Source organism: Pinus tabuliformis, chromosome 6 (assembly GCF_031772625.1).
Source record: "Pinus tabuliformis cultivar Carrire ecotype Pingquan chromosome 6, CPIR1, whole genome shotgun sequence".
In the NCBI taxonomy this organism is placed as follows: domain Eukaryota; kingdom Viridiplantae; phylum Streptophyta; class Pinopsida; order Pinales; family Pinaceae; genus Pinus; species Pinus tabuliformis.
This window is the reverse complement of record NC_142292.1, coordinates 373,637,019-373,781,197: the sequence shown is the minus strand read 5'-3', so window position 1 is coordinate 373,781,197 and position 144,179 is coordinate 373,637,019. Positions and strand designations below refer to the sequence as shown.

General features: G+C 37.7%; 1 protein-coding gene across 1 annotated transcript; it reads left to right on the top strand.

Annotated features, from left to right (window-relative positions):
* Positions 1-40,893: 40,893 nt before the first annotated feature.
* On the top strand, positions 40,894-108,651 carry LOC149258852 (uncharacterized). The gene is made up of 4 exons (XM_089373557.1): positions 40,894-43,474; positions 43,767-43,848; positions 47,121-47,189; positions 108,529-108,651. Exon 1 carries the CDS (start codon positions 41,032-41,034, stop codon positions 42,745-42,747), a length of 1,716 nt encoding a protein of 571 aa, XP_089229683.1. The 5' UTR covers positions 40,894-41,031; the 3' UTR covers positions 42,748-43,474; positions 43,767-43,848; positions 47,121-47,189; positions 108,529-108,651.
* Positions 108,652-144,179: the final 35,528 nt, after the last annotated feature.

The following is a 144,179-nucleotide window of genomic DNA, read 5'->3' as shown; positions in this document are numbered from 1 at the left end:
GAGGTGTGCCAAGATTTCTAGGGTTAGCATAGGTTTGAAATTGCAGAAAAAATTGCTCTAGCAAAGCCGAAAAGTTAGAAGAGTTGCTTTGCTACCCTTGGAGACTTTGTCTTGTAGAGAAGAAGGATGATTTGCAGGTTGACTTGGTTGTTGACATTAGTCTTGGTCACAGTTTCGGACTTGGAAGTCTTATTTGAATTGATTCTATAAGAAGAAAATTTCTTTTTGGATTTTCTCCTTAGAGGGGTTTTGCCTTGGCTTAGAGCCTATATCCGGTGTTTAGATTTGTATGGTTTGATCTTTATTGTTTTGGCAATTATATTGATGATAAGAACATAATAATAATAAAAGGAAGAATTAAGACAATCACAAAGAATTGTCAAGAAAGGAAAATTCAAAGCAAAATTTACTCATGCTGTCCTAATTGGTTTTCCAACATGGTATCAGAGCTAAGGTCAAAGTCTATGGTAGCTTGAAGATCACTATCACTCCAAGGAAGTAAAGCAATAGACATCATTTATACTTGTTTTTAAAGGCCGAATGTACTAGAAGTAGAGCCGTGCAAGAAAAAGGCAATTCTGGGCTACCACTGTGCATATTTAAGTGATATAAAACTCTTGAATCAAGACTACAGTGTTGGGCTAGTAGACTGAAGGTTCTAAAGTAATGGAAGAGGTCGTATAGACAATTAAACTCGTCTTTGATATAGATCCAAAAGGCATAACCAAAAGCATATACTAGGCCAAAGTGTTGTACACCTCTATGCAAGAAGACGGAAGGTTTTGAAAAGGCCAAGAAGCACACTTCAGGGAGCCATATCATAATTTTAGGAGGTCTGAAAGGCACAATGAGAGACTCATTCTAGTCCAAGGGTTTTGTGCATCCTTATAAGAAAGTCCAAATGTCAAAATAGGTAATAGTGCACTAGGTGAAGCTCTATTTGCAAGAAAATTAGAACATCTCGAAGATAGGTAAGGAACACAACTTCTAAAAAGCATCTTAGGCCTTTGTGTGTGATCATTTTAGTGGTTTCAAAAAACCCCTAACTAGAGGGCAAAGATCCCAAAGTGATAGCACGAGTTCGAAACACATGAAATAGCTATCAAACCTATTGTTGAAAACAACGAAATAAGGAGAATCCCTTGAGAACTCATCCAAGGATTGCTTGAAGCCTATAAAAAACAAAGTTTGAAAACATTGTAGCTATAATATACAATATAACCTTACCAAAATTCAAGAGAAGCATAAGTTAGTCACTTTAAGAAGAGCATTTTGACTTGGCATTTCTCTTGAAGGCAATATTGATAATAGGGGAAGTGACAATGCCTTGGATTGTGAGATCATGATTTTAAGAGACATCTACTCAAAAGCTTGCTGTCTTAAAGAAGGCTTTGTAGCAACTTCCAAGCGATCATAAAAATTCAAGGGTACGTGAGGTATGTATAATTGTTTTATGCATGGATGAATAAAGGGTCTGTATAATTACCAGAGAAAGTAATGACATGTAATGCATTAGGGTTTTGTTGCATGTTTTAAATCTAGGGTTTGTACACTTCTCATTGCTTTTGGTATCTAGGGATTGTAAACCCTATATGGGTCTTGGATTAGAAAACCCTAGTTAAGTGATAAACCCTAACCCTAATTGGTTTGTTCCCTCATAGAAGCCTTAACACATGATATCTAGGGTTTGTAAGAAGAATCTAGGGTATATGGTAAACCTTAGTGAGGGTTGAATTGGATAAGCCCTTGATATGACATCAAAACCCTATAATTGATATTTCTAAGGGAAAGATCAAGGAATTTAGGGTTTATGTTTAAGAACGCTAGGAGTATACCCTCTAAGTAAACCATGGAAACCCTAGATCAACAAAAATGATATCATGCTCTTTCTCTTGTGTATTTTTGCTTCGTTGTACTTGATTAAAATTGCAGGCACATAAAGAAAGCAAGATAAGGAGGATAAAAGAACAAATCAAGGCAACACTCGTGCTTGTTGAGTACTTGAAATAATGAGGGAATTGTAAGGAACTTGAAGGAAAATAATGCTAACAAGTTCATTGATGATTGTATGAAAAACAAAAAAAATAAGTCTAAACTCTCTTAAGATTGCATGATATAAATATGACAATGTTTCTCAACATCAAGTATAATCTCCAGAAAAAAGAAATGAAGTTAACAATGACAACTCTAATGAAGAAATTATAGCTTGGTAATCAAGCTTCATCCATGGGAACTCTGATTAAAATCAATAAATAAATACATCAAAGATGTGTAGATCAATACAAGATCTAGAAGGAGTGATTGCTGTTCACAAAAGGTAAATGAAGTCAAAAGATTATGGCTAGATTCAGAGGGAGCAGTTCAACTCTCAAGTTTTAAAGTTAGTAGTTAGAATTGCACATGCGGGTGTATTGATACAAGAAGTTTTAGTATCTTTGTTAGAAGTAATCATATGCAATAATATTATGGCATCATAAGGATCACAAGTATCCTCTACCAGAATGGAATTACAACATGAAGTCTCAGAAGAACAATCCAAAAGGAAGTAGAAGACTGTTTAAGGTATGTTTTCTATATTATGTCTATGTGATTATTCAAAAATATTTATGTAGAGTATCTATGAGGTTTTTGAAGCTATTTGGTAGATATTGAGAATGGTTTGCCAGTATTTAGGGTTTCCAAACCTTAGATGGAAGTAAACCGTAGAATCAAAGACCCTAACCTGAATTGATTGTTATCTCTATAAATCCCTAGTTCTTGGGATATGACATATAGGGTTTTATATTTGAATGTTTCTTTGCTAAGTATCTCGAAACCGTAATAGAGTTTTGAGTAGGGTCTTAGGGTATGTGCTAAACCCTACCTAAGGTTGGGATGATGGATCTTAGGACCCTAGGACAAAATGTTTCTGTTGTAAGGAGAAACTCTAGACTAAAAAAATTGACATCATGCTTGGTTGTGTTGAGAATTGAGGTACATTCATAATGAGCATGATGAAAAGAGGGAGTTTTAAAGGAATCTTGATGATATTGGTCAACATCTGTTGTAAGATTCTTGAAGAAAGGGAGAAAAGACAACTTCTATGGAAGATATAAATCCCTCTTGGATCATATAATTGAAGCTTGCTGACTAGAAAATGATGATTGATATATGCAGGCTGAAAAATATTTAGATCAATGTGACCTCCGAAGAGGCAAGCAACAATAGAGGGCATCGTATTGACTTGGAAATTATTGAACCGATATTAATAGAACATGATTTTGCTACTTGAAAGGACATATTGCTAGGATGCAAATGACAAAATAATTGAGTGGATGACATTATCATTGAAGAACATGTGGCAGTGAGCATGTGGTATAAGAGGTAGTGGGACTTAGGATAGCCAAAAGCTATTAGAAAGAAGGATCTTTAGTGAAACTCTATATTGATACCTTGGCAGATAGCCTAGATGATGCCTAGATATTTGTTAGGGTTGGTACCTTGGTAGGAAGCCTAGATGGTACCTTGATCCATGTTGGTATCTTGGTAGGTATCCTAGATGATACCTAAATGTTCGTTGGGTTGGTACCTTGGCAGGTAGCTTAGATGGTACCTAAATGTTCGTTGGGTTGGTGTCTTGGCAAGTAGCCTAGATGGCACTTGGATCCCCGTTGAGTTGGTATCTTGGCAAATGACACCTAGATCCTCGTCGAGTTGGTGTCTTGGCAGGGAGCCTAGATGACCCCTGGATCCCTGTTGAGTTGGTGTATTGGCACGTAGCTTAGATGACATGTGGATTCTTTTTGGGTTGGAACCTTGGCATATAGGCTAAATGGTACCTAGATTCGTTGATGGGTTGGTACCTTGATAGTAAACTTAGATGGTATCTAGATCTCTGGAATAGTTAATGTTCAAAATAGCCTAGATGGTACCTAGATCAACATGTCTTTTGATTGGTGTATTAATTGACACTCTTCTTATGAGAACTTTTCAAAGTGAGCACTATCCTTGTACCGACTAGACAATTAATATTACCTTTCTAGTTAAGGGGAGTGTTGAATAATGTAACTAGTTTCGGTCTCCACAAATTGTCATTTGACACATGGCATGATGTAACTCTTATGTATATATTAAATAAAGTAAAACATGTAAAGTTAAAAAAGGAAATTGATTTATGTAAAGCATGGGTTTCATGCTCAAGTCATTTGTCATTAGTTCAAGTATCTAATGAGTCCTCCTAGGGTTTACATGAGTCAAACTGTCCTTGTCATTATGTAAAAATCCCATGTGGGTATTTATATCAAAAAAATAAAAAATATTTTTGTAATTTGAAATGTCTAGAAGACTCCCAAGACCAAGTCATCCCGCGCAACATAAGTCGGCCTGAATACGGTTAATAGAGCCTCTTGGAAGGCTATATAAAGGAGGAACTTCGACCTCCTTGGATACACACTCAAGCACACTTCATTGGATTCAGTCTGTAATTGACAATAGGTATGCGAAGTTCCTTAAAGGCTAGAAGAAGCCTAGCAAAGAAGGAATCAAGCCCTAATCTATTTGAATTCCTGAAATATCTCTTCTACAACTCACACATATGAGGTATGAAAATATTTCTAGGGTTACCTCAGGTCTAAAAGTGAAGGTGTTACATATTTCTCTATCAAGGACGAAAGGTTAGAAGAGTTGCTTTGCTGCCCTTGGAGACTTTGTCTTGCAGAGAATAAGGATGATTTGCTGGCTGACTTGGTTCTTGATGGTTTCCGAGTCTCAATTTTGGTCTTAGAAGTTTTATTTGAATTGATTCAATAAGAAGAAAAGTTCTTTATGGGTATTCCCATTAGAGGGGTTTTTCCCTTGCTTGGAGCCTATATCTGGTGTTCAAATTTGTATGGTTGTGATCTATATTGTTTCGGAAATTGTCTTGATGATAAGAACATAATAATAATAAAAGGAAGAATTAATAAAATCACAGAAAAAGGGAAATTCAAAGAAAAAGTTACTCTCATGCTACCCTAATCAATTTTCCAATAGGTTTTTGTCCTTTGGACATTTTACACATCCTAGACAATCGTAACATTAACCTTTCCTTTTTCTTGGTCAATGATTGACATAGGAACATTTGTTCTCTCTTATTGTTTCTTGCCTTTTAATTTAGTCCGTTATTTTTCATTGGGCATGGAGAGATTCTCCACTAAGGCTGATTTGACTTTCAATGTTTGAAGTCTCAAAAGGTCCTGCTTCCCTTGCTCTTTCACATTGTTCCAAAGGGTCGCCTTGTATGGATTGACCAATAAATCATCTCTATTTGATGTGATCTTCATAAAATATTTTCCTTCTTTGGAGGTCACTTTATTTGGAGGGTTTAATGATTCAATCAAATGGTGATGATCCTTTGCCCCTTGCCATTACATTGGGATTTTGAGAATCCATCAAAATATTTCTAGGTGCCTAATGCTATTTTATAGCTATTATCTAAATGAGATGAAGTCACTATGGGAAAAACTTAAATTTAGTTTGGAAGCTACTTGCTCATTGTTCATTCTTTTGTTCCATATAACATAAACTATTTTAACTATATTTCTTCATGGGGACTTTTTGGAGTCCTTTTCCAAACATAGTGGGGTAAAAATAGTAATATGTCTATTATTAATTTAAGGGAAGTAGGTAAAGCTTTGCAATATATTTGTGATGGAAACCATGGATTCATGTCATCAAATCCTTAAACCTACTAGGGTAAGTTGCAAAGTCTAACCCATATTTTCATAGAAGACATGGAATTAAAGGGGTAGTTAATGGTAGGGTGTCTTGGTTTATGCACAAGCTGTTAGAAAATTATATATTAAGGAGCAACGGAACACATAAAATATTGCAGAAATATAAACACAGAAAACGCACAAAACAAGAGAGACACAGATATATGTGGTTCACCCAGTTTGGGCTACGTCCACCCCGAACAGCCAGTCCTTCCTTTCTATTATCCAGCAAAATGAAGAGACACAACCTACAACAAACCCGCTTTAATATCCTCTGTTTTCTCTCACAGTCTCACCTCTCTATTTCTCGCTCACAGAATACACATCTATGTCTCAGCCTCCAATACAATAACCTCATACAAAGAGAGGGGTTGCCTTCTAGGGCAAAAAACCCTAAACTAAACATAAGTTCTACCGTCAAATCATCTGCCTAATGAACGGCCTAGATTGACTAGAAATTACTATACTTTTACAAGGCAATTTTACATTTATTTTTGGCTTCGGGGGCGCTGCCCCCGAGCCCCTACCCCCCAGCACCCCCCCGCGTGGAGGGGTGTACAAAACTTCCTGGGGTATACATCCGGCTGAAACAAAGACCTCTGAACAATCATGCTCCACACACAACACAAGCCCTCACATTCCAAAAGCCATGGACCAAACTGAATGATGCATTCTCTCTTAATAATGCACAAAACCTTGAGTAGGGGGACGGATATAAGTTCCTCTTTGAGAATGGCTTTCCAAGATCATGTGATCCATCATTGTGTTAATATAGGGCATTAGGCTAGAGTCCATTGAAACAACACATTTGATCATGTTTTAAATAAAAGTCTTCATTTTTCTACAAGCACAAGTCCAAGAAAAATAATATGGGTTGAATCCACTCTCTTGATTAAGAGGCTTTCCTTGGGTTTTGAGGAAACACAATCTTCTTGAAGTGCCTTTGATGATTTATTGGCATTATCACTATTTGGAAGGTGACCACTAGGAAAACCATCTCATCAATATATTGCATAAAAAAGAACCCTTGCAAAACCCAAATTGTTCAATAGGGTGGCGTTATATTGAAGCATCCTTAAAAAATTTGTGATGAATGTTTAGGGTTGGATCAACATTGGTGAAGCTTGCATCCCATGAACCCTAGATTCCATCCAAAATCAAAGTCAAAATCATGTCTACCACTTAGAGGACAAAAGATGGATATCCACACAAAGGAATCTTTAACAATGTGGATTAGCATTAGCGTAATAAAATAACAAGACCAACTAGCTAATCCAAATTGATTCTTACATAAAGAAAACTTGAAAATATCCCTAAAATCAATCACTTCCTCAAGGCCAAATTTGTTAGTAGTCATGGTGTTCATGAATAAGAACTTCTTAAATATGCATTATGTCTTTCTTTTGAAACCCTAGCTCCAATCTAATCCGCAACAATGTGAAATTCCTTGAAGATTTTCAAATAGCCAAGGTTCAATAATCATATTTCCTTCATCACAATGTGAATTTCCTTTAAGATTTTTAAATAGCCAAGGATCAACAATCATATTTCCTTCGGTGTTATGCACTTGGCTAAAATTTGTAATACTTCATGCGCATTTTAGGAAAGATTTTCTATTACATTAAATTATTTTCTACTTGAAGTACTTATTCTATAACACATGTAATGCTTTTAATCTAATAATTTTTTTCCAAAGTTTTAAATATTTTTATAATAAAAGAAAAGAATAAACATATACATATGGTTTTAAACCTTATTACAAAACCAAAGGCTTTGTTTTTTCAAAGTAGTAAAAAAGCTTATTAATTTACAACATATATAGTTTTATCTAAATATTTAGTGTACTATTTCAAAAATTCAATATCAATAAGGAACCTAAATTTGTCAGTTTGTTTTTAGTCCAAATGGTCCTTTTGGGGAAGGTTCTTTGAAAAGACATCATCATCCATTATTGATGGTGTAGTATTCAAATTTAGTGCTCCTTGGAAGAACTCTTGTTCCTTTTCATTGATGCAAATTTAATCATATAAGTTCTCTAGGAATGCCTTCAGGGAGTTAGGGCACCATTGGATTTCCCTTCTCGTTGAATCATCGATATTAGAAAGTCATTGTAGTCTTGGTTTTTATCACGTTCAATTGTATTTAGTATTCATTTCGAAATCTATAAACTCCCTATGAATCTCTTAGTTGAATTTGATTTCCATTATGAATATTTCCCTTGGGTATACAATCTATAGGGTTAGTCCAACTTGAGATTTTCTTCTTTAATTGCTACATTTGGCCCCCATTTTTACACTATGCTCATAACGTTCTTGAATCCATGGATTTAGATAAGCATGCTACCCCTTGATACCTTGACTCTGTATATTTTCCAATTTTGGGATCTTTTTGTTACCTTGAATTGCAAGGCTTTTGATGTATGGATGTAACCTTATCATTATCATTTGAACTCATAATAGATAATAGTTGAAGCAAAACAAAATGTTCCCTTAGAAACAAAGATGTCACTTTGTAAAAGGTAGAGACACTATGATCACTTCAACTATATTTGGGAATAGGGGCTAAATATAGAGCAATAAGTTGTATTAGGGGTCTTTTTGTCTCTTCATCAAAGGCGTTTTGATTGCTCCATGATGTCACAAAGATAGAAAAATTACAAAAACTTAATCAATTGATTTACAATCTACCATCCACGAGATATCTTTCTTTGTCAACCAATCAACTACCTTATTATTAAACCTTCTAACATGAATATGTTTAATACTAGTTAAGTTTTTTTATTGTAGGCTTTAACCTTATAAAATTAATTATTGAAAACAAATTCTTAATAAAACAGAAAATATGCAATGGAAAACATACACATAAACACACAAATTTTATCCTTGAACCCAAAATTTAGAAAACCAACAAGATTTTTTCAATATATTTTCTTTTGTGTAGTGTTACAACATAACACATATATACCCCACGACATTCATGAATTTCCAATCCATTTACCTTGGATTATAATACAATCGTAGTTCTTTAACTTAAACTACAAAACCATGGGAAAAACCACCTTGCGCCAGAAAATCGATTTTAGCAAATTGTCTGTCTAACGCTGCCCAAAACTTTTTGGGGGCACTACTCTCGAACTCTCGTAGAAGGGGGGTTTCACCCTTTGCGTCCCCGAACAAGGGGGGTTGTTCCCCACATCTCCCCCAACCCCCCAATGACCCCCCATTGCACATCATGTATTACACAACATGAGGATAGTCGTGTAAAAAATATAATACATAGCCAACATTCTACCACTTGTTTTCTTTGCATATAGGGGTTCGTAGGAGTACATGATAATCAATCTCGGGAAATAATGCTAATTGTTTCTCTACACCAAAATAACTTCTCATTATTCACGTATTTTGTTAATGAATCTACAACATTATTCAAAGTGTCCAATTTTTCCAATAGTGACCCTCTTGTCTTTAATTATATCTCTCACAAAGTGACACTAAACATCAATATGCTTTGTCTTTAAATGATACATTGGGTTCTTTTCTCAGAAGATTTCACTCTAAGTGACATAATCTGTCCTTACAACTTGTTGTACCAAATCCCATATCTGAATACAGTCTCCATAGCCATACTTCTTCCTTTCTTACATGAGTGGTTTCCATTTATTCAACTTATATAGTTGAGAGTACTATTACATATTGTATTTTGGTCATCCAATTGATTTATCCTTCAAATAGGTTAAACACATACCCAGTTGGATATATTTTGTGATCGAGATTTCCAACCCATTATGCATCAACACAACCATGTATGTCTGACAATATATCCAATTTGGTCTTCCTTGGTAGCACAATCCATAACCATTAGTGCTAGGAAATACCTGAAAACTTTCTTTATTGATGTCCAATGCTCCTTCCCTAGTTTTGACAAATACCTGCTCAATGCTCCCACTACATGTGTAATGTTCAGTCTAGTACAAACCATTGCATAAAGAAAGCTTCCAACCACACCAACATATGGAACACAACACATGTCCTCTTCCTCATATCTCAAGAAACAATCTTCTGGAATTCTTACTTTAAAATGGTGGGGAGAGAGGACCAAGAGGAGGTTTTTTATCAACAAATGATTATTGCATTATTTATTATCCAACCTATAGGCTATTTGTTTCTGTATCTTTGAATGTGGGAGGTAATGGTGGTTGATATTTTAGGGATAATTTGCTCAATGCACACAATATAACCTTCCAATCTCCAGCTTTTGGCAATCTGCAATGAAGACAATCCATGGAGTAGTTTGGTGATCAAGGATATGACAAGATGAGAGTCTCCTTAAATAATAATCTTGGAGAAGCTAAGAGAGTGAGCTATCTTGAGACCCATTTCAGACGAAAATAATTTTACTACATTATTGTTGTTGTGTCCAAGATATTTTCAGTATACGTAAAGGATAACTCATTGGTCTAAGTGGAAAACACCTCCAAATCTTGTCAGACTGAGGATGCCTTTAGATTCCCCGTCAAAATTAAGATTTATGAAATCTGAAGGATGGCATGACCAATGAGCTAGAAAAGAGGATGTAGGAAGGAGTAGTGAAAGTGAATGTATGCCATAAGTAGATGGTATTTGAAGGTATTTAAACGTTTGAGCCTCTGAATCCTTCACTTCCTAGTTATTTTCAATCCAATTAGACATGAGGAAATTTCTTTAAGGTTGAGTAGGATTGTGTTATATAGAGATAAGCATGGTTCCTAAGAATTGAGAAACATATGACAATTGTACTCTTTCTAGAGAATATAGAGAACAAATCCTGGAACAAAGTTCCAAGCTTCTTTTAGAATGGGGCTATGGAAAGTGGAAGGATTCCATTTAGAGATTGGATCAATTTCATTGGATCTTATTTTCATAGGTTTTCTGAATATATTATAAGACATGTACCATAATTATATGTCCATAAAAAATGAATTAAAGAGATGCTCCATGGATTCTTCACTTTTTTGGTATAGGAAGCAAAGAAAAGGGCACACATATCCCCTAGATGGTAGTTTATTCTATGTCATTGTTTTCTTGTGGGAAAGTAGCCATATGAAGTGTGCAATATTGGGTCATAATTTCTTATGCTTGATCTTGGAACATGTTCGCTGATCCTGTTTGTGATTACGCATGGCCTATATGTGGTAATCTTATTTTATGGTGAAGAAGCCCTATGCATTAAAGTCTATTAGGTTCTTCAAAGAATGATATTTGGTGGTTGAGGAATATTTCCTCTAATTTGCATTGACCTAGTGCAAGGATGGAGAAGTTCCAGATTGAAGGGCATTTCCACTTGCATTGATTTGTTTATGTCGGGATACCCTCCCAATACTATGCAACTTGTGTTTTTCCTTCATTACATTAGGTAATAAATGTCTTGCATATCATCCTATCATGATAGATTTGGAAATTGGAGCCATGAGTCATCCTAGAATCTTGTTTTTTTGCCATCTTTGACCTCCCAAAAACAATTTTTTTGTACCAAGTGTTCCCCTTATAGGCTAGGTTCCAAATAGATGAGCCTACTTGAAAGTGCTTAGCTCGAATGTGACATTGGCCATATGGAATGTGATTATTATATTTTCTAGATCATATTCTCTTCCATAAATCCTATCCTACTTGTAGCCCTCTCCACCATAGTTTGGCTCCTAGTATTGTATTTAAAGTTTCTAGATCATGAAACCCCAACCCTCCACTACTTTTAGGTAAGCATATTTTCTCCCATGAAACCAATGCCCATTTTTTTTCTATTTTTCACTCCTTCCCATAGGAAGAATATTTGGATAACTATTATTTGATGGAGAACACTCTTAGGAGTTGTTAAAGCTAAAGTTACATATATTAGTAGAGTCTGCAAAACAGATTTGAGAAAAACCATTCTACCCACTATATTTGGTGATTTGAAAGTCTTACTTCCCAGTTTATTGGAAAGTTTCTGAATCAATTTCGAACATATTTTTGCTCTCAAAGAGTTATGTGCTAGAGGTGGTCCTAGATATGTAGAAGGTAAGTTACATTTCTTAAAGCCTAGAAGTCAAGTGAGGTGTCCTTAGATGTGTTTAAAAAATAATTTTTTGATTTATGAGAATTGAGATCCATACATAAAGTTTCCATAAATTCCTTAAATACCTTATGAAAATCAAAATCCTCTCAAATAGTGGGAACCACCATGAGCATTGTGTTATCTAGAAACTACTGATGTGAGGTTTTATTCATTGAATTGGATAGGCATATACCCCTTATAACCCACTTTTCTACTGCTTGTTTTAGTTCTCATCCAATTCCTTCAATGAATAAGATGAAAATGAAGGGTGATAGAGGATCACCCTATCGAATCACTTTGAAATGATTGAAGGCTAAGGAAGGGGGTCCATTAATAGGGACCAAGAAGAAGGATATGGAGATTATAGAGAGAACCCAATTGGTATAATCTTATAAAAAATTAAGGGCTTGAAGAATGCGAGATATATAGGACCATCTTAGTTTGTAGAAGGCTTTGGAGATATCTAAATTGATATGAATGTATACTTTTTTTGAGTGATGGAGTGAGTGAACTAATTCCTGGGATACTACTATTCCATCTAGAATATTCGTACCTTCTCTATTTGTTCTTCAGAGATGAGAGAAGGGAGAATGGGCTTTCACATATTTGCAATGAATTTCTATATAATTTTGTATATGGTGTTACATAGGGCAATAGGGAAAAATCCAATAGGATCCCTACATTTGCCTTTTCTCGACTCCGTCATTATGAACTCAGTGTTATTAAGTTGTGTCATCATTTGTTTTTATATGGGAATGGAATAACTTGTAGGAAAAACTCAGTCCTATTTATGTCTTTTGATTTTAGTAGCGATTAGATCTAGTTGGATATTCACTTGGGTTGATGAAGGCTCTTCAAAAGATGTTTGTACTATGGTTTCAAATATATTTTAGGTATGGATCACCAAATACATTTGTTTGGAAGCTTGAACTTTTGTATGCTTCCACTTTGATGACCAAGGTGAAGCCCTCAAGATCTTCAAGGGGATTCAAGATTTGAAGGGTCACTAGATTGGATAATGGGAAATATTTGAATATACAGCCATATTAATGCAATGCTTATAATGGAAGGGAATGGGTTAATAGTCCAACAACTATTTCCAAAGCTCGTCCTTGTAATATGGATCGATGGAAGCTGGGAGGGGCTATGAGATGTTCATGTACATATAAATATGGGCATAGGAGATATATCTCCCTTGTTTTGTGACCTTCAAATCTTTTATGTAATGGCCTAAGGTATTTCAAATACATTCTAGAGTTTCTTCTTTCTAGAATTATTGTTATAAGGAGTATATACGTATTCAAGCCAAAGTAGTTGTGAAACTTTCCTTTTCGAGGCAAAATTGTTTGATCTAGAATCTAAGATATGACCTAGCCGAATTGAAGAAATATTATCCTCCATCAAATACCTGAGCATGATCCTCTAGGTTGGTGAATATCACCATAAAAGGTACCTTGGAACTTGGCTCCAAGTCTATCTGGCCCTTTGGTTTCCATTTATTCTAAATCCAAGTGATGATATATATCTCAGTGTCATGCTAATCTAGGGCATAGATTAAGACATGATATTTAAATCAATCTAGGTTCTCATAAACTTAGAAAAATAATACAAAGAGTAGGGAATTATGCTAGATTTGTTGTCACATCTAAGACTAAGTACTAAAGTTAGCTAATGGAGGTCAAGATCTAGAGTTCTAATTTAGAAAAGTTAAAGGACTATGTTAAGAAAGCATGAAACAAAACTTAATCTAATCACACTTCTTGGAAAATAAAGCGCACATACTTGAAATCCATTGGATGATTGGGCATACACTAAGGTCCCAAATCACAGGTCAACTCATAGTCTTCTACACAATCATGTGTAGTATATTTGTAAGTTTTCACACTCAAATCAAATGCTAGTAAATGACAGGAATTGGAAATAATGCTCAAGAGGTTCAATTTGATGGTTTGGTAATGAAATAGGGAATTTTCTATTGGTGAGAGAAAACAAACATGCCTTATTCTCTTATTTAATCCAATGAAATCAACTTAACACTAGATGAGAAGTCAAGAATGCACGAGGGCCTTTTCCAATTGTGAGAAAGAAAGTAAGCGATCACTCCTAGTCTTATACTCAACTTATCAGTTAGTGTATGCTTAAGTTATTGAAAATCTAGGAAAGTGGGAATCTAATATACGAAAGCATGGAAGTATATAGTTGATTTCCCATTTCATCGCCTTTTTCACCTTTCCAAACCTCTATTTTTGACCATTTCACCTCATTTTGTCAATTGTTAATTACCTTTTTTTGTGTTTCTCCATGAATATGATACAATGGATCCAAGAATTATTAAGTAGTTTATTGTCATCACTTTCCTTTTTTTTAAACATATTATAGAGGATTATGTTTGATTTTATTGATGATGGTTCTACCTAGTTCCTTTAGCTCCTATGCAAGTATGCTAACCAACCTTCAAGGTTGAAAAATATACGTAACCCCAAGGAAAATTCTTGAACACAGGTTTTGTTCCTATCATCGATGACATGGTTCTATGTTGTTCACATTACACCCAAGTCGATTCTAGAAACCTCCAGGTCATGACCAACAATTCGAACAACTTGTGACCAAAATAATTGAGTCATCAATTTCGGGTGTGATTTTTGGGAAAGGGAGCATAATTTGGAAAATATAAAGCATGGATTTTTATTGAGGACATCCCCCATTAGACTAATAATGAAAATTCCCTCCAAAAAAGTGCACGGATTGGGAGATATCCATGGTTTTGTCAAAGGATAATTTATGGTTGTGACCGTTGACTAGCTACACCCCAAACTGAGAAACCAATTAGCCAAATGCACTAGATCAAGGTTTTCTCAAATGTTTCCATGTAAAATATACCCTATGGAATCATATCTTCAATCAATGATACATAAAAGATAATATTTTGTAAACTAATCACGATTTGGCAAACCATATTTTGGGAAATTAGTTTCAATTCGCCCATGATATTTCTTGTATAGATATATGAGTAAAAAGCAGGTTTGGGAGGTTGTAGAAGGAAAGGTTTTGTCACCATTTCATGGCTATGGGATGATCCCATGTTGTGACCATAGGGGACCAAGCTCTTCTATCATTTACTAATGTAAACTATGGAGTTTTTAATATCAAATGTTGATGTTCAAGTTTCCTTATTTTTTGTATTAAATTTTGTTGTGATTTAGATTTTTCTAGGAAGGAAAAGTTGTTGCTTTGCCTGAACCCACCAACTAAATGCATTTCCCCTATACATTTTTTATTTAATGATTGTTTGTGTTTTGGATTTAGTAGAATAACACTTAGTTTCAGTAGATTATTTTTATAAGTCATAGATCACAAGGTTAAATAGTTCATATATGCATTACTTCTACATGGATACTCTATTATTATTCAAGATCACTAGAATAACATTGATTATATACTTGCAGTGTGGATTCATAGTAGCTTTAAAATCTTGTCTTAGATCTAACTTTGTAGATTTGTATGATAATTTGTCCCTTGCTTTACAATGAATGAATATATAGTTTGGTGAATTAAGAGAACATTATTTTTGTGGAAGGATGTCAATCACAAATTGAGATATTTTATTGTAATGTATTATGGTTACCACTGCATGGTTACTCTATTTGATTCCTATCAGAATAATACATACAACCTTGTAACATTTATGATTATTTGTGCCTCCATACCTTAATGCAAAATATTTATTGTTTTCTATTTTCTATGTGACTCATGGACCTCAGAGATAAATGATCGCTATGTCCACAAAATATTTGTACCAGGTAGATCCACTCAAAGGGATCACTTCTTACTGGCTCAACGGTAGAGCCTTACCTAGAGGGTCTCGAGAGAATTGAATATGTGACCTCTCAATATCATAGGTTCTTTAATGATGGGGACATGACCAATTGAGCTGAACCTTGAGGATTGTAGAAGAGTTATTGTTATGAAAAGATCATGAATAATTTGTGCACACTAGACCATCATATATACTTGTTGTAGATGTACATTTAATTAACATAGATTGTGTGATATTTACAAGATCTAAGTTTGGTAAGGTTTAAGACCTGAACTTAAAATGACATTAATGCCTGTTTCCTTACTTTATTAAGGAGTGATTTATGTACAATGATTTTTGACTAATAATTTTTCGGACTAATAAGTGCTTTCATGTTTGAAACGAGGTTTGATTTTTCTATTATAGGCTTCAAACTTGATTTTAATTATCCTAAAGAAAATCACAAAATGAGTGCTTAGTAATTGTTTAGGTTTAATCATGTTTTCCTTTTACCTATGTGATTGTAACACTACCTAGCTAATAATAGTTGTTTGTTATGCATAGGTTTCCTTTAATGTAGTGTGATTGGGAACCTAGAATAAGTTCTTGAGTCCTTTATTCACCTAAATACTTAAGGGTACGAAAGGTCAATTAGCCTAGGAGCATTTGGCCCTAGGTGAGCACTAGGAACTCAATGGTCCCTTAGATATGATTTCCTGATTGATTTGTGTGAACCTTCCACTAAAGGTATTTTGATCGTTGTAGTTTAGGAGTTGACTCTTTGACGAAAACCTAGGGTGACACAAGTTCGTGATGTTTTTCACAATTAAGTCCTTATAGTAGGAGATCGCTATTGTCTCCATCTCTACACATATAGTGTAATGTCTCTAATTATATGACTATAGATTAACAAGTAAATGTTGAGTAATTCTCCAAATGCACACATCAAAAGGAGTATTCAAGCCATGGGTTCTAAGGATGGTTTAATTACAAAAAAATAACCCTCCCATACTAAACCAGGTCAAGACGAAGGGATATATACTAAGTCTCGTTAGAAATCATGCTCAATGGTTGTGATGAAGGTCGTTCCAATATGCATCTTCTCTGATATATATTGAAGCATGCTATATGGAAAAACCAAGTGTTGTAGACGTTCATTCAAAGGTGTTAAATCCGTTTAGAAGGGAAAGAAAAGGACACAACGAGTGTTTTGAGCCGATACAATGGCTATATTCATGTTTATATGTGATAATGTATTGAAAAGGCATGGCTTATATATGTGTTATAGCGGCTACAACCACCCTCCAAAATTTTGGCCTACATCCAATTTTGGAGCCTCCTTTAAGAGCTTTACTTGATGACTGCATGCACTCAGGTTCATTCCGTGAGCTTGTGTAAGTCCCCGCACCAACCTTTCTTGATCATTCCACCCAAGATTTTGCATGTTGATATCACTGTCATGCTTGCGAACGAGTTCTGGTCATACTCAAGGTCTTCGCTTTGTGTGTACATGTTGTGTTCGTTTTGTAAACATTAGTTGCACTCACACATAGAGTCACATACATTGTTGTGCAAGCATTGTAACGGTCAACCAACGATCAATCACAAGTGTCGCGCTTGTCACTCACACCGTTGGTCAGTCAGGTTGAGCATGTGTGTCTGGATGGTTTGATTCGTCTCGTCATCTAGTCATGTAAGTGTAAGTTTTCAAGATTACGTATGCATATTTCACTCATTCACACACTTAGTCACCTTGCTGAAGTTCTGACGACCAGATTCCCCTCTGATAGCTGGACCATCACCTCGCCATCGACTCAATCGACTGCCACCTAGAATAGCGCAGAAGCACCAAGCAAGCCATTTCAAGCTACGCTGCCTACAAGCAAATCAATCAACCTTCATGTTGGTCAACTAGGAGAGTTTGACTTGACAACCACCCCGAGACTGACTCCTCTCAAAAATTGCACAGAGGTTGCAAACCTTGCTCGCTCTGCTCATTGAGAAAACTCTGCAAACAGGCTGGATAAACACTAAGTACCTATCCCTGTCTCCCTCAGAAATTGCGCAATATTTCTAGTCAGTCGATCGGTTACTCACTCAAAAAACTTTGTAGTTTTCATGAGTAATGCCTTTGCTGCCCAGTAGTCCGCTCAGCTCAGAAACTACGCAGAGGTGATCAACAAGCTAGCCTACCAGGATCAACGTAGTTTTTCCCGCCAACATCTCCTGGTAGTCGACTGCCAGTTCCCTCCAGGAATTCTGTAGTTTTTGCTGCCAAGCTCCAGTAGTTGACTACTTGTTCCCTCCAGGAACTACATAATTTTTGCTACCAATCTCCCGGCAGCTGACTGCCGGTTCCCCTTAGGAATTGAACAGTTTTCGCTGCCAGTTCCCTCTAAGAATTTTCTAGTTTTGGCTGCCAAGCTCCCACCGCCTGATACTTCCAGAAATTGCGCAGATTTTGCCTGCCCAGCCTTCCCGCAGCCTAGACTGTTCCTCACAAAAACTGTGCAGTTTTGTCCTCCAACTGAGCCAAACCCTGCGGACAGTCATTGTCGACCCAGATTTCCCATATCCATCACCCAATGACTGCTGCAGAGTTTTCATCAGCAGTTCTCGGAGCCTCCATCCCACCTCACAACCTTGTCTCCTCTCCCGATCACATGCATCTAAAATGATCATGCATCATGGTAGAATAGGAGGTTTATGGATTTGATGTCGTCTCATCATGAGTAACTACAAATATAGGTACACAAACAAACATGGCATGGTGACGAATGGGATGAACAAAGGGAGAACATGTAGAAGGACATGTTCACCAACGGACGAACAAACGATGCATGCAAAGAGATGTGCTCACGAACAAATGATCATGAAAAGATGTGTTCATAGAAAGACGGACGAGAAAACATGCAAGATGTGTTCATGGATGGACAAATGGATGAACATGCACCTTTCTTGAAAGGACGAACCTATCAAGCTTACCAACATATAATCAAGGAGCAATGTGTGAATGCAACATCAAGCAGACCAACAACCATCGAAGACTCCGTGCACTTTAACATTCAGAGGTGAAGCTGTGACACACCATGAGGACATCTATCACCCAACAACACTGCAACTTGACATGCACACCAACAACAACACAAATGTACCAGCACTATCATGTCGAGTCTTGTCATGAGTCATGTTGTCCACATCTCTATTGTGAGCCATACTTTCAATCAATGTAATGTAACGTGGAATTCCAAGAGACCCACTTATTATTTGAAGAATCATGTAAAGTCAAAAAGTCATGGAATTCAAACAGTCATGAGGGTAGTCGAATAACCATAAGGGTCAGTTTCACCCTTGGCTATAATACCCCCTCATTTATACATGAAAAAGGGCTTTTCACCTCAACTCCTCCCACATACCCTTGAGAGCCTGTAATATTTTCTTTGAGGAGTAAGTAGTGGCTCCAATGCCCTACCCATGGGATTAGTGATGTATGGTGTAACGATGTGTCTTGGAACTTTCACTTAATTCAAAATCTTGCTAACAGGCCATCACGTTTTCACGCATGTATTGTAACTGTTGTAAGACTAATCTTGAACACTTGTAATGCATGTTTCTTTAACTTGTGTTTAACACTTGAACTCATTCACTTAGTGTAATACATATCTATTAATGAAAATGTGCTGTATATGCTGTTAACACTTTCCTACCTGTGTTGGTTACCTCCTCGAACATCAGACAGACCTTTCACATAGAAAATGCTATAACAATCGTTGCACTCACACAGACTCATCCACTGATTGTTGTGCATGTTATCTTCCCTTGTGTGTTGTGATTGCCGCATCCGTGTGGATTGTTCTTCCAGAAGTTGTTCACGTCCTGTTGTGTTGTGTGTTCCTAACAAAGTTGGGGCTTCCTCACAAGCGACTTGGGACTCACTCCCACCCTCTCCCTCTACAGTGAAATAACCATTGACACAAGTGACACTAGCAATCACCAAGCACACAAACCTCACTTCTCAAAGACAAAGCAGACCACTCTCCTGTGCTGACAAGCAAGAGTTGAGGAAAATATTTAAGATAATAGCAACCGGGCCATCATACTGGATGGGACTCGCACACCAAACGGTGTGAGCTCTAGTTGGGAATTCATACTAGGGTGATCCCCTGAATGTTGGAGGGTCCAGCACCATCAACATTTCTGGCACTAGAAGGAGGAAAACCAATTGTATATGGATGAATGTCCTCTCACACTCACTCATCAACCATCTGTTCAAGGTAGTGACTTGCACTCCCTCTCACCCATGCACGAATCTGTAGTTGGTTACTTCTCACCTCCTAGGAATGAACACGAAAATCCATATCATCAAATTCACTCCATCTGTCCCATCACTTGCCAGTTCGCGAAAGCAGTCGGATTGATCCTAGGCATACAACATCTTCCATACGCATCAAGGAATCCAAAATCCACTCCCACAGGGGTTGTTGTATCATCAGTGGAAGAAGCAGTTATTTCCACCCTTGAAGGTCTAGTAGAATCTATTGAAGACGAAGAGGAACCTTCGGTATTTCGACAAGGGGAACGAGACACTCTTGTGATATTGGGATCAGACTCTGGTACAGGAGGTGGAGGTGGAAATGAACCAACGGAATCAGAGCTGAAACTATCATATTTTGAAAGCGAGGAGGAGGATGAAGAAGAAGAAGAGCTGGTTGACCAAAATTCGGAATGGATGAATCAAGGACCATTGGCTCTCCCGGTTGATTTGCACAATATGTCAAAGAGAGCGAAGAGAATGAACATCAAGTTCAACCCTGGTAGCACGGTGAAGGCAAAAGACCATTTGGATAACTTCTACATGCAACTTCAAACCCTTGAGGTACAACATGACGACGTAGCATGTAGATTGTTTCCATGTACCTTGGATGGTCACACAGCTACATGGTATCACAACCTTCAACCGAACTCCATACAGAACTGGGGTGCATTCAAATGAATGTTCCTTGAAAAGCTTGTTGATGAAAAGACCCTAGCTATGTTACTGAAGGAATTGGGAAGCCTGAAGATGGAGGGGAAATAAAAGGTAAAATATTTCAATCAGGGGTTTACACGCATATTGAATAAATTTGCAGTGAACGCCAAATATCATGGCTCCATCACTGCTGATTCCTACACATTCGCACTACAGAGCAGCATTCCATATTTCATCAAGCGAGTTGTGAAACTAACACTCTTGGAAAATTGCAAAGAGGCTATTGCTGTTGAGAAAGACCTGCATGTGATTGGAGTCACCAAGAATGATGAACCAACAAAGGACTCCAAAGACGTGAGAAAGAAGTCACAAGCAATGGCGAGAAAGGGTAGAGATAAGGAAGAAAATGATATTGAAACCCTCACTCGCCTCGTCAAGAACTTGACAACAGAAGTGTCCAAGCTTAAACAATAGAAAACGGACACATCTGCAAGTAACCATCTACCTAGACAAAGACAAGGAAACATCTCCTCAGGGAACAATTAGTTCGCTCCAAAAACTGCACAGAGCTCTGTGTTCCATCTCTAACAATGCACAGATCCTGAGTTATGTTCATTCCTCGAAGAGCATCACCCCGAGAACTTTTGTTTGGATTGGAACCGAGTCGCAAAATCGGTATGCAGTCATACATTCGACGCAGAAAACAGTATGCAGGAGCAGCCAAAAGACACTGATAATGACCAAGGTATTGCACCTGATGAAGCATCAAGTTATGGGCATGTGGTGAACGCATATCAGTGCTCACAAGCAATGCTGAAGAAAAACACCGAGAAGCAGCCCCAAAAGAAAAATGACCGTTACAATCTTAGGATTAAAGGGGTTCCCCCTACACTTGGGGAAGTACAAGAAAAGATGAGATTGTTGTTGAGGAAGGTTGATCCACCAGCCACCTCAAATCAGAAAACACAAAACAAATCCAGGAAGACAACAATGAACAAGAGTACATCCATGATAAACAAACTGTAGAACACTCTGTTGGACAACATGAACATCAGTTCTACCCGAGACACCTCGGTGAGTCTACCACCTGTGGACTACAACATTGTAGATGACATGAATAAACTCAAGCAAACATCAGTTTGTTCGAGTTAGCTAATATCCAAAGTTAGTGATACATCCTATTGTGTGCATTGGAATAGATAGCGGACAACCCAACCTCTACCAGCAAGGGAGCAAGAACACCTCCTGGATCAATTTCCGCTATGATCAACACACTCTAGATGGAAGAAACGAAAGAAGGTTTCCCTCCATTCCTACTTTCATTTGAAGTTTTCAACTGTAATGTTCACAACTGCTTGGTTGATTCCAATGCGGTAGCTAATGTCATGCCGCTCTCCATTGCTAAAAAGTTCAATGCACAGTGGAGCGAGACATCCGTATGAATCATCCAACTTGATCAGAAATCGGTACCAGCCATTGGTGAACTTCAAGACATGATCATCCGACTATCTCATGAGGGTCAATTCCACCAATGCATCAACATTGTTGTTGTGGACATACTGGAAGCATATGGTCTATTACTCAACAGAGACTGGTCCAGCAAGCTGAACGGATATTTTGCTACAGATTGGTCACACATGTGGCTTTCGTACAAGGGAAAATGCAACCAAATTTAGGTGTTATCTAAGAGGTACATGAAGCATAATGTCACTCCCCTTAATGGCGAGAATGAACCGTTGGCCTTTGCAGAACTCATGTTTGGCAACTACCTCCTGGAAATAGCGTTATGGTTTTATCCTACACGGTCAGCTCCAACCCCACGAGACACGCAGTTGGGACTTCTTCCTTGCCCAACTAATGGTTATGAAACATGTACAGTAGCAGTCGCATTAGAAACAATAGTGGTAGTAGTACTAGCACATCAAACGGTTCGTGTACAAACAATTTGTGGACCATGTACTTTGATGGATCAAAGGCACATGATAGCTCAGGAGCTGGGTGTGTCTTCATCGACCCATACAACAGAAAGCATATGGTTTCAAGTCTCTTGGAGTTCAAGTGCATGAACAATATTGTTGAGTATGAAGCACTCGTGTTGGGCTTGCAGAATGCCATCAGCCTCAACGTGGTTGCACTCAAAGTGGTAGGTGATACATAGATAGTGGTACGACAGGTACGTAATACCATTCACTATTTTTCACCTCATCTCAAAAGTTACCAGCAAGAGGTATGGTGACTAATATCAAACTTCCAAGCATCTAACAGAATTTTTGTACCACGTACGCGTAATGCAGCTGCCAATGCTCTAGCAAATGCAACTTCATGAATTTCACTGATTAGGGATAGATTTACTATTGAAATTTTGTACAAACCATATATCCTGGATAACATAACTAATTTATATGTTTTTAATGATGATCAATAGATACTGCATTTCATGGCCAACACTGACGTCTTCAAAGATGCAGTGATAGATGATGACGAGCATGAGCGCTCTCTGCAAGCAGAAGCTGGTAACAAGAAAGGCCACCTTATCACAAAAGGTGTGGCAACATTGGAATATATTTATGACTTGCAAGAATGTTTTCAGGGGCAGAGGAACAACAAGAACCATAGTTCCACCATGATGCACGAACTGATCAACTTGAGAACAAAATAAGATCCAAAGTTCATGAATCTTGGTACATGTTGCACACAACAAGAGCGACAAGCCTTTGTCAACTTGTTCAAACAATACTGAGATGTGTTTGCGTGGAAGTATGATGATTTGAAAATCTATGACATGGGGATCATCCAAGACATCATTCGGATCAAAGAAGGGGTCAAGTCATATCAGCAGAAGCTGCGAAAAGTACATTTGTCACTTGAACCCCTCATACAGAAAGAGCTTACTAAGTTGTTAGATGCACAGATCATATACAAATTTTGTCATTCCACGTGGGTTTCAAACCTTGTTCCTGTACACAATAAGTCGGAGGAAATTGACTTGTTTGTTGATTTTCGGAAAGTGAACCACACCTCGGACAAAGACAACTACCCCGTGTTGTCTATGGACCACATTCTACAAATGGTATATGGGGAAAAAATGTTTTCTCTTCTCGACGGTTTTTTAGGATATAATCAAGTTCTGGTAGCAGAACCTAACAAACTTAAGACTACCTTCCGTACCAAGTGGGGTATGTTCGCTTATAAACGAATGTCGTTTGTTCTTGTAAATGCAGGCGCAACCTTTCAGCACGCCATGGACATCACTTTTCGTGGACTCATCAGAAAAAGCACAGTGGTATACCTCGACGACGTGACTGTGTTCTCAAGAAGAGGAGAAGACGACATACGCTATCTAAAGAAAATCTTTGAGCAATGCCAGAGATACGACATTTCCTTGAACCCAAAAAAGATCATATTTGCAGTGTCTTAGGGGAACCTTCTCGGACACATTGTTGCCAAAATCGGGATCAAGGTGGATCCGGAACAGGTTCAGACTATTACTTAGATCCCTCACCCAACTAACAAGAAAGCTATATAGTCCTTCTTGGGAAAGATAAACTTCCTCTGGAAGTTCATCTCGGATTGTGCGCAAATAGTCAAGCCCATGTAGGACAAGATCAAGAAAGATGCAGTCTACAGCTAGGGAAAGAAGGAAAAGTATGCATTAACCTGGATCAAGCAGGCTATTGCATAAATGCTTGCACTCTACATCCTAGACTTCAAGAAGGATTTCCTGCTATACACCTTCGCCTCTGATAATTTTCTCGCTTCATTACACACTTAGAAGGACGAGATGAATGATGAACACCCAATATCCTTCATGAGCACAAGCATACAAGGACCAGAACTCAACTACCCTGTCGTTGACAAGCAAGCATATGCAGTTTACGAGGTGTTGAAATACTTGAGGCCCTACTTGCTGAAGAACCACTGCATAGTCTTCGTCCCTCATCTAGCAACCCGCACATTGCTTGTACAACAAGAATTGGGTGAACGACATGCGAACTTGATGACAGGCTTGCAAGAGTATGATCTTGAAATCAAGCCAGTTCACACGATCAAAGGACATGGGCTCTGCAGACTTGCAGCTAAAGTAGTACATGCACCGGAGATTGAAGAAGAGCTCGCTGGCTAGGAGCAGGAAATTGAGATATATGATATAAGATGAGAAACACCCACTAAAGATGAAACCTCTTGGTACACATATGTGCGCTAGTACCTTGAGCATGAAATCGTACCCTCTCACTTTTCCATCAGACAGAAGAGGGCATTGTGCCTCAAAGCCTTAGCATATCAGTTGGTGCATGAAGTGCTTTACAGGAAGCACAGTAACAAATTTTTTCTCAGGTGCCTGGAGGCACATGAATAAGAGAAGGTACTACAATATCTGCATGACAGACTCGCCGGGGGTCACTTTTCAGGAAACACCACTGCGTAGAAAGTTATGCGAGTTGGTTTCTACTGGCCCACATTATTCAAGGATGCACATGCTTATGCCCACAAGTGCCCAGTCTATCAACAATGCACCAGTAGGAAACGAAGATCAGTAGCCCCACTGCACCCTGTTGTAGTGACCAAACCATTCCAACAGTGGGGCTTGGACATCATTGGGGAAAGCTTCCCACATTCGTCAAAGCAACACAACTACATTCTAACAGCAAGTGATTACTTCATGTGGTGGACAGAAGCAGTTCCACTCAAACAAGTGAATGACCAGGAGGTCATTAGATTCCTCCAACAGAACATCATCTCATGCTTCAGCATTCTGGTATCACTTATTTTTTATAATTTAACATACTTTTTGTCTTTGGAGCTCTATGATTTTGCATTACATAACGGTATTGTGTTGAACCACTCATCTAACTATTACCTAGAAGGAAACAGTCTAGCAGAATCCACGAATAAAAACCTCACCCGCATAATAAAAAATATTGTTTTCTCTTAGAAGGGCAATTGGTACACTGACCCAACAAATGCATTATGGGATGACCGTGTAACACCCAAACCCTCTTTGAATACCTCACCATACTTCATGGTCTATGGTAAAGAATCCATCCTTCACCCAATATCTACTTGCCTGCACTTCAACTTTCTCAAGAATCCTAAGGCAAGGCTTTCTAGCTATTCCAGCATAGGATGGATGCTCTCCATAAGCTTCAGAAAGAAAGGATGAAATCAAAAGAAAAATTCACACTCCACCAGAACTGTATCAAGAGATGGTTCGATAATAAGTCTGCAGGGAAAGCTAAATTCGGTGTTGGTGACTTGGTTTTGAAATGGGATAAGTTTGATGAAGACAAAGGCAAACATATGACGTTCCAGTCCCCGTGGATTGGTCCGTACACAGTCCGTGAGAATCTTGGCCCACACACGTACCGTCTGTAATCACTTGATGGGAGAATTTACAACCTTCCTGTCAACGACCAAGATCTCAAGCACTACTTTCAGTTGGTCGGCCACACCCCATATCATGTACATAGTCTTCTTGTTGCTTATTGTTTTCATTTTGTTTTCCTTGCTTACTATCTTTTTTTTTATTTGGTTTGTTCTTCTTATTATTTTTGTTTACCTTTGTTTTGTTTGCTTGATACCTTACTATTTTTGTTTCCGGAAATGAGTTCTTCCAACTACTACGTTCTGGATTTTAAATGAGTATGTGGATGAGATATGAAGAGACTTGTGACACTTCAGCACTTGGCCAGTCTTGTGTTTGTCTTCTCTGTGCTTGGTTATAACCTTCGGCTGATGAAGTCTTGACGAAAAATATGAGCTGTCTGCAAGTGAAGTTTTGGTCCAACCATGAACTTGTATCCTGTTAGGATATTCCGACACATACGAAATAGTTAAGTACAACTTGGTCTAGTATAGAGTTAGGTAAAGTGTGTTTCTTTACCTTGTACATTTTGTAACTTACAATCCGACGATCACGATATGTAGTGATCCGACGGTTCATTCTCTCCTCGGTATTACCGACACTTGATCCGTGGCTTGACACCCGATTGGTCCATGATTTCTATTTAAAGCGCATGGAGGGTCATTTGTAGTGTAATCCGTCTATGAGAGAAGCATATGTAAATTTTCATTCTTTTATTAATGAATTGCCTAAAGTGGCCGCGTTGGCTCAGGCCGTGGACTGTTTCCCTCTTTGAGGGTTTTAACCACGTCAAAATACTGGTGTATTGATCTGCGATCTAGTTGTGAGCGGTGTCCTTTGGTGTTCTGTCTGAGGAACTTACCCTGTAAATTCCTACATGGTATCAGAGCTATTTGAGGGCCGCGTCCGTTGGTGATCCAAATCTGAAGCCAGTAGAACTGCATCCGACTGCCGTTTTCTAGATCTACTGTTTCTGACTGCTTTCGGGCCGAGAGGACTGCTCTGTGGTGTTGGGAGCATCTGTTCCAGTGAGGAACCCCTTTCGTTTCACGCGAAAAGGTTTCTGGTAGCCCTAGCTGCGTCATTTTTAAGATCTGGAGGTATACAATGTTTATTTGCAGTTTACAGTTATTTTCTCTCTGTTTATTTCGGTTTCGGTTTATTTAGCTTTTTTTTATTACTGGATCTATACCTTTCATTTCTGCGTATGCTCTTTGCCCTGCGATTCTGTGCGATCTGGGCAAATCAGAAACAGAAAGGAAGGATTTTTCTCATGCGTATGCTCTTTTCCGCTGCGCCTTAGTGTGATCTCGGAAAATCAGAAACATTGAGGAAAATATTTAGTTTCCGGCTAAAGCTAACTTTGAGCCGCAAGGTCCATTTTTGAAAATATTTAGTTTTTCGGCTAAAGCTAACTTTGAGCCGCAAGGTTCATTTTTTTTTTGTATGTCCGTGTTGGGTTTTTGTTTTGTAGGGAAAAAGAGCCTTCTCAAAGCAAACACGCAACCCAAAGCATCAACAACCCCCCCCCCCCCCCCCCCCCCCCCCCCCTCCCCTCTCTCTCTCTCTCTCTCTCTCAAATTTTTTGTATAGCTCAATTGGTTCAAAGCTATTTTAAGAGAGTAGAGGTCTTGGGTTCAAATCTCCTTTTTGTGAGGGCGGATTTTTCATTTCCGCACATTCCCACACTTCGTCGGCATCTTCAACAACTTTTTTTCAAAAAGCCATAACTTCTTCATCCGGAAGCCGTTTTCAGAGCCGTTTTTTTAAAACCAGCCTAATTTTTCGAGATCTATCCATTGGAACACTTAGTTTCAACATCTTTAGCTTCAGTTTCCGTTGAAATGGAAAGTCAATACCAAGTTACCCTTGACAGCACCAACTACTTCCAATGGTTGTCCTACATTGAGGATTTACTTAGAAGTAAAGGTTTCTACAGAATAGCCTCAGGCCAAGAAAAGAAACCGAAGGATGAAGATAAGGCTGCTAAATGGGAAAATAAGCAAGATCAAGCACGTGGATTGATAGGGATGTCTATTTCTCCAGATCTTAGATTCCATATTGCAGAACTTGATACTCCTGATGAAGCAATGAAACAAATCAATAAAGTTTTTGGGATTAAAAATGAACTTAGAGCCCATCAACTTGAAAATGAGTTGCTTACATTGGACCCAAATAATTTTTCTTGCATTGAAGATTTCTTGTCCAAGTTCAAGACCCTTAGATATCTCTTGGAAGGTGTTAAGGTTAAGAAACAAGATAGTAACCTTATCTATTCCATTCTTACTAAGTTGGGACCAGCCTACTCTGTGTTTGTTTCGACCTTCCATTCTTCAAGAGAAGCCTTCATTTCTCAAGGAACAGACTACAAGTCCCCTTCCTTTGACTCTTTTTTTGATTCTTTAATAAGAGAACAAGAAAAACTCTTACACCTTGGTCTTCTTAATCTTGGAAACTCTTCCAAGAAAGCGTTAGCTGCCCAGCAGCAACCAAATTCAAAGAATCTTAAGAAGTCATATCCTAAAAAGAATGGTCCTAAACTAAACAAGGGTCCTAAGCAATCTCAGCCTCAAAATGAAAAATCATTTCAAAAAAATGATAAGACAAATAAAAACAAATGGAAGAAGACTGATAGACATTGCAACTTTTGTAATCGAGATGGCCACTTAGAATCCAAATGCTTTAAGAAGATGGAAGCCTTGGAAGCAGCGATGAAGAAACATAACATCCATTTGGAGCATTCTTCAACTTCAAATTCATCTTCAGGAATGGCACTTTCTGCATGTGGTTGTCAATCATCTCGGTCTGGTTATGCATTAAATGTATCTTCTTCTTCTCATTCTCATGAGTGGATCATTGATTCTGGAGCTTCTTATCACATGGCCAAAAACAAAGCCATGTTTTCTTCTTTAAATGATTGTAACACCAAAAATATATATGTTGGTGATGATAGATCTCTTAGTGTTGTAGGGACTGGAACTGTTCATCTAGACAACGGTCAGTTTAATGATGTATTATGTGTTCCAACCTTATCCTGCAACCTTCTATCTGTATATCAGATAACTCATTCAGGTGAAGGTAAAATCGTTGAATTTTCACCTCATGATGTTGTAATCAAGGACCTAAGAGATCCTAAACAGATTTTAGCTACTAGCATTGCTGATGATTCTACAAGGTTGTATAAGTTTCACAACTTTGGGTCATCAAATGTTCCCTCAGTATTTGTTGCTCATAATGATGAAGTGAGAAAAATTTGGCATGAGCGATTTGGTCACTTAAACTATCGCTCCCTTCAGCATCTATGTAAAGAAAATATGGTGACAGGTCTTCCTATGGTATCTTGCAGAGATGGTGTTTGTTCCGGATGTGTACTCGGAAAACATCATCGGGACAGTTTTGAAAAACGTGCCTCTTGGCACGCCTCAGCCCCTTTACAGCTTATGCATAGTGATTTATGTGGTCCACTTCTAGTTGTTTCATTCTCTGGCTGCAAGTATTTCTTAACTTTCATTGATGATTTCTCCAGACGCACTTGGGTATACTTCTTAAAACTCAAGAGTGAAGTATTTAACACATTTTTGGCCTTCAAGGCCTTTGTTGAAAAACAATCTGGACATCAAATTCTTAAGCTAAGTTCTGATAATGGCGGAGAATATGCTAAAAACACATTCATCAACTTTTGCACTGAGAATGGAATTCAAATGCAACATACTGTTCCATATACTCCACAACAAAATGGTGTAGCTGAAAGGAAGAATCGCACCTTAAAGGAAATGGCTAATTGTATGCTACAATCTAAAGGACTTGGTCTTAGTTTTTGGGCAGAAGCAATTAACTGTGCAAATTAAATAATAAATCACACTCCTACTAAGGCTTTAAAGAATATCACTCCAGAAGAAGCATGGAGCTCAATCAAACCAGATGTAAGTCACTTTCGTGTTTTTGGAAGTGAAGCGTGGGCCCATATTCCAGATGAAAAGCATAAAGCTTTAGAACCTAAGAGTGAAAAATGTACTTTTGTTTGATATTCTGAAGATGTCAAAGGCTATAGACTTATTCCATTTAATTCCAAAAATGTTATCATTAGAAGAGATGTAAAATTTGATGAAAATATATCGGCCTGCGAGCCTAGTCCGGCGGATGTGCCACCTCTCCCTATCTCTTCTACTTTTGAAAACATTTCTTCTTCAGATGATGAAAGTGAGGATGACAATCCTCCCCCACCATCTCAGGATCCTCCTTCAGCTCCTCAGCTTCCAAAATGGGTTCGTGCTACTTGAGATGCAGCAGGTAATCTTGCCGGTGATCCTACAGATCAGCGACGCACACGTTCTCAGTTTGACAGAGCCTCTTCTTTACTGGCTCAAGCTCCAGTAAATTATGATCCTGACACCTTTGAAGAAGCTTCAGGCCATCCAGATTGGGAAGTAGCTATGAATGAAGAATATCGTTCATTATTGGAAAATGATACATGGGATCTTGTTCCTCTACCAAAGGGACGAAAACTTGTTAGATGCAAATGGGTTTACAGAACCAAGTATGGACCAGATGGGAAAGTTGATAAACATAAAGCTCGTCTTGTTGCTAAAGGTTTTTCATAGGTTGAAGGCATTGACTACACTGAAACCTTCTCCCCTGTTGCCAAAATGAACTCTATCCGCCTTGTTCTTTCCCTTGCTGCCTCGTTCAAATGGGAAGTCCATCAGATGGATGCTAAATCTGCCTTCTTGCATGGGGACTTGCATGAAGAAATCTATATGGAGCAACCTATTGGCTTTATACAAATAGACTCTAGCCTTGTATGTCGGCTTAAGAAATCCCTTTATGGTCTCAACCAATCTCCTCGAGCTTGGTATGCCAAAATGGATAGCTTTCTTTTAGAATCTGGCTTTTCTAGGCGTCATTCTGACAATACTGTCTACACCAAGAAAGTGGGCAAGTCTCTTATCATTCTTGTTCTTTATGTTGATGATCTTATCCTTGCCGGTAGTGATCCCAACCTTATAAACCATGTGAAGTCCAGCCTTAAAAAGAAATTTGAAATGACAGACTTAGGACACTTACATTATTTTCTCGGTCTTCAAGTCTTGCAATCCAAGGAGGGTATTTCCCTTTCCCAGTCCAAGTATGCCTGTGATATTCTACGCCATTTGCACATGGAAGACTGTAAGCCAGCCCCTTCTCCCTTCCATTCTAAAGTCAAACTTTCAGTCACTTGTACTTCTCCTGAAGTTGATGCTACCTTATACCGTCAACTTGTAGGAAAACTTCTGTATCTAAGCCATACTCGACCTGACCTTTCCTTTTCCGTTGGCCCTGTTGCTCGGTTTATGCAAAACCCACGTGAAAGTCATTGGAAAGCAACTAAAAGAATACTTCATTATGTTCGAGGTACAGTTCAGTTTGGGATTCATTACAGTGTCGAAGCATCTCCTTTATTGGTTGGTTTCACTGATTCCGATTGGGCTGGTGACCCTGATGATCGGAAGTCTACTGCAGGCTATGTGTTCACTCTTGGTTCAGGACCTATTACATGGGCCTGCAAGAAACAAGGTGCCATTTCTCTTTCTTCAGCAGAAGCATAGTATCGTGGTGCCGTAGAAGCTAGTAAGAGAGCCTTATGGCTTCGTCAGATCCTGTCAGAGTTTGGCTTTCAGCAGCAGCATCCGACTACACTTTGGTGTGATAATCAAAGTTCCATTCAGCTATTGAAAGATCCAGTCCAACATCAGCGCAACAAACACATTGAACTGCACATGCACTTCATCAGAAAGCTCATCCATGACCATGTTATTGAAGTGCAATATTGTTCAACAGATGATCAAGTTGCAGACATCTTTACAAAGGCTCTCACAGAGACGAAGTTCACTAAAATTCGATTTATAGTTGGAGTTCAGGAAGTTGTCACTAAGGGGGGATAGGCTCTAGTGCCTCCTTCCTTCTCCTATTGTGTCATATTTGTAAATCCTTCAATCCTATCCCAAGTTGTTCTTAAGGGGGGATGTTAGGATATTCCGACACATAGGAAATAGTTAAGTACAACTTGGTCTAGTATAGAGTTAGGTATAGAGTTAGGTAAAGTGTGTTTCTTTACCTTGTACATTTTGTAACTTACAATCCGACGGTCACGATATGTAGTGATCCGACGGTTCATTCTCTCCTCGGTATTACCGACACTTGATCCGTGGCTTGACACCCGATTGGTCCATGATTTCTATTTAAAGCGCATGGAGGGTCATTTGTAGTGTAATCCGTCTATGAGAGAAGAATATGTAAATTTTCATTCTTTTATTAATAAATTCCCTGAAGTGGCCGCGTTGGCTCAGGCCATGGACTGTTTCCCTCTTTGAGGGTTTTAACCACGTCAAAATATTGGTGTATTGATCTGCGATCTAGTTGTGAGCAGTGTCCTTTGGTGTTCTGTCTGAGGAACTTACCCTGTAAATTCCTACATATCCGCATTGGGAAGCCTCATGCATGTACTCAACTTTCTACTCGATGTGTTCAAGCTCATCCAACTATTAGAAACGAAGAAGGGGAAATATAAATGACCAAACCTATGTCAGAGGTCTTACATGCTTCTCTAATGGAACAACCTCTTCTGCTCTCAATAAGTTGGAATCCCTCTTCTGCCCCAAAAATAAATAAGCTCATATGCACAGTCCTCTTGAAAAAAATACAAAGGTGAAAGAAGAGAGGCTTCTTGCACAGAGAGGTGAAGAATAAAACTCAACTAGGGTACTGACTAGGCTCATTGGCAGTGGAGCAATGCGTATGTTCTTGCGTTACTCCGCCAAGGTACTATATAGGCCTGCTGGCAATGGAGCAACACCCAAGATGAAAACTTATACTCTGAAAATCTTCAACTCGTGAGCTAAACTACCCTTCCTAATTTCGAAACAATGTGATCACGCTAAAATTTTGATTGTGTTTGACTGAGATGGCAAAAGGTGAACCATGTATGTCCATGGGTAAGTGGGGAATCTGAAGTAACCTACACAACAATTCAATACTCCCCGAAAGACCAAGGCCCTGTGCTGTCAATGAACCAAACCAGAGAAGCTAGAGTTCTACCAGTTAATCGCCAATTGTTGTAGTGGCTACAACCACCCTCCAAAATTTTGGCCTGCATCCAATTTCAGAGCCTCCTTCAAGAGCTTTACTTGATGATTGCACGCACTCGAGTTCACTCCATAAGCTCGTGCGAGTCCTCGCACCCACCTTGCTTGATCATTCCACCCAAGATTTTGCATGTTGATATCACTGTCATGCTTGCGACCGAGTTCTGGTCATACTCAAGGTATTCACTTCATGTGTACATGTTGTGTTCATTATGTAAACATCTGTTGCACTCACACACGGAGTCAAATACATTGTCGCGCAAGCGTTGTCACAATCAACCAACGATCAATCAAAATTTTTGCGCTTATCGTTCACACCGCCGGTCAGTCATGTTGAGCATGTGTGTCTAGATGGTTTGAGTCGTCTCATCGTCTAGTCATGTAAGTGTGTGTTTGCAAGATCACGTATGCATCTTTCACTCGTTCACACACTTAGTCACCTTGTTGAAGTTCTGATGACCGGATTCCCCTCTGACAGTCGAACCATCACCCCACCATCGACTCAATTGATTGCCACTCAGAACAGCCCAGAAGCACCAAGAAAGCCATTTCAAGCTGCGTTGCCCACAAGTAGATCAATCAACCTTCATGTTGGTCAACTAGGAGAGTTTGACCCGACGACCACCCCAAGATTGACTCCCCTCAAAAATTGCACAAAGGCTACAGACCTTTCCCACTCCGCTCATTGAGAAAATTGTGCAGACAGGACGAACAGACACCAAGTGCCCATCCTTGTCTCCCTCAGAAATTGCGCAATTTTTCCAGTCAGCCCTCCAGTGATTCGACCGACTACTCACTCGGAAAACTGTGCAATTTTCATGAGAAATCCCTCTACTGCCCAATAGTTTTCTCAACTCAGAAACTGCATAGAGGTGATCATCATGCCAACTTCCCAGCATCATCGCAGTTTTTCCTGCCAGCAACTCCTGACAGCCGAATTCCAGTTCCCTCCAGGAATTGTGCAGTTTTTTCTGCCAATCTCTTGCAGCTGATTGTTAATTCCCTCCAGCAGATGACTTCTAGTTCCCTCAAGGAACTACACAGTTTTTGCTGCCACCTCTCGGTAGCTGACTGCCAGTTCCCCTTAGGAATTATGCAGTTTTCACTACCATTTACCCAATAGCTAGCTACTAGTTCCTTCCAGGAATTGCGCAGTTTTGGCCGCCAAGCTCCTGCTGCCCACTCCTTCCGGAAATTGCACAAACTTTTCCTGCCCAAACTGTTCCTTCCAAAAACTGCACAGTTTTGTCCTCCAGCTGAGCCAGACCCCGTGGACAGTCATTGTCGACCCAGATTTCCCGTCTCCATCACCCACTGACTACTACACAGTTTTCATCAGTAGTGCTTGGAGCCTCCATCCCACCTCACAACCTTGTCTCCTCTCCTGGTCACCTACATCCGAAATGATCATGCATCATGGTAGACTAGGAGGTTTATGGATTTGATGTCATCTCGTCATGAGTAACTGCAGATATAGGTACACAAACAAACATGACGTGATGACGAATGGGATGAACAAAGGGAGCACATGCAAAAGGACATGTTCGCCAATGGACGAACAAATGATGCATGCAAAGAGATGTTCTCGCAAATGGATGATCATGCAAAGATGTGTGTGCAGATGGACGGATGCGCAAACATGCAATATGTGTTCACAGACAAATGAACAGATGAACATGCACCTTTCGCGAACGGACGAACTTGTCAATATTACCAACATACAAGAAATGAGCAATGTGTGAATACAACATCAAGCAAACCAACGACCATTGAAGACTCCACACACTTTTCCATATGGAGGTGAAGCTGTGACACACCATGAGGACATATATCACCCAACAACACTACAGCTCGACATGCACACCAGCAGTAACACGAATGTACTAGCACTGTCATGTCGGGTCTTGTCATGAGTCATGTCGTCCACATCTGTACTGCGAGCCATATTGTCAATTAATGTAATGTAACGTGGAATTCCAAGAGACCCACTTGTTGTATGAAGAGTCATGTAAAGTCGAAGAGTCATGTAAAGTCGAAAAGTCATGGAAGTCAAACAATCATGAGGGTATTCAAACAGCCACAAGGGTCAGTTTCACCCTTGTCTATAAATACCCCCTCATTTGTACATGCAAAAGGAATTTTCACCTCAACTCCTTCGACATAGCCTTGAGAATTTGTAATATTTTCTTTGAGGAGTAAGTGGTGGTTGGAACACCCCGTCCACGGGGTTAGTGATGTATGGTGTAATGATGTATCTTGGAAATTTCGCTTAACTCAGAAGCTTGCTAACAGGCCAACACGTTTTCACACATGTATTGTAATTGTTGTAGGACTAATCTTGAACACTTGTAATGCATGTTGCTTTAACTTGTGTTTAACAATTGAACTCAATCACTTGTTGTAATACATATCTATTAACGAAAATGTGTCGTATATGCTATTAACGTTGTCTTGCCCATGTTGGTTACCTCTTGGGACATCAAACAGACCTTTCACATAAAACTTGCTATAACAATCGTTGCACTCATGCAAACTCATCCGCCAAGTGTTGTATGTGTTATCTTCCCTTGTGTGTTGTGTCTTCCACATCTGTGTGGGCTGTTCTTCCGGAAGTTGTGCACGTCTTGTTGTGGTGTGTGTTCCTAACAGAGTTGGGGCTTCCTCCCAACCAACTTAGGACTCACTCCTACCCTCTCCCTCTACAATGAAAGAACCATTGACACTAGCAATCACCAGGCATGAAAACCTCACTTCTCGAAGACAAAGCAAACCACTCTCATGTTTTGACAAGCAAGAGTTGAGGAAAAACTTTAAGATAATGGAAACCGGGCCATCATACCAAATGAGTCTCCCACACCAAACGATGTGAGATTTAGTTGGGAATTCATACCGGGCTGATCCCTTGAATGTTGGCAGGTCCAACACTATCAACAATATGGGAGGTCATGTTATCTGAAACATATGCACAGCACCAAAGAAGCGACCTTGCAACATGATACTGCATTGATAGCTCAATGGGTAACATAATGAGGACTGTGGCATGCTTGCCACCAAATTCAAATAAGTGTGCACTAATTCGTAGAGGTGAAAAGAAATTTCATGAAGGCATAATTAATGCCATGAAACCAGGAACATGTCATCCATTTTCATGATCAAGTAGTTCAATAAGTTGTGGTTCAAGGGTGCAGGGGATTCACTGGAGCTTGTATGACTTCTACAAGTTCTTGGAGAAGCGTCTAGGCATTGTTGCATGCATCGATGCAACGAGGATCTGCAGGTATTTTGTAAACTTCCAAATCATCAATATGCTACAAGATGGGTATGATGTCAAGTTGGGAAGGCATATTTTGAAATGGCAGATTATTATGAGGCATAGCGCCCCTTTAGTTGGGTTCGTCATGTGTCTCCTTACTATCCAGAAGGAATGGATATCTACTCTACAATTATTTATGACATGAAGGAGGAGATGAAATTGAGTCACTTGGTTAAGGAATTAAACGCAATTGATCGTTATCTCCTCAAGCTTGTTGCGCTTTGGGTAATTGTTATGGTTTGCAGAAGGATCAGAAAAATTCCTTGGAAATATTTCAACAAGCCATATAACTTGACTCACATTTTACTTATGCCCATACACTCGATGGTCATGGATATATTGCAATGGAGGAGTTTTAGAATGGCATTACATGTTATCGAAATGCTCTGTGAATTGATAACACTAAATATGGTTTAAAAGGACATGGGACATGTTGCCAGATACATTATGAAACATGTTGAGTGGCGTTAGGAGCCTATACAAAAGGGAAATGCATGAAATTCCATTAAATCCATATGTGAAATGAAATTCATAATGCCAAAGTTAGATGTCAAATATGTCAAAGCACAAGTAGACACCATGGGATCCCAGGGAAGTGCGTGTAGCAGACACAGAGGGAATATCATCATGAGTGCGATTTGGGTGTTGACAGTAATATAATTTACATTGTTTTGGTCAATCTTCTTCATGATATCATAATTCTTAATAATCTAGCTTTTCTTCTCATTTTGATGGACTTTTACAAAGAGTAGTACACAGATGGAAGGCTCTTAGAGACGATTATCCCACCAAAACTTCTATGTACTTATTTTATCGCCATGAATTCAATAAATGCTCAATAATCTTCCAAGGTATTGTACCTATTTTGACATCAATGACATGACATTAAAGTTTCATCAATGAGAAAATTATGCCCAACAATCTCCCCCTTTGTCATTGATGACAACACCATTATACATTGATGGAAATCGATAAAACTCCCCCTATTAGCCTACTACAAGATATTTCTTCATGTTATAGTCAATGTGATATGTCCTCATGATATGGTGAATGCATGCTATCTTTTGTCATATTTTTTATCCCTCCCTCACTATCTCTTGCTCTCTCTAACCCTACCTCCCCCCCCACCATATCTTTCTTGCCCTCTATCTCCCACAACTCTCTCTCTTTCTCTTACATGCTTAGTCTCTCCCACTCTCTCCCTCTTCCTCTCTCCACCACTCTACCCCTCTCTCCCAATCTCCATCTTTCTTCCTTCCTCACTATCCCCTCTTTCTTTCCCTCTTCACCTCTCTCTACTCCCACTCTTTATTACCTCTAACCTTCCATTACTCTTACTCCCTATCCCTATCCCTCCCTCACACACATACACACACACTCTCTTACCCTCTTTCTCTCTCTTTACACCATCCCCTCTCTCTTTCCCTCCCTCTCTCTACCTTCCTCCTACTCTCTCTAAATTACCTTCTCGCCTCTCCCTTGCTCTCCTTTTCTCCCCTTCCTTTCCTCTCTCGCTACCAACCCTCTTCTCTCTCTCTCTCCCTCACCCGCCACACTATCTCTCTCTTTACCTTTTTCTCTATCTCTCCCCTTCCATACTTCCTCTCTCTCATTGTGTCCCTCCATCTCTCTCTCTCCCCCTACTATTCCCTCTTGCTCGCCCTCCCTCTATATCTCTCTCCCCTCTATTTCCATCCACTCTAGCTCTCTCTTTCTCTCCCCCCCATCTCTCTCACATGATCTTTCTCTCCCCCCTCTCCCTCTCCCTCTCTCTACCCCACCTCCCTCTCTTTCTTCCCCATTAACCCCATCTTTCCCTATTCACCTCTCTCTCTTCCTCTCTCTATTTCTCTACCTGCTTACTCACTCTCCACCTCTCACTCATTCACTCTCACTCACTCTCTATCCATCTACCCTTATCTCTCTCTCTCTTTCCCCCACTCTATCTATCCTTCTTCCTCTCTCTTCTCTTTCTCTATCCTTCCCTTAGTCCCTCCTTCACAATAACCCCCTCAGCTCTAACTCTTCCTCCCTCCCTCCCTCATTGCTTCTCAAATATTATAGAAATAAAAGTGCACACGTGCTTTCAAAAGTGCATGCACACTTCTACAAACACACACATGCTTTTAGAAATGTGCAAAAAAATTAAAAAACGTACTCTTTTGAAAGAACACATATACTTTTGAAAACATACATGGGCTTTTAGAAATGTGCACATGGTTTTAGAAACATGCAGGTGTTTTCAAAAGTATGTGTCTGCTTTCGAAACATGCTTGCATTATTGAAAGCATAGACATGCTTTTAAAATATGACCTTGTTCTTGAAAAATCCAAGTATGTAAGCATGCATGGTGGTTTGGGGATCATTGAGGCTATATGATAGGGAACGTGTGCATGTTTTTAAGAATGCACACTCAATATTGCATGAGGACATTTGTGATGGCCCGATTGCCACTTTTGAGGCCATCATCTTTTTGCGAGCGCTTGACACGAGTTTTTTCCTAGTTTGAAAATTAATTATTTTATGAGGGAGGGAAATATTGATGGTTTGTGGTTCTCTAATACTAGTCCACCCTTATACTTTGAAGAGAACATGATGCCATATAATCTTCATCCATAGTTGAAAGCCAAAGGGTATCATGTTGGATTAGGGTTAGGAGTTACCTGTTGACCCAGGGGTGGAGGAAGAGGAAGGAAATATTATATTCAAAATGCACAAGTTAGAACTACATTAGATATTGTTGTTAGAAAACAAATGACAATTAACGTGGTTCTCAAAGTGATGAACATACCTATTGGAATGCTTAAATGATATGCCCTTCTTTATGGGGTTGGCCAACTCCATTGAACAAATAACCTTAAGGAGGTTTTTGTTGAAGAACAAGCTAGATGTGTTGTTCCTACAAGAATTTTTAGGGGGAGGGGGAGTTATACATAAGGTATTAGAAAACATGTTGGGATGTAGGAGTTTTTTCTCATTAGATGTTTTGGGGAGATTAGGGGTGTTGTGATAGGGTGGAATAATAGAACTATGAAGTATGACAACAATTGGCCTATTGACTTAAGAATTGGGGTGACACTCTTTTCCGAAGAGATTGGAAAATATATTTTGTTCATGAACACCTATGAGCCTTGCATGGATAGAGTGGCCTTTTGGGAAAACCTTTTCAAGACATATTTTATGGCTTCTGAGGCTCTTATTTTTGGAGTTTTAAATTTCTCCTTAGGCAATTTAGAGGCTCTTATTTTTGGAGTTTTAAATTTCTCCTTAGGCAATTTAGAGGCATGGGGTCCTAGAGCTTTGTCAATTTAGCATAATTTTTCATTCATAAATTAGCGAAAGATGGGTTGATTGATATAGAGTCGATAAAGTTGAAATTGACCTGAAGAAAGAAATGGGTGTTGGAGGATAGAGTGACAAAATGCTTGGATTGATTCTTAATATATGAAGGAATTCTAGAAAGCTATTTAAGATTTTAGTAATGAGCCACTCTTCAAAATCAATTATATCATTTTTTATTATTATTCTAGAGATAGTGACCTCTATATCCATTTAATAAATATATTTTGGATTATTTATTTATTTGTTAAGAAATCTTTTCTGATATATATATATATATATAAAATTTACATAATATTGTGTAGATATGTTTAATTCTTTGCCCTTTTTCTTATGATATAATTAATTATTTTTTCAACATTTAGTATAATTATATTCATATGGTTTTCAATTCACTTTATTAAATGAGTCTACAATTTGATTAATCTTTTATAAATAATACAATTTATTATTTTTTTTATAAATATATTCTATTCTTTTGTCCTTTACCAATTGCATTTAATTTTTAATTTTTTTAATATTTGTATGGGCTTTTCTTTGAAATTAATTATATATCATGATCATTGGATTCTTTTCTTCAATCTGCTCGTTCTTTCTAAATTATTCCAATACTTTTTTGGGACATGTTTATCTCACTCTATTATATATGTTTTGCTTTTTCATATTCTTATACTTTACCCCCTTCCTCCTCCTTACTCAATTCCGATACTTTGCCTCCTCCTCCGTTCATCTTTTCCTAACCTTCTACTTATATTTTCCGCATTGCTTCCTACTTTTCTACTCTTCTTCTTGGAGGTACAAATCGCTGCTTTTACTTTATCAGACAAATTACAGGAATTAACAGGTACCGCAATTATGGAATTGCTTTTCCATTCATGTGGAGACCAATCTAAAGCTAAAGGCAAAGGCAACTCGATGCGAATTCCTATCTTCTTTGGTGTGTTTTGCTATTCGTGGCGTACATTTACCTCTGACTTTAACTTTTCTTCCATGGAGCTTCATAATAACAACAGTGAGCACCATGATCACGGATCTGACCACACATTTTCTGCTTTTTCTTTTCCAAATAAACTCTCAGATTCGCAGAAACTTTTCTTCGCTCTCAAGTCGCTTCATCGCCACGTTATGCGGACTCTCCAAGCAGATTTTATTTTCTCGTAACATCATATATTAATGCTTCTTGGATGACTGACAGCTCTTTACCTTGTTTACATCCAATCAACAGTTTCCCTTGTTCGACCTCCCCTGCAGCTTTACATATCACAGGCACAGATATAGCATTTTCGCATTCCTTTTCTCTGCGCTGCTCTCCCCGGATACCAAGAAAGCCATGGCAACCGTGAGCACAGTACCTGCAGTCGACGCCATGGCAACCGTGAGCACTGTTCCTGCAGTCGACGCCATAATCAACCCAGTCATGCTGTTGTTGAAGGATGTTATTAAAAAGGAGGATAACTGTCAGATTCTCCAAACTGACTTGAGACCTATAGAGAGCCTTGTGCAAGATATTGGCATCTTATTCCGATTTCAACAGAAAGAGGCGCCTGAGATGGTGAAGATTTGGTTGCAATTGCTGCACAATTCGCTTACAGAGGCAAAAGGCCTGCTCGATCAGTCGCGGGGACAACGCCAAAGGTGTCTCGACTCTGTGTTGTGCAATCCAGGGAGACTCTCCGAAAAAATAAGAGCATGGAAAGCATTTTTTAATCATCTCTTTGAACGCTTTGAAAGTGACTGGTTTGATCACATTGCTCTTGCAGGCAACACCGTCAACACCCATATGGTCGACCCAGTCATCAAACTGCTGGAGGGTGTTATTAACAAGGAGGATAACCGTCAGATTCTGCAAACTGATCACTTGAGGCGTATGGAGAACCTTGTACAGGATATTGCCACCCTCTTCCGGGATGAACCGGATATTACCACCCTCTTCCAACGTCAAAAGAGAGAGCTCCTGCACATCGTGAAGAATTGGTTACAATTGCTGCAAAATTCTGTTACAGAGGCACATCGCCTACTCGATCGCTCTTACAGAAGCAGATGGCAGATGGCCTACTCCGCACGACGCCGAATCTTTGGGGACTGTGTCGCGTGCGAACCCAAGAGTCTCTCCAAAGAAATAAGGGAATGGAGAGCATCTTTATCTTCCATTCGAGAGGTAGATCCATCTTTTCCACCCACTCATCCTCGCCTTGATGCACAGCTCTATGCACTACTCCGCTATGCTTATCATTCTCTGCCCAATTCACAACTGAAGAGCTGCTTTCTATATCATGCTATGTACAAGCAAGATGAAGAAATTAATGCGCCCTATTTAGTGCAAATGTGGATTGGAGAAGGCTTAGTCAAGAGCAAACAAGGGAGCTATTTAATGGACATGGCCATTGGGAACAAGTATGTAAAACTCATGGTAGACCGCTGCTTGTTCCAGAGAGTTAAGCAAAGAACGAAAGTCTTTTCAGGGAATTCAATAAGAGTTGAGGAGTGTATTCGTGATATGGCGGTGTACATTGGGCAGAAAGAGGAGAACTGTTTATTCATGGCAAATCAAAATCAAAGAAATTTCCCCGAGGTTCAGAATGAGAATTGCTGCAGGATATCATTAGCCAATAATCTTTTGGAAGATCTTCCCAGTCATGAGTTGAGATGCCCAAAGCTCGCGAGTCTCAGCTTATACAACAATCCAAATTTGAAAGAGCTTCCGTCAGGATTTCTACTCAGCGTAACCTCTCTCAGGGTTCTCGATCTGGAGGGCTGCACCAAAATAACTTCAGTCCCAGCGTCAATTGGGCAGCTAAGAATGCTTGAGTTTCTCTCATTACAGGGGCTTCCCATCAAAGATTTGCCGGAAGAGATATGCCATCTCTCTAGGCTTCAATTTTTGCATCTTTCAGGTTGTAAATCTCTAGAATCATTCCCATCTACGATTGGACAGCTTCAAAATCTCAGGGGTCTTTATTCAGGCGGATGTGAGTCGTTACAGATGATTCCACGTGAGATCTCTGAACTTACTTCATTGAGCAGCCTCGTGTTAGAGACATTTTAAGTGTGGAAAAGGAAGCGCCTGCAAGTATTTGGAGTTTGAAGGGTCTCAAAAACCTGACGGAGTTGACTGTACCCGTAGAACCGTCCCAGGATGGAACAAAGTCAGCATTTAAAGATGGCATAATGGGAACCTGGTCGGAGATGAGGCACTTACAGTTGGTCTACCCATTTAATATTTCAGATGAAATCATGGAGAATCTTCCACAAGACATGCAGAACATGAAGAAGCTGCAGAGTTTTAGACTATGGTGTTACAAAGGGTTAAGTCTGCCTAATTGCAAGTTTGAACATCTTGAAATGGTATAATTGTACAGATGCAACAACATGACGGAGCTCTCTCGATTGGAGTGGATGCCAAATTTGAAGCTTCTAAAGTTGTATGGGTGCAAGAATTTGAGAGAGTTGGGGATAGGGAGCCGTGGCAGGGTTCCGAGTGGATATTTAATGTTACAGAAGTTGGTTCTCAAAGATCTGGAGATGTTAGAGAGTGTAGCTGGACCATCAAACAGTGGAGTGTGGGATGAGAGGACACTACCAGAGCTCCGTGTGTTGAAGATAAGGAATTGCCGGTCTTTGAAAAGATTTCCTAATGGAATGGAAAAGGTACCAAATTTATCCGCAATAGTAGGGTATCCAGTCAATTGGTGGAAAAGCATTATATGGGAAAATAATAATCTGAAAATGAAGTTGGAAACAATCTTCAAAGAATATTTGCCTACAAAGGAAAGGTAAGTAAAAGTAATTTTTTATGAATTAAATTTCTGAAGCAGTTTTTTGGTTAATAAATTATATATATATCTGTTAATTAATTATATATATATAGATATATATTAAAAACTATTTATAAAATTATATAAATAACATTTTTATTATTATTTTTTCAATTATTTCTAATTTACACTTTTAAATGTGGTAGCAGCCAAAAAAAAAAGGAATACAATTTTCAGAATACACATCACGATGAAATGATTCCATCAACTTGCTTTTTCTAACTTTTCGTTATCCAATGTTCTGTCGCAGAAATCGATGATGGCTTGTGAATAGCCACTGTAAAATCTGAGAAATATCTTTGTGCGAGAGATCATGCATAGCCACGAAAGAGGTACTTTTAAATTTGCATTTAATTTAATATTTAGTTTTTAAATTTTGTATATGTAATAATTAAAATTTTGTTTTAATTTTTCAGAGAAAAAAAATGATCATCAATACATAATTCGAGATACTGATAAGGCATGGATATGCCCAGACTCCCTTTCATAAAATGCATACAGATTATCCATAGAGGCAATATATGCCTATCATCCTTAGCAAAAAATATATGTCAGAAAGACCAGATCTAAACACACATAAAAGAGAGAAGTGACATATACTATACATCTACAAGACCAGATGTTCAAAAAAAGCTTGACAGAGACGTGTCAATACTTGACGAGGCTGTACCATATACAGATTCATACAAAAACATATAAGAAAGAAGGGGCAGATACGCCCGGCCTTGGTGAAGAGGATCCAACAAATAAGATACTGACGATCTGGAGGGAAAACCTCATGCAGGACCACAACCCCGCAGCATCATATGGCAAACATGTTTTGTTTTAATAGATTTAATGTTTTGTTATTTTATTAATATATTTGATTTATATTATTATAATTCGATATTATTAATCAATTAGTTATATATAGTTATATTATTTAGAATATTAAAATAAACTTTACCATGTACATTTATTTTATGAGATTTGCTGTAATTTATTTTAAAATCAGAGCAAACCAATTTGCATTGCAAATTGAGAAATTCAAAACTATTTACATTATTAGGTCTTAGATAAAAATTCGTCTTGTAAAACTTATTGTGAGAATAATAGGTTTATCAACTGTCTTATTCATCTATTTCAGAATACACTATATTTAATTTAATTTTAAAGTAAATAATAAATTTTAAAATTTAAAATTTAAAATTTTATATTTTATTTTATTTTTAAATAAAAGTTGAAAATCTGTTTTTTTTTTTATAAATATTTTATTACATAATATATCACTTTTTGTTTAAAATAAAATTATATAGTATATTTGTATATAAAATAATTAAATATATAAAATAAAATTACTATGTTTTTTTATGTAATATGTTGATGCATAAAGTTATGTTTACTTTTTCTTTTTACAAGATAAATATTCCTTGCATTTTCACATTTTTATATATCTTAAAAGAGAATTAATAATTAATGATAGAGTAGGAATTCCTCCAATGGCAATTGGGTGAGAATCTTGTCATGAAGATTATTGAAATCTTAAATTTTTGGTGAAATGTTTAGAATTCATTGAACTTGGGTCATATAGGTTTAGTTTTGAATTAAGATTTTATGGTTTTTAGTAAAATTGGATGAAGTCAAAGTTTAGAAAGTTAAACAGTGTTTCTTGTTGTTTGCAAAAATAATTTTTGAGAAGTTGAATTATACTTTCTTGAACTAGAATTGATCCATCATGTATGTTTCTTTAAGATAAGCTTAGTGTCTTGAAGTTACATTGTTGAAATTTAGGTACCAATAATCTCACACACACTTTCTTTATAATTTTCCATACACTTCACTTAAGAATTAAGAACTACTATGTTTAAATTAACAACTCATTACATGATTTTGCTCATTCAAAAATTTCATAATTATATATTAATATTCTTGTATACGAAGGCCTTTTTTAGCATTCTATCTTCTCAAGCATGGAAAATGTTGGTTAACAATAACAAGCCTTATGCCTCATGTATTGGTGTATTTGCAATTGTAAATCAATTTTTTTTCTCATAGCATTTTTGTTTTTGATGTTGTATGAAACCCTCTTGTTTCAGGGACAATACCTCATGTTCGAATGTACATGTAAGTGGAAATCAATTTTTTCTCAAGGCATTTCTACTTTTGATGGTGTATGAGACCCTCTTGTTTTTGGGATAAGGGATCTACCTCCATGCAACAATTTGACTTCTAAAGTCTACGGAGGTGTAAATACTCTACCCCACTCTCAATTTGAACTTGTGACCTCTGACAAGGAAGCACATCTTCTTAACCATTAGGCTCACCCAAGCTATATATATACTTGGAAATTGGCAAATCTTGAATATCATCATTCTAGTTGTTTGAGTTGATCATGGATGCCTTTTCATTCTAAGTTTGTTTCAACTCAAATTAATGTTTGATGATTAAGCTACACTTTTACAATATAATTAATTATGACATGAAGGATTAACTATTGATTGTGACAAATAATATATAAATTATATGATTTATTAGAATAATGTAATCTTTATATATGAATCAAATATGATAACAATGGGAGAATTTATTATTGTTGATTTCATGGAATCAATTAAGAGGTTTAGGAAGGGATTATTAGATATAGTTAAGGGGATGGTCGAACTGAATGTCTTGTTATGACATATTATTATTGTCACTTATTCTATGCAAAGAGACCTATTGCACAATAGATACACACACATATAATAAAATATTGAATAAATCCCCCCTTTAGGGTTTCAGTGAGTGTAAATTCTCATTATCCCTTTTTGGATATGTGTTGAGTGTTTTAAGGTTTTATTAAATGCAATATCTGATTATACCTTTCTTAATATTTTTTTTTTGACTATTTGCTTCCTATATATTAGAGTCAACATTTTTTTATGAGAGCTTAATTTCCTACATAATTGAAATTATTAACTCACTGAAGTTATTGAGCTTTTAGGATTATTGTCCAAGGAAATGGTCACAATACTTGAAGAAGATAAATTATTATTTTTGATGTTATTAGAAAATTATGTCTGATTCTCCTAAATAACATTTTAATTGGAGCTCTAAATGTTGAACATTACTATTGAAGTTGTGAAATAAAGCCATGATAATGTATTGTGAGAGGTTGTTTGAATTTGTTCTAAATCCAACTAATCACATGCTTGTTGTTTGTCATAGATTATAGGATTCTATCATTCCTAATCCCCATAATAGTTTGATAATGCATTTATTGCCCCATTTAGGACTACTTCAACAAGATTTTTTGTTTCATATTCTAGTGTTCTTGCACCGATTTCTAGTTTTTGTTGTCCTATTGTTGTTTCCTTATTCAACAATTCAAATACCATTATTTCCTCTTCTGGAAATGCATCTACTCTTGTGGCATATACATGTACTTCATCATCCTTTCTTACATATATCGTTGTTTCCGAGGTTGCACTCACAACTTTGCCTCATAGCTAGGAAAGCCAATCTCTTGCATTTCCCTAGATTTTCTTAGTTCAATTAATAGTTGATGAAATTATTTCAATTAAGTATGGAATTCATTATATGCATAAGATTTTTTTCTTTAATTTCTTTATTGTAACTTTTTTAGGAAGGCATCAAGGAGAGGCATGGATTGAGGAGGAAGGCATCATTTACAAGATTAGTCATCCCATCTGTGGTGAGTTTTTTTTTTTTTTAGATTAACAATTATACTTAGTAATTTTGTTTATAGTTAAATTTGTAGATTTTTCTTTTTAATGTTGTTTCATTTCTAGCCTTTAGGAAATTAACACCAACCCTCAATGCAAGTAGGCTAGGCTTCTTTAGGTTCCTTAATCATAAATAAAAGGAAATTGTAGTATAAACCCATTTTTCATGTTTAGATTCATTGGGTATTTTTAATTAAAAATTTAAGTATATATTTTATATAGTTTTGACTATTTTACCATATGAAATAGTTTCAACCATATTTTTGTAGTAGTTTTCATAATGTATTATACAAATAATAATGAAAGTCAAAATGTTTTTAATAATATGGGTCACAAGTATATACTAAAAATACTAAACATAAGTCAATAAAATGGTTCACAAAATATTTATGAATGGAAAAAAGGGTTTGAAATGAGAAAAATTCATTAAGAAAACTCCATGTTTCACTTGATTAAAACTATGAATAAACATAAAAACAAAGATTTTTATTTAGGTTCCATATCCCACCACTCGAAAGTAGTAGGAAGAAAAATAATATTTTGTAAACGAGACTAGAAGTGAACTAGATTAACATTCCTACCTAGATAAGGGTTTTAAAAGTTGAGGGATTCAAGTATTTTTTGTTTGCATTGAAAATATATGTGGAGTATATCAAAATATATGCTTTGAATCCATTGGAACATACTAGAGATAAATAATTATTGATATTATTAATAATTTCAAGTAACATATTTGGGATAATGGATGATATCTTAAGCATTTTTTAAGATGACGATAATGTGTGGAGAATACATGAAGGTTTACATCTAAGATGTATTCAAATGATAGATGTTTCAAAGAGTTAAATAATGTTGGATAGTCATCATAGATTCAAAATGATAAAATTATGGTGCTTTTATAGAGATAGTTCTTACTAGAAACCAAAAAAATGTACAATTACCTTTATCTTGTATGGATATGCAGATAAATAGTTTCAATTAATAATGAGGCTTTCTATTAAGAATGACACCACAAACAATAAGGCATATCATCATGCACTCATAAAATTCCTATAAGAATCAAATATTGATGGGGTCAATCAAATTGCAATGTTTGGAAACACTAAATAATTTTTAAGTATATGTTGAGTGAATTTAAAGTCGATGATGATCATCTTATACCCTTGTATTAAGTGATATTACCAAGTATATATTTCATATACATCATAATAGTAGAGAATGATGCAATGTTGATTTTGAACAAGTGTGCTCTTCTCCATTGTTTAAGTTTTCTAATGAAAACATTGGTTATTAAATCTTATGACTAGGTTTAGTTCCACCTAACTCCTAGTCTTAGTACTCATTGTTTTTACTTGGCCTCTTTCAATTTTGTTTTTTTATATATGTCTTATACAATTTACTTCCTTTGGAGTTTATATTTTTGGATGTCTTTGGAGAAAGTTTTTGTAGGCTTGGAAACTTTTCCTTATGGCCTGTTGAAAATGACACCAACAAAGATTCTAATTTAATTTTCCCTTGACTTAAATTAGAAGAAAATTGTAATTCCACATGACATGACAACTTGTACGAGTTAACTAAGTTAGTTTGACTTAGTTGGCTCAGTTAATTCGAGTTGAGGGTCTAACTTGGGTTATGTAGAGTGGATCCTACTTTATAGGAGCCCTCGTTGAGTTTATTTTGAGTTGTAATTAATTAATTTAGTTTAACCGAGTTAAAGTCATTTAAATTAGTTCCAACTGTTGGAGGAACTAGTAGGATGTCTAGCTGTGGAGAGAAACTTTAGTGTTCACCCAGTTAACTGATGATGCAAACATAAATAATGCATGCATGTGTGATATGAGATTTACCCAGTTGAGATTGGAGTTCAAGGGCAGTGTACTATCAGTTGTATAATTATTTGAATTGTACAGGTGGTGCATGCAGTCAGCAAAAGGCCTATGATGGATTGCGTATTTGTGGATGAGGAATTTCCCTAATTAATAGGGGCTAATTCCCAAGGAAATAGTGCATGAAAATAGGGACTTGGGCAAGCAGAAATTTGGTTAAGTTTTGGCCTAGGCTTGTCTAGGAAGTAGAGAGACAGATAGAGATAGTGCAAAAGTTGCTCGGGATTGAGCAAAGCATTGTAATCTTCTCATATTTTCTGGCTAATGCAATATACAAAAAGCAAGGATTTTTAGTTGTGACTTTCCTGAGGAAATAATTGTGTAATGTGTTGATTGAATTATTTATCTTGTATGCTTTGTGATTTCACGATTGTCAATTGTTTCCACAGTTTCTACAATAGATTCAAGTCTATTGTTTTAGGAAATTACAATTAGCAGTTTGAATATACAAGGAATTTCTATATGTTGTTAGAGATGAAATCAAAATAAAAGAGAAGAATACGAGTTGGTACTTGCAGGAGGAACGCGTTTTGCAGATCTATTCTCCAGAGCTAGAAGCAGGATCAAGATGGTGTTCTATGGTCTGAGGCTCAAGTATGCCCTTGAGGGTAGCTCAAATTAAATTTCATGGAGGGACCGGATGGAAGCAATCATGGAAGAAACCAGATTGAAGGAGTTTATTGATAAGGACATCTTGAAACTAGCATCAACTGATGCACAAAATCTAGCATATTAGAAGAAGAGCGTAACAAAGGAAATAAGGATATTATTGGAAGGAGTTCGAGATCATATTGTCTCAAACCTCCAGAGTAAGGAGACTCCATATGAAATGTGGAAATTCTTGACAAAGTTGTTTCAGAATAGAAGTGACCATAGTAAGCTAGAACTGAAGGAAAAGCCCAGGAAAATCATGATGGAGAACGACTACACAATACCACATTACTTGACCAAGTTCACCCAATGTAGGGATGAGCTTGGGAGTGTTGGTGTTATAGTTTCTCAATATGATCTAGTCAACCTAACACTTCTAAGCCTTCTTAAGAGCTGGAACAACTACCAGGATTTGGTAAATGGGAGGGAGAAGCTACCAGAGTGGGGGTGTTTGTGGTATGACTTGGTGCAAGAAGAGATAAGATGGAACATTAGAGATGGAACCTCATCCAAGAATGATGATGAGGACAATTGTGCCTTGGTTAGAAAGGTAAAGAAAGGGAAATAGAAGAAGTCCCAATCCAAAGGAGATTCTAGCCAGGCGGGCAAGAACAAGGACTTTTCGAAGATTAAATGTTTTCACTGTCATGAGATTGGATGCTATGCCATGAAGTGTCAGCACAAGAAGGCAGACAAGAATACCTCAGGAGGAGTGGCAGGTGAAGCTCTTTCTTCACAATTCGAGTTGGATTTCACCCTCATTGCATGCATGGTGACATCGGTGATGGGTAGTGTGTGGTACCTGGATAGTGGAGCATCATTCCATATGATCAACAAAAAATAATTCTTCAATGACTTGGAGGAGAAGGACCTCCAGATGCACAATAAGATGGGAGATGATGGAAGATACAACGTGACTGACAACAGTATTGTTACTTTTTAGAGGGGGAATGACTCTCCTCTCACATTAAAAGATGTGATTTATGTTCATGGTTTGAAGAAGAATTTAGTTTCAGTTGCTATGTTGGAAGACTGTGGCTATGATGTGATATTCATAAAAGGAAAGGATTTCCTTCGTCACATAGCCATGGGACAAGTCAAGCAGATCAGGGTTCGGGTAAAGAACCTCTAAAAATTGGATGTATAAGATTGTGCTGCTTTGAGCACAAAAGCAGAGAAGGTGTAGAGCTGAGACATCGTTGAATTATGACATATGAGACTTGACCATTTTCACCATGGAGCTTTGAAGATCATGCAACAAATTTCTACAGGACTTCCCAAGGATGCACTTGAGCAGCGTGATACATGAAAAGGGTGTACATTGGGGAAGTGTAGATTTTAATCCTGTACAAAAATTACCTTCAAACGAATTCTTAAAATAGAAAAATAAATAATGGTGAGAACATAAAACAAATATACAAAGAGATTTTCCCCTAGATCCCAAAACCGGGACTACCAGATTTATTTTTCATTATATTCCTTTAAATGTTATAATACCTATATATACATGCTGAAGCATTCATAAACCAAAATCCATTAACCCTGGATTAGAACATAACTGTAGTTCCCTTGACTGAATCTACAAAATATCATGGGCAGAAAACCATCATGCCCAAAACCATGTGCAAAACCCATGCAAAAAACCATGGGTAGGTCTTCCCACCTGTTAGAGGGTCCAAATAAAAAATTTCTTGGGGTGTTGCCCAGGAACCCGTGCAAGGGGGCTACTGCCCCCCTACAAACCCCCTGAAAGGGGGGGCTATTGCCCCCTTGCTACGCCTGACACAACAAACTGGGGGGCCTATCGCCCCATGCATGTGCAACTAATTGTGGAAATAATATAACACACACCCAACATTCTCCCACTTGTTTTCTTTTCCACACAAGGGGTCACAGGAGAAGTTATTGGAGGATACCCTTATTGTAGCCTAATCTGGTATAGGTGAAGGTATTAAAGAAATTGTAGCCAAGGTCTCTTAACAAAATAAATTTATTTAAAATTTGCCAGGATTTTTGCTATTAAAGGTTTTGGGGCATTTGGAGCATCACTAGTCAATCATGATACATGTCAATTTTTTTTTAAATTCTTTACCTTTAAAAGGATATATATATTTTTTAATTTGAGCTCATAAATGAGTTTTTATAAGCCATATTGGTTTTCTATGTTTCCTACACAAAGACGGTCCTTTAATAAAAGTTATTGTGGCTTGAGGCCCTACTCTATGCTATTGTTGAGAATAGCAACAAGAAATGCTAAAAATAGCATTCAGAATATTCCAATTTTAATTTGTCCTTGAATTAAAATTGAGAATTAAAATTCGAATTCAGTCTCACCATCTGCTTGGAAAATAATTAATTAATTCATCTTGAGTTAATTAGTTGGAGAAATTCAAGCTAGAAGTCTTTGTGAAGTCATGCAACAGTTATCCCTTAAATTAAGGAGATTATCCCTTAGTTAAGGAGAAAAGGATGAGTTGTAATTAGTTAACTGAGTTAAGTCCAATTAAATTAGTTCCAAACAGTTTGAAGAACTAATTATGATTTTAGTTAGTTAATGCATGCATGCATGAAACTAGTGTACTCCAGATAACTGAAGATTCTCTCATAAATAACTCATGAATGTCAGTTCAGACAAAGACCCAGTTGAGATTAAAGATAGGGACATTGTACTATCAGTTGGAGGAATTTTCCTATAAAGGAAACTCATCCATGCAAAAGGAATAAGGTTCCTTGAGGATTGCGCGGTTTTACAGGGTGTGAGATTAGTGTGAGTGATCATTGTTACACTTGGTAACAGGAGGATCACCCAGGAGAAACTGCGCAAGGAAATAGGAGGCTTGGAGGGCAGAGGAGAAGGCTTGTGAGAAGCTTTGTTTGCCTATGAGCATCCAGGAGGATTGTACTGAGAGCTGGCTAGCTGTGAGAGCTAGATATTTATGTAATTATGAGATATTTCCACCTTGTATGATAATACAGATAACTAGGTTTTTAGTTGAGACTTTCCCTAGAGTATTCTTCTGTGTTTCATGTGTATGTATTCTTCTTCTTTGTTGTATGTGTTCCACTTGATCTTGCTCAAATTGATTAATCTTCCGCAAGTTTGATTGTAGAAGTAGATTAAGTATTTTTTTTTTTAGTTATCTTGCATAATTAGATTGATCTATAGTGAGAATTTCTACATGGTATCAAAGCTAGCTGATTTGTAGAAATTTCTACATGATATTGGAGCCAAGTTTATGAGAGCAAAGTTTATCGGAGCAGAGAACAATATACTGTGAAGGGAAAAATTCGAAGTTTGAAGTTCTTGATTGCAGGTACAAAATAGAATTCTTATCACACCTCAAAGTTCACCAATGGTGTTCAATGGCTTGAGACTCGAGTATGCCCTGGATGACAGCTCGAATTACATAGCATGGAAGGATTGCATGGAAGTGGTATTAGAAGACAATGGTTTGAAGGATTTCATTGATCAAGAAATCCCCAAGCCAGTAGCAGCTAATGCCCAAGAATTGGTTGAATGGAAAAAGTGTGTGGTGAAGGCAAGAAGGGTTCTTCTGGAGGGAGTTTGAGACCATATTGTCTTGAGTCTCCATGGGAAGGAGACTTCGTTTTCAATGTGGAAAACATTGAAGGACCTATATCAGAATAGGAGTGACTAGAGGAATCTAGCGCTCAAGGACAAGCTTTGGAAAATCAAGTGTGAACAGGGCGACACTATTTCTACATATCTGAACAAGCTCACCACCTGCAGAGATGAGCTTGGTAGTGTAGGAATAACAACTGCCGATGATGACATGGTGAGTCTTGCTCTCCTCAGTCTTCCAAAGAGCTGGCATAGCTACTAGGACTCTGTGAATGGAAGAGAGAAAATTACGAATTAGGAACGATTGTGGTCAGATCTAATGCAAGAGGAGATTAGGAGGAGCACCATAGATGTTCTTCATATAAGCATGATGATGAAGAAAATATAGCCTTAGCTAGTAAGGCAAGAAAAGGGAAAGGGAAGGCTTCCCATTCCAAATCGAGTTCTTCTCATGGTGGGAAGAAGATTGACAAATCTAAAGTGAGATGCTTTAATTTTCATGAGATGGGCCATTATGTGACTAATTGCCCATCGAAGAAGTCCAAGAAGGGATCCTCGGTAGGATCGGAAGGTGAGGCATTAACCTCTCAGTTTGAAATGGACATTACTCTCATCGCATGCATGGTGTGATCGATGATGGGTTGTGGTTGGTTTCTTAACAGTGGAGCCTCATTCCACATGACCGACGATAAAAGTTTACTCAACACCTTGGAGGAGAAAGACCTCAAGATACTCATAGAGATGGGTGATGACGAAAGGTTTAGTGTTTCAGGAGTCGGCACGGTTGCTTTTTAGAGGGAGCATGGAGCTCTTATCACCTTGACAGATGTGAAGTATGTGCCCGGAATGAAGAAGAATTTGGTATCGATCACGATGTTGGAGGACAAAGGCTATGATGTTGTCTTTAGTAAGAGAAAGGTTTTCCTTAGACACATCACCATGGGACAAGTGAAGCAGATCAGTTCACGAGTCAAGAACCTGTATGCTCTTGAGTTTCAAGATGCATGCAAAGCCTTGAATAGCAAGGCAAATGTTGGAGACTTGGTGGTTGAGAGGGAGAGTAAATTACCTCTCAACATGTAGCCACAGAAGAAGTCTCAGACAATTGTGGAGGAGCCACAATTGGAGATGCTGAGAGGAGACCGAGTGGAGGCATCCACTCATGCAAAGACCTCCAATAGGGGGAAATTTCGAGCCAAGTGGACAGAAGGATCACATGCAGCCATACCTCTAGGTGTGATGTGGGGTAATGTGAAGTGATTGTCCCAAGAAGGTTGAAATTGGGCAGGGTCCATTGAGAGGTTTTATCTCATGGATCATACCTTGTTACGGGAGCCCAAAGTACATAGTAACAGGAGGAATCAGTAGGATGCAGTCAGAGATCAAAGTGACAGAGGCTAGAGTAGTCAGATACCGAAGAGTGTAGAGAAGGATTGACAATGGTGTAGAAAGGTTGAGTTAGCATAAGTGCAGAGTTTTCAGCTGACAGAGGCAATATCAGTCAAAAACTTTGATGATAGATGCATCATACTGATTCAGGTTGGATTTTATTTTGTTTCTGGAGTTGCAGGAGCAACAACACTAGAGAGAAGAGTTGCATGCAGAACATTCCAAAGGTTCAGGATCAGGATCGAGTTGAATGCCTTTCTTGTTGAGAGGGAGTGTTGAGAATAGCAACAAGAAATGCTAAAAATACAAATGCTAAAAATAGCATTTAGAATATTTCAATTTTAATTTGTCCTTGAATTAAAATTGATAATTAAAATTCAAATTTAGTCTCACTAGCTGCTTGGAAAATAATTAATTAATTCATCTTGAGTTAATTAGTTGGAGAAATTCAAGCTAGAAGTCTTTGTGAAGTCATGCAATAGTTATCCCTTAAATTAAGGAGATTATCCCTTAGTTAAGGAGATAAGGATGAGTTGTATTTGAGTTGTAATTAGTTAGCTCAGTTAACTGAGTTAAGTCCAGTTAAATTAGTTCCAAACAGTTTGAGGAACTAATTATGAGTTTAGTTAGTTAATGCATGCATGCATGAAACTAGTGTACTCCAGATAATTGAAGATTCTCTCATAAATAACTCATGCATGTCAGTTTAGACAAAGACCCAGTTGAGATTAAAGATAGGGACATTGTACTATCAGTTGGAAGAATTTTCCTATAAAGGAAACTCATCCATGCAGAAGGAATAAGGTTCCTTGAGGATTGCGCAGTTTTACAGGGTGTGAGATCAGTGTGAGTGATCAGTGTTACACTTGGTAACAGGAGGATCACTTAGGAGAAACTGTGCAAGGAAATAGGAGGCTTGGAGGGCAGAGGAGAAGGCTTGTGAGAAGCTTTGTTTGCCTATGAGCATCCAGGAGGATTGTACTGAGAGCTGGCTAGCTATGAGAGCTAAAGCTTTGTGTAATTCTGAGATATTTCCACCTTGTATGATAATACAAATAGCAGGGTTTTTAGCTAAGGCTTTCCCCAGAGTATTCTTCTGTGTTTCATGTGTATTGATTCTTCTTCTCTGTTATATGTGTTCCAATTGATCTTGCTCAAATTGATTAAGCTTACGCAAGTTTCATTGTAGAAGTAGATTAAGTATTTTGCTTTAGTTATATTGCATAATCAGATTGATCTATAGTGAGAATTTCCACATGGTATCAAAGCTAGTTGATTTGTAGAAATTTCTATAGCTATACCATATGGTCATAAAATGAAGTTACAAGCTAGTGCATACAGAAGACACCAAGATAAGGAGCTCACATTGGGGTCAATGTTTTGCATTACATGTCAACATTTTCTATGTGGTTTGAGCAATATTAACATTTTAAAAACTTTTTATGTGAAGGATATGGAACATAATCCCACTGTTGGGGTAATGAAAAAGTTTCATCTCCTTGCATGTGATATAATTTGAATTTAGTAAAAGACTCTCACATATTTTGAGACCCTTCTCCATAAAAGTTATTTATCACTGCCAGAACAAAGGGTTGTTGGCATTTGAACATATGTTATTTTGCATGATGCGGCGATGAACCGGGGAAAATTCTTCAACGTTCTTTTCCTCTTTCACACCACTTCTCCTTTTATCCTTCTCTTGGACCTACTCTTAGTTAAATATCTTTTTACCTTGTTCAATGATTGTTCCAAATCCATGGTCTCAGACAAGCACATAATTCATGCAAAACACTTGTCTAGAAATGTAGATAATGTAAACAATGAAGGTACCATGCACAATATAATGAAGAGCCAATCCAACACTGGTGTAGGTTCGATTTCATTTTTTATAGGGTCCCAGACATGTCAGTTCTTTGTAGAATCTGATGAAGGCATTAATCTAGTTGTTGATTTGAATTCGTGTGCATCAGACTGGATGAGAAATCGTAGTTCTAAATTTGGTTTGCCCCAAAGCTTGCATAAGTAGAAGTTTGGAAAGAGGTTGTCTGTGGAGACGGTTGTAAATTTTACTCCTATAACTACACAGGGATATTTTATAAAGATTGGGTTTGATGAATTTTATGGGTCTACAAAGTGACATGAATCCCTTTATACTAACTTCTCAGAAGCTGACGTCTCCCAGTGCCTATACATCCATTAAGAGCAACGAGAGAGCTTTCCATAAAATCTAGAGCTAGGGAAAATGGTGTCATGTGTGAGAAGAAATAGTCGGGGAAGGAAGGAATATATCAATATTCATTGACATGAAAGCCCACCAGAGAAATCGAGCCAAGAAATGTTGAAATGGGCAATCAACTTGCTTTGAGTTTTTACCAGTAAGTAGTAGGAAATGAATTGGTTGTACAAAATAAGGGGGGAGAGAGATTCAAAGAAGTTTGAGGGAGGAAACTTGGAATGAAATGTAATGTAGGCATCCGAACATTGAACATTCCCAAGACGAATCCCAGAGATGTATTTAAAAGTACAAGGATGATGACAATAAAACTCCAATTGTGAAGAATTTGAGATTCTTGAAAACTTTGGCTAGGGGTCCCCTTGTGCAAACTAATACAGTGGATGCCAGAAAATCCTATACATTTTCATGATCATTCTTTTGAAGTTAAAGAAAATGCAAGGAGACTTCAATATTTATTCTTCTAACATTCATCTGGAACAATTTTTATTTATTTATTTTTTTTTTATTTTTTTTACATTAGCATATGAGGAAGACCTTCAATTAGGTGGCGTTGATGATGGTTGGGGTAGACTCCTCAAAAATAATAAAAACTTCAAATGAAAACAAACAAAAATTGATTTTATACTTCTTACAAATGAAAAAAACAATCCATGGTCCATAACATTCATTCTAAAAATCGATGGTCTTCTGATGGAAGAAATCAATCGGAAGATAAGATGAAGAGAGCCCTTGGAATGAGCATAAATGTAAAACCACTCATATAGAAATCTACAGCTATAGTTGATTACAACTACATCCTCCTCTATTCTAGAAACCACCAAGAGGTGCCCCCAAGGGTAGTTTATGGCTTTGGAAAAGATAATTATTGGTTGCAAGCGAGCGTGGAATACATGGCCCACAAAACCTCAACGTTCAATATTGTATGTACATGTTTCTATTTTCGGACCCACACACGATCGACATCCACCATTATATCCAATAGCATGTTTCAGTTTTTTCTTATTACATACACCTAGAATTTGTTAAATGTAATATGAGTCCAACCAAAAATCCAAAGCAACATGTAGTAAAAACATTATAAAAGTGGGTTTTGATAATGTTATATATATTTTGATTCTGAGAATTCGGAACTTCCATAGTTTTCATTTTGAGTTTTCGACGTTTCGAGTCAATACCATGACCCATCATTAGGAAAAACCTAGAGAGAAGAAAAGAAAAAATGGAGGGATAAATAGGAGAAGGATGAGAAAGGGATAAAAGAGTTGACCATCACAGTGAAATGGGTTATTTATTGACAATTTCAATTATTTTATTTCTATTTTAATATAATAATGATAAATTTGTTTATAAAGTAAATTACTTATTAAAACTTAACCTAACAATATTTATTATAATTTAATAATAAATTCAATATTATTTTTATAATTTAATGATCTAATTACAATAATATTAAAATGAGTAATAAATAATTCTATTTTACTATTATAATCTAATGACTAAACACACCAAATAAATTTTTAATCCTATCAATAATATTAATGTGAATATAGATGCTTTAATTAATATAAATAGTTTTTTTTTTCCAAGGGAAAAGAGCGCGTAATTTATATTCATATAATGAAAAAAATTACATGTTGTAGATGCTTGTAAGCATATGCAGAAAGCTGTCCATGAGAAGGACGGATACAATAAAAAGAAAATAATAAATTACAAAAACCGCAAGCCTATACTTTTCTACCCTTTTTCTTCTCCACCCTACGCCAACCCTGTATGTCAGGTGAGGGAACAATGATAGCCTGCATGGACTCCAGAGTGTTCACTGGTGGTTCCTTGTCGGATTCAGAGCCTTCCGATCCATGAGATCTTTTGATGCCACTTACATCCAGCTGAGGATTTTGCTGTATTTGAATTTGGGGTGCTTCCATATGTGGGTCTGGAGACTTATCATTTTGTGTACCCGGCTGTTCCATATTTGTATCAGGTTCCTCTTGGTTGACTGCCTGTTCTGACAGTATGTCCTCTTCTTCCAGCGGATCCGTGTGCTGCCACCCATTGGGATTTTTCTTCCTGTTCTTGTTTCCTTTAGGATTCTTTTTGACCAGGGGGCAAGAATATTGGAGGTGTCCTGTTTGCCTGCAACTGCGGCATCTGAATGCGGTGTTTTCATAGTCAAGGGGCTGAAGCCACTGTGTGTTGTTGAAGTTTAGTGAGATATGTTCAGGCAGCCCCTGACTCAGATCCACTTCAACGCAAATTCTGGCGAAGGAGAAGATTCCTCTGCAAACTCTGTCCTCATCCATTTTTAGGAATTTCCCTAAGGTATTCCCAATGGCAGCTAAAACTAAATGATGCCAGAAGTGTAATGGGAGATTATGAAGCCTCACCCAAACATGCATTGTTGTGATTTTCATAGTGTTTGCATCAAAATCAGCAAACCAAGGGGAAACAAAAAGACCAGCATTACCCCAAAACCAAGGCCCCTCAGTGATGATACTATCCCTTTCTTCTTCTGTATGGAAGCTAACTATGAAGAAACCTTTTGAACATAGATGTATATCATAGTCTGGTGTCCAATTGGAGTATATCCACTGATGTAAAGCATCAGATTTTGGCCAGAATCCATTGAATCTACAAATTACAGCAGTTTTAGTGAGGACAGAGTGTAGATCTGTTACCTCTGGCATTGTAACTTGGAGCATTGGGGATTCCAATTTTTGATCTACTATATATGGACCTGGTTGCTCTGTTGGTATCACTGGTTTGTTCTGCATTTTTTCTTTTCCCTTGACTGCATCACGGAAGGAAGCTGGCGTCTTTGATCCGGATCCCTTGCATCCACCGCGCAGCCTTAGGTTAAGAAATATGGTTGTATCTTGACAGATCCCATATTCCTGTAGAGTAAGATGGTCCTGTAGACTACGACCTGCACAAATCAGGTTCTGGTGATTTGATGGTATTCCAAGTTGATGTTGTATTTCTTTTTTAAGCTCTTGTATGTTTGATCCCATACTGAGTCTCATGCAACGGTGGCTGCCCCCAGTTGATTTTATAAAGATTTGAATCCTGTTTTCATCCTGGCAGTGTGGATCAGCCACTTTGTGGGGGAGCTTCTGTGGATTGGATGTGTTCTGTATAATATCCATCGCTCCCCTGTTTTTATTCGACTCATTTTTGGCATTCCCTGTCTCAGCTCCCCGCTCTAAGGAAGCCTCTGTGGTCAGCCCCCTTACTATTTTACTGGGTTTCCTCTGTCCAGATGATAGCCAGGATGTCGTTGCAGAGCTCCGCTCTATTTCGGTTCCTTGACCAGCCTGGAACCTGGTGCCTTCCTCTCGCTTGTTTCCCCCAGGGCGCGCGACAATGGAAAGGGCACAAGCCACCGAGGGCCGCTCTGAGCAGATGATGGCATACGAGAGATTTTGAGCCCACGCCTCCATTGCCAAACTCAATGAGCAGGTCTGTTGCTTCAAGGGAAACCTGCAAAAGAACAGTTCCGAGAAGAGACAAAGCATCACCTCCTCTGTATTTCCGAGGTCCAAAACTACCAGGAGGAAGAAAGATTCATTGCCCGTGACGTCAAGTGACCAGAGCAGGTAGAGTGTCCGACCTGTGTCCACCCCCGAGCCAGAAAAACCGCCGGGAAATCCCAGCGCTACCCCCTGCTGCATACCTTGGGCAGACAAAAGCCCCTGCTCAAACCCTGGGTCACCACTGGGCGCATACCCTGCTTGACCCACTTCCTGAGCGCAAAGCAAACTGTGGAGGGAAGCCCGCTTCAGCCGTCGAGCCCCCAAAACCGTCTGTTTCAACAAACCACAAGGCGCCCATAGCATTCCAGTTGGCCTGTGAGGACATACCACCGAGAGCCCATGAGATAAAAATAAACCAGAGAGACCAAGCGTGGACGATGAAGTCGTATGGTAAAAACTCCTCCATCGCCGCCATGAATCATGGCCGCCATGACTGCCCTTCAAGCCATCTAAAGGATAGAGCAAGGCGGCCACACCCAGAAACACATTCTTGCGCAGTAAAAACCCTAGCTCCATCTTTTTTCTCTGCCCCTTCTTCCGACTATCATCAATTAATATAAATAGTTACTAGGACACTCCTACCTATATAAGTAATGAATCTAAGAATTTTTAAAAAAGTATATTTTAATTAATCATCTTATGATATAAAAATACCTAATGTTAATCTTTATATTTATATTCTTAATGTATTGTTATAGTAGTTAATAAGATAGATAATAAGTTAATGAGTTGCTTTGTTTTTTAATATGTGGGTTTTTTGGATAAATAAATTGACAAGGGGAGTTATACTAAATTAGAGGTATTATTAATATGAGGGTTTTTTTATGATTAATATGGGGTTATTAATAGGAGGTGTTATTATGATTAATAATAAATAGACAAGGGAAGCTGAAATAAGGAGATGAGAATAAAGCGGGGGGGCGGGGGGGGTGGGGCACAAAAGATAGGGGCAGTTAAGATGAGCTTAGGGAGGAAAAAGAAAGGGAACCAATTGTAAGAAGGGAGGGTTATTAAATACTGGTGCAGGGACTAGGGTAGGAAAAAGGGGGTGGGGGAGGAGGGGCTGGTGGATTGGGGGAGGATTGAGAAAAACAAGTGTATGAGGGGAGGAAAGAGAGGAGGAGAGGGGAAAGGGTGAAGATGGTAAATGGAGAAGGGAATGAGCCAATATTTGTTCCTGAGGGAGTAAGGGAAACCAACTTCTACTCAGTTCTAAACCCCCATCCCTATTGAGATTGTGCGGATGTTTTATAATTTCAAGGGCTTCTCAATTTTTTCGCTTGTACTTTTGGTTCTCATTGGAGATAATCTTGGTTTCTTCAAGAGAGATATGGTGACATATTTTTTCTGAATATTTTGCTAGGGTTGAGGATCGAGTTCTACCATTTTTGATGTCTGCGCCATGTTCTTTTAGTCTAATTTTAAAAGATCTCCCAGTCTCCCCAATATAACATTTTCCACAAGAACATATGATCTTATAGACCCTTTTCTACTGGAGGTGATTAGGGCTATCTTTGACTGATTTCATTCTTTGCTTAATGGTTGATAGGGGTTTGAAGGAGGTTTTGATATCCTTCTTTCTAAGCACCCTAGACAGCTTGTCTGTGACTCCCTGAATGTATGGAAGATGCACTTTTCTGCTAGACACCTGGGGGCTTGGAACGATATGCTTATCTTTATGTCTGGCTTTTGCTCTTTTTATGTTCTTGATGATGTGTACCTTTTTATACCCTAAGCTAGCAAACACTTTCTTTAAATATTTGATTTCTTCTTCAGTGTGAGTGAAGTCTGATATTCTGAACACCCTAGTGAATAGAGTCTTGAGAACCCCCATTTTCTGAGCTGGGTGATGGTGAGAGTCAGCATGAAGATAGTTATCACTGTGTGCTTTATTTCTGAATACTTTGTGCCCAAGCATTCCATCTTCATTTCTTATAAGGAGAATGTCTAGGAATGGTATATTATTCTTCTCTTCAACCTCCATTGTGAACTTGATGTCTTTAGATAAGTTGTTGAGGTGTTCTAGAAAATTATTCAACTCCTTGTCTCCATGCAACCAATTTACACTCGTGTCATCAACGAACCTAATCCAAAATTTTGGCTTCAAGGGGGAGGTGTCAAGAGCCTTCTTTTCAAATTTTTCCATAAAGAGGTTAGCTACTATGGGTGATAGGGGAGATCCCATAGCCACCCCAATTGTTTGTTCAAATAATTCACCTTGGAAGGTGAAGAAGGTGGATCCAAGACATATCTCAACAAGTTTTGCAGTTTGGAGATCTATGACTTCTTTTACAACCTAAATAGCCTCTTCTAATGGGATATTTATAAAATTTGAGCAACATCAAAACCAACAATTTTATCTTCAGGAGCCAACTTTGCATTTTTAATGAACTCCACATAATGGTTAGAATCCTTAATAAAAGAGCTAGTGTTGCAAACAAGAGGGGACAAGATGCTGGAAACATATTTCACCAACTCATATGTGGGAGGCCCGATAATGTTTACAATAGGTTAGAGGGGGGCGCCAACCTTATGTATTTTAGGGGCATCATAAATTTGGGGGGTGATTTCACTATCAGGAGACAAGTGCTTCTTAACTTTTTCATCCAAGTTAGAGTCTTTGATGGGTTTTTTTAACAATTCTAGTAATTTTGGAAATGGGGTTATCTTTGAGATTTTTATAGCTACCACTATTATATAGGTGGTCTTTCATTTTGGAGAAGTAATAATTTCTATCCATAATTACTGTCGCCCCACCTTTATCTGCTTTCAAGATGACAATGTGTTCATTGTTTCTTAGATTCTTTACGGCCATTAACTTCTCATGGTTTAAATTACCTTTCAGAGGTCTTTCTTTACTTAAAATGACAACACACTCTTGTCTAATTTGTTCTCTCTCTTGATCCCTAAGAGATTGAATTCCATATTCAAGATTGCAAATGATTTATTCAAAGGGAATCCTTTCATAAATAGATAGTTTCATAACTGTTTTAGAAATAAGTTTCATAAATGATGGAGACAATTAGGCTGGGGGGGAAAATATGAAAGTGAAATTTTGTAGGGGTTTGGAGTCTAGTATTCATGACTGACTTGTAATGGGGATATCTCTTTGAAATCAAAGAACAATAAGAAATTTTGATTCCAACTTTGGGGTTAATTGTAGTCATTGTTTTTCCTCTTGTGTTTATCAGTCCTTTATGTTTTTACTTCTCTTGGACGGTGCGAAATGGAACTAGTTGTTTCAATTTAAGTTTTCATGAATTTACTTGCATGTACTCATGTTGTTTAAATCTGAAACCCTTAATGAAGCACTTCACATTAAGGAAATCCATTCACATCTTCTTAGGATTTTAGTATTCTTTCTACAGAAGTTATATTCAGATTCTTAATTGCTTGGGTATGAACTTTGTCCTTTTTTTTATCTTCAAACCACTCTTTCAATCTAAGACCCTACAACCCTCAGAGTTTTCTAGCCATTATGTTTTGGAGGCTAAGGTTTCCGAATTAGAACATTTGTAGCAAGTCGTCATGTCCTATCCCCCGACCATTGATTTTAACTATTTTCATCAATATTGAGATGTCCTCGGCACTATTTTCCTTGCATCTAGGAAATGTCTTTGGGGAAACAACATCAAATTGACATTGTTGCCAGGGAACATATTAGAAAACTTTTCCCTGAGTTTTCTGAACATTTGAGGATGATTCTTGAAGGTAAAAAGACTCAACAATTGGTTGTATATATTCACCTATCTATTTAACTTTGGGTTTTTTTCCTTGGGTTTTAAAATGGAAACCTATTCATTCTTTTCTGATGAGCTAATTCCAGAAAAGAAGAGTTGATTCAGTTGCATACAAACCCTCAGAGGTGATATTTTGTTTATTTTTCTAGTGCTCCCATTTAAGATACTTATCTTTCAGATGAGGGTTTAGGTTTCCCAACAAAATCTCCAATTTATGATACTTAGAGTTCATAGCGAGACAATTTTGTTTCATATTTCCAAGAGGATTTTCTTATGGAAAAATGGCTAGAAGAGGACCAACAACAACCTCTTCAAGAAAATTCCAAGGTTGAAGAACTAAGCAACGCTTGTGACTGACCTGTGCAATAACATATATGTCAGGAGGATATTCAAGAAAGGGAGGAAACATTTCATTGATTTTATGATCCAATAGCTGACTATATGGCCCCTTTCTTTCGTTAGCAACAAACATCAATTATGGGGTATATATATATCAAATTTTATGTGTGAGGATTTCATATGATGCATGTTTGTTCTTATTCTCAGTTTTCATAAAAGTGGAGGTATAAGGTCCGACACTTAGATGTTGGGCTGGTACCATTAGAAGGTTGACTTCAATTGAAGGAATTCAATCATGTATATAAGTAAAACCTATACATAAATAAGCTCAGAAAATGAGCATTTAATTTTCAATTTTCAGAAGTTTTGTTCTAGATTGCAGAAGGAAGAATAAGGATTCCATAAAAGAGAGATTTCAAAGGGATTTAGTTTTTCATAAGTTTTGAGATAAATGGGAACAATTTTAATTTAATTTGAATCCATGCCCAACCAAGGCTATTGGTCTGTAGTTATCAGTGCATTGTAGGCAAAGAACAGTCCCTAGTTGGAGCCAATATGTTGTAGCTTAATCTAGTACAGTTGAAGGTATTAAAGACGTAGCCAAAATATTTTAACAAAATAAATTTATTTAAAACTTTCCAAGATTTTTGCTATTGAAGGTTTTGGGGCATTTAGGGCATCACTGATTAATCATGATACATGTCATATTTTTTATAAATTATTTTCCTCTTAAAAGGAGAATTTTTTTTTAATTTTTTTTTTTTTTTTTTTTGAGCTCATAAACGTGCTTTTATAAGCCATATTGGTTTTCTATGTTTGTTTCACAAAGAGGGTATTTTAATAAAAGTTATTGTGGCTTGAGGCCCTACTCTATGATATACCATATGGTCATCAAATGAAGTTACAATCCAGGGCTTATAGAATCCACCAAGATAACACATTCACAGTGGGGTCAATGTTCTACATTATGCGTCAACATTTGCTATGTGGTTTGAGAAATATTATCATTTTTTATTAAATTATGTGAAGGTTAGGGGATATAATTCCAATGTTGGCGTAATGAAAAATTTTCAGCTCCCTGCATGTGATATAATTTGAATTGAATAAAAGACTCTCATAGATTTTGAGACCCTTCTCCATAAAATTTATTTATCGCTGCCAAAACAAAGGTTTGTTGGCATTTGAACATATGTTATTTTTCAAGATGTGGCGATGAACTTGGGAGAATTCCTCAACATTATTTTCCTCTTTCAGGCCACTTCTCCTATTATCCTTCTCTTGGGCCTACTCTTACATCAATAGATTTTCCTCTTATTCAATGATTGTTCCAGATCTATGGTCTCAGACAAGAACATAATTCATGGAAAAAAACTTGTCTACAAATGTAGATAATGTAAAAAATGAAGGTACCATGAAAAATATAATGAAGAGACAATCCAACACTGGTGTAGGTTTGATTTCCTCTATTATAGGATCCAGTACAAGTCAATTCTTTGTAGAATCCGATGAAGACATTAATCTGATTGTTGATTTAAATTCTAGTGCATCAGACTGGATGAGAAATTGTAGTTCTCAATTTGGTCTTCCCTAGAACCTGCATAAGTAGAAGTTTGGAAAAAGGTCGTCTGTGGAGATGGGTGTAAAATTACGTCTTGTAACTACGCAGGGATATTTTCTAAAGAATGGGGTTAATGAATTTTATGAGTCTATGAAGGGACATGAATCCCTCTATACTAACTTCTCAAAAGTTGATGTCTCCAAGTGCCTACACAACCATCAAGAGTAATAGGAGACATTTCCGTAAAATTCGTGGCTTGGGAAAATTGTGTCACGTGCGAGAGGCAACAACTGAGGAAGGAAAGAATTATCAATATTCATTGACATTCAATCCAACCAGAGAAATTGAGCCAAGAAATGTTGAAATGGGCAATCAAGTTGCTCTGGATTTTGAGCAGTAAGTAGTAGGAAATGAACTGGTTTTACAAAATGAGGGGAGAGAGATTCAAAGAAGTTTGAGGGAGGAAACTTAGAATAAAATGAGATGTACACATAAGAACATTGAACATTCCCAAGACTAATCGTGAAGATGTATTTAAAGCTACAAGAATGGCGACAATAAAACTCCAATTATGAAGAATTTGAGATTCTCGAAAACTCCCGCTAGGGGTCCCCTTATGCAAACTAGCACAATGGATGCCAGAAAATGATATATTTTCATGATCATTCTTTTGAGGTCAAATAAAAGGCAAGGAGACTTCAAGATTTATTCTTCTAGCATTCATCTAGAACAAATTATTTTTTGACATTGGCATATGAGGAAGACCTTTAGTTAGGTGGCGTTGACGATGGTTGGTGTAGACTCTTCAGAAAGAAGAAAATCTTTGAATGCAAGTGAATAAAAATTGGTTTTATACTTCTTACAGATGTAAAAAACAATCCATAGTCGATAACATTCATGCTACAAATCGATGGTCTTCCGATGGCACAAATCAATCTGAAGATAAGATGAAGAGAGCCCCCTGAATGAGTGAAAATGTAAAATCACTAATCTAGAAATCTATGGCTACATATGATTACGACAATACTCTCCTCTATTCCAGAAACCACCAGGAGGTTCCCCGAGGGAAGTTTATAGTTTTGGAAAAAATAATCGTTGACTACAAGCAAGCCTGGAATACATGGTTCATAAAACCTCAACGTTAAATATTGTGCATAAATGTGCCTGTTGTCAGACCCACACACTATCAACATCTACCATTATATCCAATAACATGTTTCGGTTCCATTCTTATTACCTACACCTAGAATTTGTTAAATGTAATATGATTCCAACCAAAAATCGAACACGAAATATTGTAAAAACATTATAAAAGTGGGCTTTGATAATATTATATATATTATTTATATAATATATATAATATTAAAACAATATTATTGAAATTTTGTTATTTTGAATCCTTTCAGAAATAGATAGTTTCGTAATTGTTTTAGAAATCAATTTTATAATTGATGGAGACAGTTAGGCAAGGGGGAAATAAAAATCTGAAAGTGACATTTTGTAGGGGTTTGGAGTCTAATATTCATGACTGACTTGTAACAATGATATCTCTGAAATCAAAGAACAAGAAGTACTTTTGATTCCATATTTGGGGTTAATTGCAGTCATAGTTTTTCCTCTTGTGTTTATCAATCCTTTATGTTTTTTATTCCCTTGGATGGTGTAACATGTAGCTGGTTGTTTCAGTTTAATTTTTCACGAATTTTCTTGTAGGTACTCAAGTTGTTTAAATCTAAAACCCTTAGTGAAGCGCTCCACATCTAGGAAATTCATCCACATCTTATCAATCTTTCAGTATTCTTTCTGCAAAAATTATATTCAGATTCTTAATTTCCTGGTTATGAATTATGTCTTCCTTTTCTCTTCAAACCACTCTTTCAATCTAGGACCTTGCAACCCTCAAAGTTTTTTGGGCATTTCGTTTTGGAGTCTAGGGTTTCAGAATTAGAAGCTTTGTTGCAATCCATCATGGCTTGTCCCTCTAGCCACTGATTTTAGCTATTTTCATCAATCTTGAGATGTCCTGGGAAGTGGTTCCCTTGTATCCAAGAACTCTCTCCGAGGAAGAAACACCCCTATAGCCTTATGGTTTTTGTGTGTATTTCCCACTAGGTCAAGGCATGGCCCTTTTGTTTCAAATGGGATAACAAAATTTTATATTCCTCCCCTATGTGATGGACACTAAAATAAACCTCTAATCACTGCAACCGATGAATTAATTCCAAAGCATCAATATCACCTTAATGCATCTTGATGTACACCTTTGCTTGCATCTTAAATAGGGATTGTGCATGGTTCTTGGAAATCAAACTAGGTTGTTCTTTTTTGGGTTATCTCATAGCCTCCTCCTTCAACTCTTCGCAAACCCTCAATTTTCCCTCTGATTTGGCCTCTGAGTTGGAACCTTTTTCTTCTATGATTCCAAGCTATTTTCCAAAGTTTCCATGAGAAGGTTCATATTATCACTTAGATCTATGAGCTTCTCTTCCAACCTTGCAAATATCTCCTCTACTCAACCTTGAGGATTATCAATAGATTCACTGGTCATGACTAGGGTTCTATTACTTTCTTCTTATCAATTTGGATCCCCTACAACTCCCCACAATAAACCCAAAGAACGTTTCTCTAATACTAGTATCATCCTTAAATTGCAATGGATATTCCACTAGACAGTTCGTCAAAAAAAATATGATAAAATCATATTGAAATTTAAAATCTATACTATGAGGGTTAATTTTTTCCTTATATTCTAGATTCTAGATAAAACTATAGAAAATAGAGAACAAATAAAAATAATCACTCACAAACCAAAATAACACCAAGATATGACTTGATAAACCCTTTTGAGAGAAAATCTAGTTGGAAGGTGAGGTTTCTCTTTTCTCTCCTTCTTCAAAATGAAAATTTGAAAATAAAATGGAGTGAGACATGTGGCTTCTAGGTTGCTGCAAAACATAAATCCTCTTTGTTTCACCCTCTCTCCATCCACTCAACTACTTTTTTATAATATGGGACAAAATGCACTATAATATAATCAAACCCCTTTGGCCCATAGTGGTGTTATGAACACATATCATAATAACACAAAAACATAAAAAGAGATAGATCAACGCCTTGATAATAATCCACTTTGAGGGGGAAACCTCCTTTTAGTTCACATAAATGAACGATTCTTAGATAATTCAAATGACAAAACCTCCTTGGTATATATAGGAGTCTAAAGGGTAAAACTATAAGTAGGGCCTACATAACAATAATAATGTAAGGGCACAACAATAATAATAATGGGCTTCTATGGGTCACAACAATAAAAATATAGGAGCTACGCTAGTATTATATGGACCGTACATTCCCCTCTCCTTCAAAAACGTGTTGTCCTCAACGCTTGAGTAGTTCGGGATGCTTTTGTGTAAAATAATAATCTTCCAATTTGGAATCTTCAACAAGTAAGTTCTTCCACTTAATGTTATACTCTGAAATTAATCAATTTCATAGCTACCATATTCTTATTTCAATGATTGCTTTAGGCTCCAATATGTTTTTTACTTCTTCATCAAGTTCTGGAAATATATTTTGAACTAGGATCTCGTAACCTGTAATCTTCTTTAAGCATGAAACAAGGAAGAATAGGTGTACTGACAAAGATGCAGGCAACTCCAATTTGTATGCTATAGTAACAATATTTTGTAACACCTGATAAGGGCCATAATACGTTGGTGATGATTTATTATCCTTCTTAGCTTGTTTGAGGGACATTTTTTTTTTGTGGTTGTAGCCATAAAAATACCCAATTGCCCATGTCAAAACTTGTTTCACTATGATTTTAATTCACTTGTTGCTTCATTCGATTCTACGCCAAAGTCAATTTATCCTTTAAGAGTTGGAGAACTTGTTGTTCATGCTCGATGAGATCTTCCACTGCTTGAACCTTAGATTTGTATCTTAGAGTTGATGTGATGGACAATGGATGATATCCATAAATCACTATAAATGGGGTCATTTTTTTATGGTATGGAAGGAAGTGTTATACCACCCTTCTATTAAAGGTAACCACTTGACCCATTGTGTTTGTTTAACAAACACAAGGCAATGCATATTTCCTTCCAACCATTTTTTCACTATCTCAATTTTCCCATTAGATTGAGGATGATAAGACGAGTTATGAGCCAATTGAGTACTGAGACAAGAAAATAATTTTGTCCAAAAATTTCCAGTGAAAATGAGATATTTTTCACTTACAATAGTATTTGGGTTTCCATGTATCTTTTGAAATATCTCCACGAATGCAATAGAAATTGCATTGGATTTGAAAGGATGATATAGTGCACAAAATTGTGCATAGTTGGTAAGTCTATCAACTACCACCATGATGATACTATTTCCTTTAGACTAGGGTAGACCTATGTTAAAATTCATTGAGACCTCCTCCCAACACATATTTGGAATGGATAATGGTTGCAGATTTAAGGCTATCCCAAATAAATTCCTTCTTGACCCTATGGTAAGTTTTTAAAAATCCCTAGTGGCCTCCTAATGGAGAGGTGTGAAATTCCAAAATAACCTTTTGTTTCAGTTGGGAGTTCTTACATATATAAGTGATATTTGTACCACAATGAATCATTTTTCCAAGTAAATGTATGGGATGCACTAGGATCTTGCTACAATTTTTGAATAAGTATCCACACCTTTTCTTCATTCTTAAATTCATCCCTTTCTTTAGTTATCCAATCAAGTTGGATAATATAAATCAAATAAAGAAATGCATCCACATCTTCATATTTTATTGAGAGTGAATCTGCAACAACAATTTGTTTCCCTTTTTTATAGATCATTTCAAAGTCATAACCCAACATCTTTGTGACCCATTTTTGTTTATCTTTTGAAGATAACATTTGTTTCAAGAAGCGTTTAAGACTATCATGATCTATTTTTACCTTGAAGTGTCCTCCCATTAGGTAAGGGTGCCATTGCTTTAGGGCATGTAATATAGCTAACATTTCCATCTCATAAATAGGTCTGTGTAAATTCTTTCCCTTGATTGGACAACTTTCAAAAGGAATGGGTCTTCCTTATTACATTAAACCAACACCAATTCCATTTCCTGAGGCATTGCATTCCATAGTAAATGATTTTGTGAAGTTTGGTGTAGATAAGACCAAATCATGACATATTTCCTCTTTAAGATGTTCAAAGGCCTTAGTTCATTCAAGAGTCCAAGAAAATTCATATTTCTTTAGTAATTTTGTTAGAGGTGCTGCTATTTACCCATAATTATTAACAAACTTTCAATAATACACTCCTAACCCAAGAAATTCTTGAAGATACCTTAAGGTTGTGGGGATTTTCCATTCCTTAGTGACTTTAATTTTGTTAGGGTTTACCTTAACACCCTCATGAGATACAATATTACCCAAATATTCCACTTCATATACTCCAAAGAAACATTTTGAGGGTTTTGCATGCAATTGTTTCTCTTCCAATAGTTTGAACACCCTGTCAAAATGTTGAACATGATCTTCCCAAGACTTGTTGTAGATTAGTATATCATAAACAAAATACTAACACAAATTTTCTAAGGAAGGGTTTGAAAGTGGAATTCATCAAACCTTGAAATGTGGAAGGTGCACTAGTTAGGCTAAACGTCATGACCAAAAATTCATAATGGCCTTCATGAGTTTTGAATGTTCTTTTGTCTTCATTATAATTTGATGCCATATCCTGAATGGAGATCCATGTAATTTGTTAGGTCCCTATACTACTAGTGTAACTCCTTACTGTTATTAGTGCAACCCCCTTATTATATTTTTGTGCCCATTTAGTACCCATATTGTTATTATTGTGACCCATGGAAGCCCACTATTGTTATTGTTGTGCCCTTACATTATTATTGTTATGTTGACTCTGATTATATTATGACCCTTTAGACTCCTATATATAGAAAGTAGGTCTTGTCATTTGTATAATCCAAGAATTGTTCATTTGTGTAATGTAAAGGAGGCTTCCCCCTCGAAGAGGCTGATTTCTAAGGTGTTGATCTTTCTTTTCTATCTTTTTGTGAGCTCGTTTCATAACATTTGATATAAGAGCTCTGGATTCTAGGGTTTCGCTGCTCCAAATAGGTCATCGTGGCATTTTCGCCATAATTTTTTCTCTGTGAGGTTTCAAAAGCTAAAAAAATCCCATTTGAGCTGAAATCATTCTAAACCTCGTTTCCGAATTGCAGAATCGCTATATTTTCAGAGATATGATCTAAGGAATTTAGGGTTTTTGCAAGCTCCAGAATTCCATCTCAAATAGGTCATCGTGGAATTTTCACTATAATTTTTTTTCTACGAAGGTTTAGATTTTGAAATTAAAACCCATTTGAGCCACAATCTTGGTGAAGCTCAAGCCTGAATTTATGATCTTGTTTCAATATATTTTCAGACATATGGTCCAAGACATTTAGGGTTTCTGCAAGCTCCCGAATTACATTCTAAACATGTGAACTTGGGAAAATCATCTAACTCTCTCTCTGAGCATCTGATTCAAATTTTGTAAAAAGTGACAGAAGCAAACAGACTATAGTTTGTTGGGTATCATTTTCAGAACCTAAGGTCGAAACAGTGACGCGTGGCACGTCCTACAATTTCGCTATACTGAACTAGTCTATGATTAGGTCATCATAGGAGATTGGGAATAAATCTTTCTTCAAGAATCGAATTGAAATCAATCTTGCGGAGCTAGAAAGAGGACTCAGATGGCTATCACAGATCGCAATTTTAGAACTTAAAGATTTGAAATTACATGATTACAGTTGTTTCAAGATCGAGCTCCTAAAATCAAGAAAACTCGATATGAGGAAGTTTGATGGCAAGGATCTGGTAAATTGGATACTATAGATGGAACAATATTTTGATCTATATGAGATGAAACTATTACAAATATGTATTACATCTTTATATTTAGAAAAAAATCATTTTTTATGGTATAAAGAGATTTTTTCTCGTAAACCACTTGTCACGTGGTCAATTTTCACGGAGGAAATAATAGAAAATTATGAGGATACAAAGAGCAACACCTTCTTTAGCCAATTGATAAATCTCAAAAAAAAGTATTCAGTGGTAGAGCACATTGAGGACTTTCAAAAATCGAATATAAGGGAAAATGATATTTCAGAGAAGGAGAGGATTGATGTCTTCGTAGGGACTTTAAAGGATAACATTCAACATAAGGTTCGTCTTTGGGAAGCTGATTCATTGGAGAAGGCATTCAGGTTGGCAAGAAAAATTAAAAGCAAAATTATGGAAGCAAGGAAGCCTACCACTCACAACTATAAATATGGAAGTGTTGATTCCCCTAGCCTTCAACAACCTACAAGGTTGACACCACAACAATTGGAAGAAAAAAGAGAAAAAGGGCTTTGTTACAGTTGTGATAGCAAATACTCTAAAGGTCATAAGTGTGTTGAGAAGAAATATTTTACATAGATTGTGAAGAGGAGGAAGAAAGGCAACAAGAAATGTCAACAGAAGAGGATATACACCAAGAACCAACCCTAGAGAAAGAAGAAATGAATATGAACATATCTTGTAATGCATTGGTAGGAATTACCACTCCTCAAACTCTCAACATAGAAGGGCATATCAAGAAGAAAAAGGTAATAGTGTTGATTGATTCAAGTAGTACCCATAATTTTATTCATTGTAAGATAGCCAAGGAATTGAATTTCCTCCTATATCCAGCACCAAAGTGTCAAGTGATGCTTGCAAATGGAGGAACCATAAATTTCTCTGGAAAGCACCATAATATCAAGCTATCCATGGAAAAATATGTATTGAATAGCCAATACTTTCCATTCTAATGGGTGGTGCTAATGATGTACTAGGATTCCAATGGCTACAATCCTTGGGTAAAATAGCTTTTAATTTTCAAGAACTTTTCATGAAATTTTCTTTGGAAGGAAAGGAAGTTGAATTAAGGGCCTGTATCATAGGGAAACTGGGAAAGAAAATCAGCTCTAAATAAATGACAAATCTTCTAAAGAAAGAACAAAGAGGCATAATTGCACAATTATGTTCGCTAGAGGTTCTCACATTGAAATCATTTATTTCTCCAGATCTCCAAAAAGTATTAGACAATCATTCCAAGGTATTTGAGACTCCCAAAGGCCTCCCACCTATTCATGATCATGATCATGTTATTCATTTGATTCTAGGAAGTGTTCCTCCAAACATCAGGCCTTACATATATCCATATGTCCAAAGGAGTGAAATTGAACTATCATTGCAGAAATGCTAGACATTGGTATAATTATCCAACCAAATTCGATAAACGAAGCAAGGGATGAATGGAAGAATGATGAAGTAGGTTGCGGATGCATTCAAAAGTTACAGAAGCATCTAGAACTACTCGAGCATTGAGGACAACACTTTTTGAAGGAGAGGGGCATGTTATGTCCCTATACTACTATTGTAACCTCTTATTGTTATTAGTGCAACCCCCTTATTATATTGTTGTGCCCATGTAGTACCCATATTGTTATTATTTTGCCCCATAGAAGCCCACTATTGTTAATGTTGTGCCGTTACATTATTATTGTTATGTCGGCTCTGATTATATTATGACCCCTTAGACTCCTATATATAGAAAGGAGGTATGGTCATTTGTATCATCTAAGAATTGTTCATTTGTGTAATGTAAATGAGGTTTCCCCCTCGAAGAGGCTGATTTATAAGGCGTTGATCTTTCTTTTCTATATTTTCTAAGGAAGGGTTTGAAAGTGGAATTCATCAAACCTTGAAATGTGGAAGGTGAATTAGTTAGGCTAAACGTCATGACCAAAAATTCATAATGGCCTTCATGAGATTTGAATGTTCTTTAAAAAATTCCTTTTGTATTCATTATAATTTGATGCCATATCCTAAATGGAGATCCATGTAATGCATCCAACAATTCATCAACGACATGAATGGGGATTTTATATTTAATAGTGAGCTTATTGATTTCTCTTTAATCTGGACACATATTCCATGATCCATCCTTATATTGAACCAATATTATTGGAGAAGATAAATAACTTTGGCTAGGTTGAATTGTATAAGCCTCTATCATTTCTACAACCACACATTCAATTTCACTCTTTTGGGAATGGGGATATATATAAGATCTGATGTTTGGAGGAACACTTCCTAGAATTAGGTGAAATACATGATCATGATCTCGAATATGTGGGAGAACTTTGGGAGTCTCAAATACCTTGGAATGATTTTCAAGGACTCTTTGGACATATGGAGAAACAAATGACTTAGATGTTTGAACATCTAGTGAGAATAATTGTGCAATTACACCTCATTGTTCCTTATTCAAAATATTTTTTATGCCATTAGAAACGATTATCTTACCAGGATTTCTTGTGATACCCCTTAATTAAAATTCCTTTCTTTTCCAAAAAAAAATCAAGAAAACTATTGAAATTTGAAAGCTATCATCCCCAAAGATTGTAACTGTTGGACCCTAATACGACATCAACACCACTCATTGGAATGGAAATCATTGAACTATTCAATACGTATTCCCCCATGACTAGATTAATATTATGGAACTTCCCTTTGCAATTTATAGTTCCTCCATTTGAAACCATCTCCTAAAATTCTAGTGATGCATATATAAAGAAATTCAAATCCTTGGCTATATTACAATGAATAATATTATGGGTACTACCTGAATCAATCAACACTAGTATCTTTTTCTTCTTGACATGTTCTTATTTCTTGAGAGTTTGAGGAGTGGGAGCTCTAGCCAATGCATTACAGGATATGGTTGTAGGTTTTAACCCCGTACAGAAATTACTTGCATTCTAAAACACAAAAAAATAAACAATGCGAGAGCATAACACATAAAACACATATACACAGAGATTTTCCCACTGGATCCCAAAATCGGGACTACTAGCTTGATTTTTCATTATGTTCCTTTCAATGTTACAATACATATTTATACATGCTGAAGCATCCAATACCATGGAACGAAAATCATCGCGTCCAATACCATGGACCGAAAACCATCGCGTCCAATACCATGGACTGAAAACCATCGTGCCCAAAAAGCATGTGCGAAAATCATGCACAAAACCATAGGTGGGTCCGCCCAACCTAACATAGGGTCCAAAACCAAAATTTTCCGGGGCGCTGCCTCGGACCCCATAAAGTGGGGTTACGGGTGCCTTTCAAACCCCCTGTTAACTACGTGGAAAGAATATAACACAACCCAACAATGGTAGGATTTATTTCTTCTATTTCAACTCTTGGAGATGGTTCCCAGTGTATATCTTCTTCTTTTGATGTTTCTTATTCCTTTTCTTCCTCCTGTTTACAATCTATGTAAATTAATTTCCTCTCATTGCACATATGACCTTTATTGTATTTACTATCACAACTATAAAACAAATCCTTTTGCTATTTTTTCCTCCAACTTTTGTGGTGTCAACCTTGTAAGTTGTAGGAGGCTAGGAGTGGAAACACTTCCATATTTATAGTTGTGAGTGGTATAACTCTTTGTTGCCATAATTTTTCTTTCAATGTTTCTTGCCACTCTGAACACATTCTCAATTGACTTAGGTTCCCAATGGTGGATCTCATGTTGGATGTTATCCATTAACATCCCTATGAAGACATCAGCCAAATGCTCCTCTTGAATATTGATTACCTAGATATTCAATTTTTGGAAGTTTACAATGTGCTTTGCAACTGAAGCCTTTTACTTGAGATTTATCAATTGGCTAAAGAAGGCATTTCTCTTTGTATCATCATAATGTGCTATTAATTCCTCTGTAAATTTTTTCCAAGTGACAAGTGATTTATGTGAACACATACATTGATACAACACAAATTCATTTGGTTCTAAGTATAAAGATGCAATGCATAACCTTTTTGTGTGTTACACATCATGTAGATCAAGGAACTACTCCATTTGTAGTATCCATGTTACCATATCCTTGCTATCAAAATTCCTCATATCGATATTTGGAATGTGGTTTTTCTTCCATCCAATGTTGGAGTCTCTAAAATCATGATTCACAATCCTTTTTTTCCCATCATGATTTTCATGGAATACCTTCTCACCACTAGGAAGCATTTCTTGTAGCATTTTTTGAAACCTTCCATGTACCCTTTTATATCTTCTTTTATGTTTTCTTTTAAATCATCCACCATAAAATTCATCATTGCTTCGATTTCATGTTTAGTTTCTATTTGTCAGAGCAAAATTTGTTGCACTTAGTCTCATAGTTTTGATATTTCGTGTTGCATTTCTTCCTCTTATTCATGTTTCATATTAGATATTTTTGGGGGCTTAATGGATGTAGTATCGTTTCATTTTGGAAGCATTTTGGAACCAAATAATGATATCTATGCTTCGACATGCCCTTTGAATCACTTCAAACTATTAAATTTTCAGATTGTTCTTTGTTGTATCAATTACTTTAGCCCAATTCAATACTTCAATTAGCAATATTTTCAATACTAATTAACCTTTCCAATCATCAATAGTAGTTGAAGATAAAACAATAGATGTAATGACAAAGGAGATAATCAACACATCAATAAGAGACACTAGGTTTGGTCAAAGACGAGGGAAAAACACCACAAGGGGGAAACCCTTTGAAATTCTTCTTTTATTAGATTGTCATAAAATGTGCAAAAGAGAGTACAATGAGCCCAATACAATGTCATCCAGAAAAATAACCCAATAAAATTCAAAAATATTTTTCCAACATCACAATATATCGGAGACAACTTTACCTGTCTGTAGTCCACTGTGGTCAACTTCGGTCAACGGTCAAATTTTAGTCACACTTTTCGGTCACATGGAGGAGGAGTTGTGCAAGCGACTAAAGGCTTCCAGTCACTCCCTTGAGCCTGAAAGCTAGTGAATTTAGCCCCTAATTTTTCCTATGACAAGCCAACAACTGTAACCAAGACCCTAAAAACAGAGGCGAGCTTCAGACCCTGTAATTTCAAACCTTTGCGGACTTCTTTTGTAGACCCAGCCTCAAACTTGTGTGAATCAATCAAAGAAGAAGATAAGTATACGATGCTTGGTGATGTACATATGAGATTTATTTCATTTGTATTTATAGGCTTCCAAGGGTGACCAATTTACCATTAGGGCTGACTTGTCGAAATGTGCATATGTGGGCTTTTCTTCATAAGTACACTTTCCCTTGTCCAAATTTGATGATATTTAGGTCGAATTTGGTCCTCTCGAAAAAATGAATTCAATGAAATCATTATATCCATCAAATGAGTTGCCCAAAGTGGAATTTGACCCTAGTTTCCAACTTTAACACAAATTGGTTTTTCAAACAAAATTTATGCAATTTTAAAAATATACAACTTTTTTTCTTTTAAGAGACTTATTTTGAGGTTGTTGATCTAGGTTCACCTTGAGGCTATAATATCTCTATGATTTCAGCCTCCCAAAATCTAAAACTTCATTATGTCTCCTCTCTAGCCCCACAAGTAGTTTGAGATTATATTCTTCAATATAAAGTTATGTGAAATCTTCGATGATGACCTGATTATGGGTGGTTCAGTATAGTGAACTTGTATAGGCTTCAATGTCTCATTTCTTCAAACTTCAACCCTAAAACTAATACCAAAAAATAAATTCCATGTAATTTTAGTAACTTTTTATGGAATTCAAGGTAGATACTTTAAGAGGATGTTATGCTTATTTTCCCTGGGACATCTGTTTAAGATTGATTTCAGGGCTTGTAAAACACCCTAACTTGCAATGATCATAACATCCAAAACACAACGAATGTTTTGTTGAAAATTGAACCCAAAGTACTTCTACCTATAATATTTGTACTGTAAAATTTTCAGAGCCTTATCCCAAGCCAAAAAGAAATTATAGAAAAAATTTCCAAGATGGCTATTTTTGAGGAAGACAATCTTGAGATTCGTCTGCTGTAATACCAAATGTTATGTACCCAGATAAAAATAACACAAAAGCATAAGAAGAGATAGATCAAATCCTTGATAATAATCCAATTTGAGGGGGGAATCTCCTTTTACTTCACATAAATAAACAATTCCTTGATGATTCAAATGATCAGACCTCCTTGGTATATGTAGAAGAGTCTAAAGGGTAAAACTATCAATAGGACCTACATAAAAATACTAAGGTAAAGGAACAAAAATAAAAACATTGGGTTTCTAGCAGGCACAAAAATAAAAATATAGGGGCTACACTAGTATTATAGAAACCTAACATGGGTCTAACTAGTATTATAGGGACCTAACAAGTGGTCTAATTATAACATAGCCCAATAGCCAAATAGTGGTTAAATTTGACCAATTCAACCTTCTAAATGAGTTATAACTTAAACCTTCTAGGGTATTATACATAAGGCCCACATGGATAATGTATTTTCCATTAGTAATCGGGGTTTATGTGGCATCCTCTCAAATAATGGTCAAGTCCCATAATAGAAGTTACAACAAAAATGTCAAGCTGGCATGTTTGAAATTGATTTTAGGACCATTCAAAAACTCTAACTTCCACAAGGAATATTTTTAAAAGTATAGCTAACCAAAGTTTGAAATTTTTATCTAAGGTACATATGTGTGTCTCCTCATAACTATAAAAATTTCATAGTTTGAAAATCCCAGAAATAAAGTGATGGAAAAAATGTCAAACTAACTTGTTTGAAACTAATTTCAAGATTATTCCAAAACCATAACTTCCACAGGGAAAATATATGAAATTATAATGAGCATCTGTTTGAAATTTTGACCACATTTACTAGGGATATTGCCTCCATCTCCTCAAAATTTTCATGGTCTAAAATGTCATAGAAAATAAATTATAGAAGAAATCCCAAATTGACATGTTTAAAACTTTCATTTAGGAATCATAACTTCCAAAAGGAATATATTAGAAAGTATAATTAACTATTGTCTGAAATTTGGCACACATATACCGAGAAATCTCACCTCCATATCCTTAAAATTTCACATTTTGAAATGCCCTAGAAAATAAGTTATAACAAAAATGTCAAGTTGGTCTTTTTTAAACTGATTTTGGGAGCATTTAGGAACCCTATTTTTCATAGGGGATATATCAGAAATTATAATGAACAAACGTATAAAATTTGGATCACATGTACCCAACAATATCACCTCCATCTCCTCAAAATTTCATAGTCTAAAACATCTCAAAAAATAAGTTATAGCGAAAATGTCAAATTGACCTAAACTGATTTCACAATCTCTACTTTTTAATGATATTCAATAATATTTTCTCATCCACTTCTTCAAAATAATACTACATTTTCACCCATAGACTTTCTCTCAACAATTTCTCTTTTTATACTTTATGATAGCCCTTTATGAAGGGACATGCTAATCCAAAAGGACATGACATTCATTAATCAAACAATTAATTCCATTTTATTTCACTCTTCCACATACCATGGACTTACGAACCCATGGGTTTGAAATACCCATTTCACTTTTTAATTTTCCATGTGCACCCCTTTTCTTATTATTCTTGTAATGCATTAATATCGAATTAATGGAAACATTAATCCTTTGACATCAATGACAATAATTCCAATAACACTCTTGGGAATTTTTATTAAATCCAATTTTTCATTTAGATATTAGATTAATGATTAACTTATCTTTTGGTCAAGTTGGATCTTAGGAAATTTTTTTTTCTAGGATGTTGACTCTCAATAAGGGTTAACATTATTTGATTCAAAGTTTGGACTATTTTAATTTCCCTTTTAGGTGCAATCAATGTTGCAAGTATGAGTACCTTATGTTTGATTGTAATTTGCCTTTGAAATGGAGGGATAGGGTGAGAAACATGATATAGGAAGAGCACTTTAATCATGGGCATGGGCATGATATAAGGGTTGGGATTTTAGGTACTAAGATGGATGGTTAACCACATGGCACAAATATAGAATTTGTTGCTACTAAAATCCAAATGGTTGACATAGGAATGGATGATGTTTGCCTTAAAAAGGCTTACTTAAGGGAAGTTTCCTTGCTTGAGGTTGTGATGCAACCTATACTATGTAGTGGCTCTAGTTCACATGGCTCATAATATTTATAGTTTCTAGAGTATTTCAGAATAAATTTTATAAAGTATTTTGGTCCTTTAAATTTAGTTTCATCCTTGAATGAGTGTTTGAATTCTAGGTCTTATGTAAGCTTGGGATTGAGGATTTCTTGTCCATGGAAAAAGGGGATCCTCTATATGGTTTATCTAGTCCAATTCTTTGTATTTAGTTCCCTTAGTATTTTAAACTAGGCTATACACCTAGGTATTTTGATGAGTTTTTAGTATTTCTTGGGGATGTACCTATCTATATAGGTGGACAATCCTCAATAGGTTTGGTTATGTCATAATAAGAGGAATTGATAGAATATAATATGAGGCCTGGGATGGAAACATTTGTTGGTTTCTCTAGGGGATTGTTAGTGGAATGGATGTAAATGAATATATGTGTACAAAATTTATGCGTGGAGAGGGAAACTCTTTTATGTTATTATCCTAGAAATTTGTTTATTCAAAAGTTTTGAATGGTATCCAATTACCCATATATGGGGTGATTTTATATTTGAACACTCTTAATGGAATTATTCAATTCTTTGGTCATCATTTAATTGTTAAGAGTTGACTATTCCGTAAAAAAATATCCTTTCGAGATGATTGTGGATATTGACAAGCTAGAAAGGTCCTCTTGTAGGAAATTAGAGTGAAGGATTGTGGGTGATCTTGAAAAACTATCGGGTGAGTAGAATTTCATGTTTCTAAATCCCAAGGATAGGTATAGGGATCTTATCATTGGATGGAGAAGCATATCTATTTTTTTCTAACTACATGTATTTTGAATTGGGATTCTCAATAATTGGTAAAAGAGGTGACTATTTTGAATACATATGGTCATTACGTTGCTAGGGTTGGATATTGGGAACTATAATCAAGGGAGTTTAGGTACTAAGGTGGATAGTCAACCACATGTCACAAATATAGAATTTGTTGCTACTAAAAACCAAATGGATAACATATTAATGGATGATGTTGGCCTTCAAAAGGATAAGTTGAGGGTCGTGTCCTTGCTTGAGAACATGATGCAACATATATTGTATATTAAATCTCTAAGCATGGGAGTGAGGATTTATTTTCCTTGGAAAAAGGGGATCCTTTGTATGGTTTATCTAGTCTAGGTATTTGGATTTAGTTTCCTTAGTGTGTTAAACTAGCCTCTACACCTAGGATTTCTATGAGGCTTTAGTATTTGTTGGGGATGGATCTATATATCTAGGTGGAGAATCCTCGATAGGTTTTATTGGGTCAAAAAAGATGAATTGATGGAATATATTATGAGTCCTAGGAGGGAAACCATTGTTGGTTTCTCTAGGGGATTGTTAGTGACATGGGTGTAGATGAAGATATGGGTACAAAGGCTATGGGTGGAGAGGGAAACTCTTTTATGTTATTATCCCTAAAAAAAAACCTTCAAAAGTTTTGAATGCTAGTTAATTGTCCATATATGGGGTGATTTGATATTTGAACACTATTAAGGGACTTATTCAATTATTTGGTTATCATTTAATTGTTAAGATTTGACTAGTCCATAAGAAAATAGCCCTTCAAGAGGATTGTGGACATTCATATGCCAGACATGTTCTCTTGTAGGAAATTAGAATGAAGGGGGGGATTGTGGGTGATCTTGAAAAACTATTGGCTAAGAAGAATTTTATCTTTCTAAATTCCAAGGATAGGTCTATGGATTTTATCATCAGATGGAGAAGCGTATCTATTTTTTGTTCTAATTGTAGGCCTTTTGAATTAGGATTGAGGATATTGTTCTATTCTTAAGGATTGGTAAATGAGGTGAATATTTTGGATGTAATATATGGTTATTACGTTGTTGGGGTTGGTTATGGAGAAATTTACTCAAGGGATATAAGATGAATGGGGGGGACATTATCCTTGGAAGAAGCCTTAACTTTTTTGTGGGATGTTGAAAAATCTAGGGTCCAACAACAAGAATATGTTTTGTTTGATTTCCATTTTATAAAATTAGAGGAGGTAATGTTATTATACATTGAACTTATGTAATTGAAATGTAAATGATGAAATGCACAAATAGGGGCTGATAGAATAGAGAAAAGAATAGGAAATTCCTTATCATAGAATCCTTCGTAGCGGCTATATGCTAATAGAATAAAGTAATGGATCATGCCTGGTGGGGAATATAATCACTTTCCTATTCTTTTGGAGTTGTAAAATTGGGGAAAATCCACCTAACCTATTTAATTTAGCCTAGGGTGGCCAAAAGATGAATATTTTGTTAAACTTATCAAAGAGCTTTGGACGCATTTTGATGATTCCATTAGGGAATAAAACTCCTTACAATATAAAAAGGACCAAGTAAGCTTCCATTGCATGGGATTGGGATAAAAAGGAAAAATATGCTAAGGATCTTTTGGCAGTTGAATCCAAGTTGGAGGTATTGTATGCATCTACAAGAGGCGATTATTTGCTGAAGGAGATAAATGATGAGGTATATGTTTTGAAATGAGGGAAAATGATTTTTTATATGAAAGGTAGTGTAGAGTTTAAATATTAGAGAATTGTGGAAATCTAGGGGGGATAAAACAATTGTTTATTTCATAAATTTTGCAATCATATGAGAAATGTCAAACTATTTGGAAAATTGCTCATTCAGATGAGTTGCATGTCAATAGTTTTGATGAAATAAGGAATCATAGCATAAATCAATTTTAGATTATTTAAATATATTAGGCAAGGGATTATATCATTGAAGTGCTTCAAATGACCTTGTTTCTTTCCAAGCTTTATGAATGAGAATGAGAATCATGTTTTAAAGAAGAAAGTCTCTAGGTATGAACTATAAGATGGTATCCATATTCTTCAAAAGGATAAGACATAAGGCCTAATGGATGGCCAATAGTATTATTACCACAATTATCTAATATTGTTTAAAGGGTGGCAATATTACTTTCTTAGCACTTATTCCAAACTATGGAAATCCATCCTCTTTTGAGGGGATTAGGCCTATTCCCTATGCAACAAAATTATTGCGAAGGTCATTTCCAAAAGGGTTAAAATAGGTTTGATAATTCAATCTTAGAAGAAAAATTTGATTTCTTTGATGGGAGATAGATACATGACGCCATTGGGTTTGACCCAATAAAGTATTCACTCCAATAAAACTAGGAATTTGAAGGCTATGGTGGTCCAAATTTATCTTCCAAAGGATTTTGACAAGGTCAGTTAATTTCACTTAAGGTTGATGTTGACTCATTTGGGATTTTGTGTGGCCTTTGGGATAGTGAGTTGTGTGTCTAATGTCTCATTTTTTTACTTAGTTAATGGGCCATATTCTAATTTATTTAGATGTAATAAAGGCTTAAGACATAATTTCCCATTATCTCTCCTCCTATTCTTCATTCTTGATGGTCTAAATAGAGCTTTGATAAATGTATAATGGTATATGTCATTTAAGGGTTTTAAGGTTGAAAGATCTTATTTTCTATCACAACTAATTTTGTTCAAGACAACTTAATCACTTGTGATGATTTGAGGAAATGACAGTGCCGGAAAAGGATTTCCAGAGGCATAATCAAAGTCCCAATGAAGTACTGTGCATTCTAGTGTAAATTTTAGGATCTAGTGCTGATTAAAGGATCTAGTTACAGTAGGAGTGCGAGTTATAGGGAGCAGGTCGAGTTAATTTGTCAAAAGGATAAGGAGATTTCTAGTTAATTTCTCTAGTATTATCAGAGTACGAGAAGGTAGAATTAATTCTACAAAGAAGGTCGAAGCAAGAAGTAGAATAGCCAATTTTTCAGTTTGCAGATTTGAAGTAGTATTTCCATTTCCAGATTGTAGAGGAGGTGCGAGTAGCTTTGGAGGACAGAGGGAGACATTATATTTGCCATAATAAATTTTTGGAAACATTCTTAGTTTTCAGGATGATTTGCAGGATCTAGTGTGAGCTACGTGATCTAGTTTGAATTGCAAGAAGAAGGTGTGAGTATGTAGAAGGAGGCTGAGTTAGTTTTACAGAGGAAAATTAGTGTTTCGAAATTGGTTTTCTAGTTGGAGGAGTGAGAACGAGGATTTTTATTCTAGGATGGAGGATGAATTCACACTTATTGTAGCATTATTCTTAGATGGGGGAGGAGTATGAAACTCCAGTATGCTAGACGGGTAGGGTCCATGGAAGAGCAACAAGCAGTTGCAACACACTCTTCACATGGATCCTTACCTTTGCAATGGGAGCAGAAGAGTATCAATAGCAAGAGGAAAAATTGTGATACAAGAGGTACAAAAGTTCAATGTTAGTAGGGCATAGTTAGATACTTGAGAGATAGTTCCAGATCTAGGGTGGCGTAGTTATGTTCAAAATGCAACAATAAAATCTTGTTTTGAGTTTGCCTTGGTCAAACTAGATTAAAATTCGAATTTCAATTTCAGCAGAATCCTTGGAGGTAGTGAACTGAGGTGACATGGCACTTGTAGCTCAGTTAACTCAGTTAATTGAAGTTCGAGACACCTGATTTTAGATCAGTATGATTGATTTCTAATTTCTAGCAATCTATTTAAGTTAAATTGAGTTATTGTGAGCTAAACTAGTTCTAACTGTTAGAAGAACTAGTGGAAGGTCCAGTAGTGGGGTGTGACTTTAGTCATCTTATGTGATAAACTAATTAACTCATCAATCAACCCAAAATAATTGATGCATGCAGAGAATTTGATTTATCTTGTTGAGATTGGAGTTCAAGGGTAGTGTACTATCAGTTGTAAATTATTCCAAGTTGTACAGGTGGTGCATGCAGTCAGATATTGGCATAAAGGAATTGTGTAATCCATATTGAGGAATTTCCTAATTAATAGGGCCTAATTCCTCAAGGAACAATGCAAGGAAAAAGGAGCTTCGAAATCTGAGAAATTGGCTAAGTATTGGTCAAAGTTAGTCAGTTAAGAAGCAAGATAGACTATACATGTGCAAGTTGTGGAAATATGGCAACAAGAATATTCCAATTTAATTTTCCTTGAATTAAATTGTGAATTAAAATCGAATTTAGTCTTAACAACTACTTGGAAATAATCAATTAATTTATTTTAAATTAATTAGTTGGAGAAATTCAAGTTAGAAGTCTTTCTGAATTCATGCAAGAGTTATCCCTTAAATTAAGGAGATAAGATTGAGTTATCCTTGAGTTGTAATTAGTTAACTCAGTTTACTGAGTTAAGTCCAGTTAAATTAGTTCCAAACTGTTTGAGGAACTCATAGTGAGTTAACAGTAAGTTGATGCATTAATGCACTCAACTAGTGATACCCTAGTTAATTGAATATTTCCTCATTAGAAACTCATGCATGTCTATTCTAAGAAAGACCCAGTTGAGATTAATGTTCAAGGACAGTGTACTATCAGTGGCATGTGTTTTCTCATGGAGAAAACTCATGCATGTAGTCAAGGATTCATCCTTGAGGATTGCGTAGTTTTGAAGGCTTGTTTTTCCACTTGGTAATAGGCTAATCATCCACAAGGAACAACACAAGGAAATAGGAGCTTAGAGGGCAGAGAGGAAGGTTGGAGAAAAGCAAAGATTGCCTGTGAGCATCTGTGAGGATTGTACTGAGAGCTGGCTAGTTGTGAGAGCTAAGGCTTTGTATAATTCCTATGTATTTCCACCATGTATGATAATACAATAGTGTGGGGTATTTATCTGAGACTTTCCCCAAAGTATTTTCATGTGTATTGTGCCATTGATTCTTCTTCTTCTGGTTATATTGTTCAACTCAATCTTTAAGCTTCCACAAATTGATAGTAGAAGTAGGTTATAGTATTCTTCTTTGATTTATATTGCATTTTCGGGTTAACCTATCATAAATTTTCTACATGGTATCAGAGATGTGAACAATATATTGAGAAGAGAATTCGAGGTTTGAAGTTCAGGGTTGCAGGTGCAAATCAAATTTATATCATACTTCAAGGTTGGCCAATGGCATTCTATGGCTTGAAACTCGAGTATGCCTTGGAAGGTAGCTCGAATTACATAGCATGGAAAGATAGAATGGAGGTTGTATTAGAAGACAATGGCTTGAAGGAATTCATTGACCAAGAAATCCCAAAGCTAGCTTCAACTAATGCACAAGAGTTGGCTGAGTGGAAGAAGTGTGTGGTGAAGGCAAGACGGATCATCCTTGAGGGAGTTCGAGACCATATTGTCTCGGGTCTCCATGGGAAAGATTCTCCATTTTCAATGTGGAATACATTGAAGGACCTCTACCAGAACAGTAGCGACCAGAGGAAATTAGCGCTCAAGGATAAGCTTCGAAGAATCAAGATGGAGAAGGGCGATACTATTTCCACATATCTGAACAAGCTCACCACCTGCAAAGATGAGCTTGGCAGTGTGGGAATAACTACTATCGATGATGATATGGTGAGCCTCCCTCTCCTTGGCCTTCCAAAGAGTTGGAATAGCTACCAGGACTCTGTGAATGGAAGGGAGAAACTACTAGATTGGGAAAAATTTTGGTCAGATCTTATGTAGGAGGAGATCAGGAGGAGCACACGAGATGGTTCTTCATCCAAGAATGATGATGAAGAAAATTTGGCCTTAGCAATTAAGGCAAGGAAAGGGAAGGGGAAGGCTTCCCATTTCAAATCGAATTCTTCTCATGGAGGGAAGAAGGGTGACATGTATAAAGTAAGATGCTTTAATTTTCACAAGATGGGACATTATGTGACTAGTTTCCCATTGAAGAAGTCCAAGAAGGGATACTTGGAAGGATCAGAAGGTGAGGCATTAGCCTCTCAGTTCGAAATGGACTTTACCCTCATCGTATGCATGGTGTCATCGATGATGGGTTGTGTCTGCTATCTTGACAGTGGAGCCTCATTCCACATGACCAGTGATAAAAATTTATTCAGTGCCTTGGAGGAGAAAGACCTCAAGATGCACATAGAGATGGGTGACGACGGAAGGTATAGTGTTTCAGGAGTGGGCATGGTTTCTTTTCAGAGGGAGCATGGAGCTCCTCTCACCTTGACAGATGTGATGTATGTGCCTGGATTGAAGAAGAACTTGGTATCAATCGCGATGTTGGAGGACAAAGGCTACGATGTTGTCTTCAATAAATGAAAGGCATTCCTAAGACACATGGCCATGGGTTAGACCAAGAGGATAGGGATTCGGGTGAAGAATCTCTATAAACTAGAGTTAGATGATTGTGTAGCGTTGAGTACGAAAGTAGAATTGGTGCAAAGCCAAGACATTGGCAAGTTGTGGCACGGGCGGTTGGGCCATTTTCATCATGGGGCTTTGAAGATAATGTAGTAGATATCTACAGGACTTCCCAAAGGTAAACTTGAGCAAGTTGACACATGCAAAGGTTGTACCTTGGGAAAGTACACCAAGTCTTCCTTTCATGATTGAGACACTCGAGGAAAGGCTATCTTAGAGTGAGTTCACACTGATTTGTGTGAACCATTATTGACGACATCCACAACGAAACAAAGGTATTATGTGATTTTCATTGATGACTATTCTCGTAAATGCTGGATTTATTTCATGCAGAAGAAGGACCAAACTTTCACAAAGTTTTGTGAGTTCAAAGCTTTGGTCGAGAAAGAGTCAGGGAAGAAGATCAAGGCCTTGAGAAGCGACAACGGTGGAGAATATGTCTCTCAAGAGTTTAAGGACTTCTGTGTAGTGGAAGGAATTAAACAAGAGTTGATGGCACCTCATAACCCACAGAATAATGGGGTGGCCGAGAGGAAGAACATAACTATTGTTGGGGCAGCACGTGCAATGCTGCATGAACAAGGCCTACCACTTCACTTGTGGGCTAAGGCATGCAACACAGCAGTCTATTTGCAGAATAGAAGCCTGTGACACATACTTTGGATGAAGACACCAGAGGAAGCTTTCTCTAGTAAGAGACCAGATGTGGGTCACTTCAGGATCTTTGGCTCATCGGTATATTTCCATGTGACAAAGGATGCACGGAGGAAGCTTGAGCCAACAACAGAGTTGGGGATATTTGTGGGGTACACTGATACGCCTCACAACTATTAGGTGTACTTGCCTACCAGTCGGAGGACAGTGGTTCGTAGAGATCTCAAGTTTGATGAGTAGAAGGCCATGCGAGTTTCCCTTGAGAGGGAGCTACAACTACAGGATGTGGAGGAACTGTTGGTTCCTAAGGAGGAGGAGCCTCAGATTGATGCGGAGCAGCTGTACAGAGAGGTTCCAGGAGTGCAGATGTCCACTCAAGCAGATTCTTCCAGAGATGGATGGAAGTGCACAAGAGAAGCTGACAAATTGTTGGAGGCTATGAGAGAGAATGTGGGAGCACCATCTTCTCAGCACAGACAGAGGAGGTCATCTGAGAGGTACACTGGATACATGGCCCTTGCTAGGGAATGCGTTGAGACCAAGCCATATTCCTTTGAGGAAGCAATGCAACAGCTGATTTGGGTTGATGCTATGGTGGAGGAGTATGACTCCATAGTTCGTAACAGTGTTTGGGACGTGGTTCCAAGACCAGAGAACAGGTTAGTTATGAGTTACCGTTGGCTTTACAAGGTAAAGCAAGTTGCTAATGGTAGTGTGGAGAAGCATAAGGCAAGATTTGTTGCCCGTGGCTTTTCATAGGTCGAGGGGATTGTCTATGATGAGACTTTTTCCCCTGTCGCAAGGTACTCATCTATCAGATCTATGTTGGCACTATCAGCACAGATGGGTTGGAAGATCCATCAGATGGATGTGAAGACTGCATTCCTTAATGGCCAGATTGAGGAATAGGTGTACATGAGTAGCCGGAACGTTTTGAGACCTTCGATCGTGAGTCGCATGTGTTCTAACTCAAGAGAGCATCGTACGGGCTGAAGAAAGCACCTTGTGCTTGGTACACCAGGATATACAACTACTTTACCGGGTTGGGCTTCACAAAGAGTGAAGTGGATGCAAACCTGTACCACATCGTGGTGAAAGGTAAGTTGTTGATCATCATACTTTATGTTTATCATCCCATATTGACTGGTGATGATCACTTAATCGTGTCTTGCAAGGAGGAACTTGCAAGAGAATTTGAGATGAAAGACATGGGTCTCATGCATTATTTCCTTGGCATGGAAGTGTGGTAGAAGGATGGGGAGTTGTTTGTGTCTCAGGGAAGGTATGCCAACGAGATACTTAGGAGATTCCACATGGAGAAGTGCAATCCCATGCAGACTCCTCTAGTAGGTAACTGGAGGAAGGAGGTTGCTACTTCAAGAGAAGTGGTAGAGGCTACTGTCCAGCTGAGTCAAGTGATGGTTCAGCCTAGCAATATGTTTTGGAAGGCGGCAGAGCATGTATTGAGATACCTCAGAGGCACATCTCAGTATGGATTATGGTACAGACGGACAGAGGGAGTGAAGCTATAGGGCTTCACTGATGCATATTGGGTAGGGAGTCCATAAGATCGGAAGAGCACATCAGGAGAGGTTTTCAACCTTGGGTCAGCGACAGTTTCTTGGTACAACAAGAAACAGAGGTCGGTTGAGCTCAACTTGGCAGAGGCAGAATACATGGCTGCAAGTCAGGTAGCATGTGAGGCCAGCTGGACGCGGAAAATCCTAGTTGGTTTGTTTGATCAGAGGATGGATCCAACTGTGATCTATTGTGATACTTAGAGTTGTATCAAACTCTCTGAGAATCTAGTATTTCATGATAGATCCAAGCACATCGACATCTAGTATCATCATCTCAGAGACTGTGTAGCGAGGAGGATCATGTTGCTGCAGTATATTTCAACAGAGGAGCAAGATGCTGACATTTTGACAAAGGAATTGTCAAAGTGTAAATTCGAGTTCCATAGAGACAGGATCGGGGTGGCAGATAATCCCTTTCTTGTTGAGAGGGAGTGTTGAAATATGGAAACAAGAATATTCCAATTTAATTTGTCCTTGAATTAAATTGTGAATTAAAATCGAATTTAGTCTTAACAACTACTTGGAAATAATTAATTAATTTATTTTAAATTAATTAGTTGGAGAAATTCAAGTTAGAAGTATTTCTGAGTCATGCAAGAGTTATCCCTTAAATTAAGGAGATAAGATTGATTTATACTTGAGTTGTAATTAGTTAACTCAGTTTACTGAGTTAAGTCTAGTTAAATTAGTTCCAAACTGTTTGAGGAACTAATAGTGAGTTAATAGTCAGTTGATGCATTAATGCACTCAATTAGTGCTACTCCAGTTAACTGAAGATTCCCTCATCAGAAACTCATGCATGTCTAGTTTGAGAAAGACCTAGTTGAGATTAATGTTCAAGGACAGTGTACTATCAGTTGCATGTGTTTTCTCATGGAGAAAACTCATGCATGCAGTCAAGGATTCATCCTTGAGGATTGCGCAGTTTTGAAGGCTTGTTTTTCCACTTGGTAATAAGCTAATCATCCACAAGGAACAACGCAAGGAAATAGGAGCTTGAAGGGCAGAGAGGAAGGCTGGAGAAAAGCCAAGATTACTTGTGAGCATATGTGAGGATTGTACTAAGAGCTGGCTAGTTGTGAGAGCTAAGGCTTTGTATAATTCCTACAAATTTCCACCATATATGATAATACATAGTGTGGGGTTTTTATCTGAGACTTTCCCCAAAGTATTTTCATGTGTATTGTGCCATTGATTCTTCTTCTGGTTATATTGTTCAGCTCGATCTTTAAGCTTCTGCAAATTGATAGTAGAAGTAGGTTATAGTATTCTTCTTTGATTTGTATTACATTATTGGGTTAACCTATCACATATTTTCTACACATGTCGTGCTAAAGCTTGAGAAAGCATATGTATTCATCTAGATTCTTTGATTAATTCAATATAGATAGGAACGGGTTTTGAGCAGTTGCTTTCCCCTAGATAAATATCTATGTATGTGTGTTGAATATTGATGCATGCTTGTGATTTGTGTTCTTGATCATGAATTGATTTCCATAGATGAGTAGAGTAGATTTGAGTGTTATGTTTTACTAAATTACATGAGAAGTTTTGAATCTAAAAGGAATTTCTACATGGTATCAAAGCATGATTCACATTAGAGAAGAGAATTCAAAGTTTTTATTGTAGGAGGATCAAATTTGCAGGATCAATTATTCATAGCTAACATGATGACTTCCTATAGACAAATGCTCGAGTATGGTCTTGAGGGAAGATAAAATTATGTTTCTTGGAAGGACCACATGGAGGCAATGTTCGAAGATAATGGGTTGAAGTAATTCGTAGATAATGATATCCCGAAACTGCCAGAATTTGATGCTCGGGATATAATAGAATTGAAGAAGTGTGTAGCCAAGGCGAGAAGGATCATATTGGAGGGAGTATGAGACCATATTGTCTCTAATGTCCATGGGAAAGAGACTTTGTATGCAATGTGGAAAGCATTAACAGATTTGTTCCAAAATAGTAGTGACCACAGGAAGCTGGCACTCAAGGACAAGATTCGTTATATGAATATGCAAAAGGGTGACACAATACCACAATACCTGTGCAGGTTCACACAATGTCATGATGAAATTGGTAGTGTTGGTGTTACGATTGTAGAAGATGATCTGGTAAGCCTAACACTTATAGGCCTTCCCAAGAACTGGCACAACTACTAGGATTTGGTAAATGAGAGGGAGAAGCTACCAAATTAGGAACGCTTATGGTATTATTTGCTACAAGAATAAATAAGGTGGAACACCATAGATAAAACCTCATCCAATTATGATGATGAGGATAATTGTGCCTTGGCCAGAAAGGAAAAGAAATGGAAAGGGAAGACATCCCAATCCAAAGCAGAATTTGGTCAAGGGGGCTAGAAGAAAGACTTGTCCAAAATCAAGTGCTTTCACTGTCATCAACTAGGACACTATGCCATGAAGTTTCCACATAATAAGGAAGGAAATAATTCCTTAGGAGGAGTGTTAGGTGAAGCTTTGGCTTCACAATTCAAGTTGGACTTCACCCTCATTGCATGCATGGCAAGCATAGTGAGGGGTAGTGTGTGGTATCTAGATAGTGATGCTTGGTTCCACATGACGAGTAAAAAATAATTTTTCGGTGACTTGGAGGAGAAATATCTGCAGATGCACATCAAGATGGGAGATGATGGAAGGTACAACGTGATCGGTATTGGTACAATTACTTTTCAGAGGGATTCTATCTCCCCTCTTAAGCTCAAGGATGTGATGTTTATACCAGGTCTGAAGAAGAATCTAGTTTTTGTAGTTGTGTTGGAAGACCATGGCTATGATGTGATATTTAGCAAAGAGAAGCCTTTCCTGAGACACATTTCCAAGGGACAAGTGAAGCAGATCAGTTTTCAAGTAAAAGAACCTCTACAAATTAGATGTGGAATATTGTGCAACATTGAGCACAAAAGCAGAGAAGGCGCATAGCCAACATATCAGTGAATTATGACATAAAAGACTCGGCCATTTTCATCATGGAGCTTTGAAGATCATGCAACAGATTTTCGCAGGCCTCCCCAAAGGAGCACTAGAGCAACGAAATGCATGCAAAGGGTGTACCTTGGGTAAGTACAAAAATCCACCCTCAATGATTGGGACAACAAGGTGCACATAGTCCTTGAAAGGATCCACTCTAAAGTCTGTGGACCTTTTTCAAAAACCTCCACTGCTAAGCACAACTATATGTTATATTTGTATATGATTTCTCACAAAAGTGCTTAATTTTATTCATGTATAGGAAATACCAAACATTCTCCATTTTTTTTTTAAATTTAAAGCACTTGTTGAGAAAGAAACTAGCAAGAAAGTGAAGGCTCTCAAGAGTGATAATGAAGTTGAGTACGTGTCGAATGAGTTTAAAAATTTCTGTGTAAAGGAGGGCATTTGATGGGAGTTAACAACACCCCACAACCCATAGCAGAATGGGTTGGCTAAGAGAAAGAATAGAATTATTGTGGGAGTTGAAAGGGCGATGTTGCATGAACAAGGCCTACCACTGCACTTGTGGGCTGAAGCATGCAACACATCAGTCTATTTGAAGAACATGAGTCCTAATTAGATTCTTGGCATGAGTACATAAGAAGAAGCTTTTTTAGGGAAGAAACCAAATGTGTCTCACCTTAGGATCATTGGATCATCAGTTTAATGTCATGTTTCCAAGGAATCAAGGAAAAATCTAGAGCCAATAACAGGGTTGGGTAGATTTGTGGGGTACACATAAACACCTCGCAACTATAGTGTGTAATTTTCATCCCTCAAGATGGCATTTGTTTGTAGGGATGTGAAGTTTGATGAGGAGAAGTCAATGAGGTGTTCTCTTTAGAGGGAGATCTAGTTGCATTCAGATCAAGAGTTTTAGCTCCAAAGGAAGAACCTCAGGAAGTTGTGGAGCAGCCACAAGAAGAGGAGCAAAGAGTGGAGACATCCAGAGAAGGAAGGAAGCAAACCAGGGAAGCTGACAAATTATTGCATGATGTTAGAGAAAATGTGGGAGCACCCATCTCACGACGCAAGTAGAGGAGGTCACTGGATTGGTACATTATCTACATGGCTCTAATCAGTGAGCTTGTAGAGACCAAGCCATCTTGATTCGGGGGAGTTGTCGAGAAACCGATATGGGTTGATGCTATGGTAGAGGAATATGATTCCATTATCAAAAGTAGTGTTTGGGGTGTGGTCCCAATAACAGAGGAAAAATTAGTGGTGGGTTTGAGATGGATCTACAAGGTAACGCAAGCAGTAGAAGGAAGCATTGAGAAACACAAGAAAAAATTTGTGGCCAAGGGGTTCTCTCAAGTTGAGGGAATTGACTATGAGGAGACCTTTTCTCTAGTAGCAAGGTACTCTTCCATCAAATGAATTCTAGCACTTGCAGCGTAGATGGGATGGAAGATCCACTAGATGGATGTAAAGACAACATTACTCAATGGACTTATTGAGGAGGATGTGTACATTGAGAAACCAAAAGGTTTTGAGAGCTTTGATAGAGAGTCGCATGTGTGCGGTCTCAAGCGAGTGTTGTATGGATTGAAGCAAGCACCCCGTGCTTGGTACACCAGGATCGATAGCTTTCTCACTGGGTTGGACTTCACCAAAAGTGAAGCAGATGCAAACCTTTATCATATTGTTGTTGAAGGTTAATTATTGATTATTGTGTTATATGTCGATAATTTAATTGTAACCGATTATGAGAAATTTATCAGTTCTTGCAAGGAGGACCTTGCAAGAGAATTCAAAATGAAGGACATGGGACTCATGCATTATTTCCTCGGTTTTGAAGTATGGAAAGGAGATGGGGAATTGTTTATCTCTCAAGGAAAGTATCTCAATGAGATATTGAAGAAGTTCTGCATGGAGTGTAGCAAAACCATGGACATTCCTCTAGCAGGGAATTAGAGGAAGGAGGATGCCACTTCATGTGAGGAAGTTGAGGCTACCATTTAAAGCTAGTTTGTGGGTTCACTTATGTATTTGGTGAACACACAACCATGCATGTGTTATGTAGTTAACCAACTTAGTCAAGCAATGGTTAATCCAACCAAATTGTATTGGAAGGCAACAAAGCATGTGTTGAGATACCATATAGGCACTACTCAGTTTGTTCTTTGGTACAGATGGATAGAGGGAGTGAAGCTACAAGGCTTCATAGATGCAGATTTGGTAGGAAGTCCATCAAATAGGGAGAGTACATCAGGAGGATTTTTCAGTGTTGGTTCAACAAGAGTTTCTTGGTACAGTAGGAAGCAGAGATTTGTGGTACTCATCTTAGTAGAAGCAAAGTACATGGCTGAAATTCAAGCATCATGTGAGGCAATTAGGATGAGAAAGATTCTTTTTGGGTTATTTGGCTAGATGATGGATCCTACTGTGATTTACTGTGACAATCAGGGTTGTATCAAACACTATGAGAATCTAGTATTTCATGATTGATCTAAACATATCGATATCTGGTATGACCATCTACGGGATTGTGTGTAGAGGAAGATTATGTTGTTGGAATACATTCCTACAAAGGAACAAGATGCATATATTTTGACAAAGGCTTTGTCAAGAGGAAAATTAGAGTTCCATAGAGGTAGGATTGCGGAATCTAATAATCCCTTTCTTGTTGAGAGGGAGTGTTGAAAATGTAGCAAGAAAATATAGTTTTAACTTTGCTTTGTTCAAACTAGAATAAAATTCGAATTTCAATTTCAGCAGAATACTTGGAGGTAATGAACTAAGGTGATATGGAACTTGTCACTTAGTTAACTCATTTAACTTTAGTTGGAGACACTTGAGTTTATATCAGTATGATTGATTGCTAATTTGTAGAAATATATTTAAGATAAATTGAGTTATTGTGAGTTAAACTAGTTCTAACTATTAGAATAACTAGTGGAAGGTCCAGTAGTGGGGTGTGACTTTAGTCATATTCAATGGTAAACCAGTTAACTCATCAATCATCCCAAAATAATTGATGCATTCAAAGAATTCGAGTTACCCAGATGAGATTGGAGTTCAAGGGAAATGTACTATCAGTTGTAAACTATTCCAAGTTGTACAATTTCTGCATGCAGTCAGAGATTGGCCTAAAGGAATTATGCAATCTAGATTGAGGAATTTCCTAATTAATAGGGGCCTAATTCCTCAAGGAACAATACAAGGAAATAGGGGCTTGGGAGGCTGAGGAATTTTCTAAGTATTGGTCAAAGTCAGTCAGTGAAGCAACAAGATAGACTATACAAGTGTAGGTTGTGCTCAAGCTTGAGCAAGCATATGTATTCATCTAGATTCTTTGATTAATGAAATACAGATAGGAAGGGGTTTTGAGCAGTTTTTTTCCCATAGATAAATATTTTTGTATGTGTGTTGAACCTTGATGCATGTTTATGATTTTTGTTCTCAATCGTGAATTTCTTTCTGCATATGAAAAGAGTAAATTTGAGTCTTATGTTTTAGTAAATTACATGAGCAGTTTTAAATCTACAAGGGAATTCTACAAGATACTTGAGAGACAGTTATATAGTCATAACTAGAAGCAAAGAAATACTTGAGAGACAATTGCAGAGTTACGTAGGCACAATCAGATACTCAAGAGACATTTGGGGAACTAGTTGTAGTGAAAAAGCTTGTGTGAATTGGCTAGTTGTAGGTAGCAGATATAGTTCGAGCTAGATAGAAACTCCATGGATGGTTTCTATCCTAGAGATTTCCCAGTTTTGTTTCATATGGAGGTCCAAGTTCACCATTGCAGTAGTTTCAACAATAGTGTCGTGATAGCAGCAATAAAATTAGTGGTAGTATGAGGTCATAATTGATTCAGCTATGGTTGGTAGCAAGTGGATCAGAGTTTGCATAGTAGCTTGGTTGACAGTGAGAGCCAATTATATCACAAATGTCAGACATCGATAGCGTGAGATAATCCAACTATAGGATTTTTACACAAATTTACTCATTCTGGAGATTGGTATAGTTAAGAACATCTTCCTCGCCAAGAGGGGGTGTTAGTTTATGGATTTGGGTAGCATCGAGTAGGTGTTATAGCCTCAGATGATGTGAAGAGGACAAGGAACACGAAATATTCAAAACCAAAAAAGGGTTTCGTGAGATAATCTTGGGAAACACCTTAATTAAATTAATTAGCCAATAATTTAGTTATTTCCTAAGTCTAACTTAGGAAGGTTGGTTAATTAAGGATGTTCGAGATTGCTTTAGAGACTTCTATTGATGAAGTTTAATTAATATTAGTCATCGATGAAGATTAAATCATGGTCGTTGAAGACTCGACGAGAGATTATAAGAGCATGTCGAAGGGCTTGGAGATATCATCAATTCAGTTGTGAAACAAGGGAGCATGGTAGTGTGAATTACCCAGTGCACAATATTCAACGAGGGAAGAATTCGAGCTAGGAAAGGCTGGTAGCACGAGTTTGTAGCAGGGAGAATTTCAAGAGAAAGTATCAGGTGGTTTTTCGGTTTCTGAAGTTAGGGAAGGAAGGCTTAATTGTTTAGGAGGGAGGCCGAATTTCGCAATGCGAGTTGCCCAGTTTTCTAGTGCGAGTTGCCAAGGGAGGGATCAATTCAGTTTCTAGTGCTCGAATCAAGTCTTAGGAGGCCTAGTAAATTTATTCCAGAGGCAGAGACAAACCATATGACTTGGAAGAAGAAGTTTTATAGGTAGTGTGAAAGTCCTAGAGGTTGCAGTGCTCATTTCTACCCAGTGGTGCGAGTGTCAAGGGGAGTGTGAGTGGCCAAGGAGAGGCTAAATTGATTTTCTTAGAGGAAGATGGATTCTCCTAGTATTTTCTAGTGAGATAAATTTTAGGAGTTGAACCTAGAAGGCCAACAATGGTAATTCTCCATATTTGTTGCATAATAAAATAAACCCTCATTTATTCCACTGGTTTTTCCTTTGGAGTTTTTTGAGGGACTTTTAGTCCAAAAATTTTGGTGTCTAATTTTTATGTGTGTGCATTTATCTCTCAGTTCCCAGTTTTATTATTCCGCAACATATTTTATTGTGAAGAATGCATCAGTGATTTATTTGTTATTTGTCATAAACAAATAAATTGCTAATCAGTTAGAAGAATAAACTCCAATTAGTGCATTCATGGAAATTTCACACTAGGCATCAACCTCGTTTTTAAGTTTATCTCTTTTAATTATGTCTACATCGAAATCAATACAATTGTAAATGATATGATTAAAACTGCATCTCAATTAGCATATGGCATATGGTACATAAATTAGGAGCTTCAATCGTCGAACTTAAAGTAATATCATCTTCCATTCCATGAATGAGCAATTCAATATTTTATTGTTTAATGTTCAAGGGGATGTTTTTGATGCATTTCCTAGTTACAATTTTTAACTCTAAGGTTACTCCTTATTTATATGTAATATTCATAATAAGTTTACACCCTTGGGTGGTAATACCTAGACATGTACAAAGGGGCTTCACTCAATGAACCTATGACATATCACATGCATTCATGGCATACTAAACAATACCCTTAATTTGACTAAATATGTAAAATACCTCTAAAAATCACATTATTTAACCCTACCAATATGAATCTAATACACCTTCCCAATTTTAAAAACCCATACTTTCACTAGATATTGTAGGTATCCATTTTTTCATTAACATTTTTTATACCCCTTTATATTTTTTCATTAACTTTGAGCTCCATTTTTTATATCTGCCAATATAAAAATCATTTTGCCCCTATTATATACTCAATATATTATGTCATATTTTTCCTCAGTATATATAGCCAATATGAATGCATGTGGTATGGTATTGCCCCCACCCCCAATGTAAAAACTTCTAGTTTTGGAAACTTCCTATACTTAGTGTTGGGAGAAAAAAATCACCAAAGTGAGCAAAATAGTCTCCTATAAGTGGTGGAAAGGTTGAAAACTACTCACAACTAGAAGAAATAGATATTAAACCAATAGTAGGTTAGGCATCTTGAATTATGAATAGAAAATTAAGGAAAGTAGAAATAAAAACAATAAAAGAAAGTATACCTTTATTACTAATGGCGAGGCACAAATACCTTTTTGAGACAATAATAAGAGGTGGCTAGAGGTGATGCCATTCTCCTTCTCCTTAGGAGGGTCCTAGTTATCCTCTTTGGGCCTCTCTCTTTCTATCAACAAGTGTAAATGTGGATCTCAAAATGGTGTCCTTAAAGATTGAATTTACTAGCATAACTCTTCTCATAAACTTCAATTCCATTTTGAATACATACACATGGATTCTTTATATAAGATATATTTGGTACCAAGAATTGTATAGGTTCATGCACGAGAAACCAATTGATTTTTTCTGCTTGAGTGAAATCATGCATTATTGTGATTTTTGTCTTGAAAGGGACTGTGCACTAATGTTTTATTGAACTTCCATTCAAATTTCCATCGATGGATTTTCTTAGAATGGAAATAATTACTTTTATGATATTTTTCTTACTTATGGCACTATTGAGGGATATTTCACAACTTTGAGTAGGTTGTTTAAAGCAATCCCGTGCAAGTCCAAAAATGCATAGGTTCCATCACTTTTTCACAATTCTCTTTTATAGATATATTAATGCCATGGTGCATTTCATTGGTGATGATACCTTTGGTAACTACTTGTATGGTTATGAACCATTTTTAATTAATAACACCAGGTCTGGTTAATATGTGTTAAACACACATGGACAGCAAGAGAGATATGAAAGATAAAAACATGCAATACATTTTTTATTAACATGAGATATACATTTATAGTACAATATGTGACTCTTGGGTTTCAGATCCCAAGGTCTCTTGGACTGCTTAGTCTATTCGACTTCCACACTAACCCATTGAGGATTAGGTGTCCAACATTCCCCCCCTTAATCCGAAGGGTTATGTGTGAGTCCAAGAAGAGAGTTGTAATACAAAATGTGCAAAAAATGCATGGCAGCACTAGGCTGAATGTGCTCTATGAAATGTTGGTATAAAGGGCGGTGGTTTAAGGATGACCACCAACACTGGAATGCTTAGTGCAGTTCCCGAAACTCTTCCAAAACTGGCAAGAAACTGAAGTTTTCTGCTAGAGGAAGTGTTCTCAATTGTGTTCCTGGAACTCTTCCAAAACTGGCAAGAAGCTGAAGTCTTCTGCTAGAGGAAGTGTCCCAGATTGCCAACTGAAGGCATGTTCAGGCATCTTTGTCTCTGGCTACCACTCTGAAACTGGTGTGGCAGGTTGTGGCTCAGGCTCGCTTGATGTGACTTTGAAGCTTGTAGATGACCATCATTTCCCCCCCTGTCAGATACAAGGTGAGATGATGGAGGAAACTCAACTGCAAGACTGTCCAATATTCTGGAACAAGTTCTGACATGTGTTTGGAATATCTTCTTGGTTGTTGATGCCCATTTCCAAGAAGCGATCCATCCTAGATGAATCTTTGTTCTTGCAGGATGTTTGTTTCTGAAGCATCTGTGTGAAGAATGACTGGTTTTATGACAATGCTTACATGGATGAAGATCAAAACAGTGATCTTTTAGATGGTCAACTCGGTCACAATGTTGGCATTTCACGATCTGTTGTTTTTGTTGTTGTTGTTGCTGTGGAAGAGGGGTAGAACCTGGAACAGTTGAAGCTGAACTATCATGAGGAGCAGGTGAACTATCATGAATGAATCCAGCACTCTGAAACTGAATGGGCTTGGCGTAGTCTGGAATATGAAAGGACAAGTCCTTGTCATATCCAAGACCAGTTTTGTGCTTGTTGTGGACAAGCTGTTCCCAAGGTTTGATGATGGGCTTGGGAAGTGCAGACTGAGTTTCTGCATCTGCATGTACAACAGTTGCTTTATTGGGTTCTGGATCTAATTCAACCTCAATCTTACTAATTTCACCACTTGCTGGTTTAACCTTGAACAACATATTGTTTTGAGCAGAAAACAATTTGGAATGACAAATCTGTTGAAGCTCATCTTGCTGGAACTGAGATTCTAGTTGCAAAAAATCAATCTTTTCTTGTGCATCATGCAGGCAGGTCTGAATGTCACAAAGAGTGTCTTTGCTAACATTTACCTTCCCACCAATAGTGGAGTGTATTAGTGTATTCAGTAACTCTAATACATCATCAAATCTAGCCATTGTCTCAACAAAGAAATGAACACTCAACAATCCTAGTGGAGACTATAGCAAGTCTAGACAAACCCCAGCTATTGAAGATTTCAAAAATTAAGAATATCAGTTTGAAAAATACATTGTCCAATACCAGACTTTCAGAGATTCTGTTCTTTAAATTCTGTAGAAATTTCACATCTGACTAGACTTTTTAAATTAAGTTACGTAGCTGATTCCTTCAAACTTTATAGAACTTGCCTCTATATCCCTTCTGGAAGCTCAAGAATGCAAAAAGAATAAAAAGTCTGCGAATACCAGCAATGGAGACACGGCTCAAACTCCACGAATATACACAAGGGTAGCTCGACCTCTTCCTTCAATAATAAATCCAAGAATCTCAACCCCCTTTTTTTTTATTATTGGAAATGACCCCAATGATGTAAAAAACTTCACCGAAGGTATTCAAAAGGCACTCAACTAATTCCAGCTAAGAATTTAGCCAATCACTAACAGATTTGTGTCCAGCAAGAATGAGAGGCTCAAAGTCCTTCCAACACAGATACAATAGATATGTTTCACCCTTAAAATGCTCAGGTATACCAAGATACGCTTTGTATGGATGCACAACTAAATGACTTCTTCCTTCTTTGAAATTCGAACTTCAACTACAGGAATGGATTACATATACCTCTGATATATCAACTCTAATAATAAAAGAGATCTAAAGTAGAATATACCAGCAAATGTTAGGAAGAACAGTGGCTGTAGATAAGTGTTATAACATCAAAGAAGCTCCATCACCACAGTGGTAATATATGCAATGTATTCAGCTCCAAGACAGAGAAATAAATATGGAGTGTCTTCAATATATTCACAGCCATACATCCAATGAGATGAGGAAGTTTGAGACCCTCTATAGCAGAGGTACATCACCAAACATCACTTCCAATAGTCTATACTCATTAAGATTTCAAGCACAGGTACAGTGATATGCTGCTCAACTGAAACAACCACAGAAAATACAAGTTTGTAGCCTTGGGGCTAGATCATTCTTTATGCCCTTAGTTGTTATGCTTCGCCTCTTGAGTTCGTCTTTCAGCTCTGTAACCTTCCACTGCTCCAGAGGGCGATTCCTAAAACCCCTTCAAGGCAAACAATCCAGGTAACAATCCGAGTTCGAATCCGAACAAGTGCTCAACAGAATATTCACCTCGGATAAGCAAAGCAATATCGTCCAAACCCTCAAATAAGGCCTCAGAATGGACTTGCTGCTACAGGTGATACCTTAGATAACTCGCTAGCCATAGTTATTGTGCTAAAGTCAATTCGCTAGCTCAGATAAGGCCTCAGAATGAACTCACTGCCACAATTAATGTGCTAAGGTCAATTCACTGGCTCAGAGAAGGCTTTAGAATGAACTGGCTGCCACAGTTGATGAGATAGAATCAATTTGCTTGCTCAGATAAGTTCTTAGAATGAACTCGTTGCCACAGTTGATGTGCTAGAGTCAATTTGCTGGCTCAGATAAGGCCTCAGAAATTATACACTGCCACAATTGATACCTCAGGGATGATCCACGGTCATCAACAGTGCCTCAGAGGTATATGACTGTCTCAGAATTGTTTCAGAGAGAGATTGCTGCCAGAGATAATACCTTAAATATTGGCTGCTGCCATTGTTAATTCCTCCGAGGTAGTTTAATGTCTTAGAGATAGACTGCTGCCTCAGAGATGGTCCACTACCTCCACTTTGATGAGTTTAGCCCGACGTCCTCAGTAAACAACCCTCACGAGCCTCAGGAACATCTTGCTGCAACAGAAAGGGCCTCGGGAACAACTCGCTATCACAGATGTTGCGTCATAGTTAGCTCACTGCCACAGGTAGTGCCTCAATGATGGTTTGCTTCCTTTAGCTTCTTCTGCTTAGAGCGTTTGCTTCAGTAAATTAGTCCTTGCAATCTCCTGTAAAACACCATCAAATCCTGCTATCGGCAGCGCTTGGTCTTTCAATGAATCAAAGGGTTTTTTTGAGTCTGAAATGTACCACCTTCGCTAACAGACATACTGGCAATGTGAGAAGGCATCCAACCTGCCTCCCACTGAAGTAAACCATAACATTTTAGTACATCCAAAACTGCCACCTCCACTGCAACCCTCTTCAGACACCAAGAAAAACAAGATGCGGAAGCCTATATTCAACTATTCTTGGGAATCTCAACTAATTGAAAATCTCAGGATTTTCCATACCAGGCTGGAACCCATAAATCAGACCAATCAATTAAAAATCCCTCGGAACGCATTTTTAAAGCCGGGCATGCCCATCCAAAACCCTGATAAAGCCCAAACGATAATAAATTACAGCATAATAACAGCTCAGGAAGAATGTAACCAGAAGAAATCGGATTTCTTCCCTTAAAACCCCGGATATCGCGTTGCATTCAAAATTTCACAAATGCTGCAAGTAATTTTCCTTTCCTGAGATATATCAGAAGACGCAGAGAGCCCTGGCCGCAAGTTTTAAGAGCGAAACCGTTCAGACAGGCAATCAATGCGCAGAGAGACAAACGTTCAGGCCAGACAAACGTTCAGCATTTACTTAAAAACGCATATGTCAGAGTGCGCAGTGACAAAACGCACAGTCTTCAATTCAGTGCAGAGAAGTAATGCAGCCAGAAGATTCAGCACAGAATATGTGGCAGGAAAACAAGAGTTACAGAGAATATAAAACGTCTATGACACTCACACAATGTTTGCAGTTTTTTTTTTTTTTGCGCTATTCTGCTAGCACTGGAATCAGTCTTTCCCGGAATAGCAATGACAGTTCTGACACGCAGGAAGGCCGCAGGAAGGCAAGGTGCTCAGTAGTGTCAAGTATGCGTGGAAACGTTACAGATAATGAATACCAGGCCAGCGCTATTCAAGGCAGCTCAGAGATAGGTAATGAAGACCACGCTGATATAAAACATTTGAATTTGCAGATCTAGCACGCCAATTTTACTATTTCAGGATTATGGGTAGAGGTGCAGCACTGACATGCACATAAAAGGCCACAGAAAAACAAGCGGCTCTGATACCATGTTAAACACACATGGACAGCAAGAGAGATATGAAAGATAAAAACATGCAATACATTTTTTATTAACATGAGATATACATTTATAGTACAATATGTGACTCTTGGGTTTCAGATCCCAAGGTCTCTTGGACTGCTTAGTCTATTCGGCTTCCACACTAACCCATTGAGGATTAGGTGTCCAACAATATGGATATACAACTAGGAGAGTCTTGTTCCTTTAATAAACTTCTAAATATCTTGTGAGATAGGAGAAAAATATTAATGTAATACTCAACACACCAAGTATCTCGATATTGTTCACAAAATGCACTAAATTGTGGCCTTGAATATTCCTAAAGAGTGAATCCACAAATATATGTCCCACTTTTTATTGAATCTCGCAACGAAAATGCAACATATATATTTTAAATTAAAGACCTCACAACACATATATGGCTTATTATTTTGATGTGCCAAGAAAAACAATTTATAAGGAATTATATATCTATATATCTATATATATATATATATATATATATATCATAATTTTTAACATAAATATTCTTTTCTAAAGGTATTCCTCACTTGAGAGGGGAAATGTATGTGTTTGGGAAAATAATAAAATAGAACATAACATTAAATCCAAAAAGGGAAAATTATATACCACTAGATAGAGGATCAGATAGAAAATTTATAAACACCAATTCCACACTATTGAAAAATGTAACTAGGTTTGGTCTTCATAATTGTCATTGTACTTATGTAATTATATATTTTATGTAAAAGAAAAAAGAAGAAGAAAAAAATATATATATTTTTCAAGCATGGGTTTCATGCTTTAGTTAATTTATTGATAGGTCAAGCATGTTCTTCATGATTTTATGGTTTATTGGGTCAAAAGAGTATTTGTCATAAGTCAAATTATTGTTCTAGAATCAAGTCCCATTTGGACTTTGAAAATAAAATGGGAAAATAATTTTATTTAAGTCAAAAATGTCATTTTTGTACCCACAAGAACAAGTTGGCCCTACCTCATCAAGTCATCCTTGGAAGGGGTAATTCGACCTCCCAACTATGTATAAATAAAAGACAGTTCAACCTCATTTGAAGTATCTCAAGCAAGTTTTACTTCAATACCAAGAAGAAAGGGAAATACCAACGAAGAAGCCTAGAAGCAAGAGCGAAGATCTCAAGAGGCAAGGAGAGAGAAAGAAGAGTTCAAAATACAATTTTTTTCCCTTAAATATCTCACACTTGTGAGTTTCTAAAGCTGCTACAAGGGCTGAAGTTGCAAATCTATTTCAAGTCTGAAAATTATGTTGCTACAGACCAAAAATCTGAAGTTTGTGCAAGTTTGGAAGGTTTTGACTATTGTTGACTTAAGGAGACTTTGACTTATCAAAGAAGCTTGAAAGGAGGGTTGGTTAGGGTCTTGTGGGAGGTTCTTGTCTTGGTGTTTGGGTCTTAGATTTCTTATTTGACTTGATTCTATAAGAAGAGAATAATTTTATGGGTTTTCCCCTTGGAGGGGTTTTTCCCTGGCTTGGAGCTTATCTCTTGTGTTCATTATCTTTTTGTGATCTTCATAGTTTATGATTTTTTTAATTGTTTAATGATCAAAACATAATAAAAGTAATAATAATTCAACACATAATCACAAGAAATTATCAAGTAAAAGAGAAATCTACCCTAATTATTGCCCTAAGGATTTCTCAACGCACACCTTCCATCAAAGAGATGAAGGGAATACCTCAATTCATGGATTTAAAATACCTTAAATAAGGCATACTTAAACCTTCAATTATGATTTAAGAGTCTTAATCAAGGTAAAACCTCATTTGAAATTATTCCTCAATTGAATGTTTGTGGACACCATTTCCACCTACTATGCTAGCCCAAATGTGCAACCCAACTTTATGGATTCAGTTTGATGCTTGATGTTACTTTCTTCACCAGTGTGTTCTCTTCATCGAGGAATAGAATTAACAACAATATCATGTGAAATGATACACTTATATTTAAATAATTTATAAAACACAACAAAATAATATCACTTTCAATATTTTTTTTAACATTTATATAGTTACAAATTCTAATAAGTATTTTAGCATTAGTAATTAAAATTGAACAATGTCAACATCCATGTAAATAAATTTTAATGCAATGATATATTAACTAATAATATAGGTAATGGTGTTTACTTATAATTGTAAAATTTTCCATGTATACTCATAGGTCTTTGTGGAATTTTTCAGTTATAAGATTAACATGTTGCATTAAAAAAATGGAACAAATCATTTATACTCACCAAAGAAACTCTACAACTAAATTCATTGTTCCCTTCCTTTGTAATTGATGACATGAAGGAATCACCACAAGTAGATGACTTGTTTCTAATGTCCTTGTTCTCTAACTTTATAATGATATAAATGACTATAAGGATAAAGTAGAAAGTATCTTAGTAAAGTTCACTTAAACAATTTTGGATTATTGGACTTGTGTTAAGCCCCTTTGTTAATGGAAAATCAACTACGAGAGGTCAAACACCTTCCTCACACACCCCATACACCCAAGTGCTTTACAACCATGATGGTTTGAACCTAGTTTTTTTGCATAGTGGTCCTCTATCCCAACCATTAAACTAGAGTCAAATGAACTATTTTCAAATGGAACATGTTAAGCTAGTCAATTGCTATCATTGCTTTAGTACAACCATCCAATCCAAAATGTAACTTGTTATCTCAAATGCTAAGACAAAGATAAGTTACTATCTAAAATGCCAACATTGGGATTGTTCAAAAATTTGGTTTCACATTTCAAAAAAAATCTTATATCACTTTTCAAAGTCTTTTGACTACCTTAATGAATGAGGATGCTATAAATCTTCTAAACATGTTTCAAAACCTTATGAATCTTCGAAATTTTTCCACATAAACATATCCAATATATCCAAACAAAAGTCTACATAAAAAGAGCCACTTATTCACACTTAAGAAATGCATTTTATAGTTATCCAAATAAGTTTCAATGTATTCTACATGTTTTAACCAAATTTAACTAAATAATGACTTTAAGGAATGATATGCAACAATTGTTTATTAAAATATTTCATAACATGATTATTGATTTGTGCATATTTTTAGATGAAAAATCAAGGACAACCATTAATCTGACCAATTAACAACATAGAAACTTCAAATTTTAGAACATCAATTCAAAAGTGATTTGAACAAGTTACTATATTGGGAAAAGAAAGACATGAAAAAGAAGAAAAATAGCATTGAATTTATTGAAGGGAATGAGGTTCTTTATAGGCATCCAATACAAGTTTAATAAGTAATTAATTAGTAAATTAGGAATACTTAATCTTCTCAAAACTTTAATTTAAAACAAATTCACTTTTTTGTTAGGGTACCCAATAATGTTTCTAGTTTCTATCATATCTTATTATGTCTTCATCCCAATTTTTCATAAAGTCAATCTCTACTTTCTCATTAGCAAAAAGCAACGAGAACTTAACCATTTGAACTAACCCTCAAAACTGATATTATACCTTCTATGTGTAAAAAAAAACTTCCTTTAATAATTATATTTTAATTTTAAATTTCTGCACTGAAAACTAGCTTTTTAATTTTACGATATTAATATCGTATTTTATTTCGGGTTTCAATTCTTATATAAATCTGAGGTTGTTGCAATTGGAGATTTTGCAGGTTCTATAAAGTAAAATGGTTGTGGATTTTGTAACATGAGCTTGCATCTTTACGAGTTACACACGAGGAAATTTGTTTGCTCTTCAAATGAACATCGAATATTGTGATTGACCCGCAATGCACAACTGTCAATGTAGCTTTTATTCGCTGAAATTTTCTGAGATTTCAGTGAAATTTTCTGAAAGTCCAGGGTGGAAATTTTCTGAAATTTAGGTTAATTTTTTTTTAAAGAGATTTTAGATTTTTCGAAGATTTTTTTTATAATGCTAATCTATTTCTATCATAAAAACAAAATTGAAGTATGGTTATTGTCAGATTTTTTGAGAAAAAAAATACCTGATTCAAACAATTTGACAAGGATGCTAAGTCTACGCTAGTAAAATACATGTAGAGTACAAGAGATCATGTAATCACAGAAGTTGCAAAGTGGTTTTTTATATTATAATATTAGAACTATTTACATGTATATATTCTGCTGAAAATAACCAGCTTATTAATGAGTCATAAATGTATTACAGTTAAATTTTAACAGGCCAGTAATCCATCCTTAAGCATATATAGCCTTATGCATTTATGGCCCATAAATAGACTGATTATTTGTTGCCTATATATTCAATCTATACATATTCTAAAATCAGTGTAAATTTGGAAAACTTGAAGATGTTGGAAAATTACTAGTTTGAAAAATATAACTGTTGTCTCCGGTATGTGCAAATTTAAATTTGGACTGTGCACTAAAATGCAGTTTGTCCTTTTGGAAAATAGCAATCATAGTGAATATCATTTAACCACAAAGCAGCAAAAGGTATTTCAATGGCAATAATCTGGCTGATACTGAAAAGAATCTGAGCGATTATCTCCAAGAAAGCGACCAGGTAGCCGCTGAGAATACCAAACTGGTGGGTGATTTAGCAAATTTTCTCTATTTATGTTCTCAGTTGAGCGGCTAGGAACTCCACCATCATTTTTCATGGGGCAATCTCCTCCATAATTCTTTACAGCCCCTGATTTTCCTTTCGAGGGGTGCTAATGTTCAACCTAAGCCTTGTAGTATTTTCAGGTGCTGTAGCCTAGTGTTTCTGACAGTGGCATGGATAGCTTTGTTCAAATCAAAATAATGCAATGGTAGTACTAGAAATTGCAAAAGCACTTTTTTTCTTTCTTCTGAACATACAAAATGTGTACATATTTAGATGAAATTGCACAAGCTTGTGTTCATTCATGGAGCCAACGTAGCTGATTTCACATATAATTTAGATTATTTATATACCTAAAACATCTCCTCAAACGTTAAAGTATTCTTTCACCTTTAAAGGAGAGATTTAGAAAATGTACAAGTCTAAAACTTCAAAATTAATATTAGTACAAAATCAAACCTTGAGGTATTATTTCATCAATGAAGTAGAGATTAATCTGTAACATTGGGACACATGTATTCTGAAACGGGTTGAAGTTGATCTTTAGATTATGGATAATTTTGTGTTATGTATCCAAGAAAGTGACTGTCAACTAATTTGGGCGGTGACATTGTATGAATTTCTTGCTGAAGTGTTCGACAACAAAGGTAGGGTAGGGATTTCACAAATATTATATATGGGCAATTTTGATAAACATTGTTTTTTCATATTAGAGGAAATTTATAAATATCATTTGTTGGGGATATGGAAAGTCTATAGATAATCTAGCATATTCCTATGTTTTTTATTTATAGATACTCTTAGTAAACTAAGCCATAACAAATTTTTTTATCTGGTTCAACTATAGTTATAAATATAATTCTCTCAAAATCAACTCTAACTAATGATAATTTAACTTTGATCACAACCCAAATTCAAAAAGAGATTGATAGTTTGTATAATTTCTTATTTTATTGAATATTATAAGAACTAAATTAGTAGGTCAACTTTTTTCTTAATAAAGGGGTTGCCTTAAATCTTGATTTCATTTAGAAAAATGAAAGGTGGAGCTACTACACAGTTTATTAACATTTTATATGTGGATATTACTGATCACAACATTGTAACTAATAACCACATGTCATTTAATCACTAGTAATGAATTACAACCAAGGAGCTTGGGCTTGAAAGGACAAGCCTTCCCCGCATTCACATGGTCAAGATTAATTTAGTTATGCTTGAAAGGACAAGCCTTTCCTTATTTCACACGGTCAAGATTAATTTAGTTATGGGATTTGAATTTCTCAAATAAGGGTTGAACTAGTTACTAAGGTGGGGTAAAGAAATGACGCCTTGGAGGAGATGACTATTTTGGGTGACCTTTCCCTATGTCAATTTGGAGCCTACTAGAATTCTAGTTTTTATTTACTATGGTCTTTTTTCTCCTAAGTCTTTTGGTATAATCTATGAAATAAAGGGTCTCTCATTTTGTGGTGGAAATTGGGCTTTCTTTGGGCCGCTTCCTTTCAAAATTTATTTGATTCTCTAGATGCCATTCGTAAAAGTTGGCACTACATATTTTTTTGTTGCGTAGCTAGCATGAATTACAAGGAAGCACATGAGTTTTAGAAGGGTGATGAGAATACCTGAAGAGTCAATATAGTTTAAGAGATCATGTGTTTCTTTAGTGTCCATAAAGGTACATGAAAATGAACCTTCATGTACATCACTAAATACTATATTCATGAGTACACTCATGAATAAAAGAAAAAAATTGTTGTGTTGTATAATGCATTTTGTTAAGGAATATGGTTATGAGCCTAAGCAAGCATTCTTAGTCTGTAGTCTCTAATCATTGAATGTCAACAAAATTTGTCTGGAAAAATTTAAAGCAAGAAGATATAGCTCATTAAATGCTCAAGGACATGGGTCTTGATAAATAGAACTACCTTCCTATGAACATTGGGCAAGAGGATGCTATAAGTTTCTATGTCTTTCAATAATTCATATTTCTAGTAAAGCAATTAGAGTATTATGAGTATTTTTTAAGATACATGCTTGCACACTTTGCTACAAGAACACTAGGATGTAATAATTGAGAAATTTTGTTAACCTTATGTTGTGTGTTGTGTTTTTTTGAGAGTTGTCATCTATGCCTAAATAGAGTTTTTTATACTTTATTATTTAGATTCTTACTACAACTTTTATAATATAAATTCTCTTAGCTTAAATTAACAAAATAAAAACATTACTTTCTTCTACTAGCATAATTTCTACGATTTCTCCTACAATGTTATCAAATTCTTGGTTGTGTTTGGTATTATAATTTTACATAAAATAATAATAGCAACATCTTTTCAAAAGAACTCAATGAATAATAGAGTTGGTTGCTATGTCATTAGTCATTAGCAACCAACATATTGTTATTCATAAGGGAAATTGAATCTACAATTATCTATGCTACCATAGACCTTAAAATGTTGAGATCATGATCATGCTTCACTTTGATGCCACATGCAAATCCCTTCTATTAATTATAAATTTATCGAACATACATATGCGCACATAATTGATCCATTTATTCTACTTTCTATATATGACTACCTCAGGCTAGTCACCCTTTTTATGTTAATACCCAAACCATGAAGGTCGTATATAAATAAAATGATGCACTACTCATTTTTATCATCTCATTCAAGTGAATCCATTTAATCTTTTCCTAGGGGCTTTGTAACCACCTCCCACCCCCTTGAACATCCCAAGGTATGGGAGGGTTACCTTGTTTAACTCAATCTCCAAGGTCTATTATGAAGATGGGGTTACACAACCTATTTTTATAAAAGTCCTCAAATCTTAAACAAATACCACCATTACATTCAACTTGTCAAGAGCTTTCCAACAATATGAATTTCACCTCAATATGAATCTTGAATTGAAGGTTATGCCCATTAAAACTTTGGCTTATTGAAAGAGGTCATATCATTACAAGGGCACTATGTGGCCTCCACCTAGCCTACGTGGAACTGCCGTGCCATCACCACAAGGTCCATGAGTAGCCAAACTATGGTGGGTTTAGTTATTTTTGCGTTAGATGCAATTTCCATTATAATAAAGGGTAAAGGTCTAGGGTCATACATTAAATGGAGCGTGCCCCCCCGCCTCCCCATAGAGTCTAATCATACTGGATCAGGGCTCTACTCCATCCTCCCATGCCATATCCATGTTAACCTAGTGGCCCAATGACTATGAACTAGGTGGGCCTACTTCGACATACCTTCCACCAAATTGGGACAACCAACATCTTACGTACACATCCCATTGAAAATGTCTGATGCCTGATGCTTGAGAATTTGGTGAGGCCTAAACTGGTCCATATTATGTCAGGTCGGGCAATATTGGTTGTGGATACCCACACATCATTTCCACACCTGATGGCCGAAATGCTGAAAGTATGGGTGGGCCTACCCTAGTCTATGTCATGTTAGAACGAGGACTATTGGGCCATTCTCTGCTTGATTCATTTGAGTGCCTCAAAGGTTGAACACTTAATGGGCTCACCCCTAGATCCTTTTAGCATGAAGTTTTATATACCTATTCTTTGCCTGAATTGGCCAAACCCTAGCACCTTTCAGCATCGAGGTTTATCGACCCATTCTCTACTTAATTTATTTGGATACCCCAAAGTCAAGAGCCCAATAGGCCTAATCCCAACATATCACAACATCGATATATGTTAACCTATGTTTCATTTGATTCATTCAAATGCCCCAAGGGCCCAATTGTCTTTCAAGATCAGTCTTCGCCTTTGCAAAGATATGATAACCATAACAAGTAACGATGGTACATGATTACTCCTCATTCATAATTTAAGAAAGGGGACATGGTCCCCAAATCCAACTTCACACAGATTGTAAAATATATAAATAAAAACCTGATGGGAATTCTCACTTTGTTGACCTTATGCATTCTAATATACATGTTCAGAGGCAATCATTTGACTAATTTACTAATCAGGAAAAATACAAAGCTAGATATATGTTAAAGGAGAATTATGGTCCATTCAATAAACAACATAACCTTCTAAACATTTATACTATTATAGTTTTCATCCTAAGTAACAAGAGTGTACATAAACCTACAATTTACCATATTATTTATGATCTAAGTAGTTATTGACACAATGTACGTGTTTAATAAGTTCATAGCATGCAAGTTTGTCTGCAAATCATGAATATGGAAGCATACCCATAGCTCAAGTATTTAAGGTTGATAATAATACATGAGGAATTACAAATCCTCTAGTAAACAATCATAAGTCCATTGAATGAATATCCTATTGCACTCCTTAAGCATACTAGTCAAGTAAAAGAGCATAATGCAAAAAATTAACACATTATCCATAAACACAATATAGGACAACACAATCCAATAATTCATCATTTCCATAGACATAAGAGATAGTTTATAAATCTTGAGCATAACAATGAGTCCCATGAAATCATTTATAAGCATACATGAACTTGCATCAATAATAAGTAGTAGCCTAGATCCATCTTAACTCTAGATCTATCAAGCACCGAGAGGGATCAAATCTTTTCAGGTGCAAGCCTTTTTTTTAGTGAAAAACTTGAGGAAAGTTTTGCACCTCGAGAGATTTGATCCCTCTCGGCGCTTAATGGATCCAGAGTTAAGATGGGTCTAGGTTGGTTTCAGTCGTGTGCAGTCAAAGAAAATCTAATGAACATATGATTAATTTTATCAATAATATGTAAAATTCATCTAATATCAATATAATTGTTTTAAATATGTTAAATATGTCTCAGATTAATTTGGTCATTTTAATTTTAAAATTTCTTAGTTACCTTGGTTTGTTGAGATGATAAATATTCTTAGTAACTTTAATGATGAAATAAAATTTTTGAATGTAAAGTGACAATGTAATAATGTTGAATGATAGAAAATGTGAATAATAAGAATATAGTCAATTAAAAATAGTCTTCATTGTGATTAATCTCAAACTATTTTCTTCTACTATTCTTATTGTCACCCTCGTTACTTTTGTCATCTTTTCATATTGATTATATGAAAAGGACAGGTTAAATCACAAACCATTTTAATCTTTAGCTCCAACTATTGTAGTAAACATCATACCTTGTCTCTATTTCTCTCTAATATTAATAGGTTAAATTACTATAACTTAAAAATCTATGTATATTGTCAATAAGTTTTTGTGCTTACACTAAAATCAATGCACAATGTTAATCCAATCACTTTAAAATTAATGTACCATCATACATCTAATTACATCAAATCAGAAATCAACATCTACACTAAAATTAATGCATCTAATGAAAACAATCAAATAAGATTAGAAAACAACATTTACACTGAAATCAATGCATCTAATGCAAGCACTGAAATACGATTAGAAATCAACATTTACACTCAAATCAATGCATCTAGTCCAAGTAAGAAAATAAGATTATAAACCAACATCTACACTGAAATCAATGCATCTAGTGCAAGTAAGCAAATATGATTATAAACCAACATCTAAATTGAAATCAATGCATCTAGTGCAAGAAATCAATTAGGATTAGAGATCACCATCTACAGTAAAATCAATGCATTTAGTGCAAGAAATAAAATAAGATTAGAAATCATTTGCATTGAAATCAATGAATCTAGTGCAAGAAACCAAATATTATTAGAAATCAAAATCTACATTGAAATCAATGCATCTAGTGCATGCAATAAAAAAGTATTAGAAATCACCATATACACTTAAACATAGGATTAGAAATCATCTACATTGAAATCAATGCATCTGGTGCAAGCAATCAAATATCATTAGAAATCTACATTTACACTAAAATCAATGCATCTAATGCAGGCAATCAAATAGGATTAGGAATCACCATCAACATTGAAATCAATGCATATAGTGCAAGAAACCTTCTTCCCTCTCTCCTCCCCTCCATATATCTCTATATATCCCTCCATCTCTCCTTCTTTATCTCTATATCTCAACCCCCCAAACACACACACTCTCTCACTCCATATCTATCAATCTCTTTGTCCCTCCCTCCCTCTCTCCATCTCCCTCTTCTTCCCTCTCTTCACTTTCATCTATATCTCTATCTCCCTTTGTATCTCTATATCACCCACAAAACATACACTCTCTTTCTCCAATCTATCTATTTATCCATCTCTCCTCCTCTCCCTCTCCCTCTCTGTTACAGGGAAAAGTGTCTATATAGAACTGCTCTATCCCACTAAGGTGTGACAACTGCCTTAGAAACAAACAGAGAAAAGCTACTTATGTTTTTCCTTTATGAATTATAGATAGAGAGGAACAGAAAGACCAATCTCTGTCTTGCGCTAATCCCTTGATTCGATCCCTCTCTTCTTTGATAGTCCTCAGCTACCTGCTCCCTTGCACGCCCAGCTTCACAGAGTACCTGTAAGATCACAGAAGCATAGCACTATACAAAGACATAGATCTATAATCATAAACAATCTAGGATCAGATGTAAATTGACCATACAAATGTAACAAGCATCAATGATACAAAAGCATGGAGGAAAACTCAAATAGCTTTTATTGATAAACAAGAAAAGAGCCAGGAGGAGTTACAACCAGTTGTTTCGACCCAGCATCAACCTCCCAGCAAAGAAGCCCCTCTTCACCTCAAACAAAGCTTAGATCACCCAACAATCTGATGTTTGTCTCTAGAAACCAACAACAATTCCTTACAATATGCAAATTCCAGCCTCTGGATCTCTGGGATGAGGGATCCATATATAGATATCTGTAAGGGGAATGAGTCAGCTTGTGATTTGATTAGTGTCTTCCCTCTGATAGTTCTTGCTTCCACTTGGAGACTGAGGGCCTCTTACTCATCCTTGGTCGAATTCAGTGAGGAAAGTGTCACAGGAGAAGATTCTGGAAGCTTCCATTGCCTCTCCACCTCGCTGAATGACACTGCCATTTGTCATTTCTCGCCCATCGCACCCCACAGAAGGGACTTTTGAAATGCAAGGCACCCTCACAGTGTATTTAGGTGAGATGCAACGCACTTAGCCAGTGGAGCAGTTGCAATGATCCTGTTTTGACCAATTCTGGTAGTTTTTCATGGAGAACTTCTGGGAGAAGCTGTAATCTATTGACCTTGTTCCTTTAGGGGTTAGAACAACACTTTTAGGGACTTAGGAGCCCTTGGTTTATGGACATTTCATGCTTGGGGTTGTAGGGCACAAAAATGTCTATAACACTCTCTCTCTTCCCCTTCTCAACACTCTCTCTCTTCCCCTTCTCTCCCTCTCCCCTTCTTTTATCTCTCTTCACTCCTGTTGTCCTCTCTCCCTCTCTCTCCATCTCATTATTACTCCCTCTTTCTCTCTCCACCTTTATCTCTTTATTTCTTTATTCTTACCTCCCTTTCTCTCCCCCTCCAACTCCAAATCTCTTTCCCTCCCTCTCCCCACTCTCTTGCATCCTCTCTCTCTTCCTTCCTTTCTCTCTCTCTCTCTCTAACTCTTCTCCTATATTCCTCGATCTCTCCTCTCTCCTTTTCTCCCCCATTCCCTCCATCTCTCCTTTATGTCTTTATCTCACCCCCAAATATACACACTCTCTTTCCATATCTACCTTTTCACTCTCTCTCTCTCTCTCTCTCCACTTCTCACTCTCTATGTATTTCTTCTTCCATCCCTCTCTCCCCCTCCAACTCCATCTCCCTATCCCTCCCCCTCTCCTCCTCTCTCCCTCCCTCTGTCCTCCTCTCTCTCGTACTTTCTCTCTCTCCCTTTCTCTCATAGCTCCCTCTCTCTGCCCGCATCTCTCTCTCTCTCTCTCTCTTCCCCCATCACTCTCCTCCTCTCTCTCAAGTCATGTATCTCATCCTTCCTCTCTCTCCCTTTCTGTCCTAGCTCCCTGTCTCTTTCCCCATCTCTCTCTCTGCCCTCCAATCTTCTCTTTCTCTCTCTTTTCCCTCCAATCCTCTCTCTCTCTCTCTCTCTCTCTCTTTTCCCTCCAATCTCTCTCTCTCTCTCTCTCTCTCTCTCTTTTCCCTCCAATCCTCTCTCTCTCTCTCTCTCCAACTATGTTACTATATACCTCCCTCTCTCCTTCTCTCCCCCCTTCTCTCTATCTCTCCTTCTTTGTCTCTTTATCTCACCCCTAAACATACACTCTCTCTCTCTCCATCTCTCCCTTATCACTCCCTCTCTCTCTCCACTTCATCTTTCTTCTTCCCTCCCTCTCTTCCCACCCAACTCTCTCTCTCTCTCTCTATCCAACTATGTTCTATATCCTTCCATACCCCTCCTCTCTATATCTCCTTCCCTACCCCTTTCTTTCTATATCTCCTTCTTTGTCTCTTTATCTCACCCCTAAACATACACTCTATATCTCTCCCTTTTCACTCCCTCTCTCTCCCCACTTCTCACTCTCTGTCTTTCTTCTTCCCTCACTCCCTCTGTGATGTCCCCTGGTAATTGTAAATATTAATTACCACAGCCAGACAAACTTGATATTGTTAATTGATTTAGGAAGTCTAAAACAATAATTTTATATTTACTTATGTTTAAGTAACATGATTAAGCTATCCAGGAAACAAATATTTTGAATAATGTCAATTACATATTTCTCACATGTCAGGTAGTTAGGGCAAGCGGTTACCTACCCATAACTTCTCCTTGAAGATATATTCTCAAGGAAAAACATCGAGAGGGTATGATGTACTTGAGGTGAGGAAAAGGAAAGAACTGAGAACAAGGAAATATGTGCTGAGAAGTCAGACGGGTTGTTCAGGCTAGCCTGGGATAAATCTGGTTAGGACCAGATGGCCACAATGCATAATAGTTGACAATTATGAAATTTCTTGCATGTGAGGAGTAGCTCGAGGGGAGACTTAGCCTGAAGTTGTTGATCTCAAGGTTGGGAGGAAACTGGAAAATTATATTCAAGAACTGGACTGTACGAAAAACTATATTCAAGATCTGGAATTAACATTTGATATTACTTAGCACAAAATACAGATAAATACCTATTTTTGACTGAGTAGTTGCATGTATTATTTGAAAATAATAGTATGCTTACAATAACAAAGATTTGTGAATTTAAAGAAAAACCAGTAAGACAAGAAAATAATCTTTGACATAAAGAAAATAATTAAGAGATTTCTCAGTAAAACCGTGCTTTCTTTTTAGAATGAGAGAGAAACAAATAAGTCTTAGAGTCTGTTGGAAATTCGAATGAACTCTGCATAGAAGCAAATTACAGGGTCTGGGTTTTATACATATATGTATATTCACAGTTATAAAAACAAATATGAAACCCAAATACTATCAAATTACAACTAACTAACCTCATGAATTATGATCACAACAAAAAGGAGAGAAAAATGAAATTTCGAGGAAACTGAAAACGAAATGGTAACTAGATATGGAGAATCGAGGCTTGTGCAAATACAAACCCTCTAAATTCTACAAGCATTCCAAGGAGGGTCAAACACCCAATGCTCTGAATTTAATTTCTATAGCGGAATAAAGTGTTAACTGTAGAGAATCTAACCGCTAAAGAAACATAATTAGAAAAGGAAACTTTAGTCAAGGAAATGGCATTCAAAACTGATACATATACGATAGAAGACCTTATTAAAACCCTAGCAAGTTTGTAATGTTACCACGAAACAAGAGCCCGAATAATCAAACACCAAAGCAGAATGGTTATGAACAAAAAAAAAAATAAAAAAAAAAAAATTAAATTACCAAAATAACTTAAGTACTCATAAAAGAACCCAACGAATGGGTATTCATAACAAGGTTGGAGAAAATTCCATTATATGACATAATTTTGTATCTTAAATACATCAAACTTACAACTCAAACCACTATTGTGTAAAGTAGTTTAGTTCCACCCCATTTAACTAAAGAAACGAGTGAGAAAAATTTGGAAAATAATCATTCAAACTCAAAAGCCCTCTCGTTATCATCATTTTTCAGAAATACACATTACTTGGAATCCAGTCAGGACTATGGCTCGACATTGACTGGTAACTCATCGAGCAGCAACCAAAATGGAGTCACGGACCATACCTTCCAAAACAACGAAGGGTTTAGCCCCATCGCCTCCATGAGGTATAAACCTTGTGACAAACATTCCATTTGTTAATGAAAGGATTGACCCAGTGTGAAATAAGAAAATTGCAGTAATATTTTAGTTACCTGTAAACGTCGGAGGAACAGTGGAAGGCCTTATTCTGAGCCTCGTTGTGGAACGAAGGAATCAATTTTGATAGACCTGTAGAATGACATATAATCAAGAACTTCCACCATAGAGTCCATGAATAGGGGTTGTAAAAACTAGAAATCTATATGATAGCTAGTTGAACCGTGAAGAACTACCTATGGTTCATTTGAAGGAAACCCCAAGCAGAAAAAATTTCCAAACAAAAAATGAATACCATCAAGACCTCTCTGCGTACCAAAATAGTTAGGGTTCCATCGATCTTCGTTTGATGTGAACGAACTACAGAGATCCGTGGATCAAGACCTCATCCTAAGGCCAATGGCATCCAACTGTTGAGCATAGGAAGTATCTAGAACACCGGTTCCACCATTCCTATGAGCAGGGGTCGGTTAATAAATCACATTAACGGGTAAATCCATTCATAGATCAATTACAAAACAAATCTTGGCAATCATTAAATGGAGGTCTTCAAACCCAAATAATTTACATATAATGTAAGGTTGGTGAAAATAGTTAAACCAAACTCATTACATAGTGATTGATTCGAAGGTTCTAAGGAGTAAAACAATATACATATCAACTTACTAATAATTTAACAATCATTCCGATGATAAAAGGAAATAAGATCATGTTTAAGGCCTATGTAATTATACAAATGATTTTTTATTTTATTTTTATTTTTATTTATAAGATGAGGACATGTGAGAAGTGGTATCAGAGCACTTTGGTTGCAAAATTGAGGCCGCTGGATGATAATTGAATAACGGAAATTGAGATGTGCATAGAGACAAAAGAAGCCACCATGAGGAGAACTGGACTTACACTATTAAGACCATGACGGGAAAAGGAATTACATCTTTTCTAGACACCAGTCCTGAAGTATGGGTAGATTTAGGGGAGGAATCACACACCAACAAAGCTCCCATACTAGAAATTGTGCAATAATTGAAGAATGAGATGGCCAAGTTGCAAGCAGACAATGAGAGGTTGATGCAAGAATAGGAGAAGATTATGAAAAGTTTATTTGATAGACAGAATCAACGTCAACCAATTCCCAGTCCAGAACATTGCAACATGAATAGTGATCAAGAGTTCAGAAATGAACATCCAAAAACATAATGTGGCAAATAATGTAGGTTTTAACCTTGTACAGAAATTACCTACATATGAATTCTAAAACACATAAAATAAACAATGCGAGAGAATAACACATAAAACACATATACACAGAGATTTCCCCTGGATCCCAAAACCGAGACTACCAGCTTGATTTTTCATTATGTTCCTTTCAATGTTACAATACATATTTATACATGTTGAAGCATCCCATACCATGGACCGAAAACCATCGCATCCAAAACCATAGACCGAAAACCATAGGTAGGTTTGCCCAACCTACCTATAGGGTCCAATTTTTTTTCCCAGGGCGCTGCCTTAGACCTTGTATATGGGGGCTACCCGTCCCCCTCAAACCTCTCGGAAAGGGGGGGCTGTCGCCCCCCTTGCGACCCCCCCACTACGCAATCAGCGCAACGAAGGGGGAGCTCTGCCCCCCCTCTAACCCCTTGATTCACTACGTAGGTTAGTCGTGGAAAGAATATAACACAACCCAACATTCTCCCACTTGTTGTTTTCTTTCCACAGGGGGCCATAAGAGAGCTTAGTCATTTTTCGAGCCCTGAAATGGCCATTGTTTCTCTACACCAAGAGAACTTCTGAGAGCTCACAGATTTTGTCAATACATTTGCAGTATTCTTCAAAGTGTCTGCCTTTACCAGCAACACCTTTTTGTCTTCTATCATATCCCTCACAAAGTGATATTGAACATCAATGTGCTTTGTCTTTGAATGGTAAGCGGGGTTCTTTGCCAAGAAAATTGCACTTAGGCTGTCACAGTCTATCCTTATAGCTTCCTGTATTAACCCCATACTTGAACACAATATCTGCAACCAAACTACTTCCTTGTTTGCATGAGTGGCTGCCATGTATTCTGCCTCTGTAATTGATAGTGCCACTATAGATTGTTTCTTACTCATCCAACTGACTGCACTTCCAAATAGGTTAAACACATACCCACTTGTAGATCTTCTCTAATCCAGATCTCCAACCCAGTATGCATCAATAAATCCACAAATATCCAATGTTCTGTCCAATCTTGGTCTTCCTTGGTAGCACAAACCATAATAACTAGTGCCACGCAAATACCTGAAAACCCGCTTCACTGCTGTCCAGTGCTCCTTCCCTAGTTTTGACATAAACCTACTCAATACTCCCACTGCAGGTGCAATGTCTGGTCTAGTACAAACCATTGCATACATCAGGCTACCGACTGCACTTGCATATGGAACACAGGACATGTCCTCTTCCTCTTCTTGTGTCTTGGGACACTGTTCAGAAAATAACCTCACACCTACAGGAATAGGAACCTTCACTGGTTTACTATCCTGCATATTAAGCCTCTGCACTATTGTCTTGACATAGTTCCTTTGGTTTAACTAGAGCTTCCTCTTTGCCCGATATCTTTTAATTTCCATGCCCAAAATATAGTTTGCAGCACCAAGATCTTTCATGTCAAATTTGGAGGACAATTGGGTCTTCAAATCCTGGATAACTTCTTTGTCATTTCCAACCAGCAACGTATCATCCACATACAAGACCAAATAAATAACACAGTCACCAATTAATTTAAAATACACACAATGATCTGCTTTGCTTCTAGTGAAGCCAAGTCTCCGTATAAATGTATCAAATTTTTGATACCACATCCTTGGTGACTGTTTTAACCCATACATAGACTTATTTAACTTGCATACCAGTTCTTTCTTACCCTTCACCACAAAGCCTTCAGGTTGCTTCATGTAGATTTTCTCTTCCAGATCCCTGTGAAGAAATGTTGTCTTCACATCCATCTGTTCTACCTCAAAATCAAAAGCAGTAGCAATAGACAAAAGTAATCTAATAGAAGTTACCTTGGCAACAGGAGAAAAAATATCACCAAAATCAATTCCCGACACTTGGGAATAACCTTTTGCTACCAACCGAGCTTTGTATTTCTCCACCTTTCCTTCTGCATTTGTATTCTTCTTGAACATCCATTTGCTGCCAATCGGTTTCCTTCCAGCCGACAACTCCACTAGATCCCAAGCCTCATTTTTGTGCAAAGATGCCATTTCATCAACCATGGCCTCTTTCCAGAGTTTTCCATCCTCTGAATCTACTGCTTCTTTCACAGTTCTGGGATCATCATCAGTAATAGATAAAGCAAAATTTGAATAGAAAGCAGATGGACTATACCTTTTTGATGCCTTCTTTCTCGAACTGTTCTTCTCACACCCAGAGTTTGTGGCTCTTCATCTTCTGATTCCTTCTCTACTGTAGAGTCTGATTCTTCCTCCTTTAGCTAAAACTCTATCTTCTCAGGTTCCTTTGGTTGAACTTCATGTTTAATAACATCTTTCACCTCTATGAACACCACATCTCGGTTGTACACAACCTTCCTTGTTACTGGGTTCCAAAGCTTATAACCCTTTAAACCATCCTTATACCCAATAAAAATGTACTTTTCAGATTTATTATCCAACTTGGTTCATTTCTCCTTTGGAACATGTACATATGCATCACATCCAAATACCCTCAAATGTGAAAGAGAGGGTTTCTTACCAGTCCATACCTATTGTGGAGTTTTATCCTCCAACGCTGATGAAGGTGATCTGTTGACCAGGTAACATGATGTCTCCACCACCTTTGCCCAGAATTCCTATCCTAACATGACACCACTGAGCATGCTTCTTGCCCTTTCCATCAACGTCTTGTTCATTCTTTCTGCAACTCCATTTTGCTGAGGTGTATATGGAGTAGTATTCTGCCGTGCTATACCACACTTCTTGTAGAATTCTTCAAATTCCTTACTGCAAAACTCTCCACCCTTATCTGTTCTCAACACCTTTATCTTCTTCTCTGTCTGGTTTTCCACCAAAGCCTTAAATTCTTTAAACCTGTCAAAGACTTCATATTTCTTCTTAAGGAAATATATCCATGTATTCCTTGAGAAGTCATCTATAAATGATACATAGTACACAGACTTACCCAGTGATGGAACCTTCACAAGTCTAAACACATCACTGTGCACAAGCTCTAATATTTGTTTCACCCTCTTACCACCAGAGGGGAAACTCAATTAATTCTGCTTTCCATATACACAATTTTCATAGAAATCAAAATCCAAAGAGCTATTACTCATACCTTCTACCATACCTTTACCATGAAGTATTTGAAGGCCCTTCTCTCCAATATGTCCAAGCCTTTGATGCCACAACATGGTCTTCTCTCCAAAGACCACTAGATTTTTTGTTCCACTTTCAGGAACCACAGAATTGTTGCACCCATCAACAACAGTGCTACCTTGCAGCTTGTACAGAGTTCCAATTCAAACTCCCCGCATCAATACCAGTGCTCCCTGAACAATCTTGCAGGTATCCTTCTCAAACACTGTTTTTACACCTGCATTATCCAACTTGCTTACAGAGATCAAATTTCTGGCGAATGCAGGAATATGCAGAACACCCAGAAGTGTTCTAACCCTTCCACCTTGCAACTTCAACTTTACCTTTCCGCGACCAAAGATTCTAGTCTTCCTATCATCCCCTAAGAAGACATCACCACCATCGTATTTCTCATACTCGCATAACCACTCTCTATGGGGAGTGAAGTGAAAGGATGCACCTGAGTCAATCAACCATACCTCATGATCTACATGTGTACTTGAGGAAGCCAAGTACACATCCCCACCTTCATCTAAGGTGGTTTTCGTCTCTACAGAAGGAGCATCATCAGATCCCTCTCCCTTATCAGGAGCTTTAGATTTACAATCCCTTTTGTAGTGCCCTTCTTTTCTGCATTTCCAAAACACCACCTTTACAGGTTTTCCTGGAGATTTAGATCTCCCTCTAGATTTAGATCTCCCACTCGATGACTTATTTTTGTTTCTGTTCTAGGACTGTCCTTGTATAGACAAGGCATCACCATTTTGGCTCTCCATATTTTTCCGTCTCATCTTCTCCGTCAGCAAGGATGAGACTATTTCATCAAAATGCAAGCAGTTGCATTGCTACCTATTGCAATAACCAAACTATCCCACGAATCTAGTAGAGAACACAACAAACTGATGCACTTATCTTCATCTAAAATTTTAATATCAATAGATGCTAATTGACTTACCATAGTATTAAATGCGTTCATATGCTCTATCACTGAGTCTCCATCTTTCATCCTCAGGTTATATAGCTTTTTCCGTAGGAACAGTTTATTCACTAGAGACTTAGATTGGTACAAAGTCCCTAACTTGTCCAACAAAGCCTTTGTTGTAGCTTCCCCTGATACATTCAACAATACTGAAATTGAGATACACAATTGTATTGTGCTCTTTGCCTTCTGATCCAAATTCTTCCATTCTTCATCGGGCACTCCCGTTGGTTTAGTACCCGGATCTACCACGATCCACTGATCTTTATCCACCAACAGATCCTCCATCTTGAGTTTCTAAAACTCAAAACTTTGACCATTAAATTTCTCGATCTCTATCTTTTCACTGCTCGCCATCTTCTTTTACCACTAGAATCGATCTTGCAGATCTCCCACTGAATAGGGTCTACCATAGGCCCGAGTGAAATCCCTCAGCAACAAAGGCATCCCCTTGAAGCCAAAAATAGCTCTGATACCAAATGTAGGTTTTAACCCTATATAGAAATTACCTGCATACGAATTCTAAAACACATAAAATAAACAATGTGAGAGCATAACACATAAAACACATATACACAAAGATTTTCCCCTGGATTCCAAAACCGGGACTACCAACCTGATTTTTCATTATGTTCCTTTCAATGTTACAATAAATATTTATACATGCCGAAGCATCCAATACCATGGTGATCCGGATTTAAACAGGAACGCAACAAATTACAGAGATAACCATATACACAAAGATGCAGCGGAAATAATACTTCATTTCATTAATGGAAAATACTGAAATATGCTTACAACCAGAAATGGAAATAAACCAGCTAGGGCGATGGTAGCTTATCTCTGAGAAGAGATGTGGTGGCTACATGCCTCTGAATTGTCTTACAATGAGGCTCGAAGGCATATTTATTGTTGAGAAACAATGGAAAACCCTTAACATTCCAAAACCTAACCCTAGGAGATGAAATGCCAAACTGTGGGCCCTGTTTGGGTAAATTGGTACATCAACTTCCCGGGGTCGTAACTTTGGCATACAATCTCCGTTTGACGCGTACAATAGCTCGTTAGAAAGATCTATTCGAGCACTACCACTTTGGCAAGGGAAACATCGGTCCATGGACCCATGTTGCCCCCAGATTTCCCAAAAAACATCGTTTAGGGCCTCAAAACGGCTCCAGAAGTTCAGGACCCGAAAAACTGCTAAAAATAGTAAGTTGTGCTACAATTAAGGAAACTGAAACTGCTGAGAGAAACAATGGTGGGGGTCCAGGTGGACTTGGCAGGTGGCCACCAATATCCACCTGGATCATTCCTCCCCCCTTAGGAAGCAATGGTCCCCATTGCGTTGAGTTCCTCCATGAGATGAGGAAACTTTTGCTGAACTTGTTCCCTGGTGAGCCACTTGCCCTGTTGAAGGAGTTGGCCTGCTTTGACAACTCGATACAGTTGGATATTCTGTTGGCGAGTGTTCTTGATCTGTGTGTCCATGATCCGATCAGTTGCAGCTTGTTCCATGCAATTTGGATTTAATTCTGTGGGTTTGAGCTGTTCTGCAATGTCGGATGTGTCTAGCAATGGTGGAAAGTATGGTTGAAGGCGGTCCACATTGAACACTGGGTGCAGGCCAAGGAATGGGGGAATGCTGAGCTCAAATGAATTGTCTCCCATAGCCTTAGTAATGGTGTAAGGACCATATCGGAGTGGTCTCAATTTCCGATATGCTCCAGTAAGGTGTTCCTTTTGCAAAGGCAACTAGACTTTGTCGCCCACCTAAAACTTGTGTGGCACCCGATGTTGATCATGTCGCTGCTTGTACTTGGCATTTGATTTCTCCAGAATGTCATGGACTTGCTGGCGAATATGTTGGATGCGCTCAATGAAGCTAGTGGCCTTATCTGTTTTGGACTGGACATGAGCTGAATTTATGTGAGTAGCTGCAAGTGGCATGGCCACATCAATGGGGCATAGTGGCTGGAAACCCAAACCCACCTGAAAAGGGCTATGGCCAGTGGAGCTGTGAAGAGCTCGGTTGTAGCTGTGCTGAACATAGGGGAGGCTCTCATCCCATGTGTGTGGATGCTTTGAGTTATACATGCGCAGAATGTGCACAATCATCCTATTGACAACCTCTATCTGGCCATCAGTTTGAGGATGGAAGGCTGTGGACTTCGTGAGTTTGGTGTCCAGCATTGACTAGAGACTGGACCAAAATGTGCTGAGAAACCGACTGTCCTAATCTGAGATGATAGACTGTGGGATCCCAAAGTGCACCCACACTCGTTCAAAGAAGAGTTTAGCAGTGGCTTCTGCTGTGATATTCTTCTTGTAGGCCGCCATAATGGCCATCTTTGAGAACCTGTAGACGACCACAAAAACACAGTCATTTCCATGCTTAGTGGAAGGAAGGCCTGACATGTAATCCATGGAGATGGATTCCCAAGGTCGACTAGGGGTAGGCAACGGGGTATAGAGGCCATGCTTCTTAATGGTCGGTTTGGCAATGGCACAGGCAGTACATGATCTGATATACTTCCCAACATCCTGTCGAAGATTCGGCCAATAGAAATAATTTTGCAGTACTGTCACTGTTTTCTTGACCCTGAAATGCCCAGCAGCTCGACTGTAGTGTGCTTCCCAAATCATCTTGGCACACTCGCTTGAAGGAACACAAAGGTGACCCAGGTGGCATAACAGGGCATCTTGGAGGTGAAAATCTGGAACATGCCGACCCTCCAAGAGTGTTTGGTATGTGTGGTCGAATTCTGGGTCGCTTTTGTAGAGAAGTGGCCAATCAGAAGTCTCGTGCCCACAAGAGTTGAGTACAGTGGTTAACGCCATGATCGGTGGTCGACTGAGGCAATCTGCAACACTATTGGTGCTGCCCTTCTTATACTTGATATTCAAGTGAAACTGTTGCAGGTATGTAGACCACTTCTGATGGCGATCATTCTGCAATTTCCCTTGGGTCTGTATGAACTGCAGGGGTTGGTGGTTTGTGTGGATGACCGTTTCCTTCCCCAAAATGTAATGCTTCCATTGTCGGCAGGCCTGTACAATGGAATACATCTCTTTATCATAAGTGGGGTACTTCCGGACTGTGTCTAAAAGTGTTTCACTGTGATATGCCACTGGATGTCCATGTTGAGTAAGGACTGCCCCAATAGCATAGTCAGAGGCATCTGTCTTGACCTCAAATGGTTTTTGTAAATTTGGTAATGCGAGCACTGGTGCCGTGCATAGGTGATCCTTCAACTCCATGAATGCCTTCTGTTGAGATTCAGACCAAAATAATTTTGCTTTCACCCCTCCCTTGGTGACTTGACTCAAGGGCCAAGTAATATGAGAAAACCCCAACACGAACCTACGGTAGAAGTTGGCAAGACCTAGAAAGCTGCGGAGCTCTGTTAGAGTGGTTGGAGATGGCCAATCCCGAATGACTTGGATCTTGGCTAGATCGACATGCACCCCCTGTTCATCAATGATGTATCCTAGATACTGAACCTAGGTCATGCCAAAAGTGCATTTCTCCAAATTGGCACATAGCTTGTGTTGCCGCAGTGTTTGGAGAACCTGTCGGATGTGGTGGAGGTGCTCTTCCCAACTCTGGCTGAAGATCAGAATGTCATCCAAGTATACTACTACAAAGGAGTTGGTGAATGGCCGCTAGATGTCATCCATTAGCCTCATGAAGGTTGCAGGAGCATTCGTCAATCTGAAAGGCATAACCAACCATTCGAAAAGGCCCTCCTTGGATTTGAAGGCAGTCTTCCACACATCAGATGGTTCGATTGGTACCTGGTGATATCCTGACTTCAGATCGATCTTGCTGAAATATTTCGCCCCCTTTAGTTGGTCCAGGAGGTCATCAATCCGTGGGATTGGGTACCTATTACGGACAGTGATCTTGTTCAGTGCCCGATAGTCAATACAGAGTCTCCACGTCCCATCCTTATTCTGTACCAACACGATCGGGCTCCCACAAGGCGATGAACTCGGACGGATGTGACCTTTCTGCAGGAGCTCCTGAATCTGTCTCTTGATTTCATTGTTCTCTAGAACGGAGCGCTGATAAATTGGTCCATTGGGTAGCGGCGCACCTAGGGTCAGATCGATGGAGTGCTTGACCTGACAGTGCAGAGGAACCCCTGCAGGGGAGGTGAAGATGTCCTCGTACTCCTCCACAACCTTGTCCATCTGTAGTTGTCGTGCAGAGGGACCCCGTCTGGAGGCCGTGGCCACGTTTTCTTCTTTCCTTGAGGGCGTATCATTAGGGAAACAAATTTCCTGGTTTTGGAAATGATCTTACTGCATTGTTTTGCAGTAATCAAAGAGATGGCGGTAGGTGGTGCTACCTTTGGTATCCTGTACAACTTATTTCCCAATGTAATAATAATAGCACGGGGCCTTGATTCATACACAACATGTCGCTTCCACAAGTATGGCTGTCCTAATAATACATCACAAACTTCAAGGGGAGCAATGTCACACAATACCTCATCTGTGAAGGGCTTGATGTTGTATGGAAGGCGACACTGCTGGCTCACGCGAAGATCTCATCCTTGGTGAAGCCACCCAATGGTGTATGGTTGTGGATGTGCTATGGTCAGTAAGCCCAACCGCTTCACGACCTCTGTTGAAATGAGGTTCTTTTGACTCCCGCTATCAACAATGAACTGTATCGGGGAGCCCTTTACCCACATCTGGGAGTGGAAGAGACGCTCCTCCTCCTCTGGATCTTCGGGTTCATTTTTCTGGATCTTGGCAGTAGCAACAGTGGCGTTGGGATCCGCATCAATGATATGCTTCCCTTTGTCATTCCCCTTATCGGGTTCTGACTCAGAGTCAGAACATGCATCTGATTTTGAAACCTTTAGCTCAGCCACCAGTGACTGCTTGGCCCGACACTCACTTGTGTTGTGAGTGGAGCTCTTATGGAACTCACACCATTTTATACTTCGAGGCACTATTCTTTGCTTGCAGCTTCGGCGGGTTGTCTTGGGCTGTCTCGCCTTGGCTTTGTCCTTTGTTCTGTGGTTTAGGGGCACCTTTCCCCTGCTTTGGATTCGCAGATCCAAAGTCTCGCTTCTTTTGTTTAAACTTCTGCTCGACCTTGACAGCATATCGGTATGCTGCGCCGAGCGAGGAGATGTTCAGGAATTGTATTTCTTTTTGGATGTACTTGTGCAGGCAGCCACGATATTTGAGTATCAAATGTTGCTCCGAATCCTTGATACCCAACTTTGTGTGAAGGGTATGGAAAAGATTGGTGAACTCCGGCACGTCTTGGTCCTTTCCCTGCCGCAGCGTGGTCCACTTTATGTATTCATCCTCATAGCTTCCGACAGGGTAGTACTGCTCCTTGATGGCATCCCGGAACGAATTCTAGGTGGGTACGGCTGAAAATAGTGAGCCAGTACTTTCATCCTTCTGCTCGCAGTAGGTTTCCCACCAGTCCTTGACGTGGGGGGCTGCTTTGAGAAGAGCGAAAACAATCTTTTCCCGACTCGAAAATTCATGAATAGAAAAATAACCCTCTAGCAGATTTAACCATTTATCTACGGCATCTGCGTCTATCTGACCCTCAAATATGGGGATTTCAAAATTAACTTGTCCCTTAAAGGGCGTGGCATTTCCAGAGTAGCTGCTGGAAGCCGATGCGTTGCTTCTGGGTAGCCGCTGAAGGATCTGGGCAAAGCTGTCCATCATCGCGTTCCTGTTAGGGTCCCACCCTAACCCCCTTATTTATGTCAGGGGATCACGTCATAGTCAAGAGTCAATAAAGCCCATATTAATAATTGTAAGTGGTTAACCCGCAATTAATGACGGGACCACAGTTAGTTGCAAATGGGCGGTAGTATTAGTTAGATGGTAAATGGGCGGTAGTATTAGATAGATGGTATTAATAAAACCCACGATAGTGGCTTGTGGTATTGCATGTATGAGTCATATATAAAGGATAGGGACTCCCTGCGAGGAGCATTGTGTCTTGTTTTGTAATCGAGCTCTGCTCTATTGGAGGTTGCCCCCTCGAAGAGGCCTGTGAACATTTCTCTCTGGATAATAAAATCATTGCTATTCTGTGCTCTGGGTATATTTTCTTCGCATATTTTGTGTTCTCGGTATCTTTTTCTTCGCATATTCTCTGTTTGGGTATCGCTTTGCAGGTTAAGAGCATAACAAGTGGTATCAGAGCACTTTCCAGGGCTTGGTGGGATCTCCAAATTTTAGCAAAAATTTTTTAGGCTAGAGACGTGTTCCGGCATCTTTAAACCACGGGATCTGTCGTTAAGCGCATAAACCTGTGGATTTGGGGAGGCATGCACGCAGGAAATACAAGAGGTGGTCACGTCTGTTGGACTCCCTTGTAACCCCTGTGGGTACCCCTTCGAGTAGTAGCGCATTAGACAGAACCGCGCACGGACTGTCTTCCACGTACCCTCTGGGTATATAGGAAGCCCCCTAGCTCCCTTGAAACCTCGCCATAGATAAACCTTCGGCCGTCTTGTTGCTACAGTACACCGAGAACAGCACTCGGAGAGATTACTCGCCCGTACGATAGGGTAGTCGGGTTGTACGGCTAAGGGTACGGTCGATCCTCCTTAGTTAGAGCCCTGAAACATTGGGCCGAGTACTACTGTCAGACCCTTATGTATATTGCGATCTGTAGCACCTGACACTCCCCAAGACCATAGTCCCTTTCTCTCAGATCAGCAGCAGCAGTTGTTCCACCATTCAGATATCTCAGATCCACCAGATCTGATATTCCAGATCAGCAGCAGCAGTTGTTCCACCATTCAGATCTCTCAGATCTGATATTCCAGATCAGCAGCAGCAGTTGTTCCACCATTCAGATCTCCCAGATTAGCCAGATCGGAGTAGTTGGAAAGGGTTCCTGTACCTGGATATAATTTTCGCAGGACTTTTGGTGGCATTGACATTTTGAGGATTTGGCGACTGCAGTATTGATCAGAAAGGAGTAAAACTCCGTTAGGAGTTTTCCAAAAAAAAAAAAAAAAAAAAAAAAAAAAGTCTGAGATCTTCCAGGGCGCTTATTGGTGACCTAGCCCATCAGAATCAGGACGACGAGCTGAGCAAGGTGGTACCATTCAATTCTTGGCAAATTTTTTTTTTTTTCGGCGGTCCCAAATTTTAGTCAGACGGGTGTATGGTAGAAACTCGCGCTCAAGCAATGGCCAATGAAAGGGCTCAAGCAATGGCCAATGAAAGGATAGAAAAAATAGAAGAAGAGGTGCACTCCCTCCACTCTGTGGTGGAAAGGGTCGAAAAACATCTTAAAGGATTAGAGTGCCTACTACAGGACAAGGGCAAGGAGCCAGCCCACGAGGAGGCGTATAAGGGTCATGAATACCATGAGGGAGAGTCTAGCCACTCTCCTCACGTCTGGCACACCCATCCACCACCCAATCAGAGACCTCCCAAGTTGGATATGCAGAAATTTGACGGGTCTCACACATCCACATGGCTAGCACAAATGGAGCAGTATTTTCAATTGAATCATATCATAGATGAGGGGACTAAGCTTATGGTGGGCACCATGTACTTGGACAGTGAACGATGGCAATGGAAGGAATGGTATCAGCGTTGCAATGGACAATTTCAGAATTGGGGCCAATTTACCAAAGCTCTTCGAAATCGCTTTGAACAGGAAGACTCTTTTTTGGGGCGTCTCACTAAGCTCCGACAGACGGGTACAGTGGATAAATATATTACCGCCTTTGAAGCCTTAGCCTTCCGCACTAAGGGTCTCACAGATGAATTCTACATGGAATGCTTTATCAGCGATCTTAAAGAAGCCATCAAAGCTCAGGTTCTACTCCACCATCCCCCCACATGGAACGAGGCTTGCCAGGTAGCCCGTAAGGTGGAACGGGCATTAACAGCTCAATCCAGCCGCCCCAACTTCCCAGCTAAAGGTCGTCCCTCACAGGCTCCCAATATGACCCAAACACTTAAGATTCAAAAGGTGTCACCTGCAGAAATGGCCGAAAGAAGGAAGCAAGGACTATGTTACTATTGTGATGAAAAATATTCCCCGGGTCATAAATGCAAAGAGCACAAGTTTTTTCAAATAGATGCCACTGACTACAGCTCAACCGAGGAAGACCCACCACTTGAGGAACCAGAGGCGACCGAAGAAGATCACCAACAGGAGATGGTATCTGATGAACCAATGATTTCGCTACATGCATTGGCAGGAATTTCTTCACCTCAAACTCTCAAAATCAGGGGTTTTCTTAAACATCGGCCAGTAATAGTTTTGATTGATAGTGGAAGTACCCATAATTTCATCCACCAAAAGATCACTGAAGCAGCACATTGTTATGTCCGAGCAGTTTCCAACTTCCAAGTCTAGATTGCAGATGGAGGCACAATGAAATGTGAAGGTCGCTGTGAAAATGTCAAAATTCATATGGGGGATTATCACTTGAAAACCCACATGTTTGCAATAAACATGGGGGGTTGCGACATTGTCCTAGGGGTGGAATGGCTCCGCACTCTTGGGCCAATCACAATGGATTTCCAGGAGTTATATATGAGTTTTAAGCAGAACGACTACACACATACCCTCCGTGGGCTACAAGCGGGAGCCCCTTCTATCATAAGCTCGCATCGTATGGAAAAATTGTTAAAAAAGGGCCATCATGGAGTAGTAGCTCAATTTAATGCCATACAGGTAGTAGATACCATGTCTGCGCCAATTCATCCTGAGATGCAACAGATTTTGAATAAACATCGGACGGTCTTTGACAAACCTCATGAACTTCCACCCTCGCGAGGCGAACATGATCATAGCATCACATTGGTCCCAGGGGCCCAACCCCCAAATGTGCGGCCATACAGACATCCGTTCACCCAAAAGAATGAAATAGAAAAAATCATCAAGGAATTGTTGGAAGCAGGTGTCATTCGTCCTAGTATTAGTCCTTACTCATCTCCAGTCGTCATGGTCCTCAAGAAAGATGGGGAGTGGCGGATGTGTCCAGACTTCAGGGCCCTCAATAAGTTAACAGTCAAAGATAAATTTCCCATCCCAGTGGTTGACGATTTGCTGGACGAACTCAATGGGGCTCAATTCTTCACTAAATTGGATCTTCGCTCAGGCTACCACCAAATTCGCATGAAGGAAGTTGACATTCCCAAGACAGCTTTCAGAACTCATGAAGGCCATTATGAGTTCTTGGTCATGCCATTTGGTCTCTGTAATGCCCCCTCTACTTTTCAGAGCCTTATGAATCACCTCCTCAGACCATATCTCAGAAAATTTGTCCTGGTCTTCTTCGATGACATCCTCATCTATAGTGGCACTTGGGCGGCACATCTTAAGCATGTAGATATCCTCTTGCAACTGCTCAGCAAGCATAAACTATTTGTCAAAATGTCTAAGTGTGCGTTTGGCATGGAAGAAGTTGAGTATTTAGGCCACATTGTGGGCCGTGAAGGTGTCAAGGTTGATCCCAAAAAGATCCAGGCAATGCAAGAGTGGCCTCAACCTAAGACCTTGAAAAGCTTGAGAGGATTTTTGGGTCTCACAGGCTATTATCGTAAATTTGTCCGCAACTATGGCTGCATAGCGAAGCCCCTGACGCAACTTCTCAAGAAAAAATCCTTCTTCTGGAACGAAGAAGCACAACAAGCATTTACCGCTCTCAAAACCGCAATGTGTTCCACTCCGGTCTTAGCACTACCGGACTTCACCAAAACATTTGTCATTGAATCTGATGCTTCGGGAACAGGTATTGGAGCAGTCTTAATGCAGGAAGGGCGACCATTGGCCTTCACCAGCCAACAACTAAGTGGGAAGAACTTGGGCCAATCTACCTATGAGAAGGAAATGATGGCCATCTTACATGCAGTTGAGACCTGGCGACCTTACTTGTTGGGGCGACGTTTCCAAATCCGCACAGATCATCACAGTCTTAAATATTTTTTGGAGCAACACCTATCTTCCCCCCAACAAAATAAATGGTTAGCCAAAATGCTAGGTTATGATTATGAGATCATTTACAAGAAAGGGAAAGACAACAGGGTAGCAGATGCATTGTCACGACAATTTGAGGAGGAAAGTACTTTGCTCGCAATATCCCTCCCCATTCCAGACTGGATTGAAGAGGCTCGCGGGGAATGGTTTTCACATCCTGAGCTCTCCCAACTCATTTCTCAATTACAGGCAGATCCTAATTCCAGCAAGGGCTACTCGTGGCAGAATGATATTCTTCGCTACAAGGACAGAGTCGTCATATCACCAACTTCCACCCTCAAAAGTCGCATTTTGGCAGAATTGCACTCCTCTCCCATTGCAGGACATTCGGGCTTTCAGAAGACATACGCTCGCACCAGAAGATCATTTTTTTGGACCGGCATGAAACAAGACATCCTTACTTTTGTAGCAGAATGTGACGTCTGTCAACGCCACAAGGGGGAAACCGTCAACACACCAGGCACATTACAACCATTGCCCATTCCGACGTCAATTTGGAGGGAGGTCTCCATGGATTTCATTACAGGTCTTCCAAAGTCTGGGAACAAATCCGTCATCATGGTGGTTGTGGACCGACTATCGAAGTATGCTCATTTCTGCGCTCTACCCCAACCATTCACACCTACTTTGGTTGCTCAAACTTTCATGGATCAAATCTTCAAATTACATGGCATGCCCACTTCGATTGTGTCCGACTGCGACCCAATCTTCACCAGTAATTTTTGGCAGGAGCTCTTCAGAATACAAGGCACTCAACTCAAACTCAGTACTTCATATCATCCGCAAACAGATGGGCAAACCGAAGCAGTCAACAAATGTCTAGAAACCTACCTTAGGTGTTTCACTTCAGAAAAACAACACCTTTGGGCACAGTGGTTACCTTTGGCGGAATGGTGGTATAACACCAACTATCATGCCACCACCAAAATGACTCCCTATGAAGCAGTCTATGGACAACTTCCGCCGTCCCCTACTTCTTATCTCACGGGGTGCTCCAAAGTACAAGCAGTGGATAAACTCTTACAACACCGTGCAACCATGCTGGCCCACTTGCGCAAGAATCTTCATCAAGCTCAGAACCGTATGAAGCAACAGGCTGACCAACATCGCTCAGAGCGCCAATTTCAAGAAGGGGATCAGGTCTTTTTGAAATTGCAACCATATAAGCAAACATCACTCAAAGACAAGGGTTGTCAAAAGCTCTCTCCAAAATTCTACGGACCATATCAAGTACTTCAGCGCATTGGAGAAGTGGCTTACAAGCTGGCTTTGCCACCTACAGCAAAAATCCACCCAGTTTTCCATGTATCGTGCCTCAAGAAAGTGATTGGGAACAATTGCAGAGTTCAAACCAGTTTACCTGAATTGGATGAAGAAGGATCAATCTGGCTTCAACCTGAACAGGTTCTAGACACACGAGACAAGCACCTACGTGGCCGCGTGATTAAGGAGGTCCTAGTCAAATGGAAAGACACCTCGCCGGAAGATGCAACTTGGGAACCAGCCGCTATTCTTCAGCAGTTTCCGCAGCTTCAGCCTTGAGGACAAGGCTAGTCTTAAGGGGGAGGGCATGTTAGGGTCCCACCCTAACCCCCTTATTTATGTCAAGGGATCACGTCATAGTCAAGAGTCAATAAAGCCCATATTAATAATTGTAAGTGCTTAACCCGCAATTAATGACGGGACCACAGTTAGTTGCAAATGGGCGGTAGTATTAGTTAGATGGTAAATGGGCGGTAGTATTAGATAGATTGTATTAATAAAACCCACGATAGTGGCTCGTGGTATTGCATGTATGAGTCATATATAAAGGATAGGGACTCCTTGCGAGGAGCATTGTGTCTTGTTTTGTAATCGAGCTCTGCTCTATTGGAGGTTGCCCCCTCGAAGAGGCCTGTGAACATTTCTCTCTGGATAATAAAATCATTGCTATTCTGTGCTCTGGGTATATTTTCTTCGCATATTTTGTGTTCTCGGTATCTTTTTCTTCGCATATTCTCTGTTTGGGTATCGCTTTGCAGGTTAAGAGCATAACAGTTCCGTTGTCGCTCGAGGGCTTCTTCGAGCAAGATTTTGATGGGATCTCCTGCCCCCTCGTCTTTCTTCTCATCCGCCATGGGAGGCCGTCGGGATTTCCGAGGCTGGTCTTGCAAAGGTTCGACCAGTTCAAGCCCTAACTCCTTATATCCCGACCTTGTTGGGGACATGCAAAGAAAAACAGAGAAAAAGCAGACCGCTCTGATACCACTGATCTGGATTTAAACAGGAACGCAACAAATTACAGAGATAACCATATACACAAAGATGCAGCGGAAATAATACTTCATTTCATTAATGGAAAATACTGAAATATGCTTGCAACCAGAAATGGAAATAAACCAGCTAGGGCGATGTTAGCTTATCTCTGAGAAGAGATGTGGTGGCTACATGCCTCTGAACTGTCTTACAATGAGGCTCGAAGGCCTATTTATTGTTGAGAAACAATGGAAAACCCTTAACATTCCAAAACCTAACCCTAGGAGATGAAACGCCAAACTGTGGGCCCCGTTTGGGTAAATTGGTACATCAACTTCCCGGGGTCGTAACTTTGGCATACGATCTCCATTTGACACATACAATAGCTTGTTAGAAAGATCTATCCGAGCACTACCACTTTGGGAAGGGAAACATCGGTCCATGGACACTCTTTTACTTGACTCGAAATGACAGTTGCGACACTTTCGAATCAAAAGACGACAGTTCAATTGAGCTACTATTTGCAAAGGAGGACTGTAAATGATGAAAAATACATAAAAAACATTCAGAATTCCTTATCAATGGAGGCTGAATAATGTGAAGGAATAAAGTTTCAACAGTGATATACTGATCATAGGCAGCGAAACTACTGAATAGAGTTGAAAACAATGAAGAAAAAACCAAAATCCAGATAGGGAAACAGTCTCATTCAATCATCGCACCTGTCCTTAAGGGAAACAGGGATGCATCTCACCTGTAGCACATGGGAGGTGCGATGCATCCAAACTGCCAATGGGAGAAAGTGCGATGGTCCAGGGATGAGACTGAGCTTGGTTTTCACCCACAGTTTGTATCTAAGTTTAGGGATTTAGGTCGAGCTTATGATAGACAGTAAACACAAAGTCTAGAGGTATGATCTAATGAGGTTATTGAGCTACCACCAGGGCACTTAGGATGTTTGCAAGTCAGATGTTCAGTTCATAAACCAACCCGGAGATTAATTGAAGTAGCGTTGATCTACTTTGCAGTTGCATAGAAAAAGCAGATCGAAGGCTAGCTGGATTAACTTCAGGCTCCGCCTGTATTTTATAAATCAAACAACAGTAACAAACAAACAAACTATTCGATCCCCAGTGGAGTCACCATTTTGTTTTCGGGAAAACTAGTGTCTACTCAGATCTGCTAGTCCCACTAATATGGGTAGCTATCTTAGAAACAAACAATTCAAAGTAACTTGTGTTTTCCTTTAGGGGAGATAGATGAGAGAGAAGTAGAGAGCACCAACCTCAGTCTTTCGCTTGGCTCCTTGCTTGTTTCTTCCCTCATTTGATAGAGCTTTCGCCACTCCTTTCTCACTTGTCCGGCTTCAAAGAACACAAGTAGAGTCAAAGCAACAAAATACCATCAAAGCATAGAGATCTATAACCATAAACAATGTAGAATTAGATGTACATTAACCATACAAATGCATACACAAATACAAGATTCAGAAATATACAAGTATATGGAGGAAAAATCAAATAGCTTTATTAATAGAAGTAGTAGAAGAGAGGATTACAACCCAGCTGTCTGATCTAGCACCATCCTCCTAGCATGAAAGCCCTCTTCACCTCATGAAAAGCTAGATCACCCAACAATACAAGGTTTCACAGAGAAACCAACAACACTTCCTTACAAAATACAAAATTCCGTCCTCTGGATCTCTAGGATGAGGGATCCATATATAGATATTTGCAGGGGGGTGAGTCAGCTTCTGGGATTTTGATTAGTGTCATTTCACTGATAGTTCTTGGTTCCACTTGGAGATTTCATGATCTCTTACTCATCCCTGGGCGAATTCAGAGAGGCAAGTGTCATATGAGCAGTTTCTAGAAGATTCTTTGAGTTTCCACCTAGCAAACTGTATTTGCCATTTGTCTGCTCTCGCTCATCGCACCCTATAGAAGGGATTTTCAGTATGCATCACACCCTTAGCATGGAGCAGTCTGTATGGTCCAATTTTGACCAGTTCTGAGTAGTTTTTCAGGGAGAACTTCTGGGAAATGATGTAATCAGTTGACCTTGATCCTTTAGGGTATGAAACAACACTTTTAGGGGTTTGAGAGCCCTTGGTTTATGGACATATGTGATTGGGGTTGAAATGCCCAAATATGTCTATAACACACACATTACCTAGAATCCAGTCGGGACTGTGGCATGGAATTGATTGGTAACTCATTGAGAAATAATCAGAATGGAGTCTCGGACCATACCTTCCAAAATAGCGAAGTGTTTAGGCCCATCTCCTCCATGAGGTATAAACCTTGTGATAAACATTCCGTTACTTAATGAAAGGATTGACCTAGAGTGAAATAAGAAAACTGCAGTAATATTTTGGTTAGCTGTAAATGTCGGAGGAACATTGGAAGGCCTCATTCTAAGCCTCATTTCAGAACAAAGGAATCAATTTCGACAGACCTGTATAAGGGCAGATAATCAAGAACTTCTGCCATAGAGTCGATGAATAGGGGATTTAAAAACCAGAAATCTAGATGATAGCCAATGGAACCATGAAGATCTACCTATGGTTCATTCGAAGCAAATGCCAAGCAGAAAAAATTTCCAAGCGAAAAATGAATACCATCGAGACCTCCCTGCATACCAAAGCAATTAGGGTTCCATCGATCGTCATTTGATGTGAACAAACTATGGAGAGTCATGGATGAAGACCTCATCCCGAGGCCAATGACATCCAATTGTTGAGCACAGGAAGTCTCCAGAACGCCAGTTTCACCATTCCTATGGGTGGGGGTAGGTTAATAAATCGCATTAACGGGTAAAGCCATTCATAGATGGATTACGAAACAAATCTTGGCAATCATTAAATGGAGGTCTTAAAACCCAAATAATTTACATATAATGTAAGGTTGGTGAAAATAGTTAAACCAAACTCATTACATAGTGATTGATTCGAAGGTTCTAAGGAGTCAAACAATTATACATATCAACTTACTAATAATTTAACAATCATTCCAATGATAAAAGGAATTAAGATGTTGTTTAAGGCCTATGTAATTATACAAATGTTTTTATTTTTTATTTGTTTTATGTATAAGTTGAGGACATGTGAGAAGTGGTATAAGAGCACTCAAGTTGCAAACTGAGGCCTCTGGATGATAATTGAATAACAACAATTGTGATGTGCACACAGAGAAAAGAAGGCACCATGAGGAGAACTCGACTTACACCACTAAGACCAATGACAAGAACATGAACAACACCTTTTCTAGAAACCAATCCTGATGTATGGGTACAATTGGGGGAGGAATAAGATACCACCAACACTGCCCTACTAGAAACTGTGCAAGAAATTAAGAATGAGATGGAAAGGTTGTGGTCAGATAATGAGAGACTGATGCAAGAATAGGAGAAGATTATGAAAAGTTTGTCCGACAGACAGAATCAATGACAACCAATTCCCAGCCTGGAACATGGGAACATGACTGGTGATCAAGAGTTTAGAAATGAACATCCAGAAATAGAAGGTGGTGAAGAAAATCAAGAAGAAGAATCGGATACTGTATCAGACCATAAAAAGCATAAACAATAAAAAATTGAGTTACAAGGAGAATTCTGAAAAATAAAACCTCCCATATTTGATGGTGAACAAGAGGAGGTTGTTGAAGTCTGGCTTATTAATATGAATAAGTATTTTCAATTGTATGAATATGATCACAATCTAAAATCTTGCTTAGCCATCTACCAATTACAAGGAAAAGACACCTTATGGTGGGAGGAGGTGAAAAGAGTACGTGAAATTAATGAATAGAATGTAACATGGGAAAAATTTAAAAAGTATTTCAAGGAAAAGTATTTAACTGAAAGATTTTACGATGAGAAGGAAAAATACTTTCATGAGAAATGAATAGGACAAATGTCTATGGATGAATTCATAGCGAAGTTCACATCCTTGATGCAATATGTACCCTACATACGAGAAGAAAAAGAAAAGGTACAAAGATTTATTAGTAGTTTGTCATTATTTATGAAAGAACGTCTAGAATTCGATAATTCGAAAACCATTGATGAAGTTATAAGAAAATCTCATTTATGCTATCAACAGACCAGGAAAAAGGGGGATGGAGGAAAGAGATGGACTGATAAAAAAGGAGTTAAGTTTTCACCAGGAAGTAAAGGGAACAAGACTTTTATTAACAAAGGATCTTATAAAGGTCAACAAAGTAGAAATATGAACAAAAACCATCCAAGGTTCAAATTCCCAAATGAATCCAAGCCGAATGAGAAATCAAATAAGAATGAAGTGGAAACAGTTGCCAAACCCCCAGTATAGTGTTGGGGATGTGGAGGATCACACTATGTTAAAAATTGTCTGTATAGTAAAGGAATTGATCAAGTTGCATAGATTCAAGAAGCATCAATAGTAGGAGATGTGGCGAGAAGTATTCCTAAGATCAATGCTACTCTCGAGGATCATCAAGCTGAGTACCAACCTACGATGGTAGAATTCGAAGGTAAGATCTTCGACTAAACTATATCTATTTTGATTGATCTGAGGGCTACTTTGAGTTATGTAAGTCAAAAAGTGGTAGATCGATGTTGCTTATAAGTTGTTAAATTTAAGAACCCTTGGCTAGTACAACTCACTACAGGAGCAAAGAAAATGGTATTGGCTAAAGTCAGTAGTTTCCCTTTGAAACTAGCAGGTCAGCCTATTGTGGTAGACTTGAATGTCTTACCTTTAGGATTGTATGCTATTCTAATAGGTATGGACTGGTTGGAGAAATGTTGGTCCCTCATTAATTGTAAGGAAAAAATTGTTAACTATGTGGATGAAGAGGGAATAAGATAGGAAATTTAGGGTGTTAAAAGACCACTGAAATTAAGACCAGTAACAACTTCCCAACTAGAAAAATGTATACAAAAAGGATGTCAAATTTATGCAATACAAGTAGGGTATTCTAATTCAAAGGAAAAATCTGCTACCTTAGAAATTATACCAGTTATACAAAATTTTCTTGATGTGTTTCCTGAGGAGATTCTGGGGCTGCCTCCAAAGAGAGATATAGATTTTACTATTGAGTTAATCCTTGGAGCTGCCCCGATAACTTGAGCTCCTTATCGCATGAGTGTACTAGAACTGACGGAATTGAAAATGCAATTACAGGAGCTACTTGATAAAAAGTATATTTGCCCAAGTGTATCACCTTGGGGAGCTCTTGTACTCTTCGTTAAGAAGAAAGATGGAACTTTACGTTTATGTATGGATTATTGACAATTAAATAAATTGACAGTCAAGAATTAATATCCCTTACCTCGTATTGATGAATTATTTGACTAGGTAAAGGGGGCTAAATATTCTCGAAAATTGATCTTCGCTTGGGTTACCATAAAATCAGAATCAAGGAGGAGTATAAAGCAAAAACAACCTTTAGAACTCGCTATGGACATTATGAATTCATTGTATTACTGTTTGGGTTGACTAATGCTCCCACGACTTTTATGTGTCTTATGAATAATGTTTTTCATCAATATTTGGATAAGTTTGTGTTGATTTTCATTGACAATATACTAATCTATTCCCGAAATATAGAAGAACATAAAGAGCATCTGCGGATTGTTTTACAAACCTTAAGGGAGCACCAGTTGTATGAAAAGTATAACAAATGTGATTTATTTAAAGAGGAGATTCAGTATTTAGGCCATATCATTACTAAGGATGGAATTGTTGTAGACCTAGAGAAAATAAAAACCATAATGGAATGGCCAGTACCAAAGAACGTGGATGATATAAGATCATTCATGGGACTGGCCAGGTACTATAGGAGGTTTGTTGAGGGGTTTTCCAGAGTGGCATATCCCTTTACTTCTCTGCAGAAGAAATGGAGAATTTTCTCATGGACCATGGAATGTCAAAATAGTTTTGACCAATTAAAGCACTTACTTACCACTACACCTATTTTACACATCGTTGACCCAAACAAAGAATTTGTCGTTTGTACAAATTGTAGAAAACTTGTGATAGGTTAACTCGATAATGTAATAGAAATCAAAGTAGAATGCTATAACTTACTTCTACTATCAATTTGTGGAAGTGTAAATATCGAGCTGAGAAATATAACCAAAAGAAGAAGAATTAATGGCACAATACACATGAAAATACTTTGGGGAAAGTCTCAGATAAAAACCCCACACTATTGTATTATCATACATGGTGGAAATACATAGGAATTATACAAAGCCTTAGTTCTCACAGCTAGCTAGATCTCAGTACAATCCTCACAGATGCTCACAAGAAATATTGGCTTCTCTCCAGCCTTCCTCTCTGCCCTCCAAGCTCTTATTTCCTTGCGTTGTTCCTTATGGATGATTAGCCTATTACCAGGTGGAAAAACAAGCCTTCAAAATTGCGCAATACTCAAGGATGAATCCTTGACTGCATGCATGAGTTTTCTCCATGAGAAAACACATGCAACTGATAATACACTGTCCCTGAACATTAATCTCAACTGGGTCTCTCTCAGAATAGACATGCATGAGTTTCTGATGAGGGAATCTTCAATTAACTAGAGTAGCACTAGTTGAGTGCATTAATGCATCAAATGACTGTTAAATCACTATTAGTTCATCAAACAGTTTGGAACTAATTTAACTGGACTTAACTCAGTAAAATGAGTTAACTAATTACAACACAATCTTATCTCCTTAATTTAAGGGAAAACTCTTGCATGACTTCAGAAAGACTTCTAACTTGAATTTATCCACCTAATTAATTTAAAATAAATAAATTAATTATTTCCAAGTAGTTGTTAAGACTAAATTCGATTTTAATTTACAACTTAATTCAAGGACAAATTAAATTGGAATATTCTTGTTGCCATATTTCAACACAGATGCCAGCAAGGAGGGTGTAGGGAGTGTGTTAATGCAGGGATTTAAAGTTATTGCTTATGAGTCCTGAAAGCATAAGAAGAATGAACAGAAGTATTCAGCCTATGACTTGGAATTGACGGTGGTTATCCATGTGT

Excerpts from the sequence above, each read along its gene's own strand:
- LOC149258852 (XM_089373557.1), top strand. The coding sequence starts at position 41,032 with ATGGCAACCGTGAGCACAGTACCTGCAGTCGACGCCATGGCAACCGTG.